Raw genomic sequence first — 125,449 nt, forward strand, 5'->3', positions numbered from 1 at the left:
CCTCGTCATCGATTGATATAATATCGTACTCCCTATAGGGAAGTTCGATAGTGTACCAGGTGGTAATATTATTTGATGAAAACACAAACGAATTGTTCGAGGGCAGACCACGAAACGGCTGGGATGGGGTATTAGACCAACTATCATATACTCGCAACGGTCCTAGTGAGATATCAAGTGTGCTTGAGTCTCCAGCAGTCCTTGGAGCAGGAAGAATCACACCGAATTCCGATGCCGTCATTGAGATTGTGATCATCAAGGTCACATTCTGGGCTGTATTTACAGCTACCAGTTGCTATCAGTTGCGTTAAATGACAAATTTCACGTAAAACAAGCACCCTTCCAACCGCTTCAAGACTGATCATCAGTGTCGTATATATGGTGCATATGGTGCATATCTTCAACGTTTTTGTGCATCACTCGCGATATGTGTCTCTGTTTATGTGCTAATTAGTGAGTAATCGCTGAACCATTGGCTTGTCTTCAAATATTGACCGCGTAGGTATTGTTTCCCACTCGAACTGATCCGAAGGATATATCCAATCGATTCGCAAGTTTGTGTTTTCGCACAGTTTAGGAGGCCGTTTAAATTTATTTTTCCAACCATACGCCCTTGCAATTCTTGCTCGTCCTGTCTGCGTGCATATCTGTACAGTTTTATCCGAATCCTTTGGAGGTAACTCTCTGAGCCATGGTGTTATTCGTCTATGTTCGACTTATAACTAATTTTGGGTCACAGATCAGGACGTTTATATTCTTCCCACTCTACTACTTGTTTCTTTATCCACTAGACTTGTCCTTCCTGTGACCGAAATTCGGGAACATTTTGTTTCCTTAGCCACTTGTTAAATTAATCTTGTGCAGGTGCAGAAACAGATGCTTGTTCCTGGTCTTCTTCTGTATGTCCAGCAAATGGTCGAGGAGTAGTGGGAACCCAGAACTTTGTATTGACCATTAATTTGGTATTCGTCTTATTTGTATAAACTCTTCTCTAAATGCACTATACATTTAACACAAACTGATCCTACTGGGCACCCATAACAGTTTGTTTATTTTCAGTAATCTCACTGAATAAAATGTTTGTGTCATTTCCTACTCATTTATTTATACTCTGTCTTTGTTGGCCCTCATATCATGTACTCTTTTCAAACGGAAGGTCTGCCAAGAGTAACACAAATATGATTTTCATGAAATCATCTGTCGAGCTATTTTGTTATAAAGATAAGGCAGTGCTGACAACTTCGACAACTTATTCGGGTGATACGTCTGATATTTTGGAAAGTATCTCTCTTTCGTCCTATCTAAGTGCCTGCGCACATTTGGCGAGCACACCCTGAATGTATTCAAGTTCTTCAACGTCTTCTTTGACTTTCTATGGCAAAGGCGCAATCGTTTGTTCATTTGATGTCTTGGTTTTGTTATATCCTTGGTGCGTTTAGCTATGTTACGAACTGGGCCAGGCATTACATCTGTTCCTATGAAAGCAGCCACTTGTTGCTCGGATTTTCTGGTGGTCATTTTATTTTCCTAATCACGTGTTGTAATTTGTTGTGTTCAGTCAGCGGCGAAAATGTTTGTTCTAACCTCGCTTTGAGAAATCCTCGTGCATTCTGTTGCGACAGTAACCCATTTTTGACATTCTCTCGGCCTTCGATTACTTTTTAAATTAATTCGAGCAATGCACGAGCGGCTTAAGGGCGTCGTCTTTTGTTAGATGCTATAGTTTCGCTGTTAGATATCTTTTTTATATTATACGATTGCTTGTTAAATTGACGCATCCGTGTTAGACACGTTGGTGTGAGGAACGTCCCTGTCCAGATCAGCACGATCCTTGCGTGGTTCGTCAATCAAATCAGCCAATAAAGAAACCGGTTCTAAGTAATCTGTCCTAGCATGCCACGAAATTCATCCCACATGTGGTCAGCATGCACACCAAGTAAAATGAGTGTTTCCAAGACCATGCGCGTCAATACCATGAAATATTGTCAGCATGTTAAATTTGTTACTGATCGCTTTGGGCGTATGTGAGTTTCGTTGCGTTAAATGTCACGTTGATATGTTTGTGCCCCGCTGGTGAAAATATTTTAGATGTATTGACGTGATTTCGAGCACCACATAGTCCTACACTACCATTTTGTGTTGGCCTCCAAATCGTCAACAATAAATGCTTCATTAATGGTGGGAAAAAATCGATGGAATCATCGTTAACGCTTTTGATAATCTTTGGGCACATTATAAAATGGTTGATCGTAGGCTGACGGTGCAAACAGGTACAACTGATCCCGAGTTTGAAAAATCGGTTCCATCGCCAATCTTGGCCGGTTTGGGCGTTGTCTGTACGGCGAAATCAATGAAAGTGAATAGTGGCTATCGTTATCATACGATCATGTCTTCATAATGCGTTAGATGCTTGACAAAGTCACCTACCAGAAATCCACCTCGAATCGAAATACGTAATGAACGAGCATATGTTACGGAGACTTGTACTCGATGTGGAGCAAAGAAGTTCAGGTTAGGAGGGTCCAGTTTTAAAAGTCCCTGGCTGTGATACCGTAGCTGCTTTACCAAAGTTACCGGAACAACGTGGAGTAAATATCCGGGCGAAATTCATCTTCCGGGATACAATTATTATTGAGCTGGAACATGCCTTATCTGCCATTCGAATCTACTAACCAGCCAAAGCGCGGCGAAACACCTATCAATCGCGTTGATTCGGCGTGTTACCAACACGACCCTGCATAGGAAGCTTTCAGTGATATCCGTGGACGTCAACGCGGTTCTCATTCACGACCGTAATGTGATTAATCCAACAGTAGGAGAACGACTCAGACGATTGGTCTTCATAGGACAGGAATACAAGCCAATACTGCATTAAGATGCGGTGGACAAAAGTGCGATTGTTGAAAGTTATAATTTTTCCAGTATAAACAATGTCCACAAAGAGTATCACATTATCCAAAATATACAAAGTTGACGTGGGTGCTGGAGAGGTGAAGTGGTCATATAACAGTTAGCCAATGCAGCCAAGGTCACTAATTAGACTGGTCGAGCATGGTTGGCCGAAAAAGAGCCCTGCCAAATCTATTTATTTGTGCCAAGAAGGTTTTCATGCGGATTGTTGGATGTGCCAAAATCTAAAGAGGTTTAACAAGCTGATTTGTTGTTTTTTCCACAAGATAACCCTGATCGACAAGGCAAGCTATACACGAACAAATACGCGTTCACCATTACTGATGTCGCCAGCCGATACAAAGAAGCTGAGCCATTTACGTCCAACAATTCTGCCACTTTCTCAGATTCACTATTGGACATTTATGCACAAGGGCCACTCACATGGTCACGATTGTTAAAAGTTGATCATGGCAAAACGTTTGATGGCGCTGTGGTTCCATTGCTAAACAAACACTATGTTGGAGTACGTGACCGGCACCCCGGTGTGATTCGTGATCAGCAACTGTGGAACGATTCGTTTGCACACTTGAAGAACGGTTACTCGGTCATCGGTACGCACAATAATTGTTGATGAGGCCAGAGCGGTCTCGAGAATGGGAACGACTTCCATTCATTATATCAGCCTTGAACTATGAAGTCACACACACGACGGGATTAAAAACCAGCTAATGCGAGCAGACACAAATCAGTCACGGTTACACAGAAAACCTTTCACAGCCGGCACCGTCACATTCCCTCGGAAGCAAGATTATTTGATATTCATTCTCGCCTGGAGAGTTGGAAGGAGGACAACAAAGACGTGCCACTATCCCAGTTTGGTCCGTTGTGGTGTTCACCATTGCGACTCGGATTGATACGCAACACAACAACCCAGTTACCGTTTGCGACCGGCATTAAGTGGAGCAATACTTCCCACCCGTGCATTTGTGCAAGAAGAATTGTAGGCTTATTTATGCAGACACGGAACTGCCGCCATGATTTGTATTGACATGTTTTTGGGCCGCAGTCGAACATACTGTTTGATTTGTTTACCAGAGCTTTCTTCTTTCAATTTGACAGCCAACTTTTGTTTGGCGTTACTAAATATAAAATATTATTTCGGTCACACGTTGGCGTTACTAAATATAAAATGTTTTTCGGTTACTCGTTGGTATCAAAATTCGTCGACCGAACTCTGTGTCATGTCCGCATACACATCGATGGTGGTGATGAATATCAGCAAACGGGTCAGTGTCGGTGTACACAAATCTTTACCTTGGTAAAACGGCTTGATCTTGTCACTGCAAAATTCGTACATGTGCAGCTTCGGAACGTCCATAGCGGACGATCCCACTTAGATTGGTCTCATCAGTTTGAGTTTGTATTTTTTATAGTAACGGACAACCAGTCCACCCTCAAAGTTCTTTCAGGACTCAATTTGCTGGTCTGGAACGATCCTTTGAAGTATGTCCTGCTAGCTATTGTAACGAATAAGATCTTGGTCACACGTATACCCAGTAGCAAATAAAACTTCAGATTTCTCAGGTGATGTACATACTTGTGTTTGGTTCGGAGACTCGGGCCCAGTTTTAGATCATTCGGTGTAAATGCCACAGGACACATACGAAATTAATCATTAATACTGGAACAACCAAATATCGGGCATGATTGTAGTACAAATTAGTCTCATCGAGATACGTTATGTAACTTTAGGGGTCAGTAGGATCATAACCAGCCATTTTTGGATTGATACCTCGAGAGTATATATGATTCGCCATGAACATTCCGCACAATAGACAGATGCTTGTTAATGTACAAAAGCAATTTCAGCTCGGTTTTTGTCTGGACAACAGTGCGTCCAAGCCCATACCCCGTGACCAACAGTAATGGGCGGGATCGAGTTTGTACACGTACACGGCGGTGTCACGAAATCCCGCAAACACCAACAGCATCAAGTCAGTGCGCACTTACAGTTCGGGATAGTCTCCCAGACTTTCTTACTCTTACGAAAACCAATCTTTCTTCAAATGTTAGTCGGCGGCGACTGAAATACTCTTACGCGACAAAATGAATTAAACGCTCCGATCGGTTGACGCTAAGTTTCGTCAATTTGTTCCAGTCGTGAATGCACTCGTAAGGATTCAGACCTTAATTAGTTATCAGGTCCGTATTGGTGTGACAGTATCGACTAGTGATTTTAAACTTCTCCGCCTCTATCTTCTCCAAGAGGAGGTAAGAAACTGGATCGAATTTATGAACTGGAACTTACGCAGCCGAAATGTCATGTATTTTTTTGATATTATCGGTGAGTCGGATGCAGGGATACTGCTTGTATGATCAAGTGGCCATCGTTCATACGCAAGCTACAAGGCACGACAGTAAATTTGGTTTGGTTGGGATAAATTCTCAGCTGAAGATTACACGCATTGTGTGCGGGCCCTCTGTATGCGCAAGTGATGTCGCAGAGTCATATAAACTATGGTATCACTAGAAGTGAAAGCTTTTTCACAAATGCAGCAATTAGTGGGTTGGGAGATTGTAAGAATGATATCTACCGTAATAATTGCGTCTCCTGTTGAACCGAAACGCTGTCGAATCCATTTTGGTGTCACCTCCAGGAGGAATACCTCTGCTGTGCCTGGAGTATCCTGAACTCGATAAAGGACTTGCGGATATGTTTAGCAATCACGTCGAACCAAAACATAGCAAAGCCCGTATACAAATTTGTTCTGCAATTTGCAGAGTCTTGTTGAAAACAGGAGGCATTTGTTCATTTTTACTCAACTGCTTTCCACTGCTACATTCGGGCATTCACAATCTGCATATTAATGAGACCTTCATCAATCGCTGCACTGCAGTACATTTTGCGGTGTTTTTACCAGTCTCGGGCATGATTGTGCTCTGTGGTTTTTAACCTCCAAAAGTGGTTAGTGGGGACACAGTAGGACAATATGGTTTATATAAGGAAAAACAAGGGGTTTCACTATAGGGCAATATGGGAAGTTAACATGGGGAAATTCAACATGGGTTGGACTATAGCGTGACTATGGGTTAGACTGTAGCGGGACAATGGCAAGTTTAACATAGGTTGGGACTATAGCGGAACAACGGAAATTTATCATAGGTTGGGATTTATTTAGGGACAATGTATTGGGTCGGTCTAAGGAAAATGGATTGGGATTGTCTAAGGACAATAGGAATCGGATAGGGGTTACGTTTCGGTACTGGACACTAGGAACGATGTTGCAAGGGGCTGGCCTCAATCGGGTGGAACAGTGTGGCAAGGGATTGACCTGAATACGAGTTACTCTAGGGACAATAGACATGTATACATAGAGACAGATAAATAGAGACGTGGTTAGAGATAGGGTTAGAAGCATAGACATAGACATGGATATATCACACAAAAAACATCAATATGGCAAAGAGAACATAGGATCTTTTCGAAGCAATGGAGTGGCTTTGAAAAGGGCCTTTGGGCTTCTTCTTTTTGTTCTTCTATTTTCTCGCCTGTTCTTTTTCTTTTCCAAAACGTCTTATCTTATCCATCCCCTTTTTGTCTTCTTTTTCTCCGCTTTCTCCTCCTTCTGTTCATCCTCTTTTTCATGTTCTCATTTTCATCTTCTTTCATTTATTTTTCATTCTTATTTTTATTTGCTGTTTCTCCTCTTTTTCCTCCTGCTCCTACTTTTCCTGTTTAATCAGCTGTCTCTGCTATTCCTTAGCCTTCTTCAAATTATTTATCTAAATTTTGAGACGGTGTGGGCTATAGGCACCGTTCTCCAGCATCAACATCATCTCCTCCACTATGCCAAGGTTATCCACTATCCCTTGCCATGTCATCATTTAATCAATATGGTTGCAAGCCATCTTCGTTTATTCAGTGTTGAATGACGCGAGTGATGATCGCTACATTTTATATACCTCAACCACAGACGTGGAGGAAAACATCCCCTCCCACCAACTTCCCATGTCACCTACCCAACATTTCCATAGTGAAGTGAACGAGCCGAAAATAATTGTTTTCGAAACCAACAAACTAATACCAAACCTTTTGTGTTTAGGGATATGTGTTTTTTGTTCAGGACAAAACAAATGCATACACAATCAAACGTACGTGCGCACATGCATAAACATACACACATATACACAAACACATACAAACGTACGTCGCACACATGCGCACATAAGTAAAGGAGTCAGTTTTATAATCACACTACTCCCCATTCATAGAAATTGGTAATTGACCAGTCTCTCATTTCTAGACATCTAGTTAGGACTGAAAAGGGAAGTTTTAATTAATTCCAGTTGTAAATGGTTAATGCTGGTACATCTCAGGCCAGGCATCACACACGCAACGGCGGTTCCAGTCATTGTCCCACGAAATGGTGACAATTAGGAGTTATGGAGAGGGTTGATTTGCTTCACTCTCCCAATGCTAATTTCGACGGATTCTGAACTCTCTTTCCATCACGACTCTGCGAACTGGGGATTTTGCTGTGGCCGCTGCGGTTCCCGCTCTACTTTTTATAGCTCTAAATCCCAATCTGCTGTTTGAGGCACTGCGAACACTTGAGGTGGCTTCTGTAAGTGTATCCTCACATGATTCGCATGAAAAGGATTATGATATTTTCTTTCCCCTTATCTAAGGCAACATCTTCTTATTCTTTGGCCACACCCTCCATAGCTAGCTCGTCCAAAACACGACGAGCATTTTCCAGGTACAAGTGAAGTTCCATTATTTTCTGTGATCTATTCATTTTGTTGAAGTTAACGAGTGAACGATTGGGTAGCCAGCTTTACAAATGCTCCTTTTCATATCAATGGAACGCGGAAGTGAATGAAAACAACCCCGTACACAAAAACTAGCAATATCCACGCCACCATGAATAACATGGAACGCGCGAATCTAACATGAACATTCACGTTCACTTTTTACCTACAAACACACTTTATTACCACTTGTACATACAAAAAGACACTAAGACTATTTAACAAGTCTGGGAAACGAAGTAATTAAAGGCACATTTGTATTATTTACCTACCTACAAACACACACACTATATTACAAGTCAGAAAAAACGTTTCTATTATTTTACCTAGAGACAAACACAAAGACAGACAAATATTTTGGCGATTTTACTACTATCTCTTTTCTAGATTGTTGAAGTAGCGCTGAAAAAGACTGTTTTGTTCAGGTTTAAGGAAATCTCTTATCGTCTAACATTGTGTCCACGTCTGGCTGTAGACTTTCTGACAAGATAGGGTCTGCTTCATCTGATGTAGAAGGATAACTCTTTCGTGTCTATACGGCAATCGACAAAGCCTCTCTCGTTCATGCGTCTGTTGCTGCTGCTGCTCTTTTCTGTTTCAGAAGCCTGTACTTCTCGTACCATTCTTCTTGATCATTCTTGATTTCGTCTTTAAAGACCTCTTCTATCATTTATTAGGCCACTTTTAACATCCCTATATTATCTTTTCTTGGTTGGGTATTATGTTTTGACTGACACGATGCAAATTCACGTGTGCTTCGTTCAGCTTTGCTAGTCTTGAAGTGATCTTCATAGGTTGATGCATTAACAATGGCTGGTCAGAGTGGAGACAGCACCACGTTATATTGCTCAAGCCCGGACGCGAGAGAAAATATCCCTACTATGCATTTGGTAGGAATTCTATAGCTAATCTCATGGTGAGGGATAGAGGTAAGTAAAGGAGCATGCATAGTAATACAAATATTTTAAAAACAAACTACCAACACTCCTTTTTTCATAACATTTTATTCAACTAATCATTAACTAACACATACTATAACAATTCATACAAGCATTTCAATTAACATATTTTTGACAAGTTTGACAATGTTGTGAAATCAAGTTAGACTTTCACTGTTGGAGGACATTTGGCCACTGATGTTCACTACGTTTCCTAGCTAAAGGCAATAGATATCCATAATGGTCACAAAACCATCGATCTACTTTTTTATCCTTTCTCGAATTGTAACGATACAAATAAGTCACTAAATGGATATTCAAGCCTGCGTTGATTAATTGAATACACGCAAAATCGTCGTACGAGATATCATGGCTGCTGTTAGTCCCTAGCTATCCCTTGGCTACAAACAGATCTCAAGTAATCCTTCACGGTAAACTAAGGTTCAAAGTGTCTGTTACACAAGGTTTTGTCATCGCGGCATACCTCGATGTTGGACATAGTTTTGCTTAAACTCGAAAGAATTGGCAATGACGGCTCCGTTGAGGGCTTCGTTACTGACGATACCAACGAATAGCCGTTTGGCTAACTATCCTTGGAATAGATGATCTTCGATTTTTGACCGGAGTCCAGCGGCATTGACGAAGGTGTTCACTTCCATACGTCGTATCGGATACTTGGCACTCGTTCTGCTCAAAGTGTGACTGATGTCCTTTCCCACTTTAGGTAACACTTCCACGCGTGGGACGTGGATTCTAGTTTCTTTGATGATGGTTTTGTACTCGTTGGCATGGGCCATCAACTGGAAAACGGTACTGCTGATATTCAGTCTCAGGCTGATATCTACTATTCAGTAAATGCTTTTCTTGCAACCATATGTCCAAATCCAAACGATCCATCAGTACCAAACTACGTCGTTGCAGGATTTGTTTCGACGGTTGTTAAAGCGCACGTTGCGAGGATCGTCAGTTGCTCTTACGACTGTGTCCCTTTAACTTGCCCTCGCACGCATCCAGATGAGTGTTCTTGGCATCTTTTCCGTACCTCAGTAGATTTTCCAGGTAGGCTAGGTAAGGGTAAGTATCCATGCTGTTTATGACTAGTGTGTTATTCAAGTACAAGTAAACTTCGCTGAACAAGGAATGCATGAAATTGTTGACGGGAGCTTCTCTAGCATCTGGTTCCAGAGCTGTGTCGTCCGTTTTGATCATTTGACTTTCAGGTACAAGTAACTGCTATACAGCTCGATGTTATCTTCCGGCTATCCTTTGGTTTCACATTCGATGGGGGCTCAGGCCGTCAGAGAGGAGACGGGATGAAGTTATACCCATTGGGATTCTCACATCGTCATCATAGTAGGTGGCATGGCAAACAGATCCAGACCCGACTTGTAACATTCGCAAGACTCTATGTGCATCATTTGTCTGTTAAGTAATCATACACATCTAATTTCCGGACGGTTCTTTTCTTGGTCTTTCCAGCTCTGTTTTTGTGAGTTCCTCTGTAGGGGTGTCTTCTTCGTCTCTTTCTGCCTTGTCATTGCTGTGTCGTCAGGGAAACAAGAATGACTGTGTAACGTCCACGGCATTTATAGGAGTTTCTCGTCGGCCCATAATCTCTTTGCCAATTTGAAGCAAGTCATTTTTGCCTGCTCTCAAGAAGGCTTCTTTGGGATTATGTTTGTCGATGACGATATTTTGGAACAATTCCGTGCGTCAAAGCGTCATCCTTCAAGACGTGCAATTCTCAAGTCACCATCGGTTTCAACATAGGGGCCACCGAACGAAACGCCGATTTCAGCATATCTCCTAAGCCATGTCCTCACTGTCGAGCGACTCCTCAGTACAGTGGATACATGACTTACAAATCGTTTGTAAGAATCGTTTTCAAAAATAGTTTCACTGTGACTTTCTCTTTGGTGAATGAATATTTTGTCCCAAATCTCCTTTTTCAGCAATGATGACACTGTCGAAATACGACGTACTGACTGGTAAATAATGTCGATACAAATTTTCCCCAGTATAATCCACTTTGAAATGAACGACTCGCATTAACAGTACTGATATATGTCCCACTAAGTTTCATTCTACCACATCAGAGTACGCAAAGATCAAATTTAATTCTTGGTTCAGTTATATAGAGGATCAAAAAAACCTCCCGAAAATCAAGTTGTTGGCAACGGGTGGCATGAGTGACCCCTTGAGCATCTTGAAGTCTCCACCAGACGATATATTGAAGTGGACGATCTATCATATGAGTTTTATGTTCGATCAAATATTTGATAAATTCATCTTTGTCAGAACCACTCGGTTCAGCAATTAACATGTTAAAGGGACGACGAAGATACAATGCATCCCAACTAGTACGATCTAAAACAATAGAGACAGCAGGGGTAGCCATTACGCAGGGAATGTCGCGTTTGAAAGGAAGACAGACACGCCGGAGTTTTTATACTTTTTCAGGACACATTTTTAAACGTGGACACGAAAGACAAAAACACGATCAAAGTGTAATATAAACAGTCACTGTGCAACATTTTTTGGGAGGAAGGTGTGGTGTCCACGGGGTATTTTTTAATAGAGTATCTACACTTGATACAGTCGCACAAGGTCTTCCCGGAATGGCCTTTCGTGGGTGTCCATGTCGATGACAGTCCTGTTCTGAAAGTAATTGTTTTCAATGGTGTCGGGTTCTTTTTCCGAGACTGTGGCTAACACTGGTTACTTTTTCATTTAACGTTTGGATTGATGATCACCAGTCTTGGGCATAGTTTGCCGCTTCTTTTGTCCAAGCCTTGAAACCAAAACATTTCCAGTCACGGACGTATGGACAGTGAGGGTAAGTCACAAGCTACACACATATCTTCGTCCACATCTTCAGTGACTAAAAGTTGACGAATCCTTTTTCCGTTCAGGTAGAGAAGTGTTAAGATGAAAACGCAAGGATTTTAACAGAATGAATCTCTCAAGTGCATTTAAACTAACCCACCCTCGTGTTTTCGATGGTGGAACTGTTCGTAAAGAGTCCACAAGGAATCGGCTGGTAAACGAGATCCCAGAAAGGAAGTCACTAAGACACACGATACGTCGACCCCATTTCAATGGACAGAGATCTCGTAATAAGTATTGGTCATCTTCCACAGTCAGAATGGTGTCATTGACTTCTTTCCACGAAATATGTTGTATCACGACCGATAAAAGGTCGCGACATGGTAACAAGCATTTTAGTCTCTTTTAAGGGTAGTACTTTTTGAACAGAAGCTGTTTTGTTTCAGTTCCGTACCAAAACTGTTTAGTCACTAACTCACACAAGACACGCTGTACAGAATTTACCTCTTGAATCAAGATTTGATCGTGTAAATGATTTTGGTAATCCTCTAACTCTTACGTCTGAATTCGATGTGCTGTGATCACCTTGTAAGTATAATGAGTGGCATCAAAACCTTAGGTCTTAGCGTACGGCAACCCTGCAATCGCAAGGCACAACATCGCGCTCCACTTGAGAATCACCGAACTTGAATGGTGTCTGTTTGTTAGGATTCATCTTTCTCGCTTGGTAATGGTAGTCACAATGTACTATCGGTCTTGAATGTTTTCCCTTTTTGTACTAATCGTAATGAAGTCTCGAGCTTGTAAATCTTTCCTTTTGTATCTCTAATTTTGGAAGTCTTCCTTTTTCTTCCCGGTCAACGGTACTACCTTCTCTAAAGTATATACACAAATGTAACGCAGTGGGATGGGTGAAATGATCATAGAAAGGTAAGAAAGGTAAGGACAGTGCGGAGACCATCGAGTTTGTTCCATCATAGCTGGATATTTATAGAAACACTGATCCATACGCAACGTCAGACCACAACTGAAATACTGTACTTCGTGTCCCCATCCAGTCTCATGTCCAAAGTAGTTAAATCCTGTTCTGGCTAAAACATTTAAAGTAGGTAATACCTCCCTATCCGCGTTCCCTTTTTCGAACGTTTCCATTCGACTGGCACAAACAAAATAGTCAGGCAAGAAGACAGGAAAACTGTATTGTTTGAACTTGGAGTTCGCAGTAGGTATCTCAGGTAATTCTTGCTGTGTCGAACGCATCGTTCTTGTTGGTGGCAATATTCTTGGAACCATTGTTTTATAGCGGCATGTCAGTAAGGTAAAGTAGAGTGGTTGGGATGTCGCACTCGCTTCTGCTACACGATTTGATACAGTTTTTCCAAAGGTCGACTGACAATTTTGTGAGTGGCTAAACTTACATTCTTGTGAAGGTGGTCCATTTAAAATATTGATCCTCTCCAGATTCCAAGGCTTCAGTCAATACCGCAAAGTTCACCAATTAACTGCTGCGATAATTCAGGGTCAATTCCTTCATTTTACACTCGGTGTGCACTTATTGTGGGTTACGGTATTCTTCGCCGTAATTTTTTCTGACCGCCACAGGCAAAAGGTCGAATCTTGTCGTCCGGGTGCTCGTCCGTCCAGGCTCCAAAAAGTCTTCTTCGCTTTCAGGGTGACGGTGATCCAGTCGACTGATGTAAAACTTCGTACAATTTTAAGCGAGCATGGGCTGGCACGTAAGCCGCAATATTGACATTTCCAAATTCGTCGGCCTGTACTAAGTCCAGTGCTTCTTCGTAATTGACTAGGATAAAGTCTTCATGAAGTACGTACACATGTTTCATATATTTGGTTTTGTCGTGAATGATTTTTAAGTAGCTGGAAGGTTTTATAAAATACTCCGTATTGGGTAAACGCGGTCGTTGTGCCATTTTGCCACACAAGCAATTCATCATCATTTTGGGAAGCGATCGTCGACCTTCATTTTTCTCCACGTTATATTCAGTGACACCCTCCTGTTCCAAGTATTTCTCTTTGAATTTATATTGGTTTTGGGAGTGTCCCACCCACTGTCCCGCTATAGTCCCACCCATGTTAAATATCCCCATGTTAAGTTCCCATATTGCCCAATAGTGATAACCCGTGTTTGCTCATATGAACCATATTGCCCTATGCTATCCCCACTAATTACTGCCGAAATAAAAGTCGTGACTGGTGATTAGTTATTTAGTGTTAAACATATGCATGCAACTTCTGCATAAATATTTGTCTGCACGTGCTTACTGTGTCGGTATGTATCCATATTTAGTGCGAGACCGATTCTGCGTCTTTAGTTTAACTTAGCAGCAAAATATCAATTTGGGTTCGGCCATTGTGTCCATACCGGCAGTGGAAACATTTCGTATACCCTTATATACAGAGTTAGTCTTCTCTTTTTCATTTGTAGATACCCCCGATGTCTGTGTCGTCAGTTTCCTTCAAGATTTAAAGTATGGTGCAACTAAAAATGTTGCTATCGTGTGGTTGGCGTCTGCTCTTTCACCTGCCCCTCCCTTTAAAGCAATTATGAATGCCAACTTTGCTGTGCCTGGCACAATGACATCGTTTACGTTGGGATTTCGGATTTTCTGGTCTCTGATGCTTGACAAATTAGTTACAACAATGATTCTAAGGATTCCCTTTACACCAAGCACGCATTGGAAGGAACGCAATGAGTAGATTATATTCCTATGTTGGGACGACACCCGGTCTTTAATAACGGGGCATAGCTACATCACTAATGTTAAGACTGTTCTGATATTGATATTGGCGAGTTTAGACATCATGAATACAATCTACCCAATGGAGATGAAACAGATTGATATAGCCTTGGATAGGGTATCAGCACCAAATACTGGTATTGGAAACAGCCTGGAAAAACTTCATGTCGAGGAACCTGTAAGCAGCTGAAATAGAACTCACAATAAAAAGTTATATGCCTTATTTAACACCAATGACATAAAAGACAGTTTTGACTAAGCTGATTATGTTGTTGAAAATGTGCCATGAGTTACAAATATAGCATAATATCTTGAATGCACAGGGGGAGAGGGTGTTAGGCCATTCAACGATTTTCCAACTGGAACGTAAACATAGCAAAAGCATATACGATAAATTATAAATACAACAACCATCGCAAATAAGCGAAAATATATCTGAAACATTGGTAAATGTAGAAGAAAAAAATCAAACCCGAAACTACTTTTAGCTCGGTTACAGGTCATGAGCTACTCGTTTCAGACTAATCAGAGGACACACTCTAGGATGCTGCAGTACACGATCTTTACAGAATGCCAAAATGAAGGATATTTGATATCATATCGCAGAGATCTAAACATATTTGGCGATTAAATAATGTTTCAAAACATTCAGAGCTCGACAATCACATCATTGTTGACAAAATAGCTGACACAGGTGGAAATTACGCGAGCCAATGCAGTGCAGAAATAGACTGGTAAACCAGCAGATGCTAGAGCGCATTTAAAACCGCAATCTCAACCAAGTATCTTGTCGTTAATAATTAACGAATAGCATCAAGAGAATAATCTTAAAGAATGCAACCCTATTCCAGAGGCTGTAAACACTCTTCATAAAGAACACAACTATAGCCTCAATTCGCAGCGTGCTTGGGTTCGCCTGGTTTTAGCATCTGAACCATAATCCGACGGCACAAAACAATTGATAAATATTGCACTTACAATTAGCTTGCTGGGATGATGAAAAAGCTGCCAGTACAAGTATCAGCATTTCTGTCCAGAATTGTCGGGTTAATAGTATAGTGCCTACTGATAACCGCCTGCAAATCTAGCGAAGCTTGTTATCATGATAGCTGTAGCATTATTTGTTGTTCTGCGTGATCTTTTTGCCAAGTACAACGAACACTCGTATTCGGTCCAACAATGCTAAGCAGAGAAACCAGATGGCTAAAACACCGCCTACGACAATAACCATTGTATTCGCTAAATGATCATTATTTTCTTCCGTCGGCCATTTTCTCCTGGCAAAAATTTACGCCGTTGCAGCAGTGGAACGGACGTGTATAAGAAGAACTTTTCATTATGTGGAGAGGTGGCTTGATTCATTGAGTCTTCAAGAGCAATATGCTTAGGGCCCTTTTCCTGATATACGCGTTGACGCTAATGTTAGTTCTATCCGCGATGTCTTTATTGGCCTCGTGAGTGATGTTTTTAAACTCAACATTGGCATGAACGCTAAACTCCATTTCAGACTATATTACACAAAAGTCCACCATAAGTGCATAATATAGTGTTATCTATAGTGTTATCTATTAGATATTGCATCCTGATAATTAGCTATCGACTTTGGGACGTCATAAAGGCCGGAGATTTCTGCGTTAATGAACGCAATAAACCTATTTTGCTCATTGCTTGCCTCTTTCCTCCTATTATTGAGGTAATCATTCGGAATTACCCAAAAATACTGAGAGCAACTATTTCTGAGATGCACCACACCCTGTTATGTTAAGCACTGCAACATGCAAAATATGAAGTACGCAAACCGATTTTAATCAACCCAGGCTCGGCCTGCATAAAATGTTTGAATTGCTGTTATCAGCCTAATCGTCTCTCTCCCCATGCAATGTTAGGTATAATATGTTGTGGGGTCTGGTAAGAACCTTGCCCCAATTCATGGGCAAGGTTTAGGGGCTCGTCCCCTGGGGATGTAAGTTATTTACACCACTTCTATGCCATTTTTCATGGCCAATATTTATATATAGTCAACCTTATTCACGAATACGTTATTAAAGATAGCTTCATGTTATTTCTCGTCAATGCTCTTTTCGAACGCATCCACTCTGTATCACTCGAAATGGGGAATTTCATTTGAATGAGAATATTTCTCAACTAGTATGAAACTCTTGTTCTTAGCTTCGCTTCGACTGGCCAAATTTGATTGCAGATTTTATATGCTTTTGTTCAAATTTTCTTTTAATGTCTGCATTTTCTGATCTAGATTGGTTATAAAAAAAAAAATCAGTTTCAACGACAGGCAACATGAGGCATTACACGTCGCCGTTCAAAAACAGGTGGCTGATCTGAACTCACTCTGCATGGCTGTTGTTCAATACGCCACCGACGCTATTAGTGTATTTATTAAAGCGTAGTACTTATGGAAATAAAATCATCGCAGTTCCTTTCACTATGTATTAAATATTGACCAGTCTCCTGCTTGGACCTGTATATTTTGTAATAGATGATACACACCGACTCAGATTCGCGTGCAGAACTCTCTCTCTATATATATTTCTAGACTGATTCCTATTCGTCTATCTCATTAGTACCGTGAGTTAATTCAATGAATTTTCCTCACAAACCTATCGATGGTAGAACAATACACAAACAAACAGTTGCAAAGGTTAAATTAATGAATCTTTAATTATTCTGCAAACTGATGTGTACGAAGAATAGCAATAGTGTATTTTATGCAACGTGTAAATATTTCAGTTTTCTTTCAGAAAATTATATTTTTTAAAATAAATACCTCTAATTAAGAGTTACATTACCTGCTATTACCAGTTATCTCTCTTTCAATTAAAGTTGAAATATATTATCAGTCTTGTCAAATTATGTCATAAATAAATAAAAGGTCAATATGAGCATATACATGCACATGTGTTACTTGACAAAGAGATGTTAGTTTCAAACATTACTTCGAATTACTCAATAACACATACATTTAAAATAAATGTAAGGTAAGCATAAGCCATACAAAACACAAAGGATCACGTTCCAAAACATCAACTAAATGAAATGGGTGGGGCACAAAACATGAGGGTATTTCAGCACTGAATATACTGATAGAAACCTAAGGGATCACAGCTGACACTTAAAATTTCAAAAACACAGATAGGAAATATCAGCGTCGTGACCACAATTGGTCTTTAAATGGTGAAATGTCTGAAATTTATATATTTGATGGCATGCATATTAACCACTTTGAATACCACTCCACATTGCATAGTAATATATACACACTCTAGCTACTCACTTCCCTTTCATAACAACTGATTACATATCTGAAAGTGCACTTAATATCCAAAGAAACACACTCTGAGGTAGATAGAAGGTAGCCATTCTACACGTTATTTACAAATACTCCCAAAACGATGACCTCTGTAATCTTATCATTTATTTGTACCATTGTTATTGTTATCTGCAAATACTCGCAAGAGCAAGACCTTTATACTCTTATCATTTATCTGTACAATATGTTTAACCCGCACCAAGTATTCTAGGGAGTTCACATTTGTATGTGTTATGAAGTCCAAAATCAATGTAACCAGTTATACAGGACACTCCATGCATTAAATTAGTTTATTTTTCAAGGACAGCGACAAATACAATTTAAATGTCTTTTAAGAACAGGTGTCTGTCACATATATACATATATACTTGAGAAATACTTGAGAAAGATATTTAAATGGCAGAAATGACTTCAAATTCCTTTAAACACATACATTTAAAACGAATGTCAGGTAGGCTTAAGCCAGTTAAAACACAAAAGATCACGTTCCAAAATATTTACTTAATGAAATGAGTGGGACAGAAATACACGAGGGTCTATCATCACTGAATATAGTGATACAGACCGAAGGGATCACAGCTGACTCTTAACATTTCAAAATACAGATGTGAAATATCAACTTCGTGAACATTGCATATTAAAATATACACTCTAGCCGCTCACGTCCCTTTCATAGTAACATATTCCCTATTTGACGGTGCACTTAATATCCATAGAAACACACTCTCAGGTAGATAAAAGGTATCCATTCTGCACGTTATTTACAAATACTCCCAAAACGATGACCTCTGTAATCTTATCATTTATTTGTACCATTGTTATTGTTATCTGCAAATACTCGCAAGAGGAAGACCTTTATACTCTTATCATTTATCTGTACAATATGTTTAATCCACACCAGGTATTTCAGGGAGTTCACATTCGTATGTGTTATGAAGTCCCAAATCAATGCAACCAGTTATAAAGGACATTCCATGCATTTAAATAGTTTATCCTTCAAAGACAGCGACAAATATAATTTAAATGTCCTTTAAGAACAGGTGTCTGTCACATAGATACATCAGCTAAGACAGTACAATGGACGGAGATTCTCCAACACATAGAAGAGTTGCAAGTACGTCAATATAAAACAAATACTTGATTATACAAATAACTCACACTGGACTCCAGTTGTGTTTTGTCACAATGGTCACGAGATCTAACCTGAATGTTTATTTATAGGTGCTTTGGGGATGCATCAGAATGGTTTATAGAAGACGATATATGTATATCTCCCGTTCATGTTTTTCCTGACAATATGCAGAAGGGACGTCAGAAAACCATACAGGTAATGTCTACAAATGCTATCGTGCTATTTTTAATTTCGGTTAGTGCAGATTGTAACTTCTCTCCTTATCAAGCACTCCAACAATTTCAAATTAAACACACAGTCTGACATCTAATTATAAGGTCCATAGCAAATGTGGTAGTGACATCTCTTGGTTATCGTCTTTTACGTGCAGCATGGTGGGACATTAGGCCTAACTGCAAATGGAGCAGGAACACGTTTATCCTGCCATTGTCTCGTTTTAGTGCATTTTGTGGCGTGAGTGATAATGCTATTTATTTCCATGTACATATGTTTTAGTCAGAAATGTTTGAAAATCTTTTAACGACCTCAGTCACATCAGCATAGTGTTTTTGCGTCAGTACTTCATATGATATCTACTAAGTTCTAAATGAGAGTCTTGCAAATATGAAACTCTCTCAGACCAACATAGCAGTCTTGGTGAAAATGCATCCCTGCGTCTGCTAAACCGAAAATCATATTGACATGGCTTTATATCAGAAGACGTCATAAAATATCTAGTTGGTCCTACAATAAGAACTATGCCAGTTTAACATACATTATGGCCACTACGACAAATAACTTGAAAATTGTGTTACTGCCAATTTTACACGGATGGTCATATTGACATCGATTATTCATTAACAGTCTTAACTAATGCCAGTATTGCATCCAACATAGTCATGACAGTAGCCATGTTGACAATTATTTTTTGGCTCAAGAATATCAAAGAGGGTTTCAACGATAAGAAAGTAACAGACATATTGAATTTGTCTAGAAAATTTTTGTATCAATATATCCTTTTTGTTTCTCATTAATGATATTTATTAATTGGTGGCTATCCGACGTTTACTTGTATGTTAATATTCAGAGATTGTATTTTCAGTTGGACACCATCAATTATAAATGGTGCTATGACTTGCAGTGTCAATGTGTGTTCAGCAGTAGAAATGTCAGTATCAAGACAGAAGCAACAATACTAGCTGACACGATCATCACATGTGATACCCCGACTTCCAACCAACTGCCACCAATCCAAACAGGGGAAGGTTGGTATTGATAATCCCACAGTGAATGTTTTAACAGAGTGGAAGCTCGACTTTCGTTATTATATTTGTTCGTGAGGCAATGTATTGGTAATTAAGTTTCAAGAACTTAAAGAATTCATGCCAGAATTTATTGCAACAAATGGTAACATTTCTTGACAATGTGTTGACATAGCTGAGGCAACTGAATGGTTGTAAGGAATCAATTGTAGACACCACTGATGTAACTGAATGACTGTCGTTACAGTTACAAATTAATATTAGCTCACTTCCCCTGATTTGAAGTGGACAGAACTAGGTAGAGATATTTAAAAAATACAGGACATGAGCTAGATTGAGATTTTTATATGTTAAGATCTACAATTTCTTTTGCGGAGGACCATGTCTCCCCACAGTGTTTACATCTTTATAAATAACACATTAGCCATGTCTCTCATGTCCTAGGCAGCTTGCAAGAAAATTGTAGTTTTTCCCACTGTTTTTCACACTATATACGAGTCTCACTGTTTGAAACAAAAACAATATGCTTTAAATTAGACATATTGTTGATGAAAAAATAAAACAATGTTGTGATTTATGTCAATTATTGGCATGATCGAAATGCCTGACTGTTTAGCTCTCTAGTGTAAATAAAGTTTTGTCAAATTTTACATATGCACCAATATCTGTTTTATCACCCCAAGCCAATATTATAACTTTCGAGTCCACTTTATTGGGAATCAAAACATAGTAGCCACTATTGCAGCTCTGGGAGCATCATCAACAGTTTGTCAAGATTCTGGATAAAGGTTTTCACTTCCATACACTTCATAGAATGACATCATGTTTATCTTGGTGTCATCGTCAACAGTTTGTTACGCTTCTTGTTCAAGATTTTGACTTCAGTTTATTTCCAAAAGATACTTGGCTTGACTTATAATGAAGAAAATGCAATTCATTCTACACTATGCTTGCTCCCTCCATTGTCCTTTGGGTCAATGTCATATAAAAATTGTGTTACAGTTTTGGTTAAATATTGGTCATTAGCTTTGAGTAAAAAAGTTATTGTTGTCGGACATAAATAAAAATATAGTCTTTACAAATTATAACTGGTAAATATATATTTTAAACGTGACAGTTCATGTGAAAAGGAAAATAAATTATTCATGGGGAATGAGAGAATCATGTGAACAACAAGAGGCCCCTGCTTTTAAAAGTGCATAGATGGTTATATCAACATGAGATGTTCCGAAAAAGATGTATCGTTGGTCCTAAATAAAACTTTATCAATCAGATTTCCAATAAGGCCACCATGGCAGCTGTCTTGACAATCGTATCACTACTACTCCTGAATACATGGTTATTTCATTGTTGTATTTTCACTGAAAGACTTCTTATGATGTATGTTTAGTCCTAAATGTAAACGGTTGTTATCTGATATCAATCATGGCCTCCACATTCACCAATACATAAATATTGTTATCATACTGCCCTTTAAAGGAATATAAGGCCAAGTAAGCAAAATATGTATGGTTCTGATAACATTGATAAAATGTGATTGGTCGGTTTGTATAAACGTTTTTTTCTTTGTTTGCTTGGGTTTTGTGTTGGTCTGGAAGATTTAATATGAAGCATCAACTACAAAATAAGCATCACTTGCATCATCAATAGTTATATACCTCTATATCCTCTTTTCCATTGAACTTGTTTTTGTTTATAAAACTCTTATTTGTTTTTATCTCCAAAACAAATGTAGGGTCAACAGGCAAAAATAGGGTCGGTCGACTAAGCGGGATTGTATTTATGTTCATATCAACATGAGATTTTCACTAAATGATTTCTTATAATGTCTAGTTGTTCCCAAAAGAAACAGATACTGACCTGATGTCAAATATGACCGTCATGGGATACAGTTTGAAAACATTGTTATTGTAACTCCTTCTGAATGGATGGATATATTGACATGGGGTTTTCACTAAAAAAATTCTGATGATGTATAATTGATCCAAAATAAAAATGGTGCTGATCTGATGTCAAACATGGCCACCATAGCAGCCGTCTTTAAAATCGAATTGCTATTCCTCCTGAATGGATGGTCATATTACAATGGGATTTTATTAAAAGACGTTCTATGATGTCTCGCTGGTCTTAAATGAAAATGGTGCTGATTTGATATCCAACAAGGAGACGACACTGGCCATCTTGAAACGCAGTAACTATATTGAAAATCGTGTTATTATACAATAAAATCAGATATGGTTTCAACACTCCGCACTAAAACTATTGAGGGAATAAATAAAATGGAATCAGATTGGATTCAAATGAAATACAATGCGTATAGTTACCAGACAGAGTTATTCCCCTTTAGCTCTAGTATCATGCTAAAGAGTTTGCATTTACTTCTACTGTCGTACCTATGTATTGTTACCAGTCTATGGTCACCAACAAAGCAATAGTAAAAAACAAAACAAACAAGTCTTGTAAAACATAATTAACAATTTAATTACAATAAATGTGAATGTCTCCGAAATCGGAAATGAATCTGATTGCTTTATTCTCTCATTGTTTATAATGTATATTGCGATATTATGGGTGGTTTTCTCTTGAGATAAGGAAAAGACCTAATTAAATTTTCGTTTAAAGGTCAGGTTCACTGTCTGAAAACTGGTTTCCACACCATGACACTAGTTTTACCTCACAGACCCGACTTGGGTTAAAGAAGAATCCTATTGATGTTGGTGTCAAAAGATCAACGTCAGTGTCACTGTGCTCGAAAGAATATAAATGGCTTCAGCAAAAAACTTTCAGTTCTCTGTGTTCTTTCACCACATTTTGTGAATGTTGTTTGGTAAGAACGAGACCTGTTTATTTTATGATCAATGTCAATATGAAAGAATATAAATAGTTTTTGCATTAAACTTAAGTGTTAGACTACAGACTTTTGAACAACGTTTGTGGAGGGTTTGCACTTAAGGTATGGAAGAGACTTATATATTCAGGTGTCAAAAGGTCAGTGATATTGTGGCTTAAAGACAGAAAATGACTGCGTAATAACTTGTGTGCTAGAATAAGATCCTAGGATGAATGTTATGCATGGCTGGCATGTGTGGTACTAAGGAAAACTATAAAAAAACTAAAGAGGGTCAGCCACCGTCTCACCTCTCTTCATATATATATGTATATATATAAACATGTATACATTCCATAGTTACCATAATGAGGAATTTATCATATATGGTACTTATACACAGTCCTTAGTTACCAGATTGAGAATTTCACATTGAACTAAGACACAGTCCCTAGAGGCCATATTGGGGCATTCATCATCCAATAATACACAGTCCTTAGTGACCATATTGAGGCATTCATTATCAACTAATACACAGTCCTTAGTTACCATATTGTGGAAGTCATCATATACTAATGCATATTTCTAGGAGACTATATTGACAAAGTCATCGTATACTATTATACATTCCTTAGAGGCCATATTGTGGAATTCATCATCAACTAATACAATCTTTGGTCATCATACTGAAGAATTTATTATATACTAATATACAATCCTTAGTAACCATGTTGAGGAACTCATCATATACTAATACACACTCCCGAGGGACAATACTGAGTAATTCATTATATCGAGAAAAAAACAGTCCTTATTGACCATATTGAGTAATTCATATAATACTAATACACAGTCCTTAGTGACCATATTGAGTAATTCATATAGTACTAATACACAGTCTTAGTGACCATATTGAGTAATTCATCATATACTAATACACAGTCCTTAGTGACCATATTGAGTAATTCATATATTAATAATACACAGTCCTTATTGACCATATTGAGTAATTCATATAATACAAATACACAGTCATTAGTGACCATATTGAGTAATTCATCATATACTAATACACAGTCCTTAGTGACCATATTGAGTAATTCATCATATACTAATACACAGTCCTTATTGACCATATTGAGTAATTCATATAATACAAATACACAGTCATTAGTGACCATATTGAGTAATTCATCATATACTAATACACAGTCCTTAGTGACCATATTGAGTAATTCATATAATACAAATACACAGTCATTAGTGACCATATTGAGTAATTCATCATATACTAATACACAGTCCTTAGTGACCATATTGAGTAATTCATATAATGCTAATACACAGTCCTTAGTGACCATATTGAGTAATTCATCATATACTAATACACAGTCCTTAGTGACCATATTGAGTAATTCATATAATACAAATACACAGTCATTAGTGACCATATTGAGTAATTCATCATATACTGATACAAAGTCCATAGTGACCATATTGAGTAATTCATCTAATACTAATACACAGTCCTTAGTGAGCATATTGAGTAATTCATCATATACTAATACACATTCATTAGTGACCATATTGAGTAATTCATATAATACTAATACAGTCATTAGTAACCATATTGAGTAATTCATCATATACTAATACACAGTCCTTACTGACCATATTGAGTAATTCATCATATACTAATACACAGTCCTTAGTGACCATATTTAGTGATTCATATAATACTAATACAGTCATTAGTGACCATATTGAGTAATTCATCACATACTAATACACAGTCCTTATTGGCCATATTGAGTAATTCATCATATACAAATACACAGTCCTTAGTGACCATATTGAGTAATTCATATAATACTAATACACAGTCCTTAGCAACCATATTGAGTAACTCATTTAATACTAATACACAGTCCTTAGTGACCATATTGAGTAATTCATATAATACTAATACACAGATCTTAGTGACCAAATTGAGTAATTCATATGATACTAATACACAGTCCTCAGTGACCATATTGAGTAATTCATCATATACAAATACACAGTCATTAGTGACCATATTGAGTAATTCATATAATACTAATACACAGTCCTTAGTGACCATATTTAGTGATTCATATAGTACTAATACAGTCATTAGTGACCATATTGAGTAATTCATCACATATTAATACACAGTCCTTATTGGCCATATTGAGTAATTCATCATATACAAATACACAGTCCTTAGCGACCATATTGAGTAATTCATATAATACTAATACACAGTCCTTAGTGACCATATTGAGTAATTCATTTAATACTAATACACAGTCCTTAGTGACCATATTGAGTAATTCATATAATACTAATACACAGTCCTTAGTGACCATATTGAGTAATTCATCATATACTAATACACAGTCCTTAGTGACCATATTGAGTAGTTCATCATATACTCATACACTGTCCTGAGGGACCATAATGAGCAGTTTATCATATGCTACTAATATACGTTTTATTTCATTGCATCAGTTTCTGCATAAATAAGAAATAGAACCGTGAGTCTGAAGATTGCCTTTCTAATATATCATTGCAAACAGATCAAATACTATTTGAATGACAATAATTCATATTTATGTTTGAAATTGATACATTGTTCTTTATTTTGTTTCTGAATTAATTTAAATACGGTATTTGTTATATTTGTAAGTGAAGCAAAGTTTATTACAGTTAATAATCTCTGATGCATACATACATGTAGACATGGTCTTTTGAGCACGTGATTGTAAAAAATGTCATAGAATAATGAGACTGAGAACCATTTAGGAGATTTCTGTTCACAGTGTACCAAAATCACTATTGAGAAAGATATTTTACGATGCTTTATTTACGTAATACACACATTGTATTATACGACATTGACTATTAAGGGAGCAAGTGACTGAGGTATGATTTTATGACATAAAAGCACTTGGCCCATATCTGTAAAGAAAGATGATCACGTGATCCCCTTAATATAAACGCTAACTTAAATATTACAATATATAAATATTACATTGAATTAAGTATTGCTTAAATAAATTTCAGTCAGTAACACTGCTTTTTATTGAGAAAGTTTATTCTTATTTTACTTGTTAAGGAATGTACAAGAAGAATAAAGCGATTTGTTCATTTGCAAGATATTAACATTACGGCGACAATTGGTGTGTGGTCAGAATTGAAATTCATCAGTAAAGATTGGTTCTCACAAATAGTTATCAACTTGGACTTCTTAGAATTGATATAATAGGAACAATTAGACTCCATACAAAGCTTTGTTTTGGTTTGAAGCAGAAGAGGCATGTTATGACTTTCCTTCTTGTGATCCCAAACTTAATTGATGTTTTGTGCCAAATAATTCATCATCATCATCATGTTCTATTCAGCTGATTTCACAATTGCTAACACGGTCATCTGAAAACATGGCGGGGTAACGAGTTTCATTAAATGAATACTTCAATCTGTTAAGAAAGTTTTTTTTTTGTTTGTTTGGAACACACGAGTAATTAATAAAAAAAAGGTCTTATCTGGGTAAATTAGGTCTTGACTGGGTAAATTAAGATAATTGTTTGATGCTGAATTAATCTATATAAGGAAAACAACTCACACTTTTGAAGAAACGAAACAAAATCCATAATACAAAGTATCGTCGTGTCTTTCCGACAGTCCCTGTATTTAAACTTTGTTTCTGTTAACAACATACCTTTATCAGGAGTTCACTCGAACCGTTGATAGATCACTATGGTTACCGCGTTCAACTTCTGTCTGTCTCTTCAGCAACACTTTAGTTTCTGCAACAAAGTTTAATGAGAATTGATTGATCTTAGCCAAATGTGGCATGCAAGTTTAAGTTATGAGACCTTAGAGTTGAGTTTCCAGCTATTTGTGTCATCATTTACAGGAGTTATGACCTTGATTCCTTTTCCTAACTTTATACAGATCAGCTTTCCCACAGATGGATATTTGCATGAAGAGACCCTGAATGAAATGGATTGTAAGCATTCTACAACATCATGTACAGGAATGTTGCCTCCGATTACAAGTCTTCCTGATTTTAATTTCATCTGCATATCTTTACAATGCAATGTTAGATTTTAGACAAATTTGTCATGTGACGTTTTATTGATTAGACCTGGAAATAATACAATTCCCAGCATTCCATGACATTATTAACCATATTTACTCTTCCTGATTCCCCATCCACGTGACATTGGTTTACAAATCATACCTTTATCAATGTTTGATGGATTTCAACTAAATTCGTTTACTGATTTGAATTAATAAGTCCTTGAACAGACAGTTGTCATTTTCAGCATAACATGACGAGAGTTATATCCCATGTTGCCCGTCTATTCTACCTTAGGTTTCTACAGTATACCTTAACCGATGATTGTTGGATTTCTACCCAATTAGACATGGCGGTTTATATTGGTGAGACCTTGCGTCAGGTTGATTTCCTGCATCCCAGTTCATCAATTACTGGAGTTATATAACCTTACATTCTATTCTTCTTACCGTGGTTTTTGTAACACTGTTTAGTAAGGATTTTTAGATTACAAAGAAGCCAATCATGCATTATTATGTTGACAATAACTTGAATGAGTTGAATATTTCCAGCATTTGAAACATCATGTAAAGGAGTGACTACCCCCATGACTACCCACCTTTCAAACTTGGTTAATGCAGCATCACTTTCTTTCTTTCACAAGGATGGCTGAATTTCAGATTTGAGCTATCAGCTTTATGTTCTTGGGACCTCGAATGAGTTTCCTTTCCAGCAATCTACGGTTATTTTATATCATTTAGAACGGCTATGGCCCCTGATTGTCTGCTCTGTGAACATTGGTTTCTGCTACGTTATGAACGATTGTTGTATCAACAAAATGATTAAAGACCTTACATAGAATAAACTTCCAGAATAGAGCATTATTGCGAAGAGTTATGCAAATTCACTTAATTTTATTTTACCAACATGCTCCATGCTAATGGAAAGCATAGCGACAAAACCATTTGCAATGCACCCAACGCTAGTAGCCATATTGCTGAATGTATTTGTTTATACATGAAGGAATCAAAAAGTTATGGATTATAGTGCTAATGATAGTACACTTGTTAATTGTTCTTGCAAAGATTAATTACATATTAATAGGCAGCACTGTAACAAACAAATAACTCATATACAATCATTGTCCATTATCTGGTGGCACTGGCAATGATATCCAGACACAAAGATGTAAGACAAGTACATGAGCCTTGCTGATATTTAGTTTGATTGATCACTGCACACCTCGATATAAAATGATAATTCATATGCAGGTAAACATTTATATAGATTCTGTCAAAACAAAAAGCATGCATGAAACACTCATCAAAACGCGAGCAACAATGATAACATTTATGATAACCAAGTCAATGAGGAGAACATCTATGAAAACCTGGTCCAAACAGCGACTTCTTTTGAAAACCAGGTTTAAAGGACATTCATGAAAACCTGATAAAAAGAGAAGGCATTTATGAAGACATATTATCAATGAGATTTATTAAAACCGTATTTAAAAGAGAGACATTATGAACACCTGATTAAAGAGGACATATATCTTCAAAAAATCTTACTTAATATTTGACCTGTCTATAAAGAATACCTGTCCACATGTTTTCATTACTGGGATCCTATTTTCTTAACCTTCAATTTTCTTTTATACACTGATTTGACGTTGTTGTAAACATATCACTGCATTGAAATCCAATATGACACAAGAGGATTACATTCAATTATACTATTCCATTGAAAGCCAGTATGACATGAGAAGACTATATTCAATAATAGCTACTCCTTTGAAAGCCATTATGCCACGAGAGGACTACATTAAATAATACTACTCCACTGAAAGCCATTATGCCACGAGAGGACTACATTCAATAATTGCTACTCTATTGAAAGCCATTATGTCACGAGAGGACTACATTCAATAATACTACTCCACTGAAAGCCATTATGCCATGAGAGGACTACATTTAATAATACTTTTCTAATTGGTAGAAAGTGAGCCAGGTTTGAATCTAAACTATTTCTCCCCCAACATGGTCGAGACAGTTGTCCCACTCAAAGGAGATAACATCATAAATAACATTGTTGATTATGATTTCCTCCATGAAAGAAGGAACAGTTGTATAAGTTTGTAAAACACCCATGGGAAATTTTAATGCATGTACAGATGTTGCTGGGATTTAGAGTTGGACTTTACCTTCGATTGTAGGAGTTTTCATTGCTATTTTTGGACAAATTTGACGATTACAATTTCAGCAGCTTGAATAGACAGAAAATCTTGAATTTGTCTTGAACTTGAATATTGGATGTTTCAGTTTGTATCGAGCTTCAGTATTCGAAGATTCAGTTTAGTAAGAGATTTATTATTGGATGATTCAGTTTATATAGAGCTTTAGTATCGGATGCTTCAGTTTCGTCTAATTAAGTTATTTGTTTCCGTGCATAATGACCTCTTTTATCATTCAAAATAGTATGCAGGCTAGGACTTTTAATACTCAACTAGTTATAAATATGGAATTGCCAATATTCCGAATTAATTAATTTTTGGGGGTGGGGTGAGGCAGATTTTGATGACTTTGTGGTTGTTCCAAACTTTAAATTTAAATACCCAATACAATAAATTAGTAACCGTACATAAATAGTCATGAATTTTAAATACACAATGCAATACAATTGTTAACCAGACATAAATAAACACATATTTAAATACCCCCAAAAATAAATTAATAACCATATATAAACAACAATACATTTATAGACCAAATAACAAAATCAATTATCATACATAAGTAACCATTTAAATCCCCAATAAAATAAATAAATAAAATTATCTGGACAACAGGACTTAGCTCCTAATTCATAAATTTAAGTAGAGACAAACATCACATTCTTCACGAAACTACACAAATTGTTGGACAAGAAAATATATGATTTAACTCAATTGTACATAATGGTAACATATTGTCTTGAGCATACTGTATTTATCCGTTGATAGGTGTATTGTTGACCTGAATCTCAACCTCCATTTAGTCTAATAAATAACTCACTCCCTATTTTCAAAAATAGTATTAGGCAGGTCTTCTCATTTGAGATATGATGGAATGGGAGTGTGCATCTAGCAGCAGATAGAGCAGACCTTTAGACCAGGGACCCGGATCTCACAATCAGCTATTTGGGTACAGAACTGCTGTTTACGTTTGTTATCGGAAGGCAGATATGGGACAGATATAGACAACATATCAATGCCTGAGCTGTTTGCAATTAGTATGGAATAAAATATCTCGTCCCAAAATGTTTTCATTTATTATAGGACATCATATATGTTAGTAATCTTTATCACATGGGTTGGGAGATCTAGGTTATTGCTGTTTGCAGCTAGTATGCGATAGCAGAACCAGCAAACGGCTGTTTGAGATTTGTATGCGACAGCAGATCTAGGACTATGTACTTTGCAGTTATTCGACTATTTGCCGTTTAGTGGTGTGCATTCTAGACAAGCAAAGTGAAGATTGTTAGCACATTTTATTGATCAAAGTGTTGACTTGTCTGATCAAACTACATATCAAACAAATGTATTACTGAATTTGTCAATTAAATGGCAGCCAGAGAGTATTAGTCTAATACCAGGTACACGGCTTGACATTGTGCAGACTGAAACATGGTTCTAATTTTCCTTTCTTTCAGACAGTAGTGAAGACTATTACTCGTGTACTTTTTCTTAGCTTCTCAATATTAAAATTTAAACAATTATTTTTGTTAGCATCAAATATACTTAGGAAGCTTTCCAAAGGCTAATATTTTAGATGATATGTAAATATACCGTACGAATTGTTTATAAGTATGGATAGTATATTGCATAAGTGCCAGCATGTACATCATGGAAATAATCGTTTCATTTGCACTAATAATGTAACATATTTTCTGCAGTTTGGGAAATTCGATTCTAGAGCTTAGACTTATGGGGTGGGGACAATGACCTAATATTAAGGACTAATTTAAGAAAGAAATAAAGCTAGGGTACATATTTCTCAGCTTGACATTGTAAAAGTATTTAGTTTGTATTATTGAACATGAATCGAGCATATAAAATATTGGTAGCAATTTGGAAACACAATAATTTCATTTCTACCTGTACAGTACATATTTTGCACTTGGCATGATGTATTATAGAGATGAAACTTGGAAGGATGAGGGTCTTATCACAGGCACTAAAACAAAGATGGAATTTTCTAAAATCTATGATCTGAGAAAATATAAAAGTATAGACAACAATTTATCTGCATTTATTTGATTTATTAGTGTGATATTTGAGGAATTGATGTAAATGTTGCAGTTGCAACATGTTCTAGAATGATTCCCGTGTAGAGAAAATTAAATCTGGTAAGTCCGCTTTAACTTTTCAACAGTATTCATCTCTCGGAGGGGTTAAATACGGAGTAAGAATGTTGAACATACAAATTGGATGTCTGGTGATGTTTCAAATGAGTAAGAGTGTCAATTATGCCTGCTTATAATACATGCTGGAACTGGATTCAGCCGTTTGTAATTGATCAATAACTCAGACTTGTGTCTTAATGTATAACACAATCGCTGATTGCTGTCCTAATGTACAAAAAGGCTCAAGACAAAGTTCCATTTGTTATCTTTTTGCCATTGCTACACTTTCATCTTGCTATTTCTCAAGAGGTTTTCTTCGCATTCATTTCGTAGCCTATTCTTTCCTTTTCGTTGTCGTTCATGGGACATATATAGCATAGTGGTAAACATTCGTATTGTACCCATACATTATCAGGTTGATATTCGGGACACAGCACAGCCCCATTGCATGCTATAGTTTCCTCTTTCTGCTAAAATAAATTTCTACAAATTGGATTCTACTAACCCTGATTTCTAGGTTAGCTGCTCTTGCATGCGGCTAGTTGTAGGCAGTGACCTATAGGAAGCCATGTATTCATTTGTTTCAGCCATAACAAACTAACACGTACCATCAGCACCCTTGCCCGGAATATTGTTGTTCACTGGCTAATTTTAAACGTCAAGTCCTGTCAAGATTGTGGCAATAATGTTTTTCCACCTTCTAGAATATCCATTCTTAAAAGCATAGAAGAACACTTAGAATGATATCAAAATAACTTTATAAAATTCGACTAAATTTAGGATAAAGCATTTTTTATGAAGACATTTTAAATATCGCTGTTATTACTAAAAATAGAAAATGTCACATTACTTCTCGAAAAGTTCATAACGGAACTCAATGAAAGTTTACAGAAGTCATAAAGATTTTATTTTTTTTCCTCAAATATATTCAGTTTACGATTATCTACTATAACAAATGCTAATAGATATTAAATCTAAAACATCTTAAAATCGTATAATCGGGATTAAATAAATTTGAAAGAAGGCATCCTGGTATGAAGGTGTCAGACCACTAATTATATAACAGCCAGGGAACCATCAGCCAGTATATTAAAAATAGAGGTCTAAATATTGTGAGATGAACAAATTGATTAGTAATCGGACTTACTTTTTGTTTTAATTATATATTTCAAAATGTTAATTAATGTACTATACCTTAGGTCTGTGTGTCAAGTGTGAACACATTGTCTCCTAGTTTCTAATGAATGGAAGTATGTGTCTGATGCTACCCGAATGAAGACATTATTCTTTGTAAGATGTTAGCATTTGTAATATATTCAAAATTAAGTTCAGTGGAATAAGTATTAGTAGTCTGAGCCATGAGGACCTTTCAGCCCATACAAATTAAACACATTCAACTATTAAATATGGCTACCATAACAAAATTGTAACCGTTCATTTTTTTTGCAAGTGAATGCTGGATGTGGGGAAAACTCGTTCCAACGGATTTTGATCTTCCTGTCATTTGAAAAAGCAAGATAGCTTGCAATAAAGCAGTTATGGCATTATCAGACATTGATTACCGAGAAATAAACAATAATATAAGTTGAAGGTTTCTGTTTAGAACGACTGTAAGTATTTCTTGGAAGTGTGGAGATGTGAATAAATTAGATTTGTCTATTTTGTTTGATACTGTCATTTAAACGTGAAATACAGTACTAGAATAAAAAAGATAATATAATAGCCAATATACTTTATTTGATATACTTCTGCCAATCATACAGCTATGGAATTGAAATGAAAATGATAGTATTGCCTACAATCTGCAGTTTCCTTCATTCATTAATTCTTTGCTGACATCAGCAGATAGTGCATTTAAGACTCATAGGCCCATGGGTTCTTACTCTTTTGCATCAATGGTAATTACTTTCTAAATCAAATATATAATCTACAAGTATGGTTTCTTATCAGTAACCATGATTTACAATATATTTTATACGATTATCCTTTCTCATGGTAACTATCCTCAAAAAACCTTGTTTGTTCGGGATGATCTTGAGTTTTGATATTGAAGTGTTTCTTGACCAATCACAAATGACGTTACATGTGAAAGATCGTCTCTAATAGGCTGATAGTGGAAACTCAGTTGAAGTCTCAAGCTCAGTATACAATGTCCAGCCTTTCCAGCACATTCTAATACAGCATATATCTGGGAACACATGACATAGAGGGGCTATTATGGTAGATCATATCTCTCTATACACTGGCTGATATGGTACACCACAGGACATTGATATGCCTTGCACAATGGCTGGCATGGTACACATCACATAAATATCCCTTATATAGTGGCTGATATAGTGGCATATATGGTATATAACATGACATGGATGTGCCTTATACATTGAGCGGTTTGGTACATCTCACGATATCGATATGCATTGGTTGATATGGTACATCCCATAAAGAGGAATATCTCATATATAGTGAATGTGCCTTATACAGGAGCGGTTATGGTGTGCCATATACAACAACTGATATAATACACTCGATGATATCGATGGGCATTATTTAGGGCTATTATAGTTGACATATGGATATGCTTTATACAGGACATATGAATATATAAAAGCTTTATACAGGAGATATGGATATAAATATATTTTTTACACGATATATGGATGTAGATATGCTTTATACAGGAGATATGGATATAGATATGCTTTATACAGGAGATGTGGATATAGATATGCTGTATACAGGATATATGGATATAGATAAGCTTTATACAGGAGATATGGATATAGAAATACTTTATACAGGATATATGGATATATATACATATATATGCTTTATGCAGGAGATATGGATATAAATATATACATGGCCTTGATTCTGTCAATCGTCGTATGTCTGGTCATTAGCTTTATACAAAAGATATGGATGTAGATATGCTTTATACAGGAGATATGGATATATATATATATGCATTACACTGGCGATATGGATATATATATATATATATATATATATATATATATATATATATATATATATATATATATGCTTTATACAGGATATATCGATGTAGATATGCTTTATACAGGATATCTGGATATATGTATGCTTTATACAGGAGATATGGATATAGATAAGCTTTATACAGGAGATATGGATGTAGATAAGCTTTATACAGGAGATATGGATATAGATATGCTTTATACATGAGATGATATGGTACATCATCTGACATAGGGATGTGCCTTACACACAGGTTGGTAACGTAAGAACATTTGTCTTGTCATATATATATATATATATATATATATCATTATTTGAAGGATGTTTAATACATAGACCTGGAAAACAGTAATTAAACTGATTATTGTTATATAATGGGTTGGAACAAAATGAAGGTTTTAGCTCAACTGGCTGTAGGTAGACTTATATCATGGTCTTGATTCCGTCAATCGTCGTATGTCTGGTCATTAGCATTATACAATGATCCTGATTCTGTGATTTGTCGTGTGTCTGGCCATTAGCATTATACCATGGTCTCGCTTCTGTCATTCGTCGTATGTCTGGCCATCAGCATTATACCATGGTATTGATTTTCTCATTCGTCGTATGTCTGGTCATCATCATTTGCTTGGTACTTTCCTTGAATATTTTAAGCCCAACAATAAATCAAACCTCGAATATTTCTTATATAAAACCATATTCAAAGTTTGATTGAAATCGGATATAAAGCTTGATAATGAACACGATGTTTGTTAATGAGGTGTTTTTGTATCTGATGGACTTAGCTCGTTACCGTTCTGTAGGATGCAATTGATCAGATTTGCATTAAACTTGTTATACGTGCTTATATAATTAAGATCTTATACGAGTTTGAGGACTATTAAGATCCCCACATACTGAGGAGGTTATCTTGCATCGGATTGGTTGATCCTCTCACCACTCAGAAGTCCATATTTCTGATCCGACTTTGATCAAACTTGGAATATATACTTATCCCAACTAAGATCTTTAATGGGTTTAATAAACTTTATCACAATGAAATCAAAATATTTTGCAATTTTTTCTATACAAATGAATATGACACAGTATTCCATGCAATGTTATTTAGAATAAGGCCTGAGAGAGAGTATTCTATGTCACGCTAATGTTTATGAGACCTGATATTCCATGTTACCTTAGACGTATGTTTATGATAAATATCTGTCCACGTAAAACCTCGTTAGAACAACACTTATACAATATATTGTTCCATTTAATCTTAGAACAAGTTTTATGAGACGTCTTCCAAGTTGCTATATTCCATGTTGCCCAAGATAAGCAAGGCTTCTTCGATACAGTATTCCAAGTTTCTCTATTATGAATAAGGCTTGTGAGACAGTATTTCATTAAACCCTTGTTATTACAAAGCCTATGCGATAGTGTGTAATTTGATCCGTGTTACAACAAGGCTTAGGAAACACAATGTTGTGTAACCCCAGTATGAACAAGTCCTCTTATAATTTACAGTTTTCATGCGTCCCTAGTTTGTAAAAGCCTATGAGAGATGTTATTCCAAGTTTTCCTATTTAGAGTAAGGCTTATCATGAGACAATTTCCAAGTTTACTTATTTGGAATACGGGTCATATCTTGTCTTATTACGTGTCCGATCAGTATTCCTTGTCTCTTTGGTTAGAATAAGGCTTCTGAGACATATTATTCAATGTTGTCTCTTTAGTTAGAATAAGATTTATGAGACATAGTATTCCCAGTTGCCCTTGTTTGAATAAGGCTTATAACTTGTTTGACTTTTCTTCAGATCATATAGTGATGGAATTGTCTCTGCTGCATGGAAATCGGACAATTGGATATACTACCTTCACCTTCTTTGACTGCAGCCTCCACATATCGTAAGTAGCTTTCTGTCAGCTGGTTTATTTTTCTTTAACCAGGTCACTTTAACAAATGAACATATATGTGCCCTTTTACGAACCACAGCCCTACTCATCTGAGTAATTTGTTTATTAGGGGGCGTGAACATATAACCTGTTTCTTACATGTGGGTGCAAAGATATGTAAGCCCTGGAGCGGCCATATAGTAGTCCGATTGTCCGTTCGCATGTGTAATATACCAAAATATCCTCCATATCTATTTTGACTGCCACTTGTGGCTAACTCTGCAGCCATGTTTCCATATTTTCCCTACAAACAGTTGCACCCAAATAGCTCTAACCCCACTCTAATGGATCTATTAGAATTCAGAGAATACCAAGATGCAGAAACACGTGCATGTATTCATGAATAGGATGACATAACGTTGTTGAAACCAGTAACAGACACCTAACTGACAACATATCATGCATATATTCATACGGACAATCATATACCACTGAATGAACCAGTAATGCACACTCAACTGTGAAAATACCATGCAGACCATCCATGCATGCATTTATGTTTATGTGGGTCTAAAGTAAACAGCACATAATAGGCTACACATAGCGGCCGCTATTACTAGTGAAAGAGGAAGCTGTGGAAAACCATGTAAGAACCACCGATCCACTGGAGGTTACTGGCAAGCGTTCTCACAGTAACGCACACGGGCGAACATTTTATGCAGATACACATGAATGTATTCATGAGTATAATCAAATAACATTGCATATACCAGTCACACTCTCCTAACTGTGGACACATCATGCAGATGCACGAGCATGTATTCATCAGCAGGGTCATATAGCATTGCGTAAAAACGAAACGCACAACTAATTGTAAATATATTATCCAGATAACTCGTTCATGTATTCTTACGATGTTATAGGTTTAAGCTGAGTAACAGAAAAGATTTGCAAAAATTCAAAAAATAATTTATTTTCCTAGAATACAAAGTGAAAATGTGCAGTATTGCGAATTAAATCCCAAAAATTCCTAAACATTTTATCACAAGCCTAAAATTATAGAATATTTTGAAATAATTCCAGTAGTGTTCCAAATGCATTCCAACCCTGAAAGCGGTGATGTCCCCAAACAAATTACGCCAATCTTCTAGCCTCAATTTCGGACAAAAGACAGTTATACTATCCAAAATAAATTTAGCATATAACCATGGAAAATCTAGCAAACAACACCAATTAAATATAAATAACAATATTCATGAGTAGGATAATACACCATTGCGTATACTAGTAACACACACATAAATTTGAACACAACACGCAGATAACCCATGCATATATTCGCACTGTTGTCGGTTTCACAACATATTTTCAGCACTTAATAGGGTTTACTTGCAAACCACTATGACTAGTGGAGAAAGTTCCTGGGAAAAACCCTGTAAGAACCACCGACCTATAGGAAGCTACTTGCAACCTTTATTACATACCCACTTTGGCCGAGCCCTGGTGCAAAACCCAATTTGACAGAGGCGAGATGGCAGTGATCAGTAAAATTGGAGGCTTTAGTGCACTCAGCCCAGGGACCTGAATGTATTCATGAGGATAATCATATAGAATTGTGGATATCAGTAATACACACCTAAATGTGAACATACCATGCAGATACACGTATATTTCGTTACGAGTAGGATCCTTTACCCTTGTATATACATAGCAGTGATCATGTTATCAAAAATTACCATATGCAAATGCACACGCATGTATTCGTGAGTAGGGTCATGTAATATTCTGTATACCAATGTAAGAACCCTGTTGGTCCTTAAAGTCCTATGTATATTTATGCATAAGAAGCGAGAGCGTTGTGTTATAAAACATAAAATATAAAGCCGAGAACCGTTTAAGAGTGTCTAATAAATGTAAAATAAATAAACAAGAGCTACATATATTGCGTGTAACTCGTTTTCTGTATCTCTAATAAAGTCAACTGGATTAGGTGAGGGAAAGCTGTCATGTGTGTCCGGATACAAATGTTAAAATCCATTTTTGAAATAAAAAAGTACTAACCTGATAATTTGTTGCATTTTGTCACTTTGAATTTTGGCGCCCACTCCTATTTATAACCGTCCCGGACACTACATGGCACAGACCAACTAATCGCTTCAGTCACCGTAGACCATGTAACCAATCAGCGTTTAGTGTCTTGTATGGTGTGCTGTGTCTTGTATTGCAAACAACACAGTTTGCATGGTATACAACGACAACATTGTAAATAAATAAAATGAATAACAATAAGTATTTAAATACTGTAGGGCTTGTCTATGAAATGATTAAGAATATCTTATTAGCTCACATTTATTTAAACTTAAACTATCTGATGATAATTTAAGTCTCAAATAATTGCCGGTTATGCACTTGATTCAGATAACCGCTATTGTCGCACCAAGGATAAACTGAACACATCTACATAACCGTATTGCAACCATATTATCACTTCAACATATACATTAATTACTACTCAGTTTCCTACTATCAATTGCGAGAATGAATGCAAGGTCGAAAGTGCAGAATCCCCAAATAAAAACTTTCATTTTAATCATGATTGGCGGATATCGTGATACAGTGATAATACGTGGAAGTTTGTTCCTATTATTATGGATGTGAAGCAGGTAAGCTTAGCAGTACACTCTGAACATTTTATAATAAACGTTTCAAAGACCCTTTACCAATGAATATGTGCCTCGAAAATAGGTTACATATGTAACGACTGATTGCCAAAATCGGCTGATAGTGTGCCAGTTGATAGAAGTTAGAGATAATTATAATTCCAATGAAATCTACAGACCCAAAAATAAAAATGTTTGCTCGATCTGCCAATGTGTAGATGGTATAACGGTACCAATTGCGCAAGTCCAGGTGGGCGGAGCTTAAGGTGTATGGAACATTGTATTCAGAATTAAAGAACAAAACTAGCTGTGATTGGTGCATTATGTAAGACTTGTGCTTTCTGTTTGGCTTAAAAAAAAGTTGAGCCTCTTGGCAACATGTGAGCTTGTGTTAATTTCTATCTAGATCATATTTTGTATTTTTTATGATTTTTTTAAAATATGGTACACATGACTGAAAATGTGCTTGTTGTGACTAGATAACTCTTACCCCTGTCTAGTTCCAGTAGAGTTATCTCTCTTAAATGCAATGGAGTACCTGGTTATGTCATTGTCAAATTGACAATCTAGCATTGTTCTATATGACAGCGTGTGACATGCATGCCCAAGTAGGACAGAAAGTATATTTATTTCACAAAACATTAGCATTGAGGTATATGGAAAAACAATTGGTACCGTGATACCTAAAGGAAAGAATAGCCTCACAGTGTTTCCATAGAAACGCATACATGTGGGCGGCATTTATGAACTATACTAGTTTGATGTAGGAAAACAAATGTATGCTGAACACTTTTGGTCAAATATTGAAAGTTCTTTAAGAATAAAATGTATGAAATCTTTAGAAAATAGCACAAGATGGCTTTGGATGGGGACTTTTGATAACTATAGCTATGATAGATATAGACTTGTGTTACCTGATGCCTTTATGTATGTGCTGTTACCTCCTAGATTGGAATGCATGCAACAAAATAAGTTATGGAAACATAATATAGTTGATTTTGGCCAAATATTGGCTATTGTACCTGCAAAAGATGAAAAATCATGTGTACAAAAACAACTATCTTGTTCTTGTAAGGCATGCCATAAACCAGGATAGAGAACATTCTAAGTACACTTGTAGATAGATCACTTGTATCATGTGGGATGTTCTGGCATGAATAATTTTTAGGTAATTTATTAAGGATTTGGTATTCCTTCCCATTTTGATTTGAATTGTCCTGCTCTAATTGTCCCTTTTTTTTTTACACTCTCCTGCTTTGAAATTGTTCATGTAGTTAGTTCAGTTCTCTTGCATTCCCTTTTGTTGAAGTAGCAGTGAATACCAACAAACAAGAACAGTTTCCTTAAGTCAGCATTTCCCATTGGCACTTATATAAGCCCAATTATAATCTACTATTGACTTTCAATTAATCCTATTTCTTTCTGTCAAGCTGCTCCTGTGGAATTTCCATGTTTGGTCCAACATTACAGAATGATAACCATTTTAGTCACACAGTGCGTATTCATTCCATTCAAATCCACACTGTTCTTGAAACTTTGCATCCCATCGCAAGAATCCAAATTGGCATGAGATGATATCTGCATGGTTATGGAAGGCTGCACTCTACATGCCGGCATTGTAGAAAATATGAACTATGTGATATGAAAGAGCTGCGTCATCTTAGAAATTAAAATTACATGACTCTTGAGGTCTCCACTAAACATAGGAGCCTAAATGTTAGGTTCTCACTTTGTCAGTAATGTATTTTGAGATAATTTAATTGCAATGAAGTTAATACAGGTTGTTGATGAACTCATCTATATTACATGGATAATGTATTCAAGGTTACCACACCTTATGTATATCATTCAGTTATCTCCCTTACACCAGTCATAACATTTCAAGGAAATAAAATCTCACATTTTCAGTGACTGATTATGAAAATAAAGAGAAGATTTGTGAAGTATTATATTAGCCCTCAATCTTGATGCAAATGTAAGTAGAAGCAATTTGATAATTTCTCACAGTAAAGTTTACAAGTTTAAAAACTGATAAGGTATGTTCTGCTTGGCTCTGAGATAAGTTTCTCTCTATCTTATGCCAATTATTATTAAATTCTTATGTAGAAGAAATATACTTTATATGTATCTATATTATCTAAATTATTCACCCTTTTATATTAGATGGAAATGAACACAACTTCACTTGAAATTTGGGTCCTGTAAGGGATGTTATAGCACAGTGGCCTTTGGGCTGTCCTTGGACCTGTTGGGCCCTGCCCCATATATTTGTCCAAGGTAAGGTCATCAAACTTTCACTTCTCATTTTTCGCATTGCTGACTTTGCCACCTTTAATTCCTTTATCATAAGCTACCTCTCCCTTTTAGATAAACACTTTCCTCCTGTTTTTAACTCCATTTGATGTGCTATACTTAGTGTTTATATTTGGCATTTTTCTGTATTTTATTCCCCTAATTTCACCTCCCAATCCAAACATAACCACTTAGAAGCTGCGATTTACTATATTTGGTGACTGACTGGCTTATTGAAACAATTTTATTCACATTACAAAGGAGGAAAGCTTACTATTTGTGTTACAAAGAGGATGGGTAGGTGGACCTTTGTGTGAGGACTGGTGGTTAGTGACCTCTTGTATCTGTAGATAGTGTAAAGTGGTCAAAGCTTATACTTTATAATAAGATTGGGTCATGTCCACCTGTCTCTGATGTTAAGTTCTGCACCTACCAAACAAATATAAATTCCTTTCTTTTAGGTGAATTGTACATTTTGAAGTAGGACAGGTGCATACTATTTGGTACATTGACCTTTGACCTAGTTATTACATAATATGATATAATGTAATTTATCCCATATCACCTATGTGAAGTTCAATAATTGCTGATATGAATAAGATAGAACTCATAGTTGAAAGAATTCATTTTATTTCAAAAGATGATTTTGATGGTGAAGCAAAAGTATGAAAACAATAGTTCAAACAGCTCAATGACATTTCTATACACATTCATATAAGACATAGGTTAGTACCTCATCAAATTGTTTTTCACAAGTGAGACTAAGTATATTTGTTACTTATACAGTCCCGAACTATTTCACAGATTATTGGAAAAATTAAGGTTTGCTATAGGTATAACGGTACCAATTGCGCAAGTCCAGGTGGGCGGAGCTTAAGGTGTATGGAACATTGTATTCAGAATTAAAGAACAAAACTAGCTGTGATTGGTGCATTATGTAAGACTTGTGCTTTCTGTTTGGCTTAAAAAAAAGTTGAGCCTCTTGGCAACATGTGAGCTTGTGTTAATTTCTATCTAGATCATATTTTGTATTTTTTATGATTTTTTTAAAATATGGTACACATGACTGAAAATGTGCTTGTTGTGACTAGATAACTCTTACCCCTGTCTAGTTCCAGTAGAGTTATCTCTCTTAAATGCAATGGAGTACCTGGTTATGTCATTGTCAAATTGACAATCTAGCATTGTTCTATATGACAGCGTGTGACATGCATGCCCAAGTAGGACAGAAAGTATATTTATTTCACAAAACATTAGCATTGAGGTATATGGAAAAACAATTGGTACCGTGATACCAGATAGGATTAACATATCGGAACTTTAGCTAACAAAGATACATTACACCAGGAACACACACCTAACCGTGGACATATGATGCACATACACGCGCATGTAGGATCGGATAACATTGGGAATAACAGTAACACAAAACTGTGAACAATTCATGCAGATACTCTTGCATGCATTCATGAGCAGGATCATGTAACATTCTGTATACCAGCAACACACACGTAACTATGGACATATGCAAATACACAAGAAAGATGCATGTATTCGTGAGAAGGATCGTATATCATTGTGTATACCAGCAACACACACCTAACTGCGAACATATCATGCAGATACACATGCATGTATTCACGAGTAGGATCATATACCACTGTTTATACCTGTAATACACACGCAACTGTGAACGTATTAGACCTCTCTCTAGACCACTTGTGTACAACGGAACTCAGAAATATAACCTCACTATAAGTAAGGATGTGCATTACCCAGATACCTCTGAAATATAAAGATCGGATGTCATCCTGCTTAGACACATTACAGACCCTGTAAAGGGAGGTAGCAGCATGTTTAACGTCTGAATTCTTGATTTATACTCGCATTTGATAATATTGGCCATGGAAGAGTTTTCTGTTATGAAATGTTTCGCTTGTCGATGTAAAATCCCTTTATTTTCAAGAATGATCGTTAAAAACTAACTTCAAGAGGATTCAACGCATCACGTACATGTATGCATCATCACGCGCATGCTGCTACATGATACATAACGTCGTTACTTTTTGTCAGCAAAACAAAATTAATTTTGCTCAAAAATTGGAGACTTTTATTTCATGCAAAAATCGTTAATGATGAAACCTGATTTTTAAAATTTGTTTTATGAGTGAAATGTTAAGCAATAATTTCTTTGGCAGTGATATTGAAACCTCTGCTCATCCTTGAGGAATTCTCTCAGTGCCACTTCAGTAATGTATGTTTGGAACTATCTTCTCCATAATACTCAGTATCTATCAAACACTACTTTTGCTTGATTGTCTTGCTATCTTTGAGCACAGTTACGAAGGACTACGATACTTTAAGGTAGTTTAATTATTATTTGCAAAGTAATATGTATAACAGTATTCAAGTGCTATATTGAAATGAGTTGACCTGGCACATGACTGTGACCGATAGTTCGCACTTAATCATGTAGTATTTACATGAATTTTAACTTTTCTTTAATCCATTCCCTTTATCCTTTATTTGATTTGAATACAAAGCATACTTACAATGATAATAAAGATAAGGTATGATTTTAATTTACTATATAAGGACAACAAGTACGTCCTCAATTTCAATTGATCATATAAGTATAATAATTGCGTCCCCAGTTTCAATTGACTATATATGTACAACAAATACGTCCTCATTTTTATTTGACTATATAAGTACAACAAATACATTCTCAATTTTAATTGACTATGTAAGAGACCACAACACAGTTGGCAGTTAATTAGGCTCTCAGAAGAGTGTCGGACATAGCTGAGATGGTTGCGTGACATTTTTAACTTTTGAATATAAGAGGTCATCTCACATGTATTATGATTTCACTAAAAATAAATTAAAATATATGACTTAAAGACAAATTTCACTTGGCAAAACTTAGTTCACTGCTAATTATTTCTTAAAGCGTTGGCACTGATAGAAATTAGCGAAAGTTTTTTGGGATACAAAATTTAACAAAAGACAGAACTTCTTATCCTGAGATATGAATTTCATGATAATGATTCAAATTTCCGGATACTAATCGCCATTTTTGATGATAAAATGAACCTATCAGGTTTTTAACCACTTTGGATCCTGGGCTTCTTCAGATTCAACAAAAAACGGTCAGTTCTGTTTTGCATTTGTTACGAAGACAAAATGGGATCTACACTCGTTCTCATGTTATAATTGTTCACGCATTATCCAGGCGCAAATAATCGCGGGTGTTAATGATAGTAGAGTCATGAATAAAATTAATATTTCTATTTATATTGTGGGTGTGATTAATTTGTTTTCTTTCTTCCAATACATTTTCATTTCTCAAAACAAAATGTATTGAGCTAAAGAAGGAAGTGGTCGAACATATGTTATTGAGAACATACTTTTACGTACCGTCTATGCAAAACAAACGACTTGTTCAATGTATGTCATGGAATTAATTATCATGGGTAGGTTTATTATGTTAACAAATTAACTTTTATATATTTTCCAGATGTACAAACTGCACACAGAGTAATTTTCCATGCACTTGGTGCATCAACAGCCACATGTGCACCTTCGACATCAGTGGTTGCCCTGACAACAAGCTGATCTTGGGGAGGAAAGTAAGTCACTCTGAAATTACAGTTATCCGGATATGTATTAAGAGATTCCGTTCAGGGGTTTTATTTAGATATCAAATTTATGATAGTTACAATCCATGGTATCTTATATCAAAGATTGACTAATTTGAGTTTAGACTACCATGAATTAATGTACTTTCATGATTAATCTGAGTGTAGACTGCCATGAATTCATGTATTATCATAACTATTCTGAGCGTAGAATACCATGAATTCATTTATTTTCATGATTAATCCGAATGTAGATTACCATGAATTCATTGATGTATTTTCATGATTAATCTGAGTGTAGACTATCATGAATTCATTCATGTATTTTCATGATTAATCTGAGTGTAGACTACCATAAATTCATTTATTTTCATGAATAACTATTTTCATAATTTTAGGAACTTCATAGTTTTCAATACTTGAAATCATGGACTGACGAAGAAGACTATTGTATTCATGAAAATAGTATTGCTCATTAGGTCTTTCAAGAAAGGTATTGTATTTATGAATAAATTATAAATATTCCTTGGGTCTTTCATGGGATCTATTGAATTTCATGGTAAGATTATTGTTCATCAAGTTTATTAAAAGGTCTATTGCATCTATCATGTAATGATTATTGTTCATCAGGTCTTTCGAAAGGTCAATTGTATTCATGGACAGATTTGTTTCCACTGTGTTTGTTTTATTCTTAGAAAGGTTATTGTTGTTAATGTATTTCAAGAAGTCTTTTTTAATTTCAATGTGTGTCTTATATCAGCCGAGAAAGTTCTGATAGATAAGATGACCTTTCTGAGTGTGCACTGGTCTTAAAATTCAGAAAGTTTATTCAACCATCTCAGACCTGGTCCAAATTTCATATCATCACTAAAACGTAATGTTATTTTTGTTGTTGTTGTTGTAGGGTTTATCGCCATTTTTCAGCACAAGATAGGCTATACATGGTGGCCAGTATAAGTGATGGAGGTAGAACCTTGGGAAATCCCGGGAAGAACCACGACCTGCGAAAAGCTACAGAAAAACTTTCTCACGTACAGACGTCAGCCAAGCCAGAGATTCGAACCCACGCACACAGAGGTGAGATTGCAGTGGTTCGGAACGGTGAGCGCTTTAGAACACTCGGCCACATTTCTGAGTGTGCACTGGTTTTAAAATTCAATAAGTTTGTTCAACCATCTCAGAACTTGTTCTAATGCTCATGTGATCACTAAAAAGTGCTGCAAAAGAAGGAAAACTATAACAGTAAATTCTTTGGGAATTGAAGTTAATAACCAGTTGGAAACTCTAAATATTTCAAATAATGAACACAGTTATAATGCTCTTCCTATATTCTAGAATAAGCAGTGGCAGTAATGTGCAATTGTGTGTGTCCGTCATAGTTATCACAACGTTTGTATTCTACCGTTTTTACTCCCTGAGCCTTGAGAACACAATTCAAAGTCTTGACACACAGCACTGACATCTCCATGGCTTCTATTAGGTAGCCGCCTTTAGAGGAACACTACATATCCATATGGTATGATCACTAAGTGACATTAAATATAAATGGATGAAGTAAGGTAACAGGCGCTAGAGTAACACAGTGTGTGTGTATATATATATATATATATATATATATATATATATATATATATATATATATATATATATATATATATATATATATATATATATATATATATATATATATGGTATGATCCCTAAGTGACACTAGTTATCCATGGGTGGTGTCAGGTAACCGGAGTTAGAGGAACACAGTGTATATATACATGGTAGGGTCACTAAGCAATACTGCATACCACTTGGGCTGTCGGAGAGTTTGAGTATGCCACAGGGCACATTACACGTCCACCCAATCATAAAATATAATACTATGAAAATTTGAATAATAATTTCTGATTTGAAGAAATTTTCTAAAAAGTGTTTTGTTTGAGTATTCAATTCAGCACTTGAGACAAATATTTGTCGTCATAGTAGTATTTATCCGTATTGATTTTTACCTGTAGAACGTAGTCCATAATGTCGTTCCATGTTAATTTTAGCTGTATAACTTAGTACCTTTTAGCTTGTTAAGCCATATTTACTATAGTACTGTAAAACATTTTGCGCCCTTCCGGAATATTTCATTAGTTCTATCAGCTGTTTAAAGTAGCAAACTTATGCTCTGAAAAAGATAACCTCCGTGTAGAGGCCAGTCTTCTCAAATCTCATCATCAACTATACCAAATTAATTTGGTTGCATTTTGTCAGAATACCATGCTCCAGCGTATACAGGCATTTTCTGTGTTAAAGTAAAAGTCGAACCAATTTTTATTTTTGTGTCATATCCACTTACAAAACAATATTTGTTTCAGCAAACATGTCATTATTTGGAATTACTATAAATGCACTACATGACACAGTTTTCAATTTTTGTGGTTTTTTGTATGTATTACTAAATATATTTGACGACCCATCATCACTTTATGCAAATAATAGGACCCCCACGAAACCATGATTGCGAATTCAAAATGAAAGTTAACTCCAGAAAAAATGAAATAATGCACATAAATGAAAATTCAGATTTTTTACTATTAATTTAAAAATTTGAATTTTGAGTGAGGTTTGAAACTTTATGAACAAAGTTTGAATTTAAGATTTTTGATTTGAAACAACAAAAAAACATTCTATTTCAGGTGAAGCAAGAAGGTCATTCGAGTCATAATAAAGTGCACCAGTCTTGTCCTCGTATCCAATCAAATGAAACAGAGATACTTGTTCCATCTGAGATGGACAAGACAATTGTGGTGACAGCATTAAACCTAATGGTAAGACTGCGAATTTTCATTATGTATCATCATAACCTTTATAATTTAATAGAGTTAAGACTGCTCATTTTCATTCGTTTTAATAGAGGTACGACTGCGTATTTTCATTCAGTATTGCAACATGTTATTATTTAATAGAGGTAAGACTGCACATTTTCATTCCGTATTTTAACCTGTTATCATTTAATAGAGGTAAGACTGCACATTCCATATTGTAACATGTTGTCAGTTAATAGAGGTAAGACTGTGTCATTTTCATTCCGTATTTTAACCTGTTATCATTTAATAGAGGTAAGACTGCACATTTCCATTCCGTATTTTAACCTGTTATCATTGAATAGAGGTAAGACTGCACATTTTCATTCCGTATTGTAACCTGTTATTATTTGGTAGCTTCATCGGAAAAGTGACAGTTTCGATATTCAGCAGGGTTCCAGTAATATCGAAAATAACTTGGAACACATGATGTACAAAATGATCTTCTACTGCCAACTATACAGTTGTTATACAAAATAATCTCCCTTGTGGCCAACAACCATTTAAATATGTGCATAAAATTACTCTGAATCACTTTCACATGTATCTCTTCTTGCTCTTACACACACTCAGGGATTCTTCATTTAAAACACTTAGCTCACGGATTGTCGGTATAAATTAATCAGACCAGTCATTGTCCTTATAAATTATTCAGGTCAGATAATATATATATATATATATATATATATATATATATATATATATATATATATATATATATATATATATATATATATATATATATATATATATATATATATATATATAAATATATAAATATATATATATATATATATATATATATATATATATATATATAAATTTCTCAGGTCATGGATGACCAATATAAATTACTCATGTTAGGGATTGTGCACATACATTGATCAGGTCCTTTGCAAATTTCCTAACCATGCGTCTATGTTTTCCTCTGATCAAAAACTGCTGTGTCAACAAGTACTTTTTTGAAGCTTATCGTCAAAATATTGGGTTTGTTGTTTCTATCTTGGAAACACATGACTCTTTTCTGCGAAATTGGTAAGTTATCCCTCATTATATCGTACTTCCTTCAAATGCTTTTGCAGATAAAGTATAGTATTGTTACATACCCTTTGATCAGAAGTAGGAATATTACGAGAATATAAAATATAATATTAAACATTTTAACATTCTTTAGTTGAAATACTTACATGAAAAGCATCATCCCTGAATGTGTCTGTCGAATGTAGCACAAAATGAGTTCAAGAAAACAACAGGATTATTCTATTATGTTTTTATTTACTTTTCAAACATATTTTTAGAACAAATATATAATTTACATAACTTAAAATCATTGCTATATGTACGACTGATGTTTTGTTGACTGCAACATCTCTGCCCCTCCTCACATGCACTTGTTAATAAAGCGGTTTGTCACAAGATGAAGCCAGGTTGGGACTGGATTAGTGAAGACACCCAGAGCAACTGCGTTAATAAGATGTTTATTTATAAACGCAAATTAAATATTAACAAATCCTGACACCATTATAAACAAAAAGATCAGGAAAATTAAAAATTCCTAACATGGAACTATCAACAACAAGTAACTCAACGAAAAAGCTGAAAACATGAATTTAACGAATGGAATTTTAAACAAACGTGAATTAAGTCATATCACCGATCAACAAATACAAGTATATGATCTACCCACCAATATAAACAATATCTTATTAACACCAAGGGATATAGGGTTATGTATGATTTTATGAATCTATCGCTCATATAACGATATATATTTAACAATCGTGGTGCCCATTTGACGCCAAGATGTATATCCGGTTCCACTCGCTCTCGTCAATGGTCACAGAAGAGCCCACGCATGGTCCTCCGCTCTCAGACTGTCAACGGATCCCTCGAGAGCCCTCACATTCAACACAGACCCAATGGTCGCGAAGCCTTGGTCCCTCGCATCAAGGACACCAGTACACTCTTCCGAACCAACGTCACCAGACTCAGCGTACACGTCATAAGAAACCACACAGAGTTATGTGACTCCACACCACCAAACCATATATAAGGCAGCTAAAATTATAACAACTAAACCGTGTAGTCCATATGACACGGTTAAGTACATCTGCCTTGATATATGTTGCGCACGCGCGCACATGAATTCGTTACCAATTACATTAATCGTTTAATGCATGCAGCGTAGAATTAAATTCAATTCATCTGTTCAGTTACAACGAGTAGCTAACTCGAGCCAGACTATAGTATTTATAATATCAGGCGTTGTATAACCTAGGTATTGGCTCTCTGTAGAATTTAGAATGAATTCTAAAACATCTAATATATGAAACAATTCGGTCATATAAACGAATAGTAATAAAGAATACTTAAATATCAATACCTCTAAAGATGGAGATTTGCTCCCGTTAAAAGGTCAGCTTCCTGACAAGACTCATCGTAATGTAATTCATTTATAGAAAAGTTGCTATATATGTATACTAGCTGTGACAGATATGCCAAGCCAGGTACTTAAGTTTTCGTTGCAGGGAATTTGCACATGTATCATGGGTTGAATTGCTCTCAGTATTTCGAAATAAGTAAAGCACCTTCGGGTGATGCTGTACACGGCAACGAAACCTTAGTACATTTTTGATCACATATACAGATTGATATAAATTATACATAATTTCGTGACACTTTTAACTAGTGTCAATTTGTATATAATGATATACAGGTTAGGCTTGAGTCTTGATTCCTGTTTCCCTGACCCCACTTGGCATATCGCCGACCGTCCTAACTTCGAGCAAGTCATTGGTTCGCGTCCAAAGTTTCTCGCGACCTTATGCCTCTCTTTCGAGATCCCGGTATCATCAACTGGTTCAATATCGTTCGTTGACAGCTACAGTAGGTGATTAAATGATATAAAACTAAACGGATATGTCACATTTAAATGATGCCATATATGGCACAAGTGTGTGGCCCTGAAGTGAGTGTTGACCTGTTTAAGTACGGGATGTTGTTCACATGTTGGTTTTCTTTGTCTTCTTTTAGCGGGAAAACCTCAAATTAAGTTTATGTGATGGCAATGGCAAAAATGCAAAAACCAGACTAATATAACATGCATTTCTTATATAATGTAAGGACTAATGAATCTAATGAAAATTTATATATAACGTCACTTTTCGTTCTAATATTCTAATATAATGAAGAAATTATAATATAGCAAGAACAAATATATAAAAAAATTCACTACACGTATAAAGATGAAATATATAAAGTTTGAAAGAAAAATATGAAAGGCGCATACTAGTTTTTCTTTGACATGTTTGTCATCATTACTGAAAAGTGTTTAATTGCAGCTAATATGCACTTGAAAGAGATGAAATATATGACAGATGCAAATATTATTAATACAGGGACATCATACATTATTCATTTATTTACCTTGACCTAATTGTCCATATTCCAATTTTACGTCACGTGACATTTATTTCAGCGGCATGAACCAGTGACTTATATACATAAATATATATATATATATATATATATATATATATATATATATATATATATATATATATATATATATATATATATATATATATATATATATATGTTGGTATGCTTAGAAAGACAGTTGCTGGAAAAGAACTGTGGATAGTTTTTAAACCATTTTCAGCTACAATGATAAATACAACAGATATTGATTTTACATTTTCTATGGCGATTTTAGTAGTTTCACGAAATACTATAATACGAGTCACAATTCATGTTAAGTGCACGATCCATGGCAGGTGGATGATACTGTTCTGGACCCCAACTATCGTGTTATAAAGGGGAAAGTGTTGTAATTAAATTGATACATATTTTTTTTATATCGTTCAATGCATTCATTAATACCTCTAATTTATACCTTTTACATATGTTTTATAGTTTAACACTAATTTGTTCATATTACATAAGCATAATCTTTTTCTGTGTTAATTTAAGGACTTTCAAACCTCACTTGTATGTTTCTTTGATCTGAACAATGGCATACAAGTCAATGCCAATGTGACAAGACTTTCCAATGGAGAAAGCATCATTGAATGTGAACTCGTTCATGTAAGTACAATAAATCAACGTGATATTTCTAGCAACTTGATGTCTACATGAGCAGGAAGAATAGTATTTAAATGAATGAATTAAATAATAAACTAGTTAATATACTAATTAATTAATCATGACATCACATACAACATTATATCATGTTGAAACAGTGGGGCTAAAATAATTTCCCCATATACACCGTTTCGCTGTGAACCAGGCATAGTCTGTCCAGGAATGAAAACCTGCAATATTGAAGTATTGATGCCATATATCTAACCACTTAGCTACTGCAGCTCAGATGAAAAAGGGCTTCATTTAGAAAAAAAAATGTATTTAGCTAATATTACTGTGAACAAAAGTCTGTTAAGGACATTCCAGGAAACATTGGTTGATAAATACATGAAGAAGACTTTGTATATTGTTTTTTTATTTTTTTATTGTAAGGTCGAAAATGATAATAAAACGAACAAAATCGGACTTAAAATATTGTACTTGATGGAAAAGTATTGTTCATTTTAACTTTGATAATCGTAATAAAATAAAAAACTCAACAAAAACTATTGTTCTTTATGGATATGTGTCATTCATATCATGGATTGATAACGAACTGAAGACAGCGCCATAAAATACTGTCGTTTTAATTAAACTGCTAATAAAATTAAAATGATTTTAACTTCCGTCCTTCATGAACAGGGTCCATAATAATAATCAAAAAAAGAAAAAAGGCATAAAATACTGTCCGTTATGGATCTGTGTTTCTTACTGGTATCTGTTGAGCGTATCTGTAACATATTCTGGAATAACTAGGGCCAAGCACTTAAATCGCTTGACATATGCTATAGCTGCCATAGCTCTGCAACCCTTACACACGATTGGATGCATATTTGCATAGGTGAATTGCCCATAACATATAGGCCATGTCATTTTGGCATTTAATTTCCGTTTTCAATCAAGCTATAGTTAGTAGCCTCTTTGCTATTTACCCGTTACTAATTGATCCTGTCTCGAACATTTAAAATCGATTATACACTGAACACACTATTAGGCCTACCTAAGATGTTTGGAAATTAGACTAACAGAAGCATGATTATACTATAATATATTTGCCTGTTCCATTCTACATGTACATCCCTTGACTAAATTAAATACAAAATTAGTATGTATTGAAAAAAGTGTGAGTTGGTAAATGAGAAAAATGGAAGCATTTGGGTTTGAAATGCTCTAAACATAATAATACCTCCGAAAAGGACAAATAATTGCTGAAAATGTCCCATGTTTAATTTCAGTTCTCGTATGTGGGAAATACAAGTGACATGAATGTGCCATTCTATATTTTTTGGGCACTCAACAAGAGTCTCGACAACCCATACAATATACAAGGTAACAATTATTATGTTCATCGAGGATCCATTCAAATTATGTTTGTCATACTCGTTAATCAAATAAGATCATAATTAATCATCAAGTTTCGGAATGTATTAAAAGTGCTTTGGAATATCTTTGATTGCTGTACTATTTTGTCTTTCATATAGGACAGACTTACGCATATCATTCTAAAGGGTAACTGTTAACCAAACCACCTACGTTGTCAGTTCCCAGTGACAGGGGATACTTTTTCTTAAATGTATCCAATTCCTCTCTATGGGAAAAATGGTCTATTATTATTATTATTATTATTATTATTATTATTATTATTATTATTATTATTAAAGTGTAAAATAAGAAGCTTTATGATGATACACTTCCAGAGAAACACGTGGCCATTTAATATAATCAACATTAAACTTATATTTTAATAGCAACAATACCTTAACTCTTCAGTGTACATTGCTTGCCTTTTACCAGGAGACTTGTCCACAGTCCAAGCTCAATATGCCCATTTCCAATTACTAACTGAAGAATCAGAATATACAAAACGCAGTATTTGAGTCTGGTTCCTGAGTCATATCCAACATAGAGAATATATTCCCCTTTTTGGAGAAATTATACGGCAAATACACGCGTGTCAAATGCTGAATGCTTGATCATCTTTGAAGCCGTCTTCCGGCTTATTTTGAAATATGATGAAGTGCTCTGTTTTCATTTTCTATAGTCCTTTCTCTTATCTTGTAAATCTAATTTCATTTAAATTTTATTTTCAAGGAATTTCTGACACCTTGCATAGCGAAGTTGTGCTTTAATAAATATACACCTTGTCTGAGTAACCAATGTTAGGGTAAATATATCCTAAAAATGTTTTGTCATATTTTTGTTGTTTTTGTGTTGTTTTTGTCCGTTTTCAGTTGATATTATATTCCAAGGTGTGAGGAAATATCACACATATCCCATATATTTATCATTATCACATGTTTGTGCACTGTTGGTATCCAATGTGTCGTCTTAGGGATGATGCATTTTGGAATTAAGCTGAACATCGTCGCACTTATAAAGAAGCAAAAATGATCATGCTACCTCCTTCTTGTCACAACGTAATCCCCTTTGATCCTATGAGGGATCTACTACAGTTCATATTGTAGAATGGAGCCATCTCAAGCAAAAAGGAAATCCGTAGCTTCTTCATATTGGTTTAGATGTTGGCAGCTGTAGGATACCTGACTCTTGTTCCAAAGATGTTAGAGTCCATTATCGAGAAATACATAGTACTACCCCGCTTGTTAGTGCAGGGCAAGGGTGATGGCGTTTATATTGCCTGCAAAAAGTTAGCCAAGCCATTCCGAATGTAGACGAGAGCAGCGTTCTTGCTTGAATGGACCTCTGGATAATAACTCTTCTTTGTCAGTTGAGAAAACTTTACTGAATCGTAGTTCCTCAAAATAGAGATTATTCTCTCAGATTGTCAGCGCCGAACCGGTCCAAGTCTATTGATTCGGCATTAGATGTCAGCCACCAGGCAGTAATAACCGGTCTCTGGGCAGTGCTCTTCGAGTCACTACATTATGACCCTCGGTCTTAAAGAGTGGGATCTGGTTGATAAACCCTCATTGATTTGTTATTTGAACTGTAAGCAAAACTGGAGTTGTGCTTTGCTCACGTGCTTAGTGAAAAATAATGTCAATGTGATATCTTCCATTTTGGCTGTTATGAGATGTGTGAGCCAAAAATATCTTGTTCTGAGTCATCTCTCGTTCCCACGAGTTCATTGTTGTCTTTTCCTTGGATCCAGGGTGTGCCATAGTTCTTCTCTCTCTACACCAGTCATACAAAATACAGACTGTCGAGAAGGGATCATATAACCCAATCTCCAAGAACGGGCGATCTTAGTCTGGTTACCTTTTCTCCCATGTCTCCATGTGTGAGGACAGGTTGATGAACTTGCTTTCATGACGTATCCTTCCTAAGAAATAGAGACCAGAAGGGAACGTTAAGTCACGCCGCCACTACCGTTCATATTAAGTTGACTTATCTGTCAGTTGACTCAAATGAGTTTTTCCAGATGTTATATTATCTCTTCCTTTAGGGTTTGCTTCATTCCATTTTATGAGTTAGATGATGGACGAAGAGGAGATAATTGTTTCTTCTCATGTTCAAAAGCGCTGTTTCGAAAGATGCCAGGCTAAATCACAGCAATATAAATTATAAATAATCGATCTAAATCCGTACACTGGTGGAGCTTTTTAATGAATGCTTATATTAAGGTAGTGCACTATATATTCACAGTCATATCGCTGCCCTCAACGTCATTGTCTTAACATGTCATTGGCCTGGTTGTTTATGGAGGACATTAGTTTTAACCTCTACATATATTTTGATGAAACTTAAGCTAAGTCCACATATTATGTTAGCTCAAACGTCAACGTCAATTGTGGGAAAATACATGAAACAGGCATGTTATATGTTGTTTGCATTATATTTATTTTACACTTGTATAACTTGATTTCTATATTGGTTTGTGTCTGTACTCTCTTTCTCTCTCTCTTTCTCTCTCTTTTTCTCTCTCTATGTATCTATCTATCTATCTATATATCTATCTATCTATATATCTATCTATCTATCTATCTATCTATCTTTCTATCTATCTATCTATCCATCTATCTATCTATATGCATATAGTTTAACAGCATTTCATAGCATCTCGGTGTAATCATTGCTATAAATGCCAAATCAAAGTTAAAATCTAAACATGTGCTAATCAAAGATGAAGAAATTGTATTCATCTATCACGTATACAAAATCATTTCTTACAATGACTATATTCTACTAGTTCTCTAGTTTGTATTATTTGTGTTCCCCAAAATACCTATAAACTCTCCTTGGCCTCTAGACTGTTTGTATTATTTGTTTTCCCCATAAACTCTCCTTGGACTCTAGACTGTTTGTATTATTTGTTTTCCCCAAAATACCTATAAACTCTCCTTGGCCTCTAGACTGTTTGTATTATTTGTTTTCCCCAAAATACCTATAAACTCTCCTTGGCCTCTAGACTGTTTGTATTATTTGTGTTCCCCAAAATACTTATAAACTCTCCTTGGCCTCTAGAGTGATTGTATTATTTGTTTTCCCCAAAATACCTATAAACTCTCCTTGGCCTCTAGACTGTTTGTATTATTTGTTTTCCCCAAAATACCTATAAACTCTCCTTGGACTCTAGACTGTTTGTATTATTTGTTTTCCCCAAAATACCTATAAACTCTCCTTGGCCTCTAGACTGTTTGTATTATTTGTTTTCCCCAAAATACCTATAAACTCTCCTTGGCCTCTAGAGTGATTGTATTATTTGTTTTCCCCAAAATACCTATAAACTCTCCTTAGCCTCTAGAGTGATTGTATTATTTGTTTTCCCCAAAATACCTATAAACTCTCCTTGGCCTCTAGAGTGTTTGTATTATTTGTTTTCCCCAAAATACCTATAAACTCTCCTTAGCCTCTAGAGTGATTGTATTATTTGTTTTCCCCAAAATACCTATAAACTCTCCTTGGCCTCTAGAGTGATTGTATTATTTGTTTTCCCCCAAAATACCTATAAACTCTCCTTGGCCTCTAGACTGTTTGTATTATTTGTTTTCCCCAAAATACCTATAAACTCTCCTTGGCCTCTAGACTGTTTGTATTATTTGTTTTCCCCAAAATACCTATAAACTCTCCTTGGCCTCTAGACTGTTTGTATTATTTGTTTTCCCCAAAATACCTATAAACTCTCCTTGGCCTCTAGACTGTTTGTATTATTTGTGTTCCCCAAAATACTTATAAACTCTCCTTGGCCTCTAGAGTGATTGTATTATTTGTTTTCCCCAAAATACATATAAACTCTCCTTGGCCTCTAGACTGTATTATTTGTGTTCCCCAAAATACCTATAAACTCTCCTTGGCCTCTAGACTGTTTGTATTATTTGTTTTCCCCAAAATACCTATAAACTCTCCTTGGCCTCTAGACTGTTAGTATTATTTGTTTTCCCCAAAATACCTATAAACTCTCCTTGGCCTCTAGACTGTTTGTATTATTTGTAGTCCCCAAAATACCTATAAACTCTCCTTGGCCTCTAGACTGTTTGTATTATTTGTTTTCCCCAAAATACCTATAAACTCTCCTTGGCCTCTAGACTGTTTGTATTATTTGTTTTCCCCAAAATACCTATAAACTCTCCTTGGCCTCTAGACTGTATTATTTGTGTTCCCCAAAATACCTATAAACTCTCTTTGGCCTCTAGACTGTTTGTATTATTTGTTTTCCCCAAAATACCTATAAACTCTCCTTGGCCTCTAGACTGTTTGTATTATTTGTGTTCCCCAAAATACCTATAAACTCTCCTTGGCCTCTAGACTGTTTGTATTATTTGTGTTCCCCAAAATACCTATAAACTCTACTTGGCCTCTAGACTGTTTGTATTATTTATGTTCCCCAAAATACCTATAAACTCTCTTTGGCATCTAGACTGTTTGTGTTATTTGTTTTCCCCAAAATACCTATAAACTCTCCTTGGCCTCTAGACTGTATTATTTGTGTTCCCCAAAATACCTATAAACTCTCTTTGGCCTCTAGACTGTTTGTATTATTTGTTTTCCCCAAAATACCTATAAACTCTCCTTGGCCTCTAGACTGTTTGTATTATTTGTGTTCCCCAAAATACCTATTAACTCTCCTTGGCCTCTAGACTGCTTGTATTATTTGTGTTCCCCAAAATACCTATAAACTCTCCTTGGCCTCTAGACTGTTTGTATTATTTGTGTTCCCCAAAATACCTATAAACTCTACTTGGCCTCTAGACTGTTTGTATTATTTATGTTCCCCAAAATACCTATAAACTCTCTTTGGCATCTAGACTGTTTGTATTATTTGTTTTCCCCAAAATACCTATAAACTCTCGTTGGCCTCTAGACTGTTTGTATTATTTGTGTTCCCCAAAATACCTATAAACTCTCCTTGGACTCTAGACTGTTTGTATTATTTTTGTTCCCCAAAATACCTATAAACTCTCCTTGGCCTCTAGACTGTTTGTATTATTTGTGTTCCCCAAAATACCTATAAACTCTCCTTGGGTTTCTAGGGTGATTGCACTTCACGGATTCACAAGGGATGGTTTAACTATACATGTTCTCTAGAGTGCTTGCAACTCCTGTATTCCTTGGAGTCCGATTTTACATGTCATTTAGAATGAATATATTCCTTTTATGTCAAAGAAATGATTCATCTCTACAAGTTCTCTACAGTGCTCCCATTTCCTGGATTCCTCTGGAACGATTAAGGCCTGTATGTTATCTAGAGAATCATTTTTCCATATGTTCCCAATGATTGATTAAATTCTACATTTTCTTTAGGGAGATTGTAATCCATCCGTTTATTCCCTTCGCATATGAGTTTCTATATATTCTCTAGACAGCTTATATTCACCAGAAAGGATTAAATTCGACATCTTCTCTTGAATGCTGAAAAGCTAAAACAAAAATATCGTCACTGTTACTTCAGTGACAAACCGAAAACGTACAACATCATAAAATAACTCACATGCATTAACCCGTCAAATGGGAACTTATTTAATTCTTTTTAGATAACACATCAACAAATGGTCCAGTGGGGGAAATTACCGAATCTTGTCAAAGTATTCACTAATTTATTCCTAATAATGATCAACACATGTATAGATCCTATGCAATTGTACATTATGTAACATCATTAAATATACCTTATGCACGTACAACAAAATCAGCTTTAGAAATCAGTACAATTTACAGCCGTGAATGCAAATTATAAACATGAAGCATATACATTTCACATGTTGACTAGAGCGCATTCATTCCATGTTTTCCCCAGGAATGATTAATTTCATGTTCTCGTAAATGTTTGTATTCCATGTATAGCAAAGGAATGATCAAATTCTACGCGCTTTCTTGAGTGCTTGTGTTCTTTTTATTTCCCATCATCTACCAAATTATACGTACTCAAAAGAGTGCTTGCTTGTAGAAGGAATGATTAAATTATATAAGTTCTACCAATTGTTTGTATTATATGTATTTCTCCAGGAACGATCAAATTCTACCTGGTCTTGAATTATGTTATTCTTTTTATTTCCATGAACTAACAAATAATAAGAACTCTAAAGACCAAAATCAAATAATTAAAATGCGTTAACCCACTAAATGGGAACAAACTTAATTCTTTTAATATAACACATCAAGAAATGGTCCAATGGGGAAATGACCGAATCTTGTGAAAATATTTACTAATAATTGTATTCTTAATAACTATCAACACATACGTCGCATCCATGTATAAATCCTATTCAACTGTACTTCCCATTAACATCTTAGAATAGGCCACATGCAATAAATCCAGCTATAGATAATCAATAACAATTACAGCCCAGAATAAAAAAAAAAATATACATAACACATGTTGACTAAAGCGCTTTCATTCTATGCTATCTCCATGAATGTTCTCGTAAATGATTGTATTCCATGTATTCCACAGGAATGGTAAAATTCTACTCGTTCTCGAGTGCATGTATTCTCCAAGATCTATCAAATTATACATACGCTAAAGAATGCTTGCTTTCGGCAGGAATGATTAAATTATATATGTTCAACTAAGAGCTTGTATTATATGTATTTCCCAGAATGATCAAATTCTACCTTGTCTCAAGAGTGTTTTAGTCCTTTTATTCCCATGAACTAACAAATCATACGTACCCTAAAGAGTTCTTGTATTCAGCCGTAAAGATTATATGTTCTACTAAGTGTTTTCATTCTATGTATTTCCTAGAAATGATTTAATTATACATGGTCTCTAAACTGCCTGTATTTTATGGATACCCCGTGAATGATTCAATTCAGTATGTTCTATTAAGTGCTTTAATTCCATATGCTCGCCAGGAATGATTCAGTTCTTCATAGTATCTAGAGTGCTTGTTTTCCATGCTTATACAAAAAAGATTAAATTATATATGTTTTCTAGAGTGTATGTATTTTATGTATTTACCTGGAATGGTACAACTATGCATGTTCTACCACGTGCTTGCATTCCCTGTGTTGCTGAGGCATGAGGCATGATTAGATTCTGACTGGTAACTACAATGCTTTATTCCCTGTATTCCTTGTGAAATTTTGAATTATACGTGTTCTCTAGAGCAGTTGTATTCTTTGCATTATTTTCTACGAATCAAAATAATTATATGTGTTTCCTGGAACGCTTGTATTCCATATATTATCCAGGAATAATTGAATTTTATATGTTCTCTAAAGTGATTGTATTCCTTGTATTATTTCTTACTACTGAAAATAATTAGACATGTTCTCTGGAATACTTGTATTCAATATATTATCCAGGAATGATTAAATTATACATGCTGTCTAGAATTAATGTGTATCATATATTATCATGGAAAAATTGAATACAATAAAGTCTCTGATGTGCTTATATTAGTTTCATTCCCCAGGAATGATTACATTTCACATGTTCAGTAGAGTGACCTTTATATATCTTTTTTCAGTAATCATGTACAAGTGTGAGATGGCATTCTCATGTGGTGGATGCCTGACTCTCAAGAACCAGTATAAATGTGGATGGTGTGGGAAATACTGTACCAGTGAGGGCCGATGTTCCTCCGTGTGGCTTTCCACAGCTGAGACCTGCCCAAATCCTGAGATCATACATGTAAGATCATTGGCATTAGAATAATGTTATTGGAGTCTATAATGGAAAGACCAGTATACAATGAATAATGTGGTGTGTAATCGATATGTAAGTATGCAATGTGTGAGGTAATGTATAATGGACGTGCCAGTATAGGGTGCGTCGCTTCTTTTCTTTCAGTCATTCTAAATCTAAATATTCACATCAAAGAGGTGAGCAGAAAACAGTTAAAATCTCTTCCAGTTTGAGTATGTTCGCCTTGTTGAAGAGTACCATTTTCTCCTGTAACATTGTACTATTCAATCTCCACAATTAGAGTAATCACATCCTGCACATAGGAGATTTAACCAAAAGGTAACGAGAATAACAGAAAATAATTGAAGTGCTCAATATTCCAAATAAATTTGAGAAAATATAAGATTTGTCCCTGTAAAATTGGAGAAAATTGGTGTTGGCATTAAGCATGTGGTCACGATAGCCGATGCAAAGTTGGAGAAAAATATAGGTGTTAGCATTACATCCTATGGTCGTATGTTTGCTGATATAAAACTAGAGATACTACAATAATTAACTTCAATTTCTGTAGTCACATGTTTGCCAAAGTGAAAGTTATCTACAAACTCAAGTTGGTGTAACAAAGCATCACCAGAGCAGTAATATCCCATAACAATTGCTTTAAAATAAAAACTTGTCTTTAAGGAAACACAATTCTTGTCGAGCTCAAAATGTATCAGTTAATTTATGCAGAACAAGGCATATATCTAAGAAAACCAATCACGTTTCAGATCAAACCCACTTCAGGGCCAATGGATGGAGGTACCTATCTCACTATCAAAGGAATTAACCTTGGGAATAGTGTTGATCACATCAATATTATTGTCTGTATTGAAAATCGTATCCAGGTCCAGTGCACTCCTGATAAAGATCTGCATATTGCCCAGGAACAGTAAGTATCGTTAAAAAATCAAATTCATTTTCAGGGTCAATAACATGCTGAACAGTAGTACATCATGGATAAAATTCAATGACACTGACAAATGTTTGATCTATCTTCACTACATATAAATGACAATTGAGAATATAAATTGCCTCTATATGTTGTTACCTATGTCCAAAATATATTTCAAGATCTGAACATCATTTGTAGTCAGAACTTATCCCCGTTGATCCTATTACTGACATTTTCAGTATAGTACTACTCTATTGTCTTAAACTTAGTCACATAAAAGAGCGAAAACCAACACGTTTTGTAAACTTTAACAAATTATTCGTTTTCCATAGAATACAATGTGAAACTTTAGAATGAACTTACAGTACTGTGATTTGAATCACAAGTAGTCCAATAAGTTGCATCAGAGGTCCAAATATGTATAGCTTCAATTAAATTTCGTTCGTGTTCCAAATAAATTCGAATATATATATATATATATATATATATATATATATATATATATATTTATATATAGAGGGAGAGATAGATAGATAATAGATAGATGGATACATAGTTACATAGATAGATAGATATATAGTTATATAGATAGATAGATAGAAAGATAGATATAGCATATAATCAATGAGAGACACCAATATAAATAAAATATACAGACGACAAGATATTTACCTCAGTTTATAAGTCCTTCTATAGGTGTAGCTATGACCGCTGTGAACATTAAACTGGTAGTCCCATTTCCGTCTATTGCTACTGATGCTATATTTTTATATCGGCCCTAAACCAATACCACCTTAACTGTACCGTAACACTATCAACCCTATATCTTAACCATCTCTGCCTTGTGACTTAGCCACCTTTTGCTCCGTAACTTAACCCACTTCTCCCCCATACTTTAAAAATCTCAACCCAATAGCTTAAGCACTTGAGACATTTACCTTAACTATGTCAACGCTTTCACCATTTTTTTTTTTGTACGTGACAACATTAAATGACTAAAGTTTTAATTGTAAGAATTGTTTAAGTCTTGTACATTTCAGGATTGTGTGTGTCACTGGAGCAAGTTCCATCACTGGTATTGGCAAATTAGTTGTCACAATCAACAGCCAGTATAATGCCACGGCCAATAATGTTACATTTTCCTATGTGGTAAGTTTTATATGCAATTCCATATTACTATAGAAATCTGACCACTTATTATCATAAAGATGGCACTAGTCTGGAATGGGAGGTACTTCATACAATACTTAACAATTGGGGATTTTCCCGTTAGATGTAATATTAGCATGGATATTTTTTAATTTGTTCTTCAGATACGTTTCCTAATCGTCATACCTTAGGAGAACTGCTACTAACTCACAATTGCTTTATGTAGGTGCAAATATATAAAACTTATAAAAACTCCGAATATATGTGTGATGCCTTTACTTACGGTTACATATTGGTGAGTTTCCATACCAACGTTTACTCAGAGTCAGGAATCCAGCTTCAATAATTTTACTTGTGCAGGCGCTCTGTGGGCATTTTGCCTGCAAGTAATGTTGGATATTGTCGCATTTACTTTGTATCTATAATGGTGCCTCTATTCCTCTTAAGAGAAGCATTTTGTTTGTAATATAGACATTTCTGTACATTTATATAATTCCTCCGCTCTAGTCGGACAATTACAGGCAATATTTATATACATGGTTTACTCCGTAGCGTCTCGCGTATCCATGTCTCTGTAGCCGATACTTGAATCACGATTATCTGCATAAGCATTCTATCATATTTCAGGAGTACTTAGTCATTTGTAGGGTTGGCCTATGCAACCTCACATGACAGGCTGCGATGTTTATATGTGTGCAGGTCTGTATGTCCTTCAGGAACTCCTTACATAATTTTTGCTTGCTTAGCCTTGGAACGCCAAGCTTCAATTAGTCTTCCGGTACACACCGTCCTTGACCTTCTCTTCAGAAAGTATTCACTTTTATGACAGGTAACCATTACTTGATATAGCTCTGTGCCTACACTGCATTACTTGCGCAGGCCAACATATGTATAATTCACTTTAAAGGTGGTATTAACATTATATTTTACCAGTATGCTTCATTTACTTTCTGTTATCAATTTCTGCGTCAACTGTTTAAGATTTATCTTTGCACGGACATTGCGTTCCACAAGACAAGTGCCGGGCTTACGTTTTATACGTTTTTCTCAATTTGTCTTAGCGATTATAACTAAGGGAAAAACGCACAACACGCAGCTCTGAATAAACACGTCCTAAGTCTGTATGCTGGCCTTTCTTCAGTATGAAATTTCTGGCGGACAATGTAAGAAAATCAACTTACCTATCAGATACGAAGCTTGACACACACTGAATGAGCTCCAGCATAGAGGTCACCGCCAACATGCTCAGCCTGTTTTACTACTCTCACGACCTTGCATCCTCGGGGTAGGACTTGATGCCTACTGGGGAACAGCGAAGCACGGAGCAGACGAATAACCAAGTTCACTTTATCTCAACAGACATACTGACCGATGCCAAGGTTTCGATGTTGGATTTTCGTTTCTATGACTATTTTCCAACAGACGGATCATTGCTTATCTTCTCCCACTCTTAATACCACAATATGAACACAGTAATGTTGTGGCACTATTTTTTCATGGACGTACGACAATTTACCGTGGACAGAAGTGATATTAGTCTCAGTCACACGCGCATAAATGTCGCTCTGACATGTCTTAAATGTAACAGAGATCGAGGCACTTCGTTGCACCCTCGCTAGAGTCTCCGACGCCGGATCAAACTTGGTGGGAATTGGGTATCTTCAGGAATTACTTGTAATTGTTCACGGACAAATCCGTCTGGAGAAGCTATTGAATCTTGTATGTAGATTTCACCACGATTGAAATTGTATGTGTGGTTACACTCCAGACTGGATCAGTTGCTCTAGCTGCACTACCCTCAAGTTCATCAGACTAATATATATAGCTGACTGTCACACTACTGCACTGCTCTTGTTCTGCCGAAATTGCCTCTAGCGACATCCTTGTTTAACGCCGCCAACATGTGAGGTAGTCTCGCAACCCATTCACGAGATATGTCGTTGCTCAGAAATTTTGGCGTGTACTGTTGTTAAAATAATCGTTGTGCAAGTGTTTTATTAAATAGCACAACGATTGTCTGATCACGATGTAGAGTGGCGTGTCCAAGACTTATTTTATTGCATGAGCAATGTTACCTAACCGAGGGTCAACCTGCAACATCTGTGGCCATCGCAGGCTTTCAAGTTGATAAATTCATTAAAATGCTGCTAAGACTTCAGTTGCTGTTTGAGTCGATAGCGGCTATGCTTGATTATATCTACTTGCAACGGCTATGACAGTCAAGACGTATTTGTATGTGCGCCGTTTGCATGATGTGTCAATGACATCGGGTGGTAAAAACAAAATATCTACCTAATAAACTTTTTTGGCTTGCGGACATAAAACCGTCCATGCTGAATTGTTTTGGTAGGTGAATTTGCCATATTGCCTGTTGTGGCAACCAATTTTCCGCAGCTGTACGTGTCACACCTGCTGCATCGCCCAGTTTGCTAATCGCTGTTGTACCTCTATTGCAACCTCTTGAACTATAACAAATCGACTCCATTATGTAGGTGTTGGACAATTAATTGCCCTGAACCTATCCCTAGTTTACCACTCATCGCCAATCTAATTACCCAGATGGCGAGTGATTTTCTAATGTTTATATTCTATATCGACTTCAACGTATGAATTAACTTTGAGTCCGCGATATGTCTTTGTTGCAGATTAATCGCAGTTACCGGAAATTTGCCTGGTTTTGGTTGATCTTTTTCGTCAAGTCTAACATCCGTTGTTATTCAACCTGATAATGAGGTGACTCCAATGGTACAAACTTTATTTAGTGGCACCATCCGCAGATGACCAACGATGCTATAATGTTCTTGAGGAATTTAATAAAATTGCAGCGGCTGAATATGATGGTATTGATTTTATCACTGACAACGATGACGCGCCGTCCATCGAGAATCTTAAAGGGTATATAAATAATATAGTGGTTTACGATGATGTCATACTTGACAAACAGACACATTTGACTAGAATAATTTCACGAGGCAGGCATACAAATACAGATCGCATTTATATTACACAGCGGTACACTCAAATCCCTCAAAGTCATCAGAGATAACGGCAACGTTTTTGTTACTTTTAACGGTGTTGACACACATACACTGCGAAATATTCATCAGACATGGTGTTCCAGCGACATGGACATAAATACGTTCAGAAACTTTGTATATGCTCAGAGAACCCCACATGGATTCGTCAGAATAAATATACACTATCCAGCAACACGCTATCAAATTGGTCTTGATACAATATTTTATTGTAGAAATAAATTTGTTGTATAATGAACCAGGAAAATATGAATGACACTATCTCTGAAAATAATTAATTACAGCAAGATGATATCGCGGCTCAACTTGATTTGTAAACATTAATGATGATTTTGAGATGATACAGCAGCGACGTGAAGAGGGAAGATATACAATAGCGGCAGGGTATAGATTTATCCAATTACTTCATCGCAAATTGGAATTGACGTTGGCGGATTGACACAAACAACATTAGAGAGCTAAATTTGCTAAACTGGCAAGCGCCATTCCGAAAATGCCATCAGTGCTGCTTCGACAATATGAAACTCGAGCGTATGTAAGTGCGCGTGCGAGACACCTTAGACAAATTGTGCTGGAATCCGTTAGGATTGCCGAATCTGAACCCGCTAAGATGGAATAACTCCGGTACCCAAAGAAAGCTGCAAAAAACTGATATGTTACATATTTTGTCGATACTTTTTTAATATCGATGGAATGTGATATTTTTTTCACGATGGGCCGTTACGGCCTGTCACGTACATATAAACTAACAGTTGATTCTTCACCGCACATGTTCAATAAATTAGCGTCAGGGTCGGTTAGACGAAAACGTATCAATGGCAGCAAAGGTTTACGGCATCGTAAATAAACAGTTGGCATTGACATTATCAAATCACCCTGCAGGACATCTGGAGAAAAGCTGTAAAGATCATATCCCTGCTGGGCACAGATATTGACAATGCCCGGTGATACATGACAACCACCACCTGCTGGATCGTTGTTACGTCGGAGAATATCTGGAGGGCCTCTTATTTTCCCCCATTCGAGACCAATCTTTGGAAAATATTAATCAGGCATATTATTGAGATACCGCTGAAATTTATCGATATCCAACCCGGGTAGTTTGAACATGATCAGTTGGTACTCGGTGATCTTCAAATGATCACAAAATTCCACTGCTCCTCTTACTACTCTAACATAACCCCTGTGAATTATTCCTTCTGTCACAGATTTCTGAAAGAATTCTGCATCACATTTCACCAGGGTAAGATATTTTACAATCACCATGAATCTGAGTTTAAGATCATCATTCGGATGTTCAAGTATACACTGCTCAAGCAGCTTTCTCAGATAGTCTTGTGTATTTGTATGCCCTTGACGTATTTTATAGATAAGTGTTTCATTAGGAACCTCTCCGTGTGTGCGTTTCCTCTAGCTTTTATCTTCGAGATCTAGTATCCCAGAGTGTCCAATTTTTTCTCGTAGGACCTATATCCGCAGCTCAAAAGGTCACCCTTTCAGGTCGATCGATAGCTGCTTAAAACGAGGCCTTACGACTTCTGCTCGATTTGCGAGGGAAACTGTTTCCCTATTTGAATCCGCTCGTCGATGGAGTCCCCTCCAGTCATATTACCTGGAAGGTGTCTCACATGCACTAGGGCGCCGGAGATGGTATATCCAGGGTAAGCGGATATACCTCCCTCTATTTCATGCATATTCTCCTAAGGTATTATGATTGGATAACCTTTTTTGAAGAATAAATAATATTTCCTAGTACAATATGTGTCTTCGAGAATCCTTACCCAATTATAATACACCTACAACTTTCCAGCCTTGCGTCATTTCCATATATAGAGAACAAGCCTTCCGCTCCAGTAGTAACTGATGTTTCTTAAGATTTGCCGCCAAGTATTATATCTTAGAGGAGATAACCGTACCCGACCGCCACATGGGTGGACAAACAACTTTTAGCTCCCTTTAGCTTAAATAGTATCTTTTGATTGCTGGATTTGCGACGTAGTAGTAGTTATCCTATGGTATTATGATTAAGTATGTAGTCTGGAAGAAACAGATTTGACTAGGACAATGCTTTCAACTCATTGCTACAGATATACAATATGTCACCTTGTCGTCAGATGCCGAAAATGTGATTGTTTTATGTGAAAATCTTTTCATCCTGTACCTACAATATTGATACACGAAGATTGTTACATGCTACGTATTGTATCATTATTTATATATTACTTCTAGAGCTTGACCTCATAACAAAATGAAAACAACGATACACGAAACTTGTTTCTAAAATGTCTGGTCGTGATCATCCTGTGAAAAAAAATGTAAAAAAAAATATTGAAACATTGTACCATTTCTATTTGAAACATCACATTTTCATTTATACAAAGTAGGTCTATATACTGGAAGTCATGACAGTATGTTATATCGTTACCGCGCAAAATACAGACTTGACTATCTGTCATGTATTTTTAATTTGTATTGTTTCACCTTTGTCTATAATTGTGGAAAGGGGTTGGGCCTACATGACTAATATTTTTTGCAAGCAGCATACTACATAGCTATCTTTTGTATTTGTAGATTAGATATTAAGATTATTATTTTTTGCAGGTAAACACATTTATTTTAATCTGCGTTCAGGACATTGGTATCCCCTGCAAAAATCCTAGTGTACCAGACGTTTTGTATTTTCTTTACTAAATCGTTAGTAAGAGACCTGACCTTGATTACATCTTAGAATGTTTCTATAAAGAATTTGATATGAAAATGACCCTCATCTCTGTGTGATTATTGTGTCTTCGTTGTGTATAAAGTAAGTAAATATAAATTATTAATTCCTGTCTTAATATTTAATATATGGAATCACTCTTTTAGCTGTGTTCAGTTCTTAATGTGAGATGACTTGTTTTTTTTAAGTTATTTACTGCATTTACACGGTTTAATATAAAATGTGTGAATCATTCACTATTTTGGAATTATGATGGCTTCATTCAAGAGCAATTTGCATTATATCATCATGATACATCAAGACTGTTAGAACATCAACTCTATTCTAGGTCACTGATACATCTGAGCATACAAAATCGGATCTAATTCGGAATACCACTAAAATTATTTCGGAGAATGACGTACCTTTGGATTTTAATATAACTGTTAGGACTGTTTGGTGTATAATTCACAATAATGTAAGTCCGTTTTAAATTATTTTCTTTGGAAAATACATTGTATCTTGAATTGCACAAAACATATTCGTTTTCAATCTTTTCTGTTAGTTTAAGACCATAAACCTATAACACAATCAGGTAATTTAGAAAAAGAATCTTTTGAACATTCTCATCCTCTTCATGAAACTATGTTCATTGTTTCCGTGTTGTTATGCGTATCAATATATAGGATGCCATTGGGTTTGCTACATACTGAAAAACTATTGCTCATATAATAAAGCAACTTACACAGAAGTGTTTATTTAAGGAAGAACATATCTGGAGTTGTGCAGATGGATTGGTATTTGGTTCCATGAGAGATGGGATTTGTGGGCTTGAAGAGTGATCTACTTCTTTTCAACAGCTCGTTACAGTGTGTGTGTATATACAACTAAAATAAGCCACATATGTGTCATGCTGAATACTACGTATAGAAAGAATAATCTGTCAAGCGCATATCATATCATAATTTCCTTTATTCAATTATGCATTTCTCTTTTTACTACTTCCATGACATAACAGTGCAAGTCACAACCAGCGCAATTATATAATTAACAACAATCATTTGGTTTATCTGGTTATTTGGGCAAATTAAGGACAGAATAGGTGTTGTTTTCGAAACATATATTTAACAATGACAACAAGATTCACAAAAATTGCACAGCTTTGAAACTTCCTTATAGATCGAACTACAAGATACAAATGATTTAGCTGAGAAATTGATAGTTAATCGTTATTTAATATGACTGGTTATTGTAAAATCACATATTCGGTATAGGAGTCCGATCACACTTCATGACTTGTTTAGGATACTAGTTTCAAAGTGGGGATGCCATACCTCATACTTGGAGTTCAGGCCATTGGCTTTAATATCGACATGAAATTTTGATTCTAATTGTATTGGTATGACGTAATTTTGATATGATGTGTTATGCCCGTGGTGTCGGACCAACATACAGATAGATTGCGATGGACAAACATATACAGGAAGAAACAAACAATATAAAACATAAATTTATTTTCTTAAGAGACTCATGGAAGTGGCTCGATTTCAACACTCCAACGTTTTTGCTTGTTTTCAGCTTTAAACAATTTGTTACGTATAAATGTAGAAGATTACTTTTATGAATTTTCTAATAAAAAATGACTAGGCTCTTGTCATTATTGATAACTTTGATATTGTCATCCATTTGTTTCACGTTTTGCTTCCTGTTGATACGGTGTCATGTGTGCTTGTGTCACTACTGTTCATATATTATTATTGGAGGTTATGGTTTTCCTTTAAAGTTATGTTGATAATGAAGGGTAAAAGTAAAAGCAAATAATGTCTAAAACTTGCATTTTCATTAAGGGTTTGTATCCTCTCAAAATAGAAAAAAGTGCACCTTATAACCACATATTTAATATATCTTTCCACACCATTCCAGGGGATCAGAGTGTGTTCTACGCATATATTATTTCTCTGCTACGCAGAGGTTTAGAGGTTTAGGTCACTGTGCTATGGACCAAAAGAGTTTCTGGGATGATATGTTGTAAATTGTCCTGGTCCGTCTGTTACCACGAATATGCTATCAGTTTTCATCATTGTTCCCCTGAAACTACTTGGATGATCGCCATCAAATATTATGTACACATTCGTTCCATGGTCTGTTTGCCCCTAAATGAAAATAATACAGCTCAGAATTTGAACGTGGCCTTCACATTGTCCTTCTTTAAAATATTGTTATTGTTCTTCTGACCGGATTCTCAGATCAATATTTGGATTTCACTAAGAGGCGTATTTTGCCTGCTTGATCCTAAACGACCATGGGGTCAATTTGATTTCTAATATGGTTGCCACAGTGGTTGTCTGTAAACTTTGTTGCAACTCGCAATTTCTCCTATACAGTGTGTCATATTATCATTGTGCTTTCACCAAGAATCATGTGTGTATGTCTAGTTGTTACTAAATATAAATATTGTCAATCTGATCTTGAACCGGATCACCGTGATATCCATCTTCAAAGTCTTGTGATCATTTATCCTCCAAAATGAAAAGTCTTATTAATATAAGGTTTTCATCAGGAGACCTATATGATGATATGTTGGTTCTAGATGAAAATGGCACCAAGTTTCCATCCAGTAACTCCACCACAGCAACTTATTTGAATATACTCTCCTCGTTGAAGAATAGCAAAGGTGGTTTCAACACAAAACAGTTAAACCATTGAACGTTGTGGAAAGAAATTCTTTTCAGCCAGTAGAGGATCAGGCATTCAGGTTTATTCTGTAGGATTGATATCTCTGGAGATTACTGTCTTATATATTTTGCATGACAGTTTTGGAATAAAAAGCCACTAGATAATTGTTTCCAAATTTATTAATATTTTCTCCTTTTACTTCTCATGACACATGATTAATATTATGACATATTCACCTTGCAAGTCAATCTTTGTTATAGAAACTTTGTTAATTCATTCGTTAGTTTTAAATTTCTATATATACTCTAAACACATTGATAGATTTTGTTCATACTTGGAATGAATGATTAGAAAGCCTCAAACATTTGACATTCTGTCACGGTTACACCTTTTCAACAATACTCAGATCATGGGCTCCAAATAAGGGCCTTGGCAACATTGTTTTGGTTTGAGGCAACTTTGAACCTTTTCAGACAGAAATCATTGAAAACAACATCCCTTGTTCTGACATTCCGTTATCAATCTAGACCGTTTCGCTTATAAATACATTTGACATGCCAATATCAATCTGCCAAAATTCTTATTTCAGAATCCTGTCCTTGATACGATCAACCCCTCCCGAGGTCCTAAGTCAGGAGGGACTCTTTTGACCCTCAATGGGAATGATATGAATGCAGGAACCAATAGAAGAATCTTGATTGGGAATCACAGTTGTGAAGTCAAAAGGTAAAAAGCACAACCCGGACCCCACCCATACCCATCTCCCCTATGTCACATCCAGCTTTCACCCCTTGCTCCTAGTCACATTTCGACTGGAATGCTTTTGCCTTTATTAGTTATGTTTGTTCAAATTTAGGTTAGGTGCTTTACAGAACAGAAAACTTATATAGGTTATCTAGTGCCGAGGCAATTGGAGTAAAGTACATAGCCCAAGGACACAGCATGGTAACGGATCCAGGGTGATCCGATGGTAGAGTTCTAACTTGTACCCTTTCCGTTGTGAGTCCAGCATGCTACCTGCTGTGTCAATACGGTCAATTTTTGCAAACTATAATTACCTTTTTCTTAAGCTCAAGTGCGGAGAGATCACATTTGATTATTATAACAGACATTGGTGGTTTTCTGATGGTGCCCATTCCATCTACACTTATGCATCACTTTCTTACATGGCCCAGACAGATCCATTTATATAAGGTGTGTATGTGCTGATGTTGAATGAAACGTCGAACTAGACGAACAAGCAGGTTGGGTACCAACTTCAAAACCCATGATTTGCTGCACAACTTTGTTTTGAAACTTTATTGGTTATAAACCCAAATATTACCGTGAACCGTTACATACACATTCATGCCATTGTGTAGTTGGTTCTAACAAAAAATGGTGAAACTCAGATATTTATTATGGGCCACCAAAACAGATCTATTGAAATTTGTGTTATTGTAACGTCTACTAAATAGATGGTCATATATGTGTCAGCATAAGATTTTTACTAAAAGATGTGTTGTTATGTGTGGTTGTTCCTAAATAAAAAATGGTGCTAATCTGACATCCAATCTGGCCACAAAAGCCATCATAAAAAATTATCATAACACAATTTTTTTTTCTTCACAAGAAGATTTATTATAATGTCCAGTCCGTCGTGAATCAATAGTTCTTGCGGTCTTTCCAATGAAAGACTTGTTATTCTGTTCAGTTGGGAGTAAATGACAATGGCACCGATTTGACCCTCATTATGGTCCCACCATCTTGAAAATCTTATTATCAATACTTCTCCTAGATGACTGGTCATATGAAAGTATGTATTCACCAGAAATTGTTTAATGATAGCTAATGGATCTTAAATATTGTTGTACGTTTAACAACATTTTTCAACACAGGACAGACTATACATGGTGACCGGTACACAGGCAAACTGACCCTACATATAGCCATCACTGTACCATTGTAAGAACAGTATTATATCTGTTTCTACGATATTGATGGTATATCAACTTGGGGATTTGACCAACTGACGTGTTATCATGTCTAGTTGTTTTTAAATAAACTGGTGCCATTCATTCATTAAATATGGATGTCATGATGGGAGTCTTAGAAATGTTGTTTTTCTATTCCCCTAAATGCATTGTTTTATCTAAACCCTGTTCTCATTAAAATATCTTTAATGTAATTACTTGTTATTAAATAAAAATTATGCAAATCTGAAATCCAGTATGTTCAACAGATCAGTTAATGTATTACTATTGCTGACGAATATCTGATAGCGTTTCGACACTGTGCCGTTGAAAGGCAGAAATGGTCTTGCCTTGAATTCATCGACATTATTTTTCCCCAGTAGATCAATAATCCCTTCAAGATATCGTTGTTGTTTTCAATTGGTTCTCTTGTCATATAGCGGACGTTCGTTGTCCAACATATGGTCTAACGCAACTTAAGCAGCAGCTTTTTAAATTTAAAAAATGACCTTCTATTTCAAAATAACTTCCAAAACTCTGATTAATTATTGCTTTATGCCTGTCTTTCCGGCTAGCGTTTATCTGAAGAAATGTTTCGGTCAACTTTTACTGTGTTTTAACTATATGCGCATTAATTGATTTCAGTTTCAATAGCACAATGCTGACATGTGTCACCAGCACAGCATATGACACGATGGTGAAGAAACTCATCGTGCAGTTCGACAATCAGACGGTGACAAGCGGCTTAACTTACAATTATACCCCCGACCCTACCATTATCAACATTAAACCAAAATTAGCTATTGTCAGGTAATGAGCATCAACCGTTTTGTCCATTTTTCCTTCTTTCTTTTCCTTTCTTGCTGTCATGAGCATCCTTAAAATAGCCTTATATTTAATGTCCAATGCAACCTCTTCATTATATAACACTTTAATGGGAGAACCAAAACATAACTACCAGGCATCAGGATCGTAATAGTTGTATGTGGACAATGATAACTAACATTAGCCAATAAGTGTATATTCTTGGTCGCAATGAGGGACAAGTGGAAATACTTATGTTAAAATTGTTCATAGGTGTACATGGGAATGTACTTCAGGGGACAAGGAGAATTTAACTAGAATTTACTTTCACTCTAGACTACCTTAGAAATTGAAATCAGATGGGTCACTCGGAAAACAAGGGAATATATGTTGTTAAAATTGTCAACTTTTGGTATGTATACATGTTTACACTAGGGTGAGGGAGTGGTTATGTTGTATTTAACATAAACATACACTTTTGCCAACGAACACACATTTTGTAATAGAAGAGGATTTTAAAGCTTTTGTTGGGTAACGACAAAGACGAAAACAATACATACTTAAACATACATAAACACAAATTTTGTGAATAATTATTAGAATCTTCCCGTTCTAGAGATGAGAGTAGCCCTGTAAGGGGCCATTTTGATTAAGATTGATATACATGTGAGAGATAGTGTAAACACAATATGTATTTAACCAATAAGAAGGGACGTGCAGCCATTGTGTTTAAACAATTAACATGTTTTAATAATTAGAAGAGGCTTCTCTTACTCAAAGCCAAAATGTTTGGGTATGGTTAGACATGGATTAGTTTAACTTAACCTTACCATAACCCTCTCCCCTGGCAAAGACTAACAACATTTTAAACATGAACATATCTGCAAGTTGACAATGTTGGGGAGTCAATGTTGACTTCCAGTTATCTAAGGCACTGTCATTTTGCCATTGATAACAGCATAATTGAATTTACAAGCATTTAATACAATCTCTTTTATACGAGATATATGTGTGCCGGAAAGTAACATTGGTGTTTTCATGAATCATAGCCAACCTATGGACTTGACTTCGTCCGAATTAATGGCTTATTCCCTCTCTATAACCAAGTCCTAGTCTGCGTGCTGCTGCTTCTGATGCTGCTTCTGTAGTGGTAGTAACTGCTGTTGCTGGCAACTCGGTGATGGAGAGAGTTGATATTGCGACGGAAGGATTAGAAATCTTGGCATGCAGAGTTCAATTATAATTCAGTTGAGCTAAATATTACTAATATTTTATCCAAAATATTTAAGCTCCTTCAAAATGTTTTGTAACAAACTTACCGTTTCATTTTCACTGCCTTCTCTTCACAATACAAAGTTTTCGCCTATTTTCTTCTAATATTCTTTGTTTATTTTATCGCTCTTGTTGAACAAATGTTTCTTCTGCTTCTCTCTATCGTTGGAACCAATTCTCGAATTCGTTCCTATGTTTCCTTCTTAAATCAGGAACTTGTAGTGCATTCCTCTATGATATGCACAGTTCTCAAGACAACTAAACAATATATGGGTAAAACTAGCCTCATCAACCATTATCTCAAACATGCTGTTAAACCTAGACTATGTGGCCCATGTGAAAAAATCGTGGACCATCATCAGAGCTACTAACATGACTACCTTTAAAAGTAGAGTAAATGTAGAAAATCAGGAATGTCTGAAGAGAATATTGTTTTAAGGACTGTCAGTGCTAATACGTTTGGAGAGTAGAACAGTGAAGATATGTATATGTGTTGATACTTTTTTTGTTACCAAACGCCAATGGCCCTTACCAATTACTAAGCCGCAATGGCCCTTTTAGGTCGGACACTAGAAAAGATAGATGTTCATCATATTTGCCGAAAAGTTGTGATTGGTCTGGTGTACGTGTATGATATATGTGTTGTGCATGTCTTTGCCTTTCTCAAAACATAAACTAAAAATCCCTTATCCTTTCTAGTATAAATGTATGTGTGCAGAAGTTTAGCCGTGTCTACAAACACTTCCTACCCTTGTGTGTGATCCAGTGTAGTATGCTTTTTGAGAGTGTATGCCTTTTTCATCTCCTTGTTTTACATCATACCGTTCTTTTGTGATAGTTAATTTGTATGCATGTCAGGACAGCTTTTGGGTATAAACACTCCTGGCATTTTAGGTGAATGTAAGATTTTGTATATGTGTTGTTATCGAATATCGGTTTCTGTATAGTACGGTGTGTGAATGTAGATGGATATTAGGGAGTGTATCTGAATTTTAATAAAGAGCGGGCGTTGGATTGTAGGGTGTACATTTCGATCGTGATCGAAATGCAGTAGCTGAATAGTATAGTTGGTGTGTTGCATTGTAATCAGAAAGTGTTGCTGGATAGTAAGGGTGATGGTTGGATTCTTGAGAAGCATGCTGGGTTGTAGATGACAATGTTAGCATTGCAATTTTTCCTCAGTTGAAAAGGCGGTCAATGGACAATATAAATTATATGAGACATTCCATGTCCCAGAATGTCACAAGTGACCCAGAATTTCCCCGATACAACGTACGTTCTATGTTAAATTCCCTTGTCCAAATATTGACCCATCTAACGCACAAATGTGATTACATGAATTATTGCAACAAACAAATTATACACTTCATTCCCGATCAAGGTATCTAATTAAATACTAATTAATTTTTTAACAAGCCATTATTATCAAAAACACCTCCATTAAATTATTCTTATTCGTGTAGAGGTGATGTTTTTCTTTAAATTTGTTTTAATTTGACATTTGTGTTGTTTTGATTTGGATTTTAAACGTAACTTTAAAAACATTTCAGTCATATCGCTACGATGTCTGAAATGTCGGTTTATGGTGATATCTAGCACTGGGACATCATGCTGCAGACATGTAGCATGATGTCCCACCCAGTCACATTATCCTGACACCAGGCCGACCAGTCCTGACACTAACCTAATAATGCTGAGCGCCAAGCGAGGCAGATGTTAGTACCATTTTTGTAAGTCTTTGTTATGACTCGGCCAGGGATTGAACCCACGACCTCCTGCATCCGAGGCGGACGCTCTAACCATTTGGCCACCGGAGCGGCTTCATTTGACAGCATATGTCCAATACATTAGGAATCTAAAAATAAATGCTACCTAACAAGTAGCTAATTGTTAGCGTTAACATCAAGGGAGTTGTCACACACTGTCATATTATTTGTACCCATTGTCAAGAATGCTGCAGTATACCTCTTACATTGAAAATGGGATACACGTCTTTCAAAATTTAATGGGTATGAAATTTCATTGGTCATAAAACTACCTAAACATTGCATGTACATTAAATTGAAGGTTTTTAAGGTATGATGTCATCATTAAATACAAATCTGAATGTCATGTTTTATTGAACGGGTTTTGAGTTTACGGTTGATTTTATCTCAATTTTGAAATATATGTGACAAAACTTAAATCCTAATTTGACGTTTTATAAATTTTGAAACTGGGCAATAATGCACATTACTCCTTATGTCTGTACATATAATGGAATTGTTATTTTCTCTTAAACTTGTATTTGTAATTACTGCAGGTGTATAAAACGAGTACCAATTACTGCTTGTGTGTATATTACAGAGGCGGAACTTTGATTGATGTGACAGGCACACAACTGGACACAATTCAGGAGCCAAAAGTGGTTCTCTGGTATGGTAAAAAAAATTTTGAAGGGGTAAGTAATATTAATGAACAAGTCTAGAGTACCAAATGGTGACACCTGTCCATTGAATGTAAACAGTTCATTAACTTTGCCGGTTATAGACCAGAAGGGATTATATGAAAACATGTTGGCTCTCCTCTGCCATGTCACATGCAACAATTTATTGGCAAACGCTTTTAACGCTAGTACTAAACTATTTGGATAATAGCGATAAAAATGAACGCACATCTTTATGTTCAGTTTTTTTGGTTCTAAGTGAAAATGGTAGTGCTGAGATATCCACTGATATAAATAATACTGTTATTTATTTGGAAAGCTATACTAATATTGAATTTTCTAACTGGTCCTAAATTTAAATGGTGTCAAGCATACACCAGATATTGCCATCATTTCAATCGGATTGCAAATCTTGTTATTGCTACTCCTCCTGTATAGAAAGTCGCATCATCAAGGACTTTTAACCAGAATACCTGTTGTGTAATGTGCTATATAGTTGGTCCTGAATGACGATGATGTCAATGTAATGTCAAGTATGTTTAACACTGTAGCCTTTTAGAAAATATTGTATCACAATTGATGGTAGAGTTGTTTACAACGAGCAAATTTTGTACCGCGGTATAACACGATATATATGAGCACACCGCGATACGTATCATTGTATACGTCATTTCTATTAAGGTCCAACGATTCAATGTTATGGGATGACACTCTGTGTTTAGTTTCCGTCAATATCTGCACAAAGTATCTTGCAAACACTATGCTATATAAAGTATACTATAGCAAACACACACGATGCTATATTCATTATACTATAGCAAATAAACACCATGATATACCCATTACACTATAGCAAAAAACATTATTATATATTCATTATACTACAGCAAATAAACACCATGCTATATCCATTAGACATTTTGGTAAAAAAAAGTATAAATCATCTTGAGATAAAGGAACAGAACATATTTCATGTCAACGGATAATCACAACGACAATCCACCCCGGTACTTAAATGTGAGTAGCTTATGGTAGATGAATTTGATACATATAAATTGATTGTTGTATAAGTTGCAATCTAAGGCTGTAACCAAAGTGGAGTGATTAAGCTGTCACTGTAGTTGATACTGTGAAAGTCATCATGCTGACATTATAGAGCCTATTTATAAGAATAAGAAATAAGCAATTTGATATGATCAACTTTATGAAATAACAGAGGGAACCCGTGCAATATAATTTATTGAGTGAAGAGAGCATAGCAATTGAACATAATGCATTGGATCAGGTGAAACAAAATAATATAGCAAACGTTTAAGGCAGCTAAATAAAGCAGTCAGTTGTTGTCAGTCGTTAAAACAGCAATACAGGTGAATGGAGGCCGCCGCCGACTATTTTGACCACAGATAATTCACAGCATAAGGATCGCCACTTTAATGGACTAAGACAAACACAGTTAACACATAATCTTATTTCAAAGGGTTTTCAGGGTAAGTAGGTTTTGAAGTGTTTATTTGCCACGCTTACTTAATTCGATTTAATTCATTAAAAACCTAAAAATATGCTTCTAACGATTGTGTAAAGTGACTTTTATGTAGTTCAAACATGGTGCCATTGAATCCGGAAACTTTTCTGGGAGGGATAGAACGAATGTAACATAGTCTGTCTTTGATAATGTTTTTTCCTCTGTATTCAAGCCCTAATGAAATTGTTAATAGGAAACATTACAATCTTACTATATTGGTGAACATACAACCCTTTATCCTGGTGAAGATTTTATAACAAGTCTCTCATCTGTATTGTTTTCTGTCGGATGGAATATATTCCACATGTTATCTTTGTGGTATAAAGGAAATCTCAAGTGATCATAACTCTCATGACATTGGCAAAACGGTTACACGGTCCTACAAATCTACACAATTGTTTCTTCATTAGCATTGTAAGTAGATGGCGCGACATAAATCGCGGGTTCATTTAACACCTTACAACTTCAGTTATATCATTTTGTCTCCATGACAGCCGTTTTTATATTTTGCACTATTGGCCCAATAAATATAACCCCACCTCCTTACAATGACGGAAAGCCTTCCGTTCGTATCATAAGGTTGATAATTTGATTATCGTGTTTTTGCACACTTCCCAATACTGTTTTCGCATGGGTGTTGTATGTATGTGTACCTCTTTGCATTTTCTGTTGAAGCGTTTTTCCATTTTACGTTACTTTAGCCAGGCTTATTTTTTGTTTTCTTCATTTCAATATGTATTTAATTTTGCGCTTGCTTGTTTTATTTGTGTTATGTTTGTTGATTTTGACATTTGTCAGTTTCGTGTGTGCCTCTTTGTTTTACGTGAGTATTGATTTTTTATTTTAGATATGGTTGTTTCGTTTGGCGCTATCATTGTTTCTCTTGTGTTTTTTATGTTTGCCTGTTTCTTCTGTACATCGTTTGTTTTTGCTTGGTTGTTCTTGTTGAGTTTAAATATAGTGGCGTGCCCACAATTGTGCATGTAACAATTTTATACTAGTTGATCCTGGGGAAGGGAATGGTGCCACCTCCCCCAGGGTTTAATGGGTTCAGGGAACCCTGATAGTTTGGCCTCAACATGTGGGTCCATAAAGGTCCTCTACAGTTGAATGGTTGGCTGTCTATAGTGGGAAGGAGTGTTCGGGAACGGTCCACGTTGCTTCACCTCGCTGGTTTCTTGTTGCATTTGCCTGGTGTTTCTTGCGTTTTTTTTTTCTTCAAAATGTTCTAGAAAGGGGTGTGTTCTATGCTGTTTATAGAGGTTGTTAGTAGAAATCATGTATGAAGAGAGATTTTCAAGGTTATTATGGTATTACTAGTCGAGGTATTTAGGGTATGCTTCCTACGTTATGTTATTTATAAGTTTTTAGATATTGCCTCTTTAAGTTATTTATTTATTAATGTTTTTTTAGAGACGGTTATTTATACTGTATTTACCACGAGACCGGAGTCCTAGCCGATTACACGGTTCGTTAAGGACATCTAGGACCAGAGTCCTAGCTGATTACTCGGTTCGTTAAAGACATATAGGACATCCGCTTTTGTGGTTTCCTTAGTTTTTGATGAGTGCTTTGTAAGTGAATTATTTATTAATACTTTTATAAAATTGAATGATATGTTATGGGCTTTAATTTGGGGGCTTCTAATTATTTTTAGCTAGTTACTGGGTCTTTTGGCATTTTGGGGATATTAATTATATTTTGTTACTAAGTCCTGCTGAATTTATTTATATTTTTACATGCTGATTGTTTATTTTATTAGAGTCCAGAAGTAACTCTGGGTATATCTGTGATGATCCAATCTCTTTTTGGTTTTTGATAAATATTTTCCTAGCGGGTTGATATTTTGGGCATATATTGAATATGAAGTGTAGTTCTTCAGTGGTGTGGCAGTTAAAGCAGTTAATGGATGCTGGTTTGGGTCCTAAAACCATTCCAAAACTGCTTGCAAGTTTAGTTTTCCAGTTAGTATTTAGTTGGTTATTATTGATTTTATTGTCTGAACGTCAATAGGTTTTATTTATTTTGAAAACGTATTTGTTCTATGTTAGTTTTTTTTCTTATTTGGTTTTAATTTCATACTTTTGGCGGAGATTGCCTTTCATATCACAATGTTTGCATATATGATACATGTCAAACAAATTATATTGGTAATAGTTCACATATGTAACAGGAAAACCGTGTTGTATAAAAAGCTTCTATTTTGAACTAATCAGGCAATAATAATGAAAGCACACTTAACGTCGTTAAAGTCGTGACAAGATTCTTCATGAATATCGATACATTCTTTAGGAACATAAAACATAAACATGCTGGTGCAGTGAAAAAGTACCGTGGTTCGTACTAACGGAATACGATATCACAGTAAACCGTTTATGCAAGAAATACCTCGCAGCTCTAGCTTTAATTGATGGTCATATCGAAAAAGGATTTTCACCGACAGGCTTCGCAGAATGTTAATTTTGTCCTAAACGAAAATTGTTCCAATATCATATCCAAAATGATAAATTGCTAACTTGCTAATTTGAAAAATCATAATATCTAGAATATCAGATATGGTTCCAGTTATCAGCATTAAAAAAGACGAAATGGTCGCATCTGTAATTCCTGGAAAGTCCTTTCAGAAAGTAGCGTAACTGTACCTTCGAACGATTCTTAATTTCCATAATATACGAAATATACTTTGTGTCATTTAGGTTCCCATAATTGTCTAACATAATCATTACCCATGAGCACATGTGAATGTAGAAATAAAGAAACACAAAATCATTTCTTAAGGGTTGTTATTGCGGAAATTTAAATAAAATGTGAAGAAATTGTTTGCCAGTTGGACATTTTCAGATCTTGTCTTCCAATTTTTGATCATGTAATAGATTCAACAAGCAGCTAACATATCAATACGAGGTACATGAGATACTGACCACTTATCATGTGTGTTTTAAAACTTCTGACTGGTTAGATCTTGATGATTTGTGGAGTCTCTTGGAACTGTGTTATATGTCATATATATTATATTTTGCCTGATTATATGCTCATGATTATTTTTTACTTCAGCACAAAAAATATGAAACGAATCCAAGCAAAAACTTCAGACATATATATTGTATTATTAATAGCTGCACAAGTAAAATTAAAGTGTGCCATGAAACTGTTTTCTTGGTGTCACAGGACTGTAAGACTGAGAATGCAACTTTGATGCGTTGCTTTTCCCCGCAAATGGAGGCCGTTAAAAGAGGTGACAACACCAGTCTAACCATGGAGGAATTGTACAGCTATGGATTTATTTTGGACAATGTCAAAGAAGTTTTAAATCTAACAGAGAAAGACAAAGATAAATTTGGAATGTTCAGTATCGTACCTAACCCAATTTTTCAATCACTTATGAGCGATGTGGACAAGATCTACCAGTATGAACCAAATAATGACTTAAAAGTCAATGTAAGTATACTTTGATCATTTTTCGCTTCACCACAAATGTTTTAGGGATTTATAGCGTCACTTTTGTATGTCCACCCATGTGTATGTAATCCTTTTAAAGTTTATTTGATGTTGGCTTCTAATATCTGTGTTTCATTATTTGGTGTGATTGGTAATGTTCATGTGTTTGTGTTTAAATGGTGATTGGTAACATTTATGTTTGTTTATTTCATGCTGATTTGTAATAAGTAGTATGTTTGGCTAGTTTATGCTAGTTGGTAATATTTCTATATTCGCTTATTTGATATCGATTGGTAATAATTGGTGTTGGTTGTTAATATGCAAGATATGCAAATATGTTAGTTATGAAACGCTTACTATGGATCTCACTTCTAAGAATGGTTATTGACATTTGCTTTGTTTTCAGATGGCTAAAATAATGATCTTCTTTACAGTCCATAAAATATTAATTTCCTTGATTTATCATTCGAAATCATAAGACGGAGACTAATATTGATACAGCAACAAACTTGGCACATACAATAATATGTTAGCACTGTGGAAAAACATGCAAAATTTACTATATCTGCATGCGCGGTAATAAATAAAGAACAAACAATGCTTATGTGATCGTCTTATTTGTACCTGGCAATCCACCTGCAAAATGCAGCCAGACCTGCATTAAAGATATGACTTTATGTGTTTGAATCGTCATCTTAATGATATCTAATTAGCCTCAGCTATAAAAGTTTCGTTCGAGAAAGTATACAATACATAAGTACTTAGATTTCATCACCTTGTATGAAATAAGAGAAAGTATAGTCAAAAATATCTTATTGTATGAATGTCATTATCTGGTGTCTTGGTTCACATTATTGTGATTCATAGCATTCTATGAAAGTCATTGCCTACTGTCTTGTTCACCCGATTGTGATTCATATTATCATGTGAATATTATCATTTTCTGTCATGGTTCACACTATTGTGATTCATAGTATCCTGTGAATATTATCATTATGTGTCATGGTTCACATGATTGTGATTCATACATTCATGTGAATATTATCATCATGTGTCATGGTTCACACGATTGTGATTCATAGTATCATGTGAATATTATAATTGTGTGTCATGGTTCACACGATTGTGATTCATAGTATCATGTGAATATTATCATTATGTGTCATGGTTCACATGATTGTGATTCATATCATCATGTGAATATTATCATTATGTGTCATGGTTCACACGATTGTGATTCATAGTATCATGTGAATATTATCATTATGTGTCATGGTTCACACTATTGTGATTCATAGTATCATGTGAATATTATCATTATGTGTCATGGTTCACACTATTGTGATTCATAGTATCCTACGAATGCCATTGTCTGGTATCTTGGTTCAAAGCACAAGAATTCATCCTCATCATAAGCATTACACCTCCTTTGTGAAATTACCAAGGAACATCAGTTCACAACACCATGATATCCAAGTGACATGGTAACTAACGGAACACTGATAATTCAGAAACATAGGCCATACGTTTATAGAGGGTGAGCTTTGACTTTCATAAATGACAGTTCGATCATATATTTTATGTAATCTCATTAGTGAGTTTCTACAAATGAACAAGTGTAAAGTGTAACATTAACGTGGGATCTTGTGTACATTTGTATAAAGTGACAGCCAATCATATTGTTCTTGACTGAATCAAGCCATTAAAAAAGAAAACATTTATAAATAATCGTTCAAAACAATTTAGTACTGAAACCTAAAACGAATCATTTAATCAAATTTATGGTAACAATTCATCTACTAAATTTTTTCCATCATACTTTTGCATTCCTTTTTGATACATACAGTTGAAACCCATTATCGATCGACACTGTCACGTGGCAGTCTCCACACAATTGTGGCCATATTAAAATAGACAGTGGCGCAATTCTGTTATGACAAGTGACACAAAGGATGTCAAATTGTTTTAGTTAGTGGTCTTACAAGATAAAGTGTCCCCTCATCCAAAAGTTTGTGAAGGATGAGAGGCATCATTGTTGTAAAGATGGATGCTCAGCTTTCATACATACCATTGTTATTCTGTCCTTGGAGGAAACAGGCACTCTGCAAATAGAAGGTAAACATTTTGCCAATCTCTTGATGTACCATAGTTACGCTGGACACTTGATCCATGTGCTTCATATTTTAAAGCGACCAGTTTTTATTGTTTATATAATGAAGGTCGGGGAGAACCATTTTGTGGGGAAACCTTTAACTTCAACAATATTCCGCCTCCAGCTTTACTTCAATAATGCCCTCAACCGTCACATGATGCATGATGGGACTTTTTTGTTCCGTTAATCAGTCGGCCTCACTGTATCCACCGTATCTTTAAAGAACTTTCATCTGTTAATAATTAAAAGGGAATATGTATTGGACCAGTTAAGCATTTGTTAACCTGTACCTCTACATCAGAACAAATACTCTCAATTCTCCTGGTTCCTTCCTTCCCTGTCATATATTTCCTTAGATAGTAAAGAAAAACAAGTAGTGAATTACGTAGTGCGAGTAATAATTGTTTCTGCAAATCCTTTGCTACTGTTCCAACAAATGAAATGTGGTGTTTTTATGTTCCGCCTCTTGTTTGGCTTCAATAATGCTATCATCCTTGACAAATGCCTGGATGAGAGGACCATTATTTTTATATAGTAATGACAATAACTTGGACATCATCTAAAGCATACTGCACCAACACCACATTACCGAAAACCAATGCTTACCAGTTAAATATCTTGCCATTCATATGCATCACCACAATAAATCTTAAACACATGCTTCAGGTGCCTAGTTTATATATGACACAGCAAGTGATTATTAAGAAATTACCATTTCTTTGAAGAATACCATGCTTTCTGGAATGACATAATAACATTATATATATATATATATATATATATATATATATATATATATATATATATATATATATATATATATGTATATATATATATATATGTGTGTGTGTGTGTGTGTGTGTATGTGTGTGTATGTATGTATGTATGTATGTATGTATGTGTGTGTGTGTGTGTGATGTGTTCATGCAAATGTATAAGAGGGGTGCAAATTATTGTCAGAACGAAAGTGAATGAGAATGATGGTTTGTATTATTAACTTGTTTTATGAGATTGTAAATTGAAATGTACATGCACCCGCCTACTCTTTCCGACATCGATAGAGTCAAGAGGAAGATAGAGAGTGAAATGGCATAATACCCTAAGTCAGTCGTGCAAATTTTACAAAGACAAAGTATATGGGTACATAATTAAAACCAAGACGAACGTTGTGTTTGATGCTGGCCACTTTCGTGACTTTGTATTGAACATAAATTATATTAGTGAACGAAATATTTGTTATGTATTTACAGCATAACATAACTATGTGGACAACGTCTATAGCACAAACATACACTTTCTGAGGCTGCAACCGCCATAAACAGAAATACATCAAATAGAGCAGCTTTAGGTAAAATAATGTATTTGTTAAGATTATTAAGTGATTATTCACAACAAATTAAATTATACTTGATCCATGTCTAATTATCAGTAAACACAGTTAAATCTTTACCAGAAAATGATATACAAGATCGCTTAAGTTTATGTCCAATAAATACACATGTCCACGAACCAAGGTATTGAAAAACATTGCATACAATGTTCAAGCATTAAACAATAATTTGGCAATTTGTGATGCTGAACGACATAGAGAACAAAATGTGATAATTCGTGTTTTAAGCAGAAATTATAACGAAAATATATACTACACACATCAACGTTGTACAGTATTTTTTTACATTAAAAGAAAGAAAATCTTAACATATTTTTCAAACATCCCTTACGTACTTAATGTCACATGATCCGTGTATCCTTAAGTGATGGCCTGACTATTGTGACACATGAAACCACGCAAATACTAATGACAATCTACTACCTAAATAAACAGGGTGAACTGAAAAGAGATAAAGACTCCTAGTAACAATTATGAATTGCCATAGTTCTTGACCCATTATATGGATAGATTTCCAATTTACCTAAGAAAAGGATGAGAAGTGGTCTGATTGGATTATGTCTCTTGAGTGAAAACATAACCAGAGTCTCAACGTTCCTAAGTACATAATGTTGTATCTACTTCTTGTGGTTTATGTTAATCTGATTTCGTGTAGCTTCCTCTTCCTAGTGTGAATGTAAACAAAAGTTGGACACTGGCATGAAACGTGGTCAATTGTTGTCACAAAAGTCCTTTAAAATTGAAACGCCAGATACATCAAAAGAATGGCTTTGTATTAATTCATCGTAATTATGATTTGCACACGTGATGACGTTCTTACATTAACATCAGCCAAAGTGGAAGACGAGACATGCGTAACCACATCAAGGTGTGAAGACAAATTATTAAATATCGTTACCACCAAACCAAAATTAACAAGGTTTCTAGTGGTAACAAGATGTATCTAAACTCCTAATATTGAATTGATTTCCTACAAATTTTATTATATATTTTCATCCTGAAAATTATACATGTTGGTCCAAAATGATATATTTTGCTCCCAAATTACAGACTGTTTGCTTGTGATTTCAGATTTGTATCACTGACACTTGCAAACTAATATGCATGCTTTTAAAACTTAAATATTTGCACGGTCAATTAAAATTATTTAAGCGAAAGACAATGCTGACATGGATCTCTTGGTGCGTGAATATCAGCTTGTTTCTTATCATGAATCCTACATTTCAGGCCCAATCCCTGAGTGGTGTGTCAGAACGAGATGTGACAGTCAAGATTGGAAATGAGTTATGTACCGACATATCTGTGGCAACATACAAAGTCATTTGTAAACCACCAAAACATCAGCCCATATCCTTACAGGGGAATGCCTATCCAGAAGTGATCGTAAGCATTTAATCGAAATGGTAGTCTATATAGATTCCAATCTCATTTAGGGGACATTATTCTGGTTAACCACTTGTATAGCTTCAGGTTCAACTTTTGGTTACAACATAACATGTTGGTGTTGAGGTCCAGTATCAGTGTCATGTTCCTTAGATCACGTGTTTTCCTCATCTTAAAGGTTACCTTATTATTAGACCACCAAAGTTTGAAAGAATACTTAACCTTAGAGGCACTCATTTGTTCTTTATACAGTAAATACATATCGCAATAGCACCACTGTGTAAATCTAATCGGATATCATATATGTTGTTCTGCATACCTGTAGTTTCAAGACACTCTAGCCACGGTAAACTGAACAAATGTTTAAATGATGCAGCATATGTGTAATTTTGCAAAACGAATATTCTATGTATCATACACTTTCATTTGAGATGATACCTGATATTTGTATACAGGTCTATGTTGGTCGAACATTCTCGCAGCTGGTTGGATATTTGCGTTATCAACAAGATGTCCCTATCCCAACAATAACTGGTGTGACAGTGGGTGTTGTGGTACTATTAATTATTTCCGTTGTGGTATTCCTAGTCTTCAAGAAGTGTGGAAAGAAATTGAAGAAGACGTGGCATATACATATGGATATTCTGGAATCAAAGGTCGCCAAGGAATGTAAAGAAGGTATTTACGATTTTCTCGGTCACAAAAGGAACTTAACGAATGTATTTATGATATTCTAGGTCAAAAAAAAATTAACAACATTATTTGTATCTTATTGTAGGTCGACAAGAAATTAGCGAAGGTATTTATGTTATTATAGGTGAACAAGGAAATGAAAAAGGTACATGTGATATTCATGGTTGCAAAATAATGTAAAAAATGTACTAATCTTATCCAAGATCAGCATGGAATAAAAGAAGGTATATATTATATTCATGATTGCCAAACAATGTAGTAAAACATATATTTATTCAATTCACGGTTGCCAAACAATTTAATGAAGGCACTTATCTATTCATTTGAACAACAGGGGATCAGTGGTTTCATATGTTGGACTAGTCAAAAGACGGTTTTGTCTCAAAGCTTGTCCAGGCCAAGCCGTGTCAGATGCTGTCATGTATTTATGAGCAATAATCCAGGCTATTCATACATTGATAAATAGTGAAGTCTATGTATAATTGTCAATCCATGCTTGAATCTCCAGAAAGCCTCAGTATCTGAAATAAGATGAGCAAATTACATCTTTTAAGGGATTAAGTTATTCAGATTCCACAGATCCATCTGAAAAGGTCTGGAAACAACATCTGGTTTAACAGGGCTTTAGTGTATCCATTGAAATTCTGTTTTAACAAACTTTAGTAAATCAGTGAAATATCTGTTTTATCAATAAGCATTATCAAACTTGTATGTTTGTATTATTTCCTTATCACATCATTTTCTATGGATGACACAGAGTATATCAACTTATGGTACATTATACAGAACTCCTTCATTATAACACTGTAAGCGGGATTCATGGGGTAAAACATGTATTTGTACGACACCTTTATAATGAAGTCGTCGATATAGTACTCTCTGAAAAACAACACTGACGGTAGGAGCCGTTTAGACTTAAAATGTGGACTATGATACATTGTTTTTTTACTAGCACTCCATGACCATACTTACCTATGAACATAAACTGTGTTATTAATGATAAGGCTGATAGAGACATTGAAATGTGTATTTTTTTCAGTTATGCATTTCATCTGTATTACATTCATTTTTGCATTTCAGCTCTCATCTTGATTGTTCATATTATTTACTTCCTTTCATTGTTTCTTTTCAATTTCGTTCAAATGCATTTAGCAAAGTCTGGATTTCCGTATTGGCCTGTAATCATGGAAAGGAAATACTATTGAATTCATATCTTGTCTAGTTAAAAGTGTGCTTAAGTAAAATATAAGTTGAATACAATTTAAAGACAGCATTCAATTTAGTATTAAAAATTATAACTGCGACCGCAATAAATACAAAATAATAGTTGTGTAAAAGGTTTCACCAATTTTATTTCTTATCTCATTTCATTCAAATTTATAGACACGTGATGACATCAATCCAGTGATGTCAATACAATATCACAGCTTTTAGATAGTGGCAAAAAATGCTCTCCATCAAGACAATCTCAAAGGTCAAGGACACTGTAGCTGAAAAAAGAAAATGTTTCATCACAATATCTAGAGCGCTACACAGCTCCCATGCTCTCTATAGATAGCCAGCTATTACAGTTAAAAAGAACCGGATATATGTTTTGTTGCTGAAGGTCAAGGTACCTGACTGTAATAAAAAAATTGTATGTGACTCCTAACATAGGTTCTCCACCATCTTTTATTTCTAAACTTTGTGATGTTTCCGCTTGGTATAAATAACTGTATTGAATTGAGAGTAGAAAGGTCAAAGGGTCAGAGTCATGTAACTGAAATAATACAAAAGTTGCTTATATGCAATGACGTTAGTTCTACATAAGCCTCAACCAGCGTCTATCACTGGCATGATCATGGGTCAAACTATTCAAGGTTAAGGCCACTGGTTGAAAGAAAAATTGATTTCCACACAACATCATTAGTTATACATCACAGAATGTGAATGACTTGCAATCAAGATACTCTAAAACTATCAATTTCAGGGTCAAAATAACAAATGTCATATTCACTCTTATTTAAAGAAGACATTGTTTATGTGCCACAATTGCAGCTATATACATAAAAGTCTAATAATCGTGGTGTGCATATTATGTGCCGTTCATGATACGTATGCTCTCATTTATCTCATGAGCTGTAAATGTCTTCAAAGACATTTTAGAAGATTTTTCATACAACTGTTCATATGAAGATTTAAGAACAGTGAAAACTGATATCAGAATTTCAAAATAGAAAAATGAAAAAGTAATTGGATGATGTATTTTCTAAAATGGCAGTGTTTGCTAACCCTTTTTATGTATTCTGTATACTGTATGTCAGTCACTATTTTGTGCTCTGGGACATGTACTCTTTATAAACTTGTGTGTTCTGCTGTATGTTCTAAGTAATTTCGTCTTACCTTTTGTGCCCCTACGGCACGTCACAAGATGACTAATCATTTGATTGGTCAATATGTTCTATTTGTTTCACAAGTTAAGAAGACTTTTGAATCTTCCAATACAACGTTTGGGAAAATAAGATTAGTTCGGACAGTGTGTATTAGCATTTTGTAACTTTCTTCATTTTTTGCAATAATTTAGTTAATGATCATTAAACTCATACTAAACAACATATGTGGCAGCAGTAGGTAGTATTCTATTAAGAAATTGCAACCTGAGTGGCTTCATTGAAATTGGAATTGCTACATTTAACGAGAAGAGATCTTGTAGGAACTCCTACTTCACTCTGTTAAAATCATGACCACACATCTGATGACATTCCGGACAACAGCAGTAGCAAGGGTGACATCACCATTTTTTTTTAATTCTCCTCTGGCCCTATCCAATAAATGGCATCAGTTATATTAGGTGGTAATGATATACATGAATATATATATATATATATATATATATATATATATATATATATATATATATATATATATATATATATATATATATATATATATATATATATATATATATATATATATATATATATATATATATACATATATATATATATATACATATATATATACATATATATAAATATATACATATATATATATATATATATATATATATATATATATATATATATATATATATATATATATATATATATATATATATATATATATATATATATATATATATATATATATATATATATATATATATATATATATATATATATATATATATATATATATATATATATATATATATATATATATATATATATATATAATATTGTTTGAACGTTGGGTAGCAGGTAGCAGTGTGGTACCAATAGGAGCCCAGCATTGGTAAAAAGGTGTGAACAAAAAGCTCAGGGTCTAAGTGTCCTATGCCAAAATGACAAAATGTATTTCAGACCACAAAATTGCAATCAGTTAGTTGTCCGCAAGGTCAGTCAGAAAAGTGGGGAGTAACAAGAAAGAAAATACAACTCAATGACTTACTAGTATAAAGAGTTCAAGGTGTGCCAATTTAAGCAGTTCGTGTATACATCCACTCTAAAACTGACCAACCAGATCGCTAGTCATCAAGTCTTTAGAGTGGGTGGATATGTGACCACAAGTATCACACTAAAGTGGGCTGAACAGGCTTGAATCATACCCTTGTTTTAACCAATATTTATAGGTAAGAGGATACTGTAGATGGACATAACCATGTTGTCAGAGGCACCACTTAAGAGAAATAAATAATAATGAGGTTACTTGTTAATCTAGGTGAGGAGACAGTACATTGGCATATCCATGTTGTTTGGGGGGATAGCAATGTACTGTGGGTATGGTTATCATTATGGATACGAGATAAGACACTGTAAATGTGTACGCGTGTGATTTGAATTTTTAACGAAGCTTTAAAAAACATTCCGTCATATCGCTACGATGACTACAGTGTGACAGTTTATAGTGATGTCAAGCACTGGGGCATCGTGCCGCAGACATGTAGGATGATGTCCCACCCAGTCAGACACCAGGTCGACCAGTCCTAACACTAACCTTTTAATGCTGAGTGCCAAGCGAGGCATCTGTCAGTACCATTCTTGTAAGTCTTTGGTATGACTTGGCAGGGGATTGAACGCACGATCTTCCGCATCCGAGACGTAAGCTCTAACCACTAGGCCACCGGAGCAGTGAGACACTGCAAATTGATATGCCGATGTTGCTTAGGGGTTAGCAGTATAAGAGGCTGCCAGTATTTGCAGGTGAATGGACAATGTAGATTGATATACCCATGCTGTGTCGGGTTAAGCAAGATAGTGATTGTTGTTATAGGGTTTAACGCCATTTTTCAGCATACGATATGCTATGCATGCGGCCAGTATTAATGATGGATGAAGAAACCAGCAAAACCCCGGGGACCAACCACTGACCCACGAGAAGCTCCTTACAAGCTTTCTCACATACCCACATTGGCCGAATCCTAGACTCGAACCCACTCAGACCGAAGTGAGATGGCAGTGACCCGTAACGGAGAGCGCTTTAGAAGACGCGTCCACTCGGGGCCCCCATATAATGAGGTCAGCAGTAAGAATAGGTGAGCGAACCATGAAAAAGTGTGGACCCATATAATGCCATGTTTACACTTTTTGACAAATGTACTCTTAAAGAAATATTGTAATGTATTATTTATAACATCTCATCATTCCCGATACCGAAATTACTACTTCTCCTTCTTTTAAAGAATTTGCAATTGTGCTTTACTTTAACAGATAATGCCGTTACCAGTGGGGCAAGTGGGCCAGTTATTGACAAAAGCACACTTAGTATACTGAAAGATGCCAAGTTGATAATTAACAGAAATCGGTTGCGTCTTGGAGATATTATTGGAAAAGGTTTGTGCTGAATATTATTATATTTATATAAGCACAGTTTAGCCTGTCTCGAGATACAATTATTCTGGCAGGAAAAGAACTTTTCTAGGCAGGTGATATATCTGTTGCTATCGTAACAAAATGAAACTGCACATTAAGATTGGGGCCTGGAGATACTAACTTTTTTACCGTAATCCAAAATGAGTATTCGCTGATATCTTTATAATATATCTTGATGTTATATCATTTCAAAGTTATATAATTTTGTTCAGGTTTATTGTTATGAAAATTATATTGCAAAATGTAGAGAGACAGAGAATATCATCTGTCAGTTTTATAATAGTGCTTCCTCAACAATCTTGCAGTTGCTGACATCTTACAATTAACCCATAATGTCCACACAGGGCCCAACGGTTTTTGTGTAGTTACTAGTTTGTTATACCAGTGTTCCTGAGAAGGACCAAGATAAAATGCATCAGATCAAGTTTGGATTGAATTTAAAGATTAGATGGAGAGAAAGCTATTAGGATGGGATATTAATTCGTCATATTTTTCCAGTTGCATCCACATCTACCCTCTCAGTAAAATGAAATTAATTATGTTTTATTAAGTCATTTCCACATAAGCTTAAATAACATGTATGTATACTATCTAAAGTTGCAATGACCAAGAGGAAATCTTATTTCATTATATTAAACAAAATGCCTGCTCTTAATTTCTTTGCCACTTTCTTCTGCTTCTACATTATTCATCTTTTCAAACCAGGCTACAAGACAGAAGTTATGTATGTATGTATGTATGTATGTATGTATGTATGTATGTTTGTACGTATGTTTGTTTGTATGTATGTATGTATGTATGTATGTATGTATGTATGTGTATGTGCATGTATGTATGTATGTATGCATCTATGTATGTATGTATGTGTATGTGCATGTATTTATGTATGTATGTATGCATGTATGTATGTATATATGTATGTATGTATGTATGTATGCATGCATGCATGCTTGTATGTATGCATGCATGTATCTATAGTATTACAACTCTAGTTCTTAAAATGTGTAAAAGAAAGAAAGTGAAGCCAAGACATTCAAATAAAAGTCAACAAGCAATTTGAAAACTTCAAAAGACCCTTACAATATTTTGAATTAAATTCCAAACATTTATATGTGTCATTGCACACGTCTAACAATAGTACATGTTTTACAGAGTTCCGACAGTCTTGAATGTCCTGACATAACACAATGATGCAATCTAGATTTTCTTTGAATGAGATCAAAAAACTCAAAGTCAATGTATTAATCCAAAAATCCGTAAGCACTTTAGTAAATTCAATGAATATTTTTAATTAAAATTTTCTTTTAGATTATCTGATGTATTAAGCTTAACTGTAAATAAGCTCTGATAACAAATTGTCTTTTTGGAGCCTGCTCAGTTTGTAGGAAAACGGCACACTGGACGATTCACATCATTTGTATGTTCTTGAAGTAATGCTCCACAAAGCCCACGTCATTTGCATGAACATACATTATAAATAATACTAAATAATTTCCTGCTACACCGTTTAGTAGGGTCTTTATTTTGTTAAATGATTATACACGTTTAACTTTAACTAGGCTCACACAAGTCATAGAAAAGCGAGACAAGCACATCCAAATTTATTTTTACCTAAATTACATTCAGATTTAAATCACTGAGTAGACTAAAAAATTCCAAAGATTCCAAGTAATCTTCCCAGGTGGCGTAGATGATTACATCACGGATATATTCATCACGATAAAGTAGTCGGGATTTTAACATGTTCATCAGACTATGTAATGTTGCTAGAAATTTTCGTTCCGAATAGGATCGCTTTTCATCACTTTAAACAGATAACGTCCCTTGGGGGTCATAAATGTCGACATTTTGTCATTGACATCCCCATTGCGGAATGGGTGCAACTACAACATAACAATAATTAAATATGCATTATCTATTAAAATAATCCTTTAACATATTGTTTATGTTTGCGCCTCACACGAGTGTTAATGATATACTATAATGCACTTGCGTTCTTTTCAATTTCGTAAGGACCATACAATTTAGCCCAAATACGATTTTGAGGTATGGGCAAGAAAACGAGAACCTGGTCATCATGCTGAAAACTCTTTTCCTATGTATGTATGTCATGCCCTAAATTCCTTTCACAGCGTACATTTGAAGTCTGAAACAATCAAGAAGATTACTCTATGAATCTTCATTCTAAAACAATCTCTTTTATCAACTTCGATGGTCCATAGACACTATGTTCAAGAACCAATATATGTCTACAACCTAATGATTGCCGAACTGATAACCTAGGAACAAACAGCAGTAAATGAACACACTCATCCCAATCCTTTCCCGAATCAACGCTCTCACAGGAAGAGGGAACATGGCCTAATCTGGAAGAACGATTGATGGTGGAGTTTATAGTTGAAAACGTACTGGTACAAAAGAAACTTTACTGACAAATTAAAAGAGGTTTGATCAAATTTATCAACTAATTATGTGAGTTAACGAATAAGTTGGCTTGTTACATCAGCTGAAAGTTATTTCTGTATTACCTGACACAGGTATTTTGCTAATTTTCTAGCATCAAATGTCTTCTTCTTTGCAATTGTACTAAAACGTATATGTTTGGTAACAAACATAATACATAAAAAATCCAAGAAGAGTACAAAAAATATTAAGCTATTAATGAAAGAGCACCGAGAGGAAGATGTCTCATCTCTAATCCCTATTTGTTTAGAGAATTATGTTTAATAAAGAAACAAAAATTAATCAGGTTAATTATTTCAGTTTATACGTTACTCGAGGTCCTGTATGCTATAATTATAGATGTTTGTTTGTTTGCTTTGTGAGCTATGCCATCAAAATTATACACAGCTTCGTTCCAAGAATATCCGTATATGATTGTTTATTTTGCGAATGACTTCTACTAGCCTGCTTATCAGTTGCTTTAATTTTATTTCTTTTCTTACCCCTTTATGATTTATTACAGCATTTATTTCTAGAATAATGCATCTGATGACATTTTCTGTATTGCTGTGCCAAATAACGTTACAATTTTCATTGCTACTATTATACCATCAACAGCACAGAATATCACTTGGTAATGCAAATATTTCATTACTATATCATTAGTTAATACAAATATCCCATTACCACATCACAAGGTAATACAAATATCCCATTACCACATCACTAGGAAATGCAAACATCCCAGTACCACATCACTAGGTAAAACAAATATCCCATTATAATATCATTAGGAATACAAATATCACATTACCACAGCCCTAGGTAATACAAGTATTCCAGCATCATATGACTAGGTAATACAAATATATCATTACCATATCACTAGGTGATACAGTATTATATTAAAATATCACTTGGTGATACAAATATTCCATTTCTATATCACTAGATTATACAAATTGTTCTGACAATATGGTCATATATTAGGTAGCAAACGTTTTTCCAAACTGAATAAATAATTTAATTATCATTATCACAGTTATAACTTAAATTTTACAAGAACGTACATATAATAGTGTAAATTCAAATTCTATAAAAAATACAAAAGAATGCAAAAAGTATGTACAAATATTAAAACCGGAAATGTACTGGTCAGCCAAGAATCAATATATTATCAAGACTAAATTGTCTCTCAGAACTCCTTTGAATAATTCACAACAGTTAAATAATAATATTATAATCAAAATAATTAACACTTTCTATTTCCCCTTCACATTTCAAACAAATGTTTTTTCTCGCTAAAAATATTTAAGTACAACATAAAACACGTCTGCGGACCAACAACAGAAACACAATAAATAAGAATGACCCAACAATAGGAAGGAATCTGATTGAGCAGTTCTATTCTTAGGAACACCTTATATTACAACTATATTTCGCAACATATCCCACTTGACAGATCATACCACTCAATTTTTTTCGAAATCCAGCTATTCAAGTGCCTTAGCCGATCTAATGGAGAATTACTTAACTCTTCTAAGACCATCTAAATCCCATCAGCCATATTTATACATTATTTAATTGTATGCTCTGAACAGATCAGGTAGGCAAAATCTAACTAATGATACAATTCACGACCAAGATTATAGATCATTAAATTAGATCAAATCATGTACCAGGAGTTAAAAATATAAATAAAAATAACAAAATAGTCCATTACGTTCAATGGAATAGATTCAAATAGCTTTTGAATTTAAAATATGTTAATGCAAATTTTGACACGAAGTTTTGATCTGAAAAACAGTATTGTCCTGAATAAAATATTTTTAAGACAGCTTTTGTACAGCGCCTCATATGGTAGAAACACAGTCTGCAATGTATGTTATCTTTTGTGCTTGAGCACTTAATTAACACTATAAGATATGGCAAATTGATATAGTCCAAATATTGTATCTTTTCGTCTTTGCCGTCTTACAGAAAAATAAGCCCATTCTACTTCTTATCAGTTTTAAACATGTTATTGACTTTTTCAGCTGGCATTTTTCTCTAGTATTCCAGCGTCATAACATTACTTTTTGAGAGTATGACATCATATAGTGATGGCTATGTGCTTTCGACGTCGATTGGTGATGGTCATTAATTTGCGACATCATGGTATCGGTTGTGAACTTATGACATTAGATGATGCTGGTTATGCACTATAGCATCAAATGGTTCTGGTGATTCACTATGAGATCAGATGGTGCTGCCTGTATGCTTACGGCATCATATTGTATTGAGTATGAACTGACATAATATGGTGTTTGTTATGTGCTATGACACCACATGGTGTTGTTATGCACTATGACATAAGGTGGTGTTGGTTATGTATTGTGACATCATATAGTGTTGCCTAATTTTATTGACTTTTTCAGCTGGCATTTTTCTCTAGTATTCAGCATCATAATATTGCTTTAGGAGCTTATGGCATCATGTAGTGATGGTCATGCGCTTTCGACATCGATTTGTGTTAGTCATTAATTTATGACATCATGGTATCGGCTGTGAACTTATGACACTAGATGATGGTGGTTATGCAATACAGCATCAGATGGCTCTGGTAATGCACTATGATGTCAGATGTTGCTGCGTGTGTTCTTACGGCATTTGATTGTATTGAGTATGCACTGACATATTTTTTTTGTTTGTTATGTGTTATGACACCATATGGTGTTGGCTATGCACTATGACATATTATGGTGTTTGTGACATCATATAGTGGTGCCTAATTAAATATCTGCTGTTCATTTTAAGCTCTTCGAACTATTTTCAATCCAACATTTTTTCTTTATTATGGATCGTCAGTCACAATGAGGAATATTCAAATTAGTACAAATTGTGTACAAGTGTTTTAAATGAATATTATTTATATAGTGTATCCCATGCCACTTATGTTTTGAACATACAAAAAAAAACAAAAAAAAAAAAACAATAAACGTTCTCTTATATTCATTGCTTCAGGTCATTTTGGATCTGTTTTGAAAGGATACATAACTCTGCCTGGTGGCAAAGTGGACATCCTTGTGGCCATTAAAACGCTCCATAGTAAGTACTCTATACTATTCTTTCATACGGTCATTATACCCACCTCAATACATTTCAAGTATACACTTGCATATTTCAATGGATTGCTCTGAACCTTATTGCATCAATTATCATCCTCAACAAGTTTGCATGTTGACCACATATTTTGGAAACTTCTTGTTTGAAATTAATTATATATATTACATAATTTCTTTTGAAATCTACAAAATTAACTTTTTGAGATTTAGCCCTACCGTCAAAGACCCAAAGGGCTTGATGGATGGCATGATGTTTGTTTTGAATCTTGTAGTACAAGTTTGTTATCACTATTAAAATTAAACTACTCAAATGATTGCCATAATACATTATAAGCACATTCGTCACAAGGTCCAGTCGCTCCCAAAATGAAAATGGTTCTGCTTCAAGATCAGATATCACCAACAGTGTGGCCAGCTTGAAAAGAATTCATCACTAATCTTTCTGAATGCAGGAGTATATCACCATGGGATGTTCACTAAAATATTGATATAATGTCTTGTCCGATCTTAATGGAAATGGTACTGATTGAATGCCCTTTATAGCTTCCTATGCAACAATCTTTATAATTGTATTATATATTGCATACTTGATGGTTAAATATGATTCACGAGAGTACATCTTGTAATACCTAGTTCGTCCTAGATGCAAATATTGCCAATCTTATACCAAATATGGCTGTAATGATGATCGTGCTATTGAAGAACCTGCTATTGCTACTCATCCTTAACGTTGGCATGGGGTTATAGTCATTAGACTCACCTCATTAATTAGTTAGTCTCACCATTAGACATAATTGAAACAGTGCATTAGATTCAGCTCTATACTTAGCTTGTTTCACCATTAGTTTTGATAGAACTGTACAATAGACTCATCCATATCATTGGATATTCTGACCTTAGTGATTCCAACTACACTTTTATATCTTGGCCAAGAGATAGCATAATACTGGAAAAATGATGTGGATGTTTTATCAAGCATTGATAAAGATACAACAAATGTCGAAACAGTTAAGGAATTACTTTAAACAAATTTCATTTTTTCTCCAGAAACTATTCCACTGAGCTAGATGCTATAGATATTTGCACTTACGCTTGGCTATTAGGGAGTTATCAGCACTTACATTTGACTATTAGGAATATATCGGCAGCTTGACGTTTCAGACCTTGTGCGACTTGTTTCAAGAGTTTTATTGACCCTTTGACAGGCAGATCAATGGAATATGTAACAGTATACGTTTAATTCAAGCAGTCTGACATTGTTAATATCAACGTGCCATAAAAATTCTGTATTAAACAGGGATCATTAGCTGAAGATGTGTACATCAATAGATGTTTACATAATTGTTATTGGCAGCTCTTGCAACACTTTGTACATGTCATGGTCATCATCTGATAATATCCGTATAGAGTAATAACCTTATGATAGTAGGAAGCAACCTGTATGGCTGCGGTCTGTCCATATCTTGGTAAGTGTGAAGTGTATTTGTGTGTGTGTGTGTGTGTGTGTAAAGAAAAAAACAAATTGAAAATGTAGAGAAAACAACATACGGTACAGCTAATTAAATCAGAAATAATCCTTGAAATACAGAACAATTACTAATAATTAAAGTTCTGAATACACATTTAGTCGAAATGCAAATTAAATCCAACTCTGAAAGTGTTGACGTGTCTGTGGTGACTATGTCGTGATAACGTACCAAAAGTGTCTTGATGTTTGACAATAATACATCGGAATGATGTATACTTAGTTAAAATATCAGCTTAAATTCAAAATGTATATTCCAAGAATGTTATTGGTGGAGAGTACTTTCTCTTTCCAAAGAAGAATCAATTGAATCAAATTATTTAAATAAATCAAAGCTCAAATGAATTTATGGACACCACAATGCCACAATTGCTTTTGCTAAGATCTTAAACACAAACGAACAATTCTTTCATGAACAAGATCATATAATATAATTGCCCGCAGATCACAATCATAATTTTCTAAACAAAAGTATTACCTAGAAATCTTGGAGACTGTACAAATGGTACGTGAGCTCCTTGATACATGCATCGTTATATACATAAATATATATATATATATATATATATATATATATATAGAGAGAGAGAGAGAGAGAGAGAGAGAGAGAGAGAGAGAGACTGAGACAGAGGACAATGATCATCAGAGGCAATTGCTTAAATGTTTCCTGAATGCTCTAATATGTTTAGCAGGACATATACTCCGGGACTTAAAACATTTGTTTCACATGACATGCATTTAGGGGAATAAAGGTATTTCTTTATGTTTGTAAACAAGGATCATGATTGTCAATATATGACAATTTGATTAGTTATGCTTAGTATATCATAATATATGAATCCCCCAGTTATCAGTGCGTATAATATATTTGTTTTGTGTTTTTTCCTTTTGTTTGATAAGTCAGTTTCTTGTATCCAATATTCATCCAAGTATATTGGTCAAGACACATAAGCTAAATTGTCATTTGAAGCTCAACATTAAATGCCAATGTTTTCTCATGTTTCCTGCACCCAAATTGTATCAATTGTATAATTGGATTAAATTTATGGCAGTTCCTTATAAAGCATGTGATCAATATGTCAAGGGTGAGGATTACCAGATGAGAAACTGCAAATGAATGGCACTATTACATTGGTAATAGTTGTAGTTCATTGGAGGCTTAGCCTTTTTTCCTGAGTACTATTTTTTGGATTTGTGCTATGGCCTCCGACCAATTGTAACAAATACAAATGGTCATTATCTGAATATGTGCATTTTGGACAGTCGCTGTATTCGCTCTATATTTGTAAGAGTTATTGCTCTTTTTTATTTAGAAATTAATATACTGTATGACAGTTAGTGTTCAATTTACTCGTGGATTTCAGTGACAATTGGTTTATGCTATGGTTTCTTTCCTGATTTTTATAAGAGTTATTCCTATGTTGTAACTTGCAGCTAGAGGCATTACTAGTCGTAAACGTTTTAAATTGAGGATGCACTATACTGGGTAGGAGTGGATGTGTACACGTAATTACATGTAACAAACTCCTCAGCATTTTTCATCTTGATGGAAGGCCAAGGAAATATTGTCCATGGTCATCAATTTTTAGAAAATACGTTACCCAAAAGTTTATAAAATATTCAGTGATTTTAAAAATATTTTTATTTTAAATGTACATTACAGAACAATTTATTGTGGCTGCTTTAAACCTTTACATAAGTACTATTTGCTGATTTATTTTAATTGTTGCATATTAATGTTTTACATCATAGTAGAAAAAATAAAAATTGTCACTAATGTAGTTGAAAGCTTGATTGTGTGGTTGTTTTATTTTATTGAATGACTGGTAAATTATACATGATTTGTGCGTTTTTAGGCACTAAATAGTAAATTTGGTCTAAATACTACTTTAAATCCCATGACTCAAATGTATTTATGGAACCAATATGTGTAGGTCAAGTTATGCAGAATTAAACGATTCATGACATATAGTCATTTTAAACGAATTAAACGATTCATGACATATAGTTAATTGTCCATTTATTAATTTTTGTTTGCATGTTTCACAGAAAAAAATCTATGTGACATCGACGTCGACGCATTTCTGAGGGAAATTATGATAATGAAAGAATTCCACCATTCCCTAGAAAACAAAGCGAAAATGTAGAGAAAACAACATACGTTACTGCGAATTAAATCCGAAATAATTATAGAACTACAGAACAAGTCCTAATAGTTAAAGTTCTGAATAAACGTTTAATGGAAATACAAATTAAATCCAACCCTAAAAGTGTTGATGTGTCTATGGTGACCGTGTCGTGATAATGTAACAACAGTGACTTGATGTTTGACAATAATACAATTGAAAAGTGTATACTTAGTTACAATTTGAGCTTAAATTCAAGTTTTGCATTCCAAGAATGTTATTTGTGGAGCGCACTTTCTCTTTCCATAGAAGAATCAATTGAATTAAATTATTTAAAAAAACCAAAACAAAGCCCAAATGAATTTCTGGACATATCAATGCCACAACTGATTTTGCTAAGATTCTAAAACACAAACGAATAATTTTTCACGAACAAGATCATATAATATAATTGCCCGCAGATCACAATCATAATTTTGTAAACAAAAGTATTACCTAGAGACTTTGGAGACTGTACATATTACGTGATCTCCTTGATACATTCATACATATATATATATATATATATATATATATATATATATATATATATATATATATATATATATATATATATACATATATATATGTATGTATAGAGAGAGAGAGAGAGAGACAAACAGTCAGACAGAAAATAATGATTATCATAGGCAATTGGTTGAATGTTTCCTGAATTCTCAAATATGTTTAGAAGTACGCAGACTCCGAGACATGAAAGATTTGTTTCACATGATATGTATTTAGGGGAATAAAGGTATTTCCTTATGTTTATAAACAAGGATAATGATTGTCAATACAGCACCATTTGATTAATTCTGCTTAGTATATCATAATATGTGAATCCCCCAGTTATCAGTGCGTATAACATATTTGTTTTGTGGGTTTTTTCCTTTTGTTTGATAAGTCAGTTTCTTGTATTCAATATTCATCCAATTATATTGGTCAAGACACATAAGCTAAATTGTCATTTGAAGTTCAACATCAAATGATAATGTTTTCTCATGTTTCCTGCCCTCAAATTGTATCAACTGTATAGATGGATTAAATTTAAGAAAGTTCGTTATAAAGACTGATCAATAGGTCAAAGGTTAGGATTACCAGATGTGAAACTGTAAATGAATGGCAATAGTACATTGGTAATAGCTGTAGTTCATTGGTGGCTTAGCGTTTGTTTTAAGGGCTATATTTGGATTTGAGCTATGGCCTCCGACCAATTATAACAAATACAAATGGTCATTATCTGAATATGTGCATATCGGTCAGTCGCTGTACTCGCACTATATTAGTAAGAGTTATTGCTCTTTTTTATGTAGAGACGACTGTACTCTATGACACAATCGCTTGATTGCAATTAGTTTTCAAGTTACTCGTGGATTTTAGTGATAATTAGTTCATGCTATGGCTTATTTCTGATTTTTATAAGTTATTCCTCCTTGTAACTTGCAGCTAGGGGCATTACTAGTTGTAATTGTTTTAAATTGTAGCTGCACTATACTGGGTTGGAGCGGATGTGTACACGTATTTACATGTAACAAACGACTCACACTTTTATAAAATACGTTACCCAAAAGTTTTATAAAATACTGAGTAATTTTTAAAATATTTTTATTTTAAATGTACATCATATAACAAGCAATTGTGGCTGTTTTAAATCTTTACATAAGTACTATTTGCTGATTCATTTTAATTGTTGCATATTACTGTTTTACATCATAGTAGAAAGAAAAAAATGTCACTAATGTAGTTGAAAGCTTGATTGTGTGGTTGTTTTATTCCATTGAATTACTGATAAATTATACATGATTTGTGCGTGTTTCGGTACTAAATAGTAAATTTGGTCTAAGTACTATTTTAGATCCCGTGACTCAAATGTATTTATGGAACCATTATGTGTAGGTCATGTTATGCAGAATTAAACGATTCATGACATATAGTCATTTGTCCAGTTATTCATTTTTGTTTGCACGTTTCACAGAAAAAAATCTAGGTGACATCGACGTCGATGCATTTCTGAGGGAAATTATGATAATGAAATAATTCCACCATCCCAATGTGCTACAATTGTATGGGATATGCATTGGACGGAATGATATACCGCTTATGGTCCTTCCTTTTATGGAGCACGGTGACCTCCTGTCCTACATCAGAGATGATACAAATGTAAGCTTTTCGCCTTAACCCTAAAATTATTTTGCTTCGGGGAATATTTATCGTTTCTTCTGGTATATTTCTAGTTTTTGTTGAATTTATTTTGTTTTGGCATTATCTACAGAGACATGTTTTAAGATCACCTTCTGAAGTATGCAGCCTTTTTAATATATGCCAGGTCAATTCTTTTATCTATGACAATTTGTTCAGTTATTGCCAAATAAAAATTAAAACATTGCCCCATATAATATAAATTTTTGCATTGTGTTATTGATATTTACCAAGCATGATATCACGCATTTACTTTTGAAAATTGGCTTGATTGGATTTTGAAAGGTTCACTCCGCTGTTCCTATGACAGTTTAAAAATCAATACTATCAGCAATGATACAAATTTATTTTCTTTATTGTGTTGAAAAGAGTCAAACCGTTATAATATAGTTAAAATTTTGAATTTATATATGTTTTTGTCTTTGAGACTCCAACTGTTAAAGATCTAATTTACTTTGGGATCGGCATTGCGGAAGGAATGGGATATCTATCAGATCACAAGTATGTCCACAGAGACTTAGCTGCCAGAAACTGCATGTAAGTCCCTTTAACAATATACAACCTCACAGTACTTCTTATATAATCATTAAGCGGCTTTCGATTTTGTAGCAACTTTATGCTTTTAAAACAACCTATCAGATTAAAGCCTATTAACAGAGATGATTACATTTAAAGGGTTTCCCATCACATCAGTACAATCCCAACAATATTGTCCTAATTGAATGTTGAGCACTAAAAATATAACAAACGTTAAAAAACAATGGTAAAATCTGTGAGATGTACACACAACTTTATAGTAAGTCAAGATGATATGCACTGAATTTAAAAGAGTTGGTAAAATGTAAAAGATGAAAAAATGCAAATCAACTGGCCTAATAGGAGGTCATACTGCCGTTCTTAATTTTCAGAAAATAAAGTAACCTTCTTTTATTTTTTAAACAGCATTCGATTGGTATATTTCTTCATTGATCAGATATTATAGCAAATAACATGACTAATGTTGCTCCTTTGCTTTACAGCGTGGAGTATTACTAAAGAGACATTGTAATACAATTTAATTATGTTTTTTATCTTTCTGTGGGAATGTTTTCATTTATAAGGTTGGATAAATAATTAAATGTGAAGGTAGCAGATTTTGGACTATCCAGGGAAATTTACGAAAGGGAGTACTACAGAAGTGACAACAAGAAAAGCAAACTCCCCATAAGGTGGATGGCACCGGAGAGTATCGAAAAAGGAACTTACAGTTCAAAGTCAGATGTGGTATAAATATTAATTACGTACGAGTAAATGTATAACATAAACATATAGGGAATTTTAGCAACAAGCCAATATGCTTATATAAAGGTCTTTGCTAGGAATGAAACTTTCGCAGATTAACATACCAAGCTTACTAACTAGATTTAAGAAAAAACGTTTAGCTAATATTGATAAGAGAAAACACGAAAGATATTATAAGGGCAGTTAATTGCAAGTTACCAGTCAGAGATCAGGTCTAAAGTTATTATAAGGGCAGATAAGTGCAAGGTACCAGTTAGAGATTATGTGTAAACGATAGTATTATGGCAGATAATTACAAGGTACCAGTCAAATATCAGCTGTAATGATATTGAAATGGCAGATAATGGCAAGGCTCCAGTCAGAGATCAGGTGTGTTATTTTAGCTCCCATGTTCGGATGTTAAGAAATAAAGGAAGAGGCAATGCTTTAACTTTATACTTCTGAATCTGAAATGGTCGAGAAATAGTAATCAAAGGTATGTTTTGGGTTACCAGCAGAAATCACTGATGGGATTAAAGTTTCAATTTAATTTGCTTCAGATACATTTCAATGTATTTACATAATATAAAGGACTTTAATGCCGTTTTACCTCTTTAATCAGAAAATATCATTTTGGTTAACATTTTTCATCAATTTATTAAATTTATTTTCGCCGATGTTTGAAATCAATTTAATATATCAACCTGCATTTTTTTCTCAAATTAGCCCTTACAAATTTGCTATCTTGACCTGGGTTATTTTCAACAACGAGATAATTATGCTAGTTCGGTGATATTGTGTTTTTAAAATGCAATGTACAATATGATGAGTCATCAAAATCTGTTATACTGATACGATAATATGAAAAGGTTATCTTGGCACCAGGGGTGGTTTTGCTAAAACGTTTAAACCTGGAATGTTTCACCAAAACAATCTAAGTCAAAATTAACTAAAGGGGAGTAAGATAAGCAAATGAAACATCAATGTAACGAAAATATATTTCTAGATACAAGAACAAAAACAAAATATGATTTACTAAATTTCAGTTGTCTGTCTGAGATGATGTTGCTTAACCCTGTTAAAAATACATTTCTCAAAAACATCCAAGTTCCAAACCTTTAAAATATTGGAAAACAAAATGTTGCATTAATGGCTTCAAAAACATGTCAAGTATAGCTCTGAAACTCAAGTCAAGTATGCCTATGGAACATTATATCAAGTATGCCTAACGAAAATCAAGTTAAGTATTCCTACTGAAGATCAAGTCAATTATGCCCCCTGAAAATCAATTAAAGTATGCCTACTAAAAGTTAATTCAATTATGTTTTACACATTTCATTTGTGTATCATTGTTCCTTTAATTGCGTTAAAACTGTCATAAAAGTTACAAATGTTATACACATTTGAAATATTACTGTAATAACTGAAAATCTAAATATGCCATCTTTTAATAACCATACTAGACTGTTCAAAGATTATTGTCTGCAACAATTACTAAACTGTGCAACTTTTTATGTCTCTAAATATAATGTTTGTGTGCTATTGTACTTAAATAGGTTACGGAAGGACAAATTGATAGTGAATAGTATGCACACCATGCAACCACTTGGGTGCAAAACACTGTTGCCTTGAATAGTTTTGGAGTTATGCTCTGAAAAGACGAGCGTGAGTAATATATGGATGAATAGATGGCTAAATATTTAAAATACTGAAATTGGGGCATTTTAAAAGACAATTGTATAAATCTGATTTACACATAAAGGCACTTCTTGATTTCTAAGTGTATCAATTATCAACCAGTTGTATACATTTGCACGAGGGAGGATATTGAAAATGAATCAACAGATCTTGAACACGTATAATTTGTGAAAAGCTTGCATTGATTTATCTTTAACAATTTTGGTGTTTGGATCGAGAGAGGAAGTGGGAATGTTAATTGACAAACAGACAAAATAAACAAAATGGAGCATGCACTCGGTTACCAGTTATATTATAATTGTTCAAGTTACTCTTACCAATGTATCTTTCGGCATTAATGGCAGCTGAAATTTTAAGAAATGCACTGGGAGAATTCTGAAGTACACATTTTCAGTGCATTTATATTATGGATTGAGGTAGTGATCATCTCATTTGTGGTTCACATTCAACCTGATAGGTTGATGACGGATATTTGAAAAGTTCTAAATGTGTTCTTATACTGCATAGTTGTTTTCTGTATGCCTCTTACCAGATATCAAAAGGGCCGACTAGAAATGTTAAATGAAATTGTTCCAGTTGATGAAACATGGATTTCTCTCTTTGAACACAGAATTAAAGCTAAAATAGTTTGAATTGGAATCAACTAGCTTACACCTCAACTATTTCTATGTAGTCGAACTGTCAATTTGTTTTATTTGCATTATTGTTTCGACGCAAAATGTATGATCGTCCTGGTACCTGCTCATACATTTGCTAGCGTTACTGGACATTTTAATGCCTCTAATGTGTTGCCATATATTGTGTAATACTGCCAGCTTATATGTTATTCACTGGTACGCAAGTGTTATCCAGTGCACTAATATTCAGAATTGTGTAATACCTTATTGTATATTCTCTTGCATTTGTACGATAATATGTATGCATGAACAGATTTGCCTTCTTGGAAATAATCTTCATTGCTATTTGTGTACTTGATACTAACTGACATATTAATAAATATTACCCACATATTTCTAAAGTAAAACAATGATAATGGTGTAAATTGTATTTTCTTTTCTTTGTAGTGGTCTTATGGGATCGTTCTTTGGGAATTGATAACAAGGGGGTTGACTCCATATTATGAAGTTGACAACTGGGACATCGTGCGGTATTTGCAGAAAGGGAGACGACTTCCTCAGACCCAGTACTGTCCAGACAAACTGTACGAAAATATACCCATATTTATGTTTTGTGTTTTATCCCATTGTCAATAATGCAGTATAAAAATGTGTTTTAATAGAAAGACATAATATATTCAGTGAAGCTACAGCTTGTGGAAAGGGGTGCCTCTATATTTATATTCAACTTCCACCAGGAACTCCTTTAAGTATAACTTAACATTAATTTCAGTCAATATCATGTAACCCGCTCTTTCACGGTCACGTAGAGGACATTTGTAAATAGGCCACCAAAGAGGTAAATCTTGCACAAACCCAATATCGTAGAGATCAGTGATAGTTGCAGAATAAAAACTAGATATCTAAGCAGTAAAACGGTCAAACATTCCTTTTTTCTAGACGTATATGCTTCAAAAGTGATACTGATGATAGAAGGTGGGGAAATAAGGATTGGTTCAGTTGCAGTTACACTAGTCATTATTGGTCAACCCACAAAGACAATGCTGCCATGCTCACAATACCCTTGAAAATGATTCCATGTCCATGATGCCTTTTCCACTTGTCAGCGTTGGCGAAGAACACTTAAACCCCTTACTACAGGTGAAGTCTTTGCACTGAAGTCTTATTGTCTTACAAATTGTCTTCAAGCGCCTCCAGGGGATATTACGTGCCCTTTCCCCATTGTAAAGAGCTGTCATTGTTACTTGCATCCAAGGATACCATCGCAGAGATGTATATTTAAAGACATTGGAGACAACAAAGTCAGGGTTATCTATGTTACAGGCATTGCAGGGACCTATTTAGAGCTGTCATTGTTACAGGTGTGCTAAGTGACTCATTAAGAGCTGTCATTGTTATAAGCATCCCGGGGATCAATTCAGGAGACCCAATAATTGTTGACTTGTTACGGACATTCCAAGGGATTTATTCAGAGCTGTCACTGTTACAGTCATCCCAAGTCACCCATTTAGAGATGTCATTGTTATAGACATCCCAAAGGATCCATTCAAAGGTGTCCTTATTATAGGCAACACAGTGGCTCCATTCAGTGCTCTCTTTCTTAGATATATTAGGGTATCCAGTTAGAACTGTCTTTGTTACTGACCTCGCAAGAGATCCATTAAGAGCCGTCTTTGTTAACTGCATCATGAGGGACAAATTCAGAGTTGTTTTGCAGCAGGATATATAGCTCTTCATCAGCTATAGGTCAGTTGATCTTAAAATGTATACTCGCCAGATATTTGCTCTGTACTTGGTGTTAATGCCTAGTAGCATACTTTGACCAGAAAATAATATATAACATCTCTGAAATATTTGATTCAGGCATCATAGGTTCAGAATGGAAGCATTTGATACTCAACATCATGAGGAAAGACATTTCCCTATTAGTTTTGATCTTAAAGGTGTGAAACATCAATGTTCCAATCCATAAGTCCCTGAGAAAACTTATGAGGTTCGCATGTAATGATATAGGATACCAATTAAGGCCATCCTTGCATGGTCTTAACATTAGTCCCAGTATTATTGTCAAAGTTATGGACATAGTTATGTTGAACGTCAGAGCCACCTGCATCTTCTGAGAATTCCTACTACCTGGATTACATTCTGCGAAAGCATCTCATCAAGTGTTACATACCAGATCATGACACGAAATCCTTTGATTCACTTCTGCTTCAAAAGGTTGTTTGATTTGATGGGTTTGAGAGCAGCAGCACAGCCTACATTCCCGGGTCGTGCAGCATTATCACCATGCAGCCACTTGATTTTCGTTGGATTATTGGAGAATGTTCATTAGTTTCTAGGACGATTTACAATGTCACGTGGTCACCATCTTCTCAGTGTGATTCTTCGTAGACTAGTTTTAATTTTAGATTGGAACCAAGCTGTGGATTTTATGATGAAGTGAATTAGAATAGAAAACAAATCTGTTAACCGCAGAATTGTCGGCCAATTGCAAAGTAAATATCGTTGAGGGTATAAAACACTGTTTCCTTACAACCAATCTTCTCATATACATATTTTTATTTTAGAATATGAATGTATGTTATGCACGCTACTCAGCTGAATCATATTAATTAATTATAGTGGAGAGATCCTGGCATTGCTTTACCAGTAGTAGTTCGCCTGGCCTCTACTCAAAAACCACTAAACAAATAGCAGCCAAATGTGTCATAATTTTTACTGAACGAGTTTCCAAATTGATACAACATCATGCCAATCATCCATTACACGTTATTGGAGTTACTAAAATATAACAACTTTAATTCATCATCCCAGGGGGCCTTGAAAGTTTCTCACAAAACCGCTTAATACTCCTCACTCATTTCCAATCGAACCAAAGCGCCTCTTTTCAATATCCACCTCAACATATAACTTCATACTAAGAAGCATCAACATATTAACGACGTTCCACAATGCATTTGAAGCAAATGAGTGTTAATATATGTTGGCCAAAAAATGATAACGATTTTCACGTCATCTGTTCGACAAAATAGTAACCGAAAAATGTACAGCCCTATGCATAAGACATGCAAAAGAAATGGGACATCAGTATGACAATTCTAATGAAAATGAAAAAATATCGATGTACAAACCAAGGAACATATTAATATGATAAGCCTAATAAAAGCAGATATGTCCATATGATAAGCTAAATGAAAATGAAAAAATTAAAAACTGTCTCAAATGTGTTAACAGTAAAAGAAAAACATATCTGTGAAAAATAAGTATGCACACACTATTGAACGACATGGTTATCACTTGCATGGATGGTTATAAACACAGATTTTAAAGATATAACTGGCAGCGCAGTATTCATAATAATTATCCCTGGTATTCTGACACGTCTCAGTTGACATCGGAACCTAACTGAGTGACTGACTGGAGATGAACGTCGACTTTACATACATTGCGCTCTTTGGACTTCTCATTGGTGTTCACCACTCTGTTGATATGAGTGAGAAGATGATTTATCCAAAGGAATATAGATGCTGTACAGACAACTCTGGTATCTGCACCCCACTGGAAATGATAAGTAGAAGTATGCTGATGATGTCAATAATGAATTTAAAAGTCAACAAATGACATAAGCTGACAGTATAGCTGAATAATGTTGTTTGTGCGTAACGTATACATAGATTATTACGGCATGTGTAAAGTATCGCCTCTCCTGCTGCTGAAACGAAAATATCTATAGAAATTAAATAATAACAGCAGTGTAATTAATTTTGACTAAACTGGACTAGCAAACATTCTGCCATAAAGTCATTTATGATATACAAACAGATGCCAATCTTCCTTCAAAAAACATGTAAACAAACTTAATCAAAAAAACGGATGAGAAGAAGAGGACCAAATTGAACACACATTTGAGTGTCTTTCAGACAGTTACACATGCTGCCAATATCTTATCAAATAGGCCACCATTTTGAATAATATGCAAAACTATTTAAATTACTTCATCTTATCCACCACACAACATAATGTGACCATACCTGACAAAAGGAATTTCAACATTTTTGACATATGTTGATCGACCATAAGACGTAGCAAATGATGCTAAAAGTAGCACAAGAATTAATGTTTTCTTTCCAACAACCACTCAAAAGCATTAGACCGTCTTTTCAGAAATTAGTATAGCTTAATTTTTTTATACTGTACACAGTCCAATGTTAATTATGTATGGCCACCATTTATAGCGAGAAAAGTATTACAATAACTTTATACAATGTTTCCGACAAACTTAGACCAACCTTACCAGAAAGCAGCGAGGAATAAAGGATTTCAGTACCATAACTGATTATGTGTTATCAAACATAGATGAAGTTAAAATAATTGAAAAGCCCTCAAAGAAATTCGCTTATGAAATACGCTATGGCGAACACTGGTGGAAATGTATATCGACCTAATTTATTAATCAAGAACTTTTTCATTTGGATGTTAGGCAAATGTCAGCTAGTTCAACAGTCTCAAGCCTTATTGTGGTATATGTTTTAAAAGATATTATTTAATCCAGAAAGGTTGGCAAGCATGCACCGTACCAATATTTTTATGCTGAAGCTACATTGAGCCAACTACAACATCTGAACCAGAAGGTAGTGCATTTAGCAAAACAATTCGGACAACATCTTCATGGAAGTACTTGATGTCACCAACGATGTACAAATTTGTTCACCAGGTGGTCCTAATAGTAAAGAAGAACATGAATTTTACTATGATGAGAGAATTGCCCTTCACATCAATGCATCAGTCATCTGTTACCTAGAACTACTTAGTGGCATTCGTGTGGAAACTGATTGGCCCTTCACATCAATGCATCAGCCAACTGTTACATAGAACTACTTAATGACACTTAGTGACACTCATGTGCAAACTGAATGACACTTCACACTAAAACATCAGCCAACTGTTACATTGAACAACTTAGTGACACCCATGTGCAAACTGAATGGCCCTTCTCATCAATGCATCAGTCATTTATTACCTAGAACTACTTAGTGACACTTATGTCCAACCTAAACTACAGGGTGGCCCATATCATGAGGATAAATATTAACCTTATCATGGCAAAGGACCAGCCCTTAAGGACAATGCACATAACGATCTCCTGGAACCAATACGTTTAAAGTGTGTGACAGAGATTCAGTCATCATGTGGTGTTATTAGTCAGGAATACCTGCAAGTACATACTGACAAGGACCATAGCAACTGCATACATGACGTTCGCTACATAAATCCACATGGTGACATAACTGATGGTGTAGTAACTAATATATCAGTTGCTACAATAGAAAGTTAGGCCATGACAATGGGGGAAAAATTTAAATTGCATTCATCAAAGTCAAGAGACAAAAGTCTTCACAGTTGTTATCTAGTAGCTCCATTGTTTGACATAAATATAACCTCAACCAATTATGTAAATACCATTTTCAATATTTTTCATGTACAACTGATCATTCTATTTAGTAGTAGTAGTAGTGAAGTAGCAGTAATAGTAGTAGAAGTAGTACTAGTAGATTATACACAGCTTAGGTATAAGTATATGCAGCGATATTATTAAAGAATTGATTTGCAAACACAAATATAAATAAACAATAAGATGTCATCTTCATCCTTGGATTACTCAACAGGCTGACGTTCGTGTGAAAGAAAAGATCGGCATAATTTATTTAGTTTGATGCTTGCTAGCAATACGATTTGTTATCTGATTTAAAGCAGTCATTTGTTTATAGCATATCACCATCATTTGTATAAAATTGCAAAACATTTTACCATGATGCATTCTTTCCAATTTTGTAAAATTTTGTTCAAGTTGGTTGGTCAGTATGCTTCCTTAAAAGACTTCAATGATTTTTTAATATATTTTGTAAAAATACCCAAAGATGATGGCAGATTAAAATTGTTTATTAATAAAATAGGAAGTAATCATCTCAGGATGATCTTTGTCAAAGTTGAATAAATTATATCTTGCAGGTGTCGCCAAAGCTGCGATATTTGATACAAGATCACCATAATTTATTCAACCTTGAGATGGTTTAGGTGAGGACATTTACTTTCAAAAATGGTCAAATTTATTTCAGCACATTTAAAATAGTCATTTAAAGGTGTTTCAATTAATTGTTTAGATCATAGTGGTTTGTGTAGGATTTCTATTTTTAGCAATGGTCACCATATGTGTTACAGGATCGGTATAATGTATATAAGATGATAAGACTTGCATGCCGGGATGTTTTGCCTTCGAGTTGTTATGTGTCACTCAAAATCCAGTCTCGGGGGGGGGGGGGTCAAACAACATACAATAACCGAAATTGGTCATATGGCCGAGGGAGCTATAAATGGTTATTTGATGTGCAGAACACATTTCCTTTCTTTAGACCATGTGGGAATCAACAGTAAAAAGGGTATAATTTAGCTCATTTAGCTCTATGGCCATGTGAGCTAAAAATGAGTTTTGGCTGTGCAGAACGAATTTGGTTTGTTTGGCACATATTGTCATTATATACATGTTCAAACAAACACCTGTGGAACAAAGTCTGACAGTCAGTTTCTCCATGTAAAAAATCAACTGTTAAAGGGTCATTTTTTCGCAATACAATAAATGTGGAAGTTTTACTGTGATAACTACTTATAGAACCAATAATGTATGTTATGAACTCCTTTGAAATGCGACTAAAGTATTATATTTTTGAATCGATGCAAATGATTATTCCACCTTGTGCATTACAAAAGTGGTGCCATTTTTTCATTTCATTTAATCCACTTTAATCAACTATTCGTTAATTTTATACTAAATATGTCGAATCCATTTACGTCGATACTTTTATTGTATCCTCAGTATCTTGGATCCACTTACACCAATATGTTTTATTATATCCTCAGTATCTTCGATCCATATATACTCGATACTCTTATTGTATTATCAACATATTGTATCCAGATACACCTATAAACTTGGTAATAATATGCAGTTAATGTTCATGCTCAATAGTTTGATCATAGAAAAATGAAGTCATTTCCAGCTAACTTTTATTTTTTAGTATTCACGGTGTAAGTAAATCATTCTTGTGTTATTTGGCTTTAATATTGTATATTAATACAGTGAGGTGAACAATATTTCCTGGAACATTATAACTATTACATTCTAAAATCTGTAAAACGAATGTATTGTTGTTAAGTTTGTGTGCCTTTTGAAGTTTCATGAAAACTACATGAAAACTACCTTAATGAACCGTTGAAGTTGCCACCACCGTATACCTTTAGTACCAGAAGACATTTACAAAATTGTGTTCATTGTAGACAGTTCTGAAGAGATCTTGCCTTTAGTGATTTGTCCCTCTCCAGTGCAAAATAAGATAAAGGATTGTGTCTTCGCATAGGATACTGACTATATGATAAGCAAGTTATCTGGCCTAAACAAACGTATATCAGTATTTGAGTGTTAAGAAGCATAGCATGATAATTATGTCTGGCACACTGTCGGTATCATGCTCAATGTTACCAATGTGTGCTATGTTAGTAACGTGTAATGTGTTAGCCATGTCTGATGTGTTAGCAATGTGTGCTAATGTCAGTAATGTGTTCTAATGCTTTGAACCAACCTAGGCCAATCATATTACTAACAGTCATCAAGATCATGGTTTTAATCATTAACTATGTATGTCAAATGGGATGAATCTACTTGCTATAGCTACTTTTAGTTGGCTCGCATGGTATGCATTTCTAATTGTAATAGCAAGAGATTCGAAACACACCATGGCATCCAATCAGGGATTGTCCTGGCAAGATCCAAACCCACACGTTTCTGTTCAAGACTTCTGCATGCTTGCAAATGAAGCCAGTCCACCACATAGCATGGGTGCCATCAATAAACGTTGATACAGTTCAATGAATCAGGACAAAATTCAATAGTAAATATTAAATTGTAAAGCCTCTCAAAATTTGTGAAATAGATGCTTGTTTCCAAAGAAATATGACCACCGTTAGTAAAGCTAGGAACAATATAAACAAATTCAATTAAACAACAAAACTGCTGAGCACAATTTGACCAAAATACTATAAAAACTATAGTACCAAAAGTGCCCGTTCAGAGATACAACTGATGCTGATCTGGAATCAAATATGGACCAAACTGTTGTTAACATAGAACAACATATAGATAATGTTCAATACAACATTCAATGGAATACGTTTACAAATGCCCGTGCGCAAAAAGATTTGGTTAATGATGTCTTATCAACAACTTCTCGATGGTCTTTTAAAATGTAAAGAGTAATTGAAATTCATCATCATATATGGCCATCATTAAGAAAAGAAGAAAAGCATTTAAACAACTGCTTCTCAAAAAGTTGCCAACATAATTCGCCCAACTTTTACATAAAGCATTCGGCGATATGGCCCTTCACAATGACAAATACTTCTGAAGTGGCGTCTCACATGGATGAAAATATTTAAAACAAACTGACAAAATAAAACTATTTTGATAATGACATTTGCCATAAAAACACTGGAAGAAATTTAAACAGCCTATGGTTTAGTATAGCCAAGTTTAGGAAAATGTCATTAAGTTGATTAATATCGGATCGGCTTGCGCCTCTTGCTTTTAAAATCATTTTTAAAAAACATCTCTTTTTCAGGTATGATATTATGCAGAAATGTTGGCTAGTTGAACCACAGGATCGACCTACCTTCAATGTCTTAGCAAGGGAGATAACATATATTGTGTCTGTTGCGGAGCATGACGTGCAGCAAGGTTTGCTGATAATAGACATTCATTGTGCTCAGTTTAATCAAGTCGACTCCGCAAAGTACCATTACGCATATAAGGAAACCTATCTGGAACCGTCTACAAAACCTGACCCTATAGGTGGTGCTAATTGTGGCAACGACTACATGGAAGTATTTGATGCCACCAATGATGTGCAAATACATCCAACGGATGGTGGTAATGGCAACAACACAACTGAGCCTTACCATTACGCATATGATGACACCTACTTGGTGCTTCCTACAAAATCTGAACCAGAAAGTAGTGATGATGGTGGCAAGGACTACATGGAAGTATCTGATGCCACCAATGATGTGCAGATGTATGCAATGGGTGATGCTAATGGAAACTACAACAATAAGCCTCACCATGATGCATATGATGACAGCAACCTGGAGCCACTAACGAAAGCTGAACCATTAGCTGGTGCTGCAAACAACTACATGGAAGCATATGATGACGCAAACGATGAGCAAATTTATTCACCCGGTGGAACTAATAATTGTAACAAACACGAACCTTACCATGACCAGTTATTGTCTATTGACCTCGATGCACCAGGCAAGTTACCTGGAAGTACCTAGAGACACTCACGTGCAAACAGGGCAGTTTGGTAGCACAAATGTTGGAGGAAACGCCTACCCATAGCAATGAAACAGCCCTTAAAGATTGAAAATAATATTTACATAGGAATAGCAAATGCGATTAACTTGACGGCGTTTGGCAGTAAAAGTGGTGGTGAAGAAAATGACAAGATCAGGAGGAAGATTCAAGATTAAAACGGCATTCATCAAAGTCAGGAGAAATTAATCTTCACAATTGTTGTACATTTTGAAAAGTATGGTGTTATTCTAATAATTCCATTTTTGAAAAACAATGTTTTACATGCTATGTATCATACACTGTTTGATATTCAATTAATCTTTATTGTTATTGTTATTATTATTATTATTATTATTATTATTATTATTATTATTATCATTATTATTATTATTATTAGCTACTTCTTGCTTTTAAAAATAAGCAAAGTTATATTGTGAAAAAAGTTTTCTTTGAAATATCAAAATGCAATATAATAGCAAAAGACCATAGCGGGCATAATATCCCTCACCTTGCCAACATCTTTATAAAGATTAATACAAGACTGGTTGGCATATAAATATTGGTTAGGAAGATGTTTTCTGGTGATAATACCTTTTTCTGTTAAGCAATAACGTCCATATTTGACAACAAACTGGATTGGTATTCACAATTTTGGGAAAATGTTGTAGTTTTCTTCTTATTTTTCACAAGTCATTTGGAAATTTTTATAATTATTTTTTTAATGACAACCACACTTGATGACGGATTATATTTTTTGTTTTTATATAAACCTGACTCGCCATCTTATCGGGATTTTTCCTGTCAGATTTCATCCAATTCTAATTTGCGTCTTTTAGGATAGATCATTTGAAGGTTTTTCTGTTTTTTAGCAGCAACTGCAATATTTTGCATTGGATCTGCATCATTTGTTATAACTTGAACGTAATTTATGCCCGGATATTCCTTTTGAATTTTGGCAAATTTTTAAAAATCATCTTTTCCGAATTATTTTTAAAAAAAGTGTTAGAATAGTTTGTACAAAATTAAAGTATCTGTATTTATGAAAACGCCCTATCTCGAAATCTCCTCAGACGTATTGATAATTGTTTCTGAGAATAAATGTATTTTTAGATGTTTCTATTTTAGTAACGGTTGCCATTTTTGTTAGCTGATCCGTAACAGTTGTACTAACCTCTTACGCTTTCATGCCACAATAGGTTCTGTCAAAGTTGACATACAACACGACACTGATGCATAACCATTACATAATCTCACTTAGCCGAATGGCCATGTGAGCAAATAGTGATAGTTATGTGGGTAGAACAAAGTTCTTTTATTCAGCACTTATTATCATTGAATACATATTTAGCCGTCATTGGAAAATAGTGATAGAGCCTTTTATTTCCTGGAAACAATCAGCAGTCAACACATACTTTCTTCCCACTAGATTGTATGTATGATTGTCAAGGATCGTTTATTCAACGTTAACATTGATATGAATACAGGTCACTTGACAAATAAATCGTTTGGCTTTTAATACGTGACTATTATCATGCTTATCTCCTTGACAACATATGTTAATTGTATACTTAAGTGCACATCCCTCACACTATCAATGAAAAGTTGAAGTCATATCTCCTTACTATGTAAATAAAGTCTAGCTAAAGTTATCTAGCCTAGGCTACGTGGTGCATGTATGAATATCAAGGTTTTTGTATTCATAATTCACATTATATATGTTGCATGTGGCACATCTACTTGGTAACTACATTTTGAATCGAAATTGTAACAGCTACAGAACACGCCATGGTGCCCAATCATGATCTTTCCAGGAAGGATACAATCTCACTTCCCAATAGCATTCTTAAAAGTTGCTACTATTACTAAAAATATAATATTTTTACAACAGCTTACGTCCAATCACATAACAGAATCGGACCGAACATGTACTAAGATCGCATCTTCGCTGATGCAGATTAAAATCCAAAAATCGATGTCATTAACTATATAATTATAGAAAGATTCACATCACTATTGCACCTGTCAAATTTCGAGAGAAAGCATCACACTCTAAACGCTCTAATTTCTTTATCTTGAGAATCATACCTTTCCACCCTTAAATATGGCAACAAATGCGAACTCTCTCAACCACCGTTCAACTATACTTGACAAAATTTGAAAGAAAACATCAAATTTAACCAAAATATTTGGAACTATTACTCATACGGTATCACTTCTTAATTTACAAAAACCAACTGTAATGATCCACACTCCAAAATAGAAACCTTTCAACAACGTCTTCTTAAATAAAAAACAGTCACCATATTTTCAGTATTTATTTAATTATGCATTTACCTATTTATGTTACCGCGCTGATGGCCTAGTGGTAAGAGCATCCGACACGGAAGCGGGAGATCATGGGTTTAAACTCCGACCGAGTCATACCAAAGACTTACAAAAATGGAACTAACAACTGATTCATTTGGTACTCAGCATTAATAGGTTATTATTAGGAATGGTTGGCCTGGTGTCCTGATAATGTGACTGGGTGCGACATCATGATACATGTGTGCGGCATGATGCCCCAGTGCTAGATATCACAATAAAATGCCACAATGCAGATATGACTGAAAAATTGTAAATGCTACGTTAACAATCCTAATCACAAACGCACACACACACTTATTTATGTAACAAGTGATGCCGATATGTCAAATATAGCCATCACTACTAAATATAGAAAATTACATTTAACATTTTGAAGATAAACAGTTGAAGATAAACTGAACCAATGAAACTAAAATGCACTTTAAGAATTTGAAAAATATTCCAAACTTTCATCCAGTATGGATGCTGGTTTTAAAAATAGAATCTGACTGGAATTGACCTCTCAAAGATATCTCATCACAATATAACCGAAATTTATAGAACACATCCCGGTGTAAAGACTTTTGAATTTGATACGAATGCTGCTAATCTATCGTGTATTTGCCCTTGCCAGTTATTTTTCATATAAAATTTCAATTTATTTGTGCATTCAACTTTAGGTTATTCCAAACAAGATCTTTGTTAACCTAATATATGTAACAGGTCATAATCTTACACTTTAGAAAGGCATATGCTACCTAATGGGGAGTTTTTTGTGAAAATTTTAAGTTGTTTAACAATTCAATGACAACCTTCTATTCCAGTAGACAGCTACTAACATCTTTACAATTTTGTTTTTTTTTTCATACTGAGATACGTTAAAGTTTGACATGTCAAACAAGATGAATCCTGAAATAAAAACAACCACATACAGCAAATGGACCAATGGTAAATTGATATTGGTATGGTACTTTGTCAGTGGCCTAAAATAAAAATAAGTATGTTTTATTGTTTAGTCAAGGGAATATAAAATCGAGATAATATATCCGAGCTAGAAAACAAGCAAAGGGGAGAATGTCATTTAAACAAAGTATTGCTCTTTATTAAATACACGATAAAGATAAGTGCATACGTGTATTGTTTTCAGCTGACATAACTCAGATAAATGTTTAAAATGAATGTTTATTGAATTTGGATGCATGTATCAGACAATGCTGACAATAATGTACTTTTCTAAAGCATATTATGTACAATCAGTAAGGAAATTAATCACATGTTCAACTTCAGTAGAAAGGCACGTTTTACATTACCTCTCTGAGTTTTAGAACACGTACATCTACCAGTCTCAGTTTTTAGTACATGTAAGCTTACATACAATTTAGTTCGAATTTATCTTGTAAAAACGTGATTGATACATATTCCATACAATAGCGGTCTTAAATTGGGAATAAAAGCAAAAGTATCCTATCACAAGGAACTATCGGTGTTATATTTATTTACAGCAAAATTAACTATATCATGATTTACATGTATTGTGTTTTTGAGGTGTTTGTGTGTATTCCTTTGCTGTTGTGGAAAAGCTACTTTATGTAATAATACTAACATCCGTTTCTAGCAAATTAAAAGGGTGAGTCAAGGTATGCCAATATTATATTTCTTACAAAAGTGTCCAATACGTAAGACATAACAGCAAAGTCGGAAAAAAGGCTTCTTACACCCACTATATACTTTGCGAAAAGGGATATGCTTGAAAGGAAGAAACTTAGATGCTTAGACGAAAATATATCATCACATTTATAGAGGCAGAACGGTCCAAAGTTTAAGTACACACATTTCTTGGATTCTTTTGTGATTAAAAGAGTGAAGACGTGTTGTTAAACTCTTCATAAGCTGAAGACTTGATATTTTCGTTTTAATAGCTTACATATACATAGTTGACAGCTGCAGGTCTAATAGCAGTAGCATATTAGATGAAAGTTTGAGTTTAGAATCAGTTCAAATAAAAAAACATTGGTTTGTGTATTGCAAACCTTAACATGTCAACAAATTTTATAAATAGTGCAGAATAATAACATAAGATCATTTATTGTCCAGTTCAATGATCAAAGTTGAATTTTGTAAATACTTTTCCATTTTAATTTTTATTGTTTTAACATTTTATTTTGCTATTACATTTTCTCATATATTGCATAGTATATTCCAAATCAATGCGTAGTATTAACTACGCTAGTCATAGACCAAAATAATCTATCCAAGGATTTGTGTTCATAGTTAGTTTCATTTAGTCCAGATCAGTGATCAAAATTGGAATCTGTAATTTACCTTTAGTACACTTTTTAAAATTAATTTGTTATTCTTTTCATATTCTATTGTGTTATTTAATTTTAACACCGATTCCATAGTATATAAGTTTACATCTACTGGTCTTGGATCAAAACAAGCCTATGCAATTCCCTATTCAAATATCCATTGTCCAGAGGATTCTGGTGAAACTGTACAGAAAACCCCAGTTTCTCATTCGCCAAAACAGAATTAGAGATGCTTCGACATAAAGTATAGGAATAATATTTCCAACACAGCAACCATTTTACAAATATTTGTATAGCTTAAGGATACACGCCACAAACCATTATCTGTTTAATGAGCATAATGTTACCGTAATACTTCTGATATTGTGAACAAATTAATTATGTCTATAATTGGTAATGTATTTTATCCAAATAATGTAATATATGTTTGCCTAAGAGACTTATATTGTCATTGATCGTATAATGCCATATATAGGTGTTAGAAGTAGAAGTACTACACTATCAGTCATTGCCTTTGTAGCTATTCCATAATATTTCTACTTATATCGAATATAGACCTTCATTTAGTTTTATTATTATATCCAATGTAATCGGTATCATCATTAATTGTTACATTTAGACTTTTTGCATGCTTTTGTTGAATGTTTTGTTTTCAAATGTAGATTAATATTAGTTTATATGATTGCATTTGCTGTCAGTATTTTTTTAAAGATAACTTTACATTCTTGATATGTAAAACAAGCTTGTAACAACTAGCCAAGACAATTATATTTCGTTCCAATTTGTATGCATGCATTTTTTAAAACTTTTTAATTATGATTTACGTTATGATATTTGTAGAGAATCAAATTAATACACTGATTATGACATACTTTATAATTTGTAAATATCATCTTGTGTATGGCTGCAACACTTACATGTGTAATGGGATTTGTTTACTGTAAATATTTACAAAGATCTAAATCTGTGCAAAAACTAACATTCCCTTTGATGTCGGTGATGCAAAAACTACCAGCCATTCCAATGAAATGATATAAAAATGCCCATTGATCTCAGTGATGCAGGAACTACCAGTCATTCCAATGAAATGATATAAATTATCCTCATTACCAGCTATTCTAATGAAATGATATAAATCATCCACATTACCAGCCATTCCAATGAAATGATATAAAAATGCCCACTGATGTTAGTGATGCAGGAACTATCAATCATTCTAATGATATGATATAAAACATCTTGCCGTAAGAGCACCTATGATAAACAATTTTTCAACATAAGTTTTGATAAGTAGCATCATAATTCAATCAAACAAGTTTGCATGACACTACATAGTTTCTTAGTCTGTATGTTTTCTACAAAAGCGTCCTATGCAAACTGTGTCATGGCAGTTTGTCTGGTTGCATTATCCATTGTTTTCACCATTTACGTGAGCAGCTTGAAGCGATATGGTGATGATCTTAAGGTTGCTTGAAGTACATTGTCAACAAAACATTTCAAATGAAATGAATCATGTCATAATACGAAGCAAAAGACGTACAGCCTATGAAACCGTTGCGAGTTGATATATGTATGGCGCGACATTGGTGGCTTATACAGATAATACTATGTTATTAATTTGTCAAAGATCCAGAAAGGACAATATAATGGGAGTTAATGCCTCCTACCTAGAAAACCAACTATTCAGAGAATATCGATTAAACAAATAAATGCCTCTTGTATTACAAGCATCCTGTGCATAAGTGCATACATTTAATATCAAATCGTCAGCTGAAATAATTCAGATAAATGTTTCAAAAATTAATTTATTAAAATTAGGATAAATAATACAGACAATACTGAACATTATCACTTTATGTAACATGATATGTACAATCATTAAGTAGATGAGTTAGTCTTGAATAGCAGTATCATAGTAGTAGTCATACAATCTCTCAGAGTAGTAAGAAATGTAAATATTCCCGTCTCAGACTTTAAATCATATTTTCTGAGTAGAACAACAGCTGTCACTCATCTTCTGTGTATTAATAGTACATACATTTATAAGAATGATGAAATACATGTAAATTTGCCTCTTTTATGTCATAATGTCTACCCATTTTGTAAAACGTTAGAAGGGTGCGTTCTTAAAAGAGTGCACATCTTTGATTTCTTACCAAAAGTGTCCACGAACAAGTAAGTCTTACTCAAACATGACATCAAAATAGGAATTATAGTAGCTTACACCCATTATCTATTTCGCAATAAGGATGTGTAATTCATCTTCAAGGAGGAATATATGTAAATGTGTCATCAACAGTATATGGGGCAGCATGGGCCCAGATTTCAGCTATACAAAGATTTGGTTTGATAATGCAATCAAAAGGGTGGAGACTTCTTATTCTCGACGTAAGCTGACAACTTGACTTTTCTATATTGATAGCTAACATATGCATAGCTGCAAGTTGTAAACCTAATATGCAGGTTATGAGAGGGGTTGATCTTAAATTGGTTCCATTAAATAGCATTGTTTTGGTTATTTTAAAACGTTACAGGTTTAGAAATTTTGATAAATGTTGCAACCTTAAAACATAGGTAATTCACGGTTCAATTCAGTAATCAAAATGTAATTTTGTAAATTATGCATATTAAAACTTTTCAATATAACGTTTTATTGTGTTTCTATTTCATTTTGGTATTAAGACATCACTTCTATTGCATAGTATATTTGAAACAGTACTCAACTATATTACAAGTCACAAGGGTCAGGTAAGCATTCAAAGTCGATTATTTCAATAATGGGTGTCATTTATAAGAATTTGATTCTACATACCTTTAAGTCGCAAGTATTCACATCATTAAGATTCGTATACACCCATATTCTTTTGGAATGTCATTGTGTATGCGCCCTGAGAGATGCATACGGCAAAGTCAATATTAAAGTATACATTTATGGACAAAATGAACATAAAGGTTTATCCCGTTTAATCTGGATTGAATGTCGCACGCTGTTATGTCCCAATGAAAGCTACGCATATTGATAAACACATTCGTAATGCCATCGTTTTTGACGATTCAAATGCTAATGATACCCAGTAACTCGAAACATTGCTACTCAACGCTCCGTAATGGATGGTGATATCAACATTGCTACTCAATGCTCCGTAATGGATGGTGATATCAACATTGCTACTCAATGCCCCGTAATGGATGGTGATATCAACATTGCTATTCAATGTTCCGTAATGGATGGTGATATCAACATGGATTTCAAATAAGAGATAAAACAAAATGCTGCCTGTCTGATATTTTCCAAAATGTTGTTATCAATAATACTCCAAATGGATGG

At 34.8% G+C, this 125,449-nt stretch overlaps 1 pseudogene; it reads left to right on the forward strand.

The window, feature by feature from the left end:
- Positions 1-61,465: 61,465 nt before the first annotated feature.
- LOC149803957 (hepatocyte growth factor receptor-like) lies at positions 61,466-117,447 on the forward strand (annotated as a pseudogene).
- The last annotated feature ends 8,002 nt before the right edge of the window (positions 117,448-125,449 follow it).

This window comes from Sinohyriopsis cumingii, chromosome 3, assembly GCF_028554795.1.
Source record: "Sinohyriopsis cumingii isolate HCF-2022 chromosome 3, ASM2855479v2, whole genome shotgun sequence".
NCBI classification, from domain to species: domain Eukaryota; kingdom Metazoa; phylum Mollusca; class Bivalvia; order Unionida; family Unionidae; genus Sinohyriopsis; species Sinohyriopsis cumingii.